The sequence below is a fragment of the Aquarana catesbeiana genome, linkage group LG08 (assembly GCF_042186555.1).
Source record: "Aquarana catesbeiana isolate 2022-GZ linkage group LG08, ASM4218655v1, whole genome shotgun sequence".
NCBI classification, from domain to species: Eukaryota; Metazoa; Chordata; class Amphibia; order Anura; family Ranidae; genus Aquarana; species Aquarana catesbeiana.
In genome coordinates, this window is record NC_133331.1 from 299,443,007 (window position 1) to 299,570,533 (window position 127,527).

At 45.1% G+C, this 127,527-nt stretch overlaps 2 protein-coding genes and 1 long non-coding RNA gene across 5 annotated transcripts; 2 read left to right on the forward strand and 1 right to left on the reverse strand.

Annotated features, from left to right (window-relative positions):
- Positions 1 to 7,557: 7,557 nt before the first annotated feature.
- LOC141104816 (uncharacterized) lies at positions 7,558 to 24,142 on the forward strand. Of its 3 annotated transcripts, none has more exons than XM_073594582.1 (4): positions 7,558 to 7,731; positions 8,255 to 8,352; positions 12,838 to 12,979; positions 21,681 to 24,141. In XM_073594582.1, the coding sequence occupies exons 1-4, from the start codon at positions 7,686 to 7,688 to the stop codon at positions 23,168 to 23,170; spliced, it is 1,776 nt and encodes a 591-aa protein (XP_073450683.1). In that variant the 5' UTR covers positions 7,558 to 7,685; the 3' UTR covers positions 23,171 to 24,141. The 3 variants fall into 3 exon arrangements, with proteins under 3 accessions (XP_073450683.1, XP_073450685.1, XP_073450684.1); XM_073594583.1 differs by lacking the exon at positions 7,558 to 7,731 and adding an exon at positions 8,107 to 8,138 and having other exon boundaries at positions 21,681 to 24,142; XM_073594584.1 differs by lacking the exon at positions 8,255 to 8,352 and having other exon boundaries at positions 7,636 to 7,731; positions 21,681 to 24,142.
- A 10,013-nt stretch (positions 24,143 to 34,155) lies between these two features.
- On the forward strand, positions 34,156 to 103,115 carry LOC141104969 (uncharacterized). The gene is made up of 8 exons (XM_073594780.1): positions 34,156 to 34,523; positions 34,747 to 34,920; positions 35,037 to 35,134; positions 35,250 to 35,391; positions 51,588 to 51,685; positions 51,797 to 51,938; positions 61,036 to 62,403; positions 101,409 to 103,115. The coding sequence occupies exons 2-8, from the start codon at positions 34,887 to 34,889 to the stop codon at positions 102,974 to 102,976; spliced, it is 3,450 nt and encodes a 1,149-aa protein (XP_073450881.1). The 5' UTR covers positions 34,156 to 34,523; positions 34,747 to 34,886; the 3' UTR covers positions 102,977 to 103,115.
- On the reverse strand, positions 63,321 to 82,247 carry LOC141105024 (uncharacterized). The gene is made up of 3 exons (XR_012235527.1): positions 82,022 to 82,247; positions 81,810 to 81,868; positions 63,321 to 71,049 (listed from the first exon to the last, which is right to left on the reverse strand). It is a non-coding gene; the product is annotated as an uncharacterized lncRNA (long non-coding RNA).
- Positions 103,116 to 127,527: the final 24,412 nt, after the last annotated feature.

A 127,527-nucleotide genomic window follows, 5' to 3' on the forward strand; every position in this document is an offset into this window, starting at 1 on the left:
TTCTTATTGGTTGATATCGGTTTCTGTACATTATTGCTCTTTTTATGTATTACTGAAGAAGCCGGCTTCTCATTGGTCCAACCAATAATAAATACACTTTATGGTTTATTATCTTCAATTATAAAGGTTTTGATTTATATTCTAGCTTAGTTTTTATTGTTTGTTAACCACTTAAAGACCGCCATGTTATTCCCCCTTCCTGTATACGCCATTCTATCAATATCAGCACAGTGATAATTTGACTGACAATTACTCGGTCATACAACACTGTACCCAAAATAATTTTATATCATTCTTCTAGTTGTGATTTTTCACCGCTTTTAACATATAATGGAAAAAAAACTGAACATTATGAATAATTTTTTTTTTAATAAAAATATTGCAAGTAAATAATCGTTCTTCATAAATTTAGGGCAACATTTATTTTTCTACATTTCTTTGGTTAAAATACAAAGGAAATCTGTGTATATTATCTACTCTGTGTGAAAGTTATAAAGTCTACAATGTATAGTGTATATAATGAAAATTAATCAATCCTGATGTTCTGAATGAATATCTAAATTCTTGAGTCTCTAACATGCCAGGACAGTACAAATACCCCCAAATGACACCTTTATGGAAAGTATACAGTCCAAGGTACTTAGTAAGAGGCAGAATGAGTTTTTTTGATGTACATTTTTTCCACAAACTTTTCTGGAAAATAAAGAAATTAAATAAAATCTGATTTTATTTCACAAAGTTGTCATTTTAACAAGTTATTTCTCGCACACAACATGGGTATACTTAGAATTACACCACAAAACACATTCTTCCACACTTTTCAAGCATAGGGATACCACATGTGTGAGACTTTTTGTTCTGTCTGGATGCATGGAGGGGCCCAAAATCCCAGGAACACCTTCAGGCAAATAGCGCATCTGATTTCCTGACTATTAACGATTTACCCCCTTCCAGACCAGAGCACTTTTTACAATTTGGCACTGCGTCACTTTAACTGCTAATTGCGCGGTCATGCAATGCTGTACCCAAACAAAATTTGCATCCTTTTCTTCCCACAAATAGAGCTTTCTTTTGATGGTATTTGATCACCTCTGCGGTTTTTATTTTTTGCGCTATAAACGGAAAAAGACCGAAAATTTTGAAAAAAATGATAGTTTCTACTTTTTGTTATAAAAAAAATCCAATAAACTCAATTTTAGTCATACATTTAGGCCAAAATGTATTCAGCCACATGTCTTTGGTAAAAAAAATGTCAATAAGCGTATATTTATTGGTATAGCGTCTACAAACTAGGGTACATTTTCTGGAATTTACACAGCTTTTAGTTTATGACTGCCTATGTCATTTCTTGAGGTGCTAAAATGGCAGGGCGGTACAAAACCCCCCCAAATGACCCCATTTTGGAAAGTAGACACCCCAAGGAAATTGCTGAGAGGCATGTTGAGCCCATTGAATATTAATTTTTTTTGTCCCAAGTGATTGAATAATGACAAAAAAAGAAAAAAAAAATTACAAAAAGTTTTCACTAAATGATATATTGCTCACACAGGCCATGGGCATATGTGGAATTGCACCCCAAAATATATTCAGCTGCTTCTCCTGAGTACGGGGATACCACGTGTGTGGGACTCTTTGGGAGCCTAGCCGCGTACGGGGCTCCGAAAACCAATCACTGCCTTCAGGATTTCTAAGGGCATAAATTTTTGATTTTACTCCTCACTACCTATCACAGTTTTGAAGGCCATAAAATGCCCAGATGGCACAACCCCCCCCCCCCCCAAATGACCCCATTTTGGAAAGTAGACACCCCAAGCTATTTGCGGAGAGGCATGGTGAGTATTTTGCAGCTCTCATTTGTTTTTGAAAATGAAGAAAGACAAGAAAAAAATTTTTTTTTTCTTTTTTCAATTTTCAAAACTTTGTGACAAAAAGTGAGGTCTGCAAAATACTCACTATACCTCTCAACAAATAGCTTGGGGTGTCTACTTTCCAAAATGGGGTCATTTGGGGGGGTTTGTGCCACCTGGGCATTCCATGGCCTCCGAAACTGTGATAGGCAGTGAAGAGTGAAATAAAAAATTTACGCCCTTAGAAAGCCTGAAGGCGGTGCTTGGTTTTTGGGGTCCCGTACGCGGCTAGGCTCCCAAAAAGTCCCACACATGTGGTATTTCCGTACTCAGGAGAAGCAACAGAATGTATTTTGGGGTGTAATTTCACATATTCCCATGGCATGTTTGAGCAATATATAATTTAGTGACAACTTTGTGCAAAAAAAAAAAAAAATTGTCTTTTTCCCGCAACTTGTGTCACAATATAAAATATTCCATGGACTGGGCATGCCTCTCAGCAAATAGCTTGGGCTGTCTACTTTCCAAAATGGGGTCATTTGGGGGGGTTTGAACTGTCCTGGCATTTTATGCACAACATTTAGAAGCTTATGTCACACATCACCCACTCTTCTAACCACTTGAAGACAAAGCCCTTTCTGACACTTTTTGTTTACATGAAAAAATTATTTTTTTTTGCAAGAAAATTACTTTGAACCCCCAAACATTAGATATTTTTTTAAAGCAAATGCCCTACAGATTAAAATGGTGGGTGTTTAATTTTTTTTTCACACAGTATTTGCGCAGCGATTTTTCAAACGCATTTTTTGGGGAAAAAACACACTTTTTAAAATCTTAATGCACTAAAACACACTGTATTGCCCAAATGTTTGATGAAATAAAAAAGATGGTCTTAGGCCGAGTACATGGATACCAAACATGACATGCTTTAAAATTGCTCACAAACGTGCAGTGGCAACAAAATAAATACATTTTATAAAGCCTTTAAAAGCATTTACAGGTTACCACTTGTGAAAGTGTGCCTAGTCTGTGCAATGCTGTATGCTAATACTCAACTAGTGTATGGTAGCGTTTAAAACATTCACCAATGCAAAGACCAAGATTGTAAAGACAGGAGGGAGAATAATAGCGGGTGTCACGCCTATATCCGCACTTGCTGCAGACACGACATCTTTTTTGGGGGGGTTCATTGGGTAGGGGTACTCGGGAGGACATAAAGAAAATGCCTCTCATGCAGCCGACTGCATTTGGTCAGGGATGTGAATGGGGGAAGTACGGGTGCTGTAGAAGTGGTGGGTTCCCAATTAGGATTGGCGAATGCAGCAGGAAGGGCACTTTGGGCACGACAGGCCTGTGTTTGTCTTCTTGGTGGCAGCGGGACACTACTTGTGCTTGCCACCTCACCAGCTTGAACTGCACTTATGGGACTCGCCACGTCACCAAGTGTTACTGCAGTGCTGGTTTGACTATGACCGGGGTGTACTAGGCCACTGGTGCTTGCCAGTTCACCAAAACGCTACCAAAAAAACTGTTAGCGATCGCAGAGATCAGGCCTGACTCTGCGAACGCTGCAGTTATGAATTTAGTGTTTTGTAAGTGACAGTGATCGATCGATACTGCACTTGGGTGGGTTGGGTCGGGCGGAGGGGCAAAACGCAGGTGCTAGCAGGTATCTGGGCTGATCCCGCTAACACTGCATTTTTGGGAACCCTTAACTGCTGGGGACGCTAGTATAGATCTGATCGGATCAGATATTGATCCGTTCAGATACTATACCACTAAGGGAGGTGTACGGTGCGTGGGTGTTAGCGGTACTGGCACTAACCTGACGCTGCCTGGGGCGATGCAGACCCTATCTGACCCTAAAACCCAAGTTTTATTACCGCCAGGCGATCAAGGGGCTAAACCTTTATTCGGTAATAAACGGCGGGTGCCCTGACACTATAAAAAATAAACAAACTAACCAGCGTCACCTGTAACACTTATACGGTGATCACTGGTGAAAGGGTTAACTAGGGGGCAATCAAGGGGTTATATGGGGGTCAAGGTTGTATATGGGGGTCCCTGACGCTATAAAACGCTGACAGCGAACCTATATATTTACCTCCCTAACTAGCGTCACCAGTGACACTAATACAGTGATCAGAAAAATGATCAAGGGGTTAAAACTTTATTAGGGGGTTAGGGGGGTATCCTAGACCTAAAGGGGGCTAATACTAACTGCCCTACCACCAATGCAGTAATCAGAAAAAAAAAAACTGCTTGGTGTCAGTGTGACGAGGGGGGGGGGGTGATTGGGGGGTGATCGGGGGTGTAATGTGTGCCTGGCGTGTTGTGTTGTGCACTCACATCGATGTCTTCTCTCCTCGGCGCCGGAACGGAAAATACCGAGCCAAGGAGAGATGACATCACTTCCTCTGCCCGCGGGAGGCAGATCACGTACAGGTACGTGGTTTTGCCTGCCCGTGCCATTCTGCTGCAGTATATCGTCAGGAGGTGGTCGGCAACTGGTTAAACCCTTGGATTACAAACACTGCCGTATAGTAGCTAGCAGAAGACAGAAGACCAAAGACTACATCTTCCACTGAAAGGCCTTGTGTTCAGTTATAGTAACAAAGGACTGCATCATACCTCAGGGGGAGCTCTTGAGTAATTGTACTGTGCTGTGTTTGATAACCTTGCATTAGTGTGATTAGTGCAGCGTGCTGGAAGTGGGAAGGTGCCCAGTGTCAAGGCATTACCATTCTGAGCACTAGTCCCACTTGGAGATGCGCCTGCAAGGGTCATCCAAGAAATCTTTGCATATTAATAAGTTGTGAATATTCATCGTATTATCATATTACGTTTGTGTGGCAATACAGTTATTGTAATTACCGTTTATACCAGTCTCAGTAAAATTACATTCTGGTTAATTACAATTGGTGTGGAGTGTTGTTCATTCTCCTACAGGTGGAACAACGGATACCCAGGTAATGGTAAAGGTACATTATTGGTATACTGTACATTGTGGGATTATTCTTAGTTGTTAAACTTCACACCAACACTGTTCCACAGCTGTGTCAAGAGGTTTGAGCCAATTTTATTGGGGGTAGGAAAAGCAGAGTACAGGCCCAATCAAATATCAGCAGCTCCGTCGGGGGTAAGTGCTACATAGATTTCAGTCCCTACATTGTCTTTTTGATCAACTGGGCATCTCATAACTACCCTATCCCTATCAGAGTTTAATTCCCCCAATAAAACACAAATAAAAACAAGATGCTTGGACTGTTTTTATGTCTCATGGATGCTTGAGGACTGTGTGTCTGGCTGGGCAGGGTGACAGATGGACCACAACAACCAGCATCCCCTACTGGGTACCGCTACATATATAACAGTGGTATGACATGCCGTTAAAGTGGAACTTTACCCAAAACAACGTCATAATAAATAAATTTTCTCTAGCAAGAAACATGCAATCCACATGAATAATTATGCTACCAAATTAAATGTTTGTTGCAAATTGCCTCCAGCATTGCTCCTATTTTTTGTGGTTGGAGGCGGCCATTTTTCTGAAGCACAAAGCCCCTGAGCAGCCAATTGGCCTCTACAAATTCTGCACCATACCTAAAAATAGAGAGCAAATGAGCATGTGCAGAGAAGGGTGAGATGGTATATTACTGGATGTTAAACAGTATAGGCACCAGTGTTACCAACCCCCCGAAGTGAAATTTACTGGCAGGACGCCAAAATTTACAAACAGCACCAAACAGCCACTTTTTTTACTGCCAATGTAAAAAAGTGCCTAAAATAACCGTTTTCAGTACTAAACAGTGCAAATATTGATATTTAAACTATAAACATATAGCTAGTGCTATTAGCAATGTGTTTAAGTTAAACAAAAGTCAAAAAACATATTTCCCTATTTACATGAAGGTCAGATTACTATAACCCAGCCAGCACAGAGTTCCCCCTTACATCAGAGTGTGGAGGATTCCCCCTAACAGTGAAAGGGAACTCCTTTGTAAAGGGGAAAGCTGCAGATCATGAACTAAGGGGGCACTCTGATGTAAGGGGGGCTATGGTGACCAGAGACCACCTTATATCAGAGTTCCCAATTACATCGAGGTCTGCAGCATTGCCCTTGCACTGAAAGGGGAATCCTGCACACTCTGATGTAAAGGGGAATGTCAGGAACTCTGATGTGGGGGAACTCTGGTCACTAGAGACCATCTTCCCCATAGTGAATACACTAAGGTAAGGGGGGATTTCCTGCTATAAGGCAGAACTTTTATATCAGTGTCCCCATACATTATTGTATTCACTCCCCCTTACATCAGTGACCCCCATCTGACTGGCCTGGCGGCGCTGTCACTGAACTCCTCTCAGGTGCACCGTGCGGAGATCAGTCAGACAGCTCCAGCTTGGTGGCTCTGGTTTTGTCCTATAGTCTCCTCTCCACAGTCCACACATGTGTGACTCCTCTCATGACCTCATGCCGGCGGCGCTCCCACTCGTGACTCCTCGCCAGACCCCCTCAGAGACTGCAGACATGATAAAAGACAAGAGGCGGTCAGAGATTGCAGACATGATACAAGAGACAAGATAATTAAAGGCTGCGGACATGATACAGGAGGTGGTTAGAGCTATGGACATCATAGAGGAGGTGGTCCACACCCTGTGGACATCATACACGAGTTGGTCAGAGGCTGCAGTCATGGTACAGAAGGTTGGTAGAGGCTGTGGATATGGTACAGGAGGTGGTCAGAGGCTGTGGAGATGGTACAGGAGGTGGTCAGCGACTGTGGACATGATACAGGAGGTGGTCAGAGGCTGCAGATAACATAGAAAGAGGTGGTCAGAGGCTGCAGACATACTACAGGAGATGCTTAAAGGCTGTGGACATGATACAGGAGGTGGTCAGAGGCTGCACACATAGTACAGAAGATGGTCAGAGACTGAGGGCATGGTACAGGAGGTGGTTAGAGGTTGTGGCAACATGGTGCACCTTAATATACCCCCCCACAGCATTGTCCTTCTCTGCCCCCTTTCATATCACTCCCCACAGCAGTGTTTTCCTCTGCTTCCCTTCATTTTTCCCCTTCACATCAGTGTCCACTTCTGCCTCCCTTCAGCCCCCTTACAGTAGTGTCCTCCTCTTCCTCCTACACAGTATAGTCCTGTCCTTATCTGTCCCCCTTCATTTGCACATCAGTATCCTCTGCCTCCTTCACCCCCCACAGTAGTGTGAGTATCCCACTCTGCTCCTTTATATTACCATCCTCACGAGTGTGCTATGGTAACCGCGGTGAGGTGCCGCCACAGAGTGTCTTCTGTTAAAAAAAATGATGCTGTGTCACTGCGCATGTGCCTGCCCGGCCAAAAATGGGAGGAAATCATTCCCGAACCCGGCAGACTTCGGGTCGGTGCTTGCGCAGTTGCAAGGTTGGCCAGGATCCATCTTTTTTACAGGCACGGCTGCCCCGTAACGGCCATTTACAAAAATTACCGGACAGTTGACAACACTGATAAGCACTTATTTTTTATATTTAATATAGCTGTACGTGCAAAAGGGGCCAGCCTGAGATGATCTAGCAGAACCTCATTTTCTGACCAAATTTCCACTTTAAGCACCAAAGCTAAAGAAAATATCAAGAAGTATCTGTCAAAATTTTTAAAAGCATAGGCTGCAGTGTGTATTTTCTCCACAAGGTGGTGATCTCCCTTATGGTCTATGGAATGCAGAGACAGGAAGTGAAAGCCGATACAAACAGGAAGTGATGTCAACACAGACAGGAAATGTAATCTACAGACAGGAAGTGGTGTCATCTACAGACTGAAAGTTTCTCAAGAGTGGAAAGCATGCTGGAAGAGGAGGGAGATATTCCTGCAACCGATAGCAGAGGAGGTAATAAGATATTATTATATATTTACACCCAGTATCCCCCCGTCATGTCCGTCCTCTTCCTCCATAATCACTGAGACATCTTTTATCTCCAAAAGATGCTGATATACACTTATATAGAGTATTGTAATATTTACATAGATACATCCTACATATGGAACCATTAATCCAACTGTCCATCCAGAGCCTCTGGTTTATAGATCAGATAGATCCTAAATATAGAGCCATTTATTCAACTGTCCATCTAAAGGCCAGATACATACTAGACCATATTTATCCCAGTACAGTTCAGATAATTCTCAGTTTATCTGTCCAGAATGAAGAGTCCTGTATATATCAGGAAGAGCTGAGTAGGATTTTGGGAGGTCATATGACATCGATGTAATTTTAGCCGCCCCTCACATCACCGGGTAAAATGAGACTTTATTGTAAAGGAGAGAGCAGTACGGAGGGTCCATCTAGATCCCCCATCATCTGATAAACACATAGAAACAATGTATTCAGTCAGTGTGTGTGTTTCCTACAGATGGATCCAGTAATGGGAACCCACCAGAGAGATGTCCCCGTCCTCTGTATTCCCGGGATTCCACACAGGAAGATCACACCATCCCTCACCGTCATCAGGTAGGTGGGACTGAGCATGTACATCCAAAAATGTATTCTGTTGTGCTTTTTAAGGACAGGTTTCCTGCACAGTAATTATTATTGAGTAATTTTTAACGAGGATATTTTTAAGATACAAAATCAATCTATATGACACAGTCTATGCATATGAAACGTATTCACGGAGACATGTGATCATACAAAATACAAAAATTCTTAATAATTAACCTTTCCCAGAAATTTAGTGAGTTCAAATAATATCACCTTCAACCACCAGGTGTCTCACATGTGTTTTGAGTTTATCTTTTTAAGTTAATACGTTCTATTTTCATAATGTGTATAATGGTGAGAAGAATATATACCTTTAAATATTCTGGTAATCGGTCTAATGTAAAATACACTCAGTATAATTTTGATTAATCACTATCACATAAAATGGTTATATTTATGTATATCTATAAATGTATATCTATAAAAACTGGTCTATCTATGAAAGACACATGTTGTTATATATATTAATCAATACTACATAACATGGTTATCTATATGGATACCTGTATAATTCTGGTATATCCAATGAATATTTGTTTATCTAAACATAGGCTACAGTCTTATAAAGTTATAATCATAATTATATACACTCCAAAGACATGCTGGTAGGTTAATTGGATCCTGTCTAAATTGTCCCTAGTATGTATAAATGTGAGTTAGGGACCGTAGATTGTAAGCTCCTTGAGGGTGTAGGGACTGATGTGAATGTACAGTATATATATGTAAAGCGCTGCGTAAAGTGACAGCGCTATATAAGTACCTGAAATAATAAAAATAAATATGTTTTTCATAATACGAATCAGTTTCTTAAAACACTTCTACTTATAAAATCACACTTTCGTATATATTTTCTTTATACCAAAGTTGTTGGGTCCACAGATACTAAAATTATAATCGTCTCTGTGACCTACATTATCATACATAATTTGAATGATTTATAATAACCATGTAGGTACTTTTAAAATATTTTTGACTGGCACAAAATTCACCTCTTTCTAACGTGTTGAGATGGACTTTGAACAGTTCCATTGGATGTTTAGAGATGATTTAGTTTGTCCAAACAGTTCCTAAAATTCACACAATGAGTTGTTAGCCCAGGTGTTAGCTATTTAAACAGTTCCTCACTCGAACACAATAGGTTTTGTTGGACACCATTGTATTCTATGTGATAACAGTCTGTATCACCTTTTCCTATGGCTGTATGTGTAGCTTTTGTTTATCCACTAAAACCATGTAAATATCTCCTTGTTTTGTGACCAGAGCTACCATTGTTCCAGCGAATCTCTCTCACAATACATGCTTGTAAAAGTCTTTAATAGTTGATGTATTAGAAACTTTGAAAAACCATGAAATCATCTATTTTGTTCTAAAGGTCTCCAAAAGGGCAACAGTCCAATGATTGAAATAATCATGATTCATCTGTTTTTTTTTGTTTTTTTTTTGAGGCCTAAGCGAATCTCACATTTCTGCCAGTAAATATAAAATGTATTTCTTCATGAGTCCACAACAATTCCAATGCCGCGTACACACGACCGGACTTTCCTTCAGAATGAACTCTGACAGTTTTTCCGACGGAGTTCCGCTGAAACGGACTTGCCTACACACGATCACACCAAAGTCCGTTTGTTTCGAATGCGATGACGTACGACGGGACTAGAAAAAGGAAGTTCAATAGCCAGTAGCCAATAGCTGCCCTTGCGTCGTTCTTAGTCTGTCGGACTAGCATACAGACAAGCCGTTTTCCCAATAGGAACTGAGTCCGTCAGAAAAATTTGAAACATGTTCTATTTCTAGGTACGTCAGAATTTTCGAAAGAAAAGGTCCGATGAAGCCCACACACGATCGGAATGTCCGACGGAATGGTTTCGTCGGACCTTTTCTGCCGGAAAGTCCGGCCGTTTGTACGCGGCATAAGTTATGAGAGGCAGGGGTGTAACTAGAAATCACAGGGCCCCATAGCAAAATGTTGTTTGGGCCCCCCCCTGCAAACAGCCCCCCCCCCCAAAAAAATGAACTAATGCTATTGAACAACAGATTACTACACCCATGTAGCACAGTACCCAGGCAACAGCTTATATTAATTTTGAACAACAAAATATGCCGTATACTGTACAGACACCCCCTACCTCAGTGCAGACCCCCCAGCAATACAGACACCCCCCAGTACAGACACCCCCCAGCAGTGCAGACACCCCCCTCAGCAGTACAGACACCCCCCCAGTGCAGACCACCCCCCTCAGTACAGACACCCCCAGTGCAGACCCCCCCAGCATTACAGACCCCCCTCAGTGCAGACACCCCCCTCACTGCAAACCCCCTCAGTACAGACACCCCCTTAGTACAGACACCCCCCCTAGTGCAGACACCCCAGCATTACAGACCCCCCTCAGTGCAGGACCCCCCCCCAGGCAGTACAGACACCCCCCAGTACAGACACCCCCCAGCATTACAGACCCCCTCTCAGTGCAGACACCCCCCTCACTGCAGACCCCCCTCAGTAGTACAGACTCCACACAGTACAGACACCCCCCTAGTGCAGGCCCCCCAGCATTACAGACCACCCTCAGTGCAGACACCCCCCAGTGCAGACACCCCCCCAGTGCAGACCCCCAGCATTACAGACCCCCCTCAGTGCAGACACCCCCCTCACTGCAGACCCCCCAGCATTACAGACCCCCCTCAGTGCAGACACCTCCCGAGTACAGACACCCCCAGCATTACAGACCCCCCCTCAGTGCAGACCCCCCTCAGTAGTACAGACCCCCTCAGTACAGACACCTCCCATCAGTGCAGACACCCCCCTTGGTGCAGACCCACCTTAGTGCAGGACCCCCCAGCAGTGCAGACACCCCCCTCAGTGCTGGACCCCCCCAGCAGTACAGACACCCCCCTCAGTGCAGGACCCCCCCCAGCAGTACAGACACCCCCTTCAGTGCAGGACCCCCCCAGCAGTACAGACACCCCCAGTGCAGACCCCCCCCCCACCCAGGCAACAGCTTATATTAAGTTCGAACAACAAAATATGCAGTATACTGTACAGAAACCCCCTACCTCAGTGCAGACCCCCCAGCAGTGCAGACATCCCCCTTAGTACAGACGCCCCCCTAGTGCAGACCCCCAGCATTACAGACCCCCCCTCAGTGCAGACACCCCCTCAGCAGTACAGACACCCCCCAGTGCAGACACCCCTCAGTAGAGACACCCCCTCTTAGTACAGACACCCCCCTAGTGCAGACACCCCAGCATTACAGACCCCCTCAGTACAGACAACCGCCTTCAGTGCAGACACCCCCCTCAGTGCAGACCCCCCTCAGTACAGACACCCCCCCTAGTGCAGACCCCCCTCAGTACAGACACCCCTCAGTGCAGACACCCCCCCAGCATTACAGACCCCCCTCAGTGCAGACACCCCCCTCACTGCAGACCCCCCAGCATTACAGACCCCCCTCAGTGCAGACACCCCCCCAGTACAGACACCCCCCAGCATTACAGACCCTCCCTCACTGCAGACCACCCCCTGACTGCAGACCCACCCCCTCAGTGCAGACACCACTCAGAAGTACAGACCCCCTCAGTATAGACCCCCCCAGCAGTGCAGACACCCCCCTAGTGCAGACCTCCCTCAGTGCAGGACCCTCCCAGCAGTGCAGACACCCCCCTCAGTGCAGGACCCCCCCAGCAGTACAGACACCCCCTTCAGTGCAGGACCCCCCCAGCAGTACAGACACCCCCCCAGCAGTGCAGACACCCCCCCTTAGTACAGACACCCCCCTAGTGCAGACCCCCCAGCATTACAGACCCCCCTCAGTGCAGACATCCCCTTCAGTAGTCTGTTAGGACCTCCCCCAGCAATATAGACACCCCCAGTGCAGACCACCCCCCTCAGTACAGACCCCCCCCCAGAATTACAGACTCCCCCTCAGTGCAAACACCCCTCAGTACAGACACCCCCCTTTGTACAGGCACCCCCCTAGTGCAGACCCCCCCAGCATTGCAGACCCCCCTCAGTACAGACACCCCCCAGCATTACAGACTTCCCCTCAGTGCAGGCGCCCCCCCTTACATACCTCAACCGCGCTGACAGTCTCCACTCTCCAGATACACACAGCGGTGTGTGTCCCTCGAGCGCAGTCTCCTCCTCCTCTGTGGATGTAAACAGAGAGGAGGGGAGGTGGCTTCGGTCCGCTCCGCTGAGGGACACAGCAGCGCCAGGCACAGCTAATCAGGGCAGCGAGTGGTGCGGCTGCCGCTATCCAAGGGTGACTGTCACCCCTCTGGTGGGCCACCGGTGTGGCCCGCACCGCCTTGCAACGCCACTCACCGGGCCCCACTCAGCTGCGGGCCCCATAGCGCCCGCACGTGTCGCTATGGCGGTAGTTCCGCCACTGATGAGAGAACATTCTTCTTTGTACGTTGTTCATTTTTATACAAGTATTTTATCATCTTTGGGTTCAGGGTGAAGAACTAAAAGACATCAAAGCTGAGATTAAAGAGGAAGAAGAAGAGAGGTTGGTGAGTGGAGATCAGCAGTCTATGGAGGAGTGGAAGATGACTATGAAAAGTAAACAGGAGAAATCTTCTCTACATATGGACACAAGTGAGTAATAAACACTAAATATAGAACCAGTTCCCATTTTTATTTTAATAGGAATATAAAGTTTGTATTTACATTGTTACACCAGAGGAGAAAAGGTCTATGTCTTCTGTCACACAGGAGAAAAATAGAAATTTCAAAGCAGCAGCTGACCCACAGGACAGTAGAATGTCCATATAAAGCTCGGCCTAATCTTTAGGTTATAAAGATTCATTATTGCTCCCAAAAGGCAATTGGATAGCTCACCAGATCAACATTCTAAAATAGTTTTCCTACAATTATTGATAACCATAAGAAGAACATCCAGTCATTTTTTCAGAGTCATCTAGAACCAGACAATTCTTCATCCACAGAGCTCTAAAAACAAATCACCCCTTCCGTATACAGAGTTTTTTTTCTATTCACTTTCAAACAATGAAAGGTGATAGATCTATCAGCCTTCAGCCCGATCCTGAAAGACTGGACTGGCGGTGTACCACAATATGCGTGCGGGTATGCCTAATGATCTATTACACTTGCTGCAGCAGCATTATTACACTCTGTGTTTGCCACTGACTGCAGTGCTGCCTGTCGCTGGTGCCATGTGCGGCTACAGAGCAGGGACACCATGCATTTCATTTTGGCCCTAGGAGGGTTTGAACACCCCTGACCTCTCCCTTATCTACGCCCCTGGTCCTCTTTGATGACCTTAAAGTGAATAACTCAACATCAAGTTGACTATACGAACCACTTATGTATTTGTACATGTTGATCGTATCCCCAAAATAAATAATAAAATATATATTTATTTTATTTACATTGATTATTTATCAACCATTATCTGATTTCATTTCAACCCCATCAGTAGCATTGGGACTAGTGAGAATGGGATTAGGGTTGGGAAATTGGGACTGGGATTAGGATTAAGTGGATTGGGACTAGTGGGACTGGGTTTAGGGGACTGTGATTAGGGTTAGGGGATTGGGAATAGTGGGACAGGAATTAGGGTTAGGTGATTGGGACTGGGATTAGGGTTGGGGGAATGGGACTAGCAAGACTGAGATTAGGGTTGGGACAGTGGGACTAATGGGACTGGGAATAGGGTTGGGACAGTGGGACTGGGAATAGGGTTAGGGGTTTGGGACTAGTGGGACTGGGATTAGGGTTGGGGGATCAGGACTAGTGGGACTGGGATTAGTGTTGGGGGATTGGGACTACTGGGACTGGGATTAGGGTTGGGGGATTGAGACTAGTGGGACTGGGATTAGGGTTGGGGGATTAGGACTAGTTGTACTGGGGTTAGGGTTCAGAGATTGGAAATAGTGGGACTGGGATTAGGGTTGGGGGAGTGGGACTGGGATTAGGGTTAAGGGATTGGGACTATTGAGACTGGGATTAGGGTTGGGGGAGTGGGACGGGCATTGGGACTGGTGGGACTGGAATTGGTGTTAGGAGATTGGGAGTAGTGGGACTGGGATTAGGGTTGGGATATTGGGACTGGCATTTGGGTTAGGGGATTGGGACTAGTGGGACTGGGATTAGGGTTAAGGTTGGACGATTGGGACTAGTGGGACTGGGGTTAGGGTTGGACAATTGGGACTAGTGGGACTGGGATTAGGGTTGGGGATTGGGATTAGTGGGACTGGGATTAGGGTTAGGGGATGGGACTAGTGGGACTGAGATTAGGGTTGGGGGATTAGGGTTAGGGGATTGGGACTAGGATTAGGGTTGGAGGATTGGGAGTAGTGGAATTGGGACTAGTGGGATTAGGATTGGGACTGGGATTAGGGTTAGGGGATTGGGACTGGGATTAGGGTTGGGGGAATGGGACTAGTGAGACTGAGATTATTGTTGGGACAGTGGGACTAATGGGACTGGAAATAGGGTTGGGACAGTGGGACTAATGGGACTGGGAATACATTTAGGGGATTGGGACTAGTGGGACAGGGATTAGGGTTGGGGGATCAGGACTAGTGGGACTGGGATTAGGATTGGGGGATTGGGACTAGGGTTGGGGGATTGGGACTAGTGGGACTGGGATTAGGGTTGGGGGATTGGGACTAGTTGGACTGGGATTGGAGTTAGGTTTCAGGGATTGGAACTAGTGGGACTGGGATCAGGGTTGGGGGAGTGGAAATGGGATTAGGGTTAAGGGAATGGGACTAGTGGGACTGGGATTAGGGTTAGGGGATTGGGACTAGTGGGACTGGGATTGGGGCTGGATTTGGGGTTAGGGGATTGGGAGTAGTGGGACTGGGATTAGGGTTGGACGAGTGGGACTGGGATTAGGGTTGGGATATTGGAACTATTGGGACTGGCATAAGGGTTAGGCATTGGGACTAGTGGGATTAGGGTTAGGGTTGGATGATTGGAACTAGTGGGACAGGGGTTAGGGTTGGACGATTGGGACTAGTGGGACTGGGATTAGGGGATTGGAACTAGTTGGACTGGGAGTAGGGTCAGGGGATTGGGACTAGTGGGACTGGGATTAGGTTTAGGGGATTGGGACTGGGATTAGGGTTGGGGATTGGGACTTGGATTAGGGTTGGGGGATTGGGACTAGTGGGACTGGGAGTAGGGTTGGGATATTGGGACTAGTGGGACTGGCATTAGGGTTAGGGGTTGGGACCAGTGGCACTGGGATTAGGGTTAGGAGATTGGGACTAGTGGGACTGGGATTAGGTTGATGGATAGGGACTAGTGGGTCTGGGATTAGGGTTGGGTGATTGGGATTAGGGTTGATGGATTGGGACTGGGATTAGGGTTGACGGATTGGGACTGGGATTAAGGTTGATGGATAGGGACTAGTCAGACTGGGGTTAAGGTTGGGGGATTGGAACTAGTGGGATTAGGGTTGGGGGATTGGGACTAGTGTGACTGGGATTAGGGTTGAGGGATTGGGACTAGTGGGACTGGGATTAGGGTTGAGGGATTGGGACTGGGGTTAGAGTTGGGGGACTGGGACTAGTGGGACTGGGATTAGGGTTTGGGGATAGGGACAGTGGGGCTGGGATTAGGGTTGAGGGATTGGGACTAGTGGCCCTGGGAGTAGGATTGGGGGATTGGGACTAGTGGGACTGGGATTAGGGTTAGGGGATTGAGACTAGTGGGACTGGGATTGGGGTTAGGAGATTGGGACTAGTATCAGTGATTGGGACTAGTGAGACTTGGATTAGGGCTAGGATTGGGGGTTTGGGACAAGTTGGACTAGGAGTACGGTTAGGGTTGGGGGATTGGGACTAGTGGGACTGGGATTATGGTTAGGGAATTGGGACTAGTGATACTGGGATTAGGATTAGGGGATTGGGACTGGGATTAGGGTTGGGGGATTGGGACTAGTTGGACTAGGGTTGGGGGATTGAGACTATTGGGACTGGGATTAAGGTTGGGGAATTGGGACTTGTTGAACTGGGATTAGGGTTAGGGGGTTGGGGCTAGTGATACTGGGGTTGGGGGATTGGGACTAGTGGGACTGGGATTAGGTTTAGGGTTGGGGAATTGGGAGTGAGTGGGACCGGGATTAGGGTTGGAATTGGGACTAGTGGGATTAGGGTTGGGGGATTTGGACTGGTGGGACTGGGGTTAGGGTTGCGGGATTGGGACTAGTGGGACTGGGATTAGGGTTGGGGATTGGGACTAGTGGGACTGGGATTAGGGTTGGGGGATTGGGACTAGTTGGACTGGGATTAGGGTTGGGGATTGGGACTAGTGGGACTTTGATTAGGGTCAGGGTTGGGAGATTGGGAAAGGGATTAGGGTTGGGGGATTGGGACTAGTTGGACTCGGATTAGGGTTAGGGGATTGGGACTATTGGGACTGAGATTGGGTTTGGGGGATTGGGACTAGTGTTACTTTTTATTAGGGTTAGGGGATTGGGACTAGTGGGACTGGGATTAGGGTTTTGGGATTGGGACTAGTGGGACTGGAATTAGGGTTGAGGGCCAGCATTAGGGTTAGGGGATTGGGAATAGTGTGACTGGGATTAGGATTGGGACTAGTTGGACTCGGAGTAGGGTTAGGGGATTGGGACTAGTGAGACTGGGAATATGGTTAGGAAATTGGAACTAGTGGGACTGGCATTAGAGTTAGGGGATTGAGACTAGTGGGACTGGGATTAGGGTTAGGGTCGGACGATTGGGACTAGGGTTAGGGTTGGACAATTGGGACTAGTGGGACTGGGATTAGGGTTGGGGGATTGGGACTAGTGGGACTAGGTTTAGGGTTAGGGGATTGGCACTAGTGGGACTGGGGTTGGGGGACTGGGATTAGGGTTAGTGGATTGGGACTGGGATTAGGCTTGGGGGGTTGGGACTAGTGGGATTGGAAGTAGGGTTAGGATTGGGGGATTGGGACTAGTGGGACTGGGATTAGGGTTAGGAGAGTGGGACTGGGATTAGGGTTGGGGGATTGGGACTAGTGGGACTGGGATTAGGGTTAGGGGATTGGGACTAGTGAGACTGGGATTAGGGTTGGGGGATTGGGACTGGGATTAGGGTTAGGGGATTGGGACTGGGATTAGGTTTGGGGGATTGGGACTAGTGGGACTGGGAGTAGGGTTAGGTTTGGGGGATTGGACTAGTGGGACAGGGAGTAGGGTTAGGGCATTGGGATTAGTGGGACTGGAATTAGGTTTAGGGGATTGGGACTGGGATTAGGCTTGGGGGATTGGGACTAGTGGGACTGGGTTTATGGTTAGGGAATTGGGACTAGTGGGATTGGGGTTAGGGGATTGGTACTAGTGGGACTGGAATTGGGGTTAGGGGATTGGGAGTAGTGGGACTGGGAGTAGGGTTGGACGATTGGGACTAGTGGGAATTGTATTAGGGTTAGGGGATTGGGACTAGTGGCCATGGGATTAGGGTTAGGGGATTGGGACTAGTGAGACTCAGATTAGGGTTAGGTTTGGGGGATTGGGACTGGGATTAGGGTTGAGGGATTGGGACTAGTGGGACTGGGATTAAGGTTGATGGATAGAGACTAGTGGGTCTGGGATTAGGGTTGGGGGATTGGGACTGGAATTAGGGTTGACGGATTGGGACTGGGATTAAGATTAATGGATAGGGACTAGTGGAACTGAGGTTAAGGTTGGGGGATTGGGACTAGTAGGATTAGGGTTGGGGGATTGGGACTGGGATTAGGGTTGGTGGATTGGGACTAGTGGGACTGGGAATAGGGATTGGGACTAGAGAGACTGGGATTAGGGTTAGGATTGGGGGTTTGGGAAAAGTTGGAGTAGGGTTAGGGGATTGGGACTAGTGGGACTAGGATTATGGTTGGGGAATTGGGACTTGTTGAACTGTTATTAGCGTTGGGGGATTGGGAGTGAGTGGGACCGGGATTAGGGTTGGAATTGGGACTAGTGGGGTTAGGCTTGGGGATTGCGACTAGTGGGACTGGGATTATTGTTGAGGGATTTGGACTGGTGGGACTTGGGTTAGGGTTGGGGGATTTGGACTGGGGTTAGGGTTGGGGGATTGGGACTAGGATTATGGTTGGGGGTTTGGATCTAGTGGGACTGGGATTAGGGTTGGGGGATTGGGACTAGTGGGACTGGGATTAGGGGTGGGGGATTGGGATTGAGTGGGACTGGGATTAGGGTTGGGATTAGTAGGACTGGGATTAGGGTTGGGGGGATTGGGACTTGTGGGACTGGGATTAAGGTTCAGGGATTGGGACTAGTGGGACTGGGATTAAGGTTGATGGATAGGGACTAGTGGGACTGGGATTGAGGTTAAAATGAGGGGATTGGGACTAGTGGGACTGGGATTAGGGTTGGGGGATTGGGACTAGTGGGACTGGGATTAAGGTTGGGGGATTGGGACTAGTTGGACTGGGATTAGGGTTGGGGGATTGGGACTAGTGGGACTGGGATTAGGGTTGGGGGTTTGGAACTAGTTGGACTGGGACTAGTGGGACTGAGATTGGGTTTGGAGGATTGGGACTAGTGGGACTGGTATAAGGGTTTTGGGATTGGGACTAGTGGGACTGGGATTAGGGTTGGGGGCTTGGGACTAGTGGGACCAGCATTAGGGTTAAGGGATTGGGACTAGTGGGACTGGGATTAGGGTAGAGGTTGGATGATTGGAACTAGTGGGACCAGTGTTATTACTGGAAGATTGGGACTAGTGGGACTGGGATTAGGGTTAAGGGAATGGGACTAGTGGAACTGGGATTAGGGTTGGGGGATTGGGAGTGAGTGGGACTGGGATTAGGTTTAGGGGATCGGGAGTGAGTGGGAATGGGATTAGGGTTGGGATTGGGACTTGTGGGATTGGGACTGGTGGGATTAGGATTGGGACTAGTGGGACTGGGATTAGGGTTGGGATTGGGAGTGAGTGGGACTGGGATTAGGGTTGGGACTAGTAGGACTGGGATTAGGGTTAGTATTGGGGGATTGGGACTAGTGGGATTGGGGTTAGGGGATTGGGAGTAGTGGGACTGGGATTAGGATGGGGGATTGGGAATAGTGGGACTGGGATAAGGGTTGGGGGATTGGGACTAATGGGATTGGGATTAGGGTTAGGATTGGGACTAGTGGGACTGGGATTAGGGTTGGGGATTGGGACTAGTTGGACTGGGAATAGGATTAGGGTTTGTGGATTAGGTTTAGTGGGACTGGGATTAGGATTGGGGGATTGGGATTAGGGTTGGGGGATTGAGACTAGTGGGACTGGGATTATGGTTTTGGGATTGGGACTAGTGGGAGTGGGATTAGGGTTGGGGGCTTGGGACTAGTGGGACTGGGATTAGGGTTGGGGGATTGGGACTAGTGGGACCAGCATTAGGGTTAGGGGATTGGGACTAGTGGGACTGGGATCAGGGTAAGGGTTGGATGATTGGAACTAGTGGGACCAGTGTTATTACTGGACGATTGGGACTAGTTGGACTCAGAGTAGGGTTAGGCGATTGGGACTAGTGGGACTGGGCATATGGTTAGGGGATTGGAACTAGTGGGACCGGGGTTAGGGTTGGGGGATTGGGACTAGTTGAACTGGGATTAGGGTTAGGGGATTGGGACTAGTAGAACTGTGATTAGGGTTGGGGGATTGGCAGTGAGTGGGACTGGGATTAGCTTTAGGGGATCGGGAGTGAGTGGGAATGGGATTAGGGTTGGGATTGGGACTTGTGGGACTGCGATTAGGCTTGGGGGATTAGGACTGGTGGGACTAGGATTAGGATTGGGACAAGTGGGACTGGGATTAGGGTTGGGATTGGGAGTGAATAGGACTGGGATTAGGGTTGGGATTGGGACTATTGGGGCTGGGATTAGGGTTAGTATTGGGGGATTGGGACTAGTGGGATTGGGGTTAGGGGATTGGGAGTAGTGGGACTGGGATTAGGATGGGGGATTGGGAATAGTGGGACTGGGATTAGGGTTGGGGGATTGGGACTATTGGGACTAGGGTTAGGGTTGGGATTGGGACTAGGTGGACTGGGATTAGGATTGGTGGATTAGGTTTAGTGGGACTGGTATTAGGATCCGGGGGTTGGGATTAGGGTTGGGGGATTGGGACTAGTTGGACTGGGATTAGGATTAGGGTTGGGGGATTAGGAATAGTGGGACTGGGATTAAGGTTGGGGGATTGGGATTAGTGGAACTGGGATATTTCCACTCGCGTTGCAATGCTCATCTGAGTGTAATTTCAGAACTTTCGGGGTCACACTCAAGTCCTGAAAAAACAACACAAATGTCCCTCTTGAGGAGTGCGCTTGTAGGACAGGATGAACCCAAAAGTGACATCGCTGCCTCTGTTTAACCACTTCAGCCCCGGAAAAAAAGTAATATTTTTTACTTTTTAATAATGGCGGCGATCTGAGATTTTTATCGTGACTGCGACATTATGGCGGACACATTGGACAATGTTGACACATTTTTGCAACCATTGGCTTTAATACAGTGATCAGTGCAATTAGAAATGCATTACTGTAAAAACGTCACTGGCAGGGAAGGGGTTAACACTAGGGGGCAGTGAAGGGGTTAACTATGTTCCCTGGGAGGTGATTCTAACTGAAGGGGGAGGGGACTAACTACAGGAAGTGACAGATCGTGGTTCCTAGCTAATAGGAACACACGATCTGTCACTCCTGTCAGAACAGAACAGGGAAGTGTGTGTTTACACACACTCGTCCCTGTTCTGTGTCTCCTGGTCACGATCACTCAAGGCCGGCGGTCATCTCGACTGTTGGCCACAAGCATCGGCACCCCGCTGTGCAGCAGGTGCAGTTGCCTGCTATCCGAATCCCGCGAGCCAATGTACAGTTACGTGGTTTCGCACAGGGGAACCAACCTCCTGCAGTAAAACTGCGGCGGCTGGTCTGGAAGCGGTTAATGATATTTTCCCAATAGAGGAGCACAAACAGTGGCTTAGCAAACTCCATCTTCTCTGTGTTCCCGCTCTCCCCTCCACCAAATACAAGGGGGTGCACAGGAAGTGATGTAGGAAGTGCACAGGAAGTGATGTAGGAAGTGCACAGGAAGTGATGTAGGAAGTGCACAGGATGTGATGTAGGGTGGGTTGTTAACGCCAACGCTTCAAAAATGCCTTAAAATCCCCTGAGCGGTGCACTAATTTTATAACGCAGCAATAGCCCTGTGAGTTTTTAAGGCATTTTTCAAGCGCCTCAATATGAAAGGAGCTCTTAGTGCGAGACCAACATATATGACTCCTGAATACAAGATTCCAAAAATTCTTCTAACATTTATTGTAAAATTATTTCTCATCAGATGACCATAATGTGCGGAATACGTCTGAGGAATCTTCTGATAAATCACATTCCAGGACTCTAAGATCTCACAGTAGAAATACTTTAATAGATCCGTCTATTCCCGAGGAATCTTCTTCAGGGCAGGAAGGAGATCACACAGAAGAGAGTTCATTGTCATGTTCAGTGTGTGGGAAACTTTTCACAAAAAAGAGAGACCTTCTTAGACACAAGAAATATCACAATGCTGAGCGTCCCTATTCATGTTCAGAGTGCGGGAAATGTTTCACTAGCAAACAAAACCTTCATGTACATCAGAGGATTCACACGGGTGTACGTCCCTTTCCATGCTCAGTATGTGGGAAATGTTTCACTACCAAGCAAAATCTACTTACACACCGGTACAGTCACACGGGTGAGCGTCGCTATTCATGTTCAGAGTGCGGAAAGTGTTTCACTAGCAAACAATACCTTCTTACACACCGGTACAGTCACACGGGTGAGCGTCCCTTCTCCTGTTCAGAGTGCGGGAAATGTTACACTGATAACAAAAAACTTTGTATACATCGAAGAAGTCACACAGATGAGCGTCCTTATTCATGTTCAGAGTGCGGGAAAAGTTTCAGTCAGAAAATTTGTCTTATTACACACCAGAGAAATCACACGGGTGAGCAACCCTATTCATGTTCAGAGTGCGGGAAAGGTTTCAGTCAGAAAATTTGTCTTATTACACACCAGAGAAATCACACGGGTGAGCAACCCTATTCATGTTCAGAGTGCGGGAAAAGTTTCATTCATAAAGCCAAACTTCTTGTACACCAGAGAGATCACACGGGCGAGCGTCCTTATACATGCTCGGAGTGTGGGAAATGTTTCAAATGGAAATATTCATTCGATATACACCAGAACCTTCACGCGGATGTGCGTCCTTATTCATGTTCAGAGTGCGGGAAATCTTTCTCACAGAAAGGAGACCTTGTGTATCACCAGAGAATTCACACAGGCGAGCGTCCTTATTCATGTTCAGAGTGCGGGAAATCTTTTGTGTCACATGGAGGCCTTATGTATCACCAGAGAATTCACACAGGTGAGCGTCCTTATTCATGTACAGAGTGCGGGAAATCTTTTGCGTCAAAAGGAAGCCTTGTGGTACATCAGAGATTTCACACGGGTGAGTTTCCTTATTCATGTTCAGAGTGCGGGAAATCTTTTGCGTCGCATGGAGGCCTTATGTATCACCAGAGAATTCACACAGGTGAGTGTCCACATTCATGTTCAGAGTGCAGGAAATCCTTTGCGTCGTATGGACACCTTGTTAGACACCAGAGAATTCACACGGGTGAGCGTCCTTATTCATGTTCAGAGTGCGGGAAATCTTTCACGTGGAAAGGAAGCCTAAATGTACACCAGAAAACTCACACAGGCGAGCGTCCTTATTCATGTTCAGAGTGCGGAAAATGTTTCATGTCTAAAGGACACCTTGTTAGACATCAGAGAAGTCACACGAGATAACAATCTTTCTCATAACAGTGGTGTGTTGGGGGTGGGGCGGAATATATTGAATGTTTTTCAGGTTCGGTTTGATAGATCTGAGTCTGCAGGGATTGAATTCTAGTAATACGATCCTCTAAACATACAGAGATGACTCGGTCCCGCACTCACACAGACCGCACCATACAACTATACTGTGCTAATACATGGCCAGATATGACAATACATGAACAACACTTCTTATTGGTTGATATCGGTTTCTATACATTATTGCTCGTTATGGTTTACTGAAGAAGCCAGCTTCTCATTGGTCCAACCAATAATTCATTTTTTATTTTTGTTTATTATCTTCAATTATAAAGGTTTTGATTTAGATTCTCGCTTAGTTTTTTTTTATTGTTTATTAACCACTTGAAGACTGCCATTTAAAACCTCCTTCCTGTATATGCCATTCTTTCATTTCCAGCACAGTGATATTTAACGGACAATTACTCGGTCATGCAAGACTGTACCTAAATGAATTTTATATAACATGTAAAGCTTTCCTTTTAGTTGTGTTTCTCCACCACTTTTACTATACAGTATAATAGCAAAGAGATAAAAAAATTAGAATAAAAAGCATTTTTCTTAGCTTCTCTCATAAAAAAATGCAAATAAATAACCTTTCTTCATTAATTTAGGGCAAAATTTATTTTTCTACATTTCTTTGGTAAAATACAAAGCAAATAAGCGTATATTATTTACTCTGAGTTATAAAGTCTTCAAACTATGGTGTATATATACTGTATTTGAAAAGAATCAATCCTGATGTTCTGGCAGCCTATTTCAATTCTTGAGGCCCTAAAATGCCAGGACAGTAGGAATACCCTCAAAATGACACCTAAGTAGACAGTCCAAGGTATTTTGTAAGAGGCATGCAGAGTCTTTTGATGCTGTAAGTTTTTTGCCACAATCTTTTTTGGAAAATAAATGAATTAAAATCCGATTTTTATTTCAAAAAGTTGTACATTTAACAAGTTATTTCTCACACACAACATGGGTATACTTACAATTACACTTCAAAACACATTTTTTTACTCATTTCAAGCATGGGGATACCACATGTGTGAGACTTTTTATATGTCTAGATGCATAGAGGGGTCCAAAATCTAAGGAGCACCTTCAGGCTTTCAAAGTGCATAAATGACTTCCTATCACATTTCTTGAGGCTCTGCAGTGCCAGGATAAGAAAAACACCCACAAAATGACCACATTTCGAAGAGTAAACACCCCAAGGTATCTTTTTTAAGAGGTATGATGAGTCTTTTGAGGATTTCATTTTTCTGCCACAAGTTTTTAGAAAATACAGGAAGAAAATGAAAATTCTTTTTTTTTTTTTTTACACAAACCTGTCAATAAAATATCATAAACACAGTATGGGCGTATTTACAGTTTCCCCCAAAATCTATTCTACTACTCGGGTAAGTATATAGTACAAAACAATAGGGGTTTTTAAGGTGCTGATTAATACTCAAATATTGTTAAAATTTAACAATTTTTTAATTAATTTCAGTTAAAAATTTTTATTAAAACCATGAATCTCACTGTGTTTTGATCAACAAACATAGTTGACACATCTATTGTAACATGGAATATGTAAATCTCGACATGTTCTGCCAAAAGTTTTTGACTTCTTCAGGAGTTTATGCATTAATTTGAATTGTATGAGAGACTATCTGTTAAATCCTAAAAATGAGAGTGATGGAAGAGATATTATCAGTATTTACATCAACAACTGGAGCCCGTGTACTGATGATCAAGGCAGCTGAATAGATGGCCATAGGGAGGACAAAAAGTCCAGGAAAGGGGCCACTTATCTATTGTGTCACTCAGAAGTAAGTTCAGGTCCTGCTTATGTATATCCAAAAGGTATATCTAAAAGAGATTTTTGTGATGTGTTTGGCATTATAGCTCCCTCATGGCTCCAACAAAAAACACTACAAAAAATAGATTCTACTAAGTTTGGGAATAACACATATGTGAGACATTTTCAATGTTTGAACCGATTATATATTGACTTTTTAAGGGCTTAACCACATAGAGAAGGCCAAAATCCAAGGAGTACCTTCAGACTTTTAAGGAGTGTATCACCCTCCTAAATAGGTTGCTAGAATGATTAGGAAAATGTAGTTCTTTTTGGCTGTGGAGCAGTTTGCGATTGCTTTGGTCTGTTCTGGATTTGGCAGGCTGCAGGTTTGATTATTTCCCCTTGCCTTCTGAAGGATTCTAGAATGTGGTGGGCTGGTGAAGCAAATCAGAAGCCCAGCTGATGTTCTTCAGGTGTTCATTGTGGTCCCAGCTAGTCCAGAGCTAGGGGGGGGGCTACTTCTGAGGATCCTTTCTAATCAAGGGATTTCAATCGGCATCTGGTCTGGAGAGCTCATTGGTGAATGTTGGACTGATATTGGAAGGGGGCATACAGTTATGCAGAAACATTGTGCATGCATACCGCAGACCAGGAAACTTCTATTGAGCCAGAAGGAGTGACTGTTGCTGCATGCCTGGCTGTCTGTGCATTAAACTGGGGAATGAACTTTGGGCAAAATAACACATTTAATTTCCAGATTACCTATCACATTTTGGAGACTATGGAGCACCAGGACAGTAGAAACGCCGACAAAAGTAGACTTTCTAAGATGTATAGTAAGACACGATGTAAGCTTTTTTGAAGTTGAAAATGTTTGCCATCATCTTATTTAACAAATTTGTCATTGTAACAAGTTATTTCTAACATGCAACATGGGAATACTTCTAATCACGCCCAAAAAACACACTCCTCTACTCCTCCCCAGTATGAGGTTGCCACATATGTGAGACCTTTACAGAGCCTAACCACATAGGAAGATCCTGGCCATTCTTATACAGCCCCCAACCTTTAGAAGCCGCTGTCTTGTTGTTTTTATACTACGGCTACTGTATATGGCAAATGGTTAGGTGCCAAAACTGAAGAACAATCCAAGAAGCAGCTTTCAAAGTACTGGTATTTAAAAACACAGGCTGCAGTTGGTATTTTCTCCACAAGCTGCTGATCTCACTTATTTTTAGTGGAATGCAGAGACAGAATTCCATAGAAGACAGGAAGTGATTTCAACTACAGACGGGCGGTTTCTAGAGATAAGACAGTTTGCAGGGAGCAGAGAAGGATATCCTTACAATCGGCAGCAGAGGAGGTAATACAAATTTTATATTTACACCTAGTAACCCCCCACGTCATGTCCATCTCCTTCCTCCATAGTGAATATGATGTCTTTTATTTCCAACAGATACTACTATACAGACGAATATATAGAGTATTATAATATGTGCACATCCTAAATATAGAACCATTTATCCAACTGTCAATCCAGAGCCTCTGGTTTATACACCAGATACATCTAGGGTTGCCACATCATCCCTTTAAACCCAAACACATATGAATTATACAGGTTCTTGGGATAATTGAATGCAGATAAGGCACCAAGTGAGTTTAATTACCCCCTTAATCAGCCACAGAACCTGTGTAATTAATATGTGTTCGGTTTTAAAGGGATGAGGTGGCAACCCTAGGTCCAGCAGCATCTGTGGCAACAAGCAAACGTGGACATGGTACATCCTCAGGCAAGGCAACTTTGTCTCTAGTGATGTTGCCCGTGTTATCCAGCCACAGCATGTAGAGGAGGTGATGGACTGTTTACTAAACCATTCTTATCCTCCTAATACTCTATGAATCTTCAATCTGGCACTAGTGCACAGTCCACCGCAGCTGCCAGAGCGGCTTGTTCTGACTCCTTGTCCACAGCTACTCCTGCCATAGCCCCAGCATCATGCATGGAAGAGTCAGCTGAAATATTTGAACACAGCGACAGCCACTTGCTTCTTGAGGATGAACAGACATTACTTGATTCTGAGGTAGAGGAAGGGACTAACATGAGCCTACAGAGAGGGGAGAACAATGATAATTAACAGATTGGCAATCATGTTCCCCCAGCCACAAAGTGTTGCCAAGATGGCTCCAATTCCTGACCATGTTATAGCTGAATGACGGCTACAGCAAGGTCATCCAGTTCTGGGAGGGTGTTATATGACGTCCTCCCATGATTGCGCCCACCGCACGCCCGCTTCGGCTCGCTCTGATTCTTAGCACACAGCTGATCACAGATCGGAGTAAAGAGCCAATCACAGTGGCCCTTTACCACGTGATCAGCAGTGTCCAGTCACAGCTGATCACAATGTAAACACAAGCTGGTTATCAGCATTCTTTTCCTCATGCTGACAGCATGAGGAGAGGAGAACAGCTAACCAGCTTGTGTGAACGAGACATCTACACTGATAATTAGGGCACTGATTATCCGTGTCCCGATTATCAGTGCAGCCCCAAGAGTGGCCATCAATGCTGCCAATCTGTGCCCATCAGTGCCCATTAGTGCTGCCAATCAGTGCCCATCAGTACTGCCAATCAGTGCCTCCTTATCAGTGTCGCCTATCAGTGCCACCTACCAGTGTCTATCAGTGCCCATCACTGACGCCTATCAGTGCAGCATCATCAGTGCCCATTACCGCCACCTATCAGTGCCGCCTCATCAGCGCACATGAGAGAAGGAAATAAACTACACGTTTGCAAAATTTTATAACAAACTAATTGATCTTTTTTTTCATCTATTTAGCAAAAAATAAAAAACCCTAGTAGTGATTAAATACCGCCAAAAGAAAGCTCTATCTGTGTGAAGAAAGTTCCAAAAATGTCATATGGGTACAGTGTTGCATGACTGCACAATTGTCATTCAAAGTGTGACAGCGCTGAAAATTGGCCTGGGCAGGAAGGGGGTGAAAGTGCCCAGTAGGCAAGTGGTTAAACAACTGGTGGATAAATGGCCTAATAGGAATGACAAGGAGTTTGAGATAGATATCATGATAAAGGATGCAGCAGGTTGCTTTGATCTCCACAAATCTAGTAGTAAAGCTCACTTTCAGGGACTACAGCATGCTGAGCAGTTTTGGAGTGGGAGAAGCTCGTAGAGGAATGAGTCAGGAGAATGATGGTTATGGGCATGGGAACCGAGGAAGAGGTTATGGACATGGACGGAGTTCCCTGAGAGGTGACCAGGAAAGATTTTGCAATGACAAGTTTTCCATATGTGGTGATTCAGGAAATTGGAAGAATGACTGTCCCCAGGCATGGTCCCAGTCTGGCACACAGAATGTGCCGCAACAGTGGTTGACACCTTCCCCGTCGGTTCGGAGTGCTTTGAAATACCCTATGCCCTGACAAGGAAAAAACAATAGGGAGGTGACCTCCATGTGTGTTCTGATTTCCAGTGATTACCATGAAGCCCCTACAATCAAATTATTGGTAGATGGTAAAATTGTACAATTTCTCGTAGATACGAGAGCGCATCCTCCTCCTTAACCACTTCCTGCCCAGGCTACAACCCGGGTGGATATCAAGTGACGTTTTCCCGGATCATGCCTCGCACGTGCACTTGGGCCGCGCTGCATCGTGATCTGTCACCAGCTGTGCCCACATGACACAGCCAATGACTGATCACTGCACCGACCTGCTGCCAGTACCATGTGACCACTGTAACTAATCACAGCAGATCATATGACAATTGTAAATAATGGATGGCTTCCTTTCAAGCCTTCCACTGTGTACAATTGTGTTGCTGGCTGTGATTGGTCACAGTGATCACATGGTACAGACTCGGCCAATCACAGCCCATCTGTGCCATGTGATCAGCTGTGGCCAATCACAGCTAATCACAACAAATCAAACTGAACTGATTTCATTCAGTAAAATTATTGCTTATAGCAATGAAATTCACTGCCATGGGTAATCATGTGTAAAAAAAAAACAAAACAATCCTGATCACTTACCCAAAATAGTACAATGTTACTAAGGTAAAAAACATTTAAAATTGATGCGCTCTAATATATGATCAGTCAGCATAAATTAATGTGCATATAATGAACCTGCACCATTACTATCAAAATGTGCAAAGCATACACACCAATCCGCTATAGTGCTGAATGCTCCTGTGAAAAAACACATAAACTATGCCACTCTGAGGAATAAGGCACATATGTGAATATATAACTTAACAAGTGTGAAGTGTAACAAAAAAACCTGGCGCTAAAATCCACACAAAACGCCATAAAACTCAATTAAAATGTGAACACATTGTTTTGTGAAAACGACACTTAAACCACAATACTAAAATTTATGTGAACAAAATTATAAATTTGGTGTATATTGTCAATAAGTGCAATTATAGGGAGAGAGTTTTCAGTGAAGATATATTAATCCGGAATCATAATGAAATAGTCCCAGCAGATCATTCCTTGATAAGCTGAATTAATCAATTAGAGTGTTAGATCGTTGTTACTGACTTTTTTTAGCATCCTGCTTCAGCCATATTCATGTTGGTCATCTGGTTCTCAACACCGGCAATTATGAAAAACAAGCAGGGAAATGCATCATTGCGTGGTGAACTGAATAAGAAAGGACACAAGCAAACCACTCAGAAATACACTCACGTGCGCCCAATTGTGTAAAAGCATATAAGTATGCAGATTGCAGTCAGCCGCTGTGGACGAGGCTTTTCTCAAAAGACCGCTGCTGTTCAACTCCAAGTGTCAAACTGCAGTGAACGTCCTAGGCCTAGGAGAAGAAAGAAGAATTGTCAAAAACTGTCTCTTGTCATTTTGAACATTTTTGACAGTTTTTTAGTGAAATGGTAGGGGTACTTTTGTACCCCCTTACCATTTCACACAGGGGGGAGGGCCGGGATCTGGGGGTCCCCTTGTTAAAGGGGGCTTCCAGATTCCGATAAGCCCCCTGCCCGCAGACCCCGACAACCACCGGCCAGGGTTGTGGGGATGAGGCCCTTGTCCTCATCAACATGGGGACAAGGTGTTTTGGGGGGCTACCCCAAAGCCCCCTCCCAATGTTGAGGGCATGTGGCCTGGTACGGTTCAGGAGGGGGGGCGCTCTCTGGTCCCCCCCCTCTTTTCCTGCGGCCTGCCAGGTTGCATGCTCGGATAAGGGTCTGGTATGGATTTTTGGGGGGACCCCACGCCGTTTTTTTTTTTTAATTTTGGCGCGGGGTTCCCCTTAATATCCATACCAGACCTGAAGGGCCTGGTATGAAATTTAGGGGGATCCCCCATGTCATTTTTTTTTTTAATTTTGGTTCGGGGTTCCCCTGTGGGGAATTCCCATGCCGTTTTTATCAATGAACTTTGTGTATTGTCGGACCGGCAATGCATTAATAGCCGCGAGTAGTTTTATATGACTTTTTTTCCTTTGAAATGTCATTTTGCTGTCAGACTGTTCTAAACACAGGAAACATGCACCCCTTTACAGGCATACTATAGGCACCCCCCAGCTACGAAATTGAAAGGGATATTACACTTTTATTGTTTGACTTTAAGCATTATTAAAATCACTGCTCCCGAAAAAACATCCGTTTTTAAAACTTTTTTTTGCATTGATACATGTCCCCTGGGGCAGGACCCAGGTCCCCAAACACTTTTTATGACAATAGCATGGATATAAGCCTTTAAAATTAGCACTTTTGATTTCTCCCATAGACTTTTAAAGGGTGTTCCGCGGCATTCAAATTTGCCACGAACACCCCAAATTGTTCGCTGTTCGGCGAACTTGCGAACAGCCCATGTTCGAGTCGAACATGAGTTCGACTCGAATTCGAAGCTCATCCCTAGTCCCCGGTATTGAAGGGGTTAAAGGAGGGAGAATATACTGGAACTCTGACAGAATGTGAGCCTTCTGTGGGTACAAATGGGGTCCTGACAAAGACCCGGGAAACCCGTTGCTTACTTGTGAGCAGTTTAGATGATAGATGCACATTGTATCACCCTTGTAGAGTCATTCCCGGGTGCTCTTTGAATTTACATGGAAGAGAATTAATGGGCAAAATACAAGTAGTTGAAATTGAAGATGGGGGCAGGGTGACCTTAATTCCCCTTCCTGCATGTTTGCAGGTGTTCCGTCAGATATGGCAACCTGTCAGAATTGTTAACAGAAGTGACGTTCCCTCGCTGCCATCTTGCTACACCCCGCACTCCTCCACAGGAACGATACACCAAGAAAGGGGAAAGCGGACATCTTGTTACACACACCCAAGTTTTGCATTTCAGTTATTTTTAACAGGAAACTGAGCATATATGGTGAAATACAGTATTTGGAAATCCATCGGAGTGTTTACATGTCGAATTATAAAAGCAGAGGTGTTCTGTCACATTAGCAAACCTGCAAAAGCAAAAGCCCTAAAAACAATCCCTCCAGGAGGGTACTCACAATGCTTGGGTGCATCAGTGCACCATCCTATCCAAAACATGCAATACAGATGAATCCTGTGGGATCCCCCAGATGAAGGCACGTATACCCTGTGCCGAAGACGCGTAGGGGAGGGGCAGGACAGAGCTTTCTACACACAGACAGGCAGAGGATTGAACACCGCACCGCACGCCACAGGATTCATCTGTATTGCATGTTTTGGATAGGATGGTGCACTGACGCACCCAAGCATTGTGAGTACCCTCCTGGAGGGATTGTTTTTAGGGCTTTTCAAATAAATTCCTGGCGGTATTATGCTATGAGTCTCCTTTCTTTCATATATGTCACCATTTGAGCGAGATACAGATCATCACCAGCATACCCTGTGTGAGCCCTGGAGTGGCTCTAATGCGTGTTTTGACACTGTTTAGCTACTGTGTCAAACGCTCTAAGGTGAGCGCATTATCCATTGGGGGTCACTGGAGAGCACTGCAGCATGCCTTAATGTGCACATCTCATAAGAAGAGCATGAGGAATATTTAGCACTTTTTCAAAAAAAACAGCATGAGGTTTGCCTGCTATTTGTTTGGACACTATTGTGCACTTTGATTTATATACTCTTATGAATGGCTTGGACTGAGATCTATTCATTTGTATGAATTGGTTTCGGACACTTTATTTATCAAGTAGCACTTATATATTTTTTTTTAATCATTTAAAGGATTTTTTTTTTTTTCTCACATTTTTTTTGCATGGTGCATGTTACCATTTTTCATATATTCAATTGTGGATTATAGTCACTTTCTTCACAGGTGTGTGACACTGTTTATAATTTATAATTTTTAATATTGTATAGATTTATTATATTCTTTGTTCACGTATTTATAGCCTTTAGCGCATACACATATATTTATTTATTTTTGGCATATACACGGTATGGAACGTGGTTAGTGTGTGCAGCTGAATTAGGTTCATTTATTCACACTGAAGGCATTAACCCATTTGTGGCTCACAAGATTTTAGCACTATCATTTTTAAGGTGACCCATGCTCTGAGACTGCATATATGGCCCAAGAGACTATAAGAGACTGCAGACATGGCACAAGAGACTCTAATGGGGCATACACACGGTCGGACTATTCGTCTACAAAAGTCCGACAGACTTCCGGCGGACTTTCGGCGGACTTGCGGCGGACTTGTGGCAGACTTTCTAACGAACGGACTTGCCTACACACGACCACACAAAAGTCCGACGGATTCGTACGTGATGACGTACACCAGACTAAAATAAGGAAGATCATAGCCAGTAGCCAATAGCTGCCCTAGCGTGGGTTTTTGTCCGTCGGACTAGCACACAGACGAGCGGATTTCGGGGTCCGTCGTAGTTAAGACGTAAAGATTTGAAGCATGTTTCAAATCTAAAGTCCGTCGGATTTGAGGCTGAAAAAGTCAGCTGAAAGTCCGGGGAAGCCCACACACGATCGGATTACCAGCCAGCTTTAGTCCGTCGGCGTCCGTTGGACTTTTGTAGACCAAAAGTCTGACCGTGTGTATGCCCCATAAGAGACTGCATACATGTGGGGGGGTGACAGAGAGAAAGGGGGTGAGAGAAAGAGACAGAGGGGTGACAGAAAGAGAGAGAGGGGTGATGGGGGGTCAGAGAGAGGGACCCCCAAGGCATGTTTGCAGTCCTTCAACTGCCCCTATGTCCCAGTGGTGTGTGTAATGCTCAGTATGGTACCTTGCATGCCAGTAGGATCTCCATGATAGCCAGCAGCTGGCAAGACCCATTTTCATTCTGGGTGAGGACAGGAGGTGCTCTGTTCCTTCCATCGCATCTATGATGTGACATGGAGCAGTCCCTGGCTGCTTGCATTTCCTGCCTGTCCTTGCTCTCAGAACCCCCGGTTAGTCTGTCCTCCAGGCCTGGGAGCAGTGAGGAGGTTTAAGGAGTCCAGGGGTTCCAGGCTCTGGGAGGCGCCGGAATGTTGTGCCTGCTGTTCCTGGCGTCTTGCTGCTCTACTTTCCCATGGCTTCCATCTCCTGGGCCACTCGCTCACACTATGTAGACCGGGTGATGTCATCCTGCCCACCCCTTGAGGCCTTCTCTGTCCCGCTCCTCGCACCAGCTGTCACCGGCCCTGCTAAACTGTGTACAGGTGCGAGCAGGGCCGGCCGCCGGGGCTAGGATAAAGATCGAGTGGGGAACTCCTGATCCGATTCCTGATCCCTGATTGCCCCTTTGCCCCTACCGGCGGACGCCCATGTATTTCACCTTATAAGCTCCATTTCCTGTTAAAAATAACTGTGAAATGCAAAATTCTGGTGGGTGTAACAAGATGTTCGCTTGCCCCCTACTCTGTGTTTCGTTGTGGAGGAATGTGGGGTGCAGAAAGATAGCGGTGACGGAATGTCACTTCTGTTACCAATTCTGACAGGTCGCCATACCTGATGGAACAGCAGCTATAACGTCTTGTCTCTACTTCCTCACAACTCACCTTTCTCCTTGAACTTCCTGTTTATACCTTCACATCACTTCCTGTCTGTACCCTACATCACTTCCTGTCTGTACCCTACATCACTTCCTGTCTCTACAAGGGGGTCTGGCTGCAGAGTGGAGCGCCACTGATGACAGGAAGCATGTGTCCTCCACTCCACTCCACTTTTTTTTTTTAACTTTATTGTGAATCTCTGCAGCCAGACCCCTCTACCAGCTGCAGAGATTCACAATAAAGTTCAGTAAAAAAAAAAAAAAGAAGAAGTGGAGTGGAGGTCACGTGCTTCCTGTCATCAGTGGAGCTCCACTCTGCAGCCAAACCTCTCTCGAAGAAACACAGGAAGTATGGGCGGAGGATGGGCTAGATATAGGATACATTCACTCCAAAAGCTGAGAAGCATCACACGATGCAAATCTAACAAGACAGCAACATCACATATTGTGCGCGGATCACTCTGATGGGAACTGATAAAAGATAAGCATTAAACGTTGTATAATGTACAATATCAATAGTGAAAGGAGGAGGAAAGAGAGAGCACACATCGCTGGAACACACAAAGAGGGTAATAAGTTTCCTTTTCTATTTACACCAATTTATCCCCCCCCACCCCCACCCTGTCATGTCCGTTCTCTTCCTCCATGGTCACTGTGATGTCTTTATCTCCAACATCCACTTCTACACAAACCTAAAATACTGTTTTTAGGGGATATTTTTTGACATGGCTAGAAGTAGGGATAATTATAGAAAGTATGAAGTGATCATTATGACTTCCTGTCTTCTCACAGGATTATAGAGCAATAAACATCTGGAGATCCATTAACACCCAGCAGCCGTCTTCACAGGACATCACCCATCACAGTGCCTCCACCTCACTGCCTGACAACAGAGCTATTTAGAAGGACACAAGGATCTCTACAAGAACGTCATGATGGAGAATCAGCCGCCCCTCACTTCACCGGGTAAGAGGAGACTTTATTGTAAAGGAGAGAACAGTACGGAGGGTCCACCTAGATCCCCCATCATCTTATAAACACATAGAAACAATGTATTCAGTCAGTGTGTGTGTTTCCTACAGATGGATCCAGTAATTGGAACCCACCAGAGAGATGTCCCCGTCCTCTGTATTTCCGGGATTCCACACAGGAAGATCACACCATCCCTCACCATCATCAGGTAGGTAGGACTGAGCAACTAGAACTCAAAATGTATTCTAATCTATGAGAGGATATTCTTCTGTGTAATCTCTTGTTTCTTTTTACCAAAGTATTCTACCATCTTTGGGGTTTAGGGTGAAGAACTGAAAGACATCAAAGTTGAGGATAAAGAGGAAGAAGAAGAGAGGTTGGTGAGTGGAGATCAGCAGTCTATAGAGGAGGGGGAGATGACTATGGAAAGTAAACAGGAGGAATCTTCTCTACATATGGACACAAGTAAGTAAAAAAACACTAAATATAGAACCAGTTCCCATTATTATTTTACTTCTATGAGTATAAAGTTTGTATTTACATTGTTACATCAGAGGAGAAAAGGTCTATGTCTACTGAATTCACCCAGGAGGAAGACAGAATAACCATATAAAGCTCGGCCTCATTTTCTTCAGTTTAAAAATGTTCTTTCCTGATCCGAAAAGGCAATCATATATCTTCCCAGATCAACATTCTAAAATGTTTTTCCTACAATTATTAATAATCATAAACAGTAGTGGCGGCGGGGGCGCAAACAAACTGAAAAACTAAACTGTTAGTAATGCAGGACTGTAAATAGCCATTTATCATGTGATTATGTATCATTACTGCTAGAAACAACTGTGCCCATCATATGCAGCCTCACTGTGCCCGTCTTATGCAGCCTCACTGTGCCCAACATATACAGCCTCACTGTGCCCAACATATACAGCCTCACTGTGCCCAACATATACAGCCTCACTGTGTCCATCATATGCAGCCTCACTGTGCTCATCATATGCAGCCTCACTGTGCTCATCATATGCAGCCTCACCGTGCTCATCATATGCAGCCTCACCGTGCTCATCATATGCAGCCTCACTGTGCCCATCATATCCAGCCTCACTGTGCCCATCACAGTAGGCCAATCACATCCACAATGCAAGTAAAAGAAATTAAAACCACTAAACATAAGGAGTCCTTCTCAGAGCCCCCTTTTTACATCAGATGTCCCAGTCAGAGTCCCCCTTTACAGCAGGTGCCCCCCTTTACATCAGGGGTCCCTATCAGAGTCCCCCTATACATCAGGTGTCTTCATCAGAGTTCCCCTTTACATCAGGTGTCCCCATCAGAGCCCCCCCTTACATTAGATGTCCCCATTAGGGCCCCCTTTACATTAGATGTCACCATCAGAGCCCCCTTTACATTAGATGTCCCGATTAGGGCCCCCTTTACATTAGATGTCACCATCAGTGTCCCCCTTTGCATTAGATGTCACAATCAGAGTCCCCCCTTTACATCATGTGTCCGCATCAGAGTCCTCCTTTACATCAGATATCACCATCAGAGTCCCCCTTTACATCAGATGTCCCCATCAGAGCCCCCCTTTACATTAGATGTCACCATCAGAGTCCTCCTTTACATCAGATGTCCACATCAGAGCCCCCTTTACATTAGATATCTCCATAAGAGTCCTCCTTTACATTAGATGTCCCCATTAGAGTCCCCCTTTACATTAGATGTCCCCATCAGATCAGAGTCCTCCTTTACATTAGATATCCCTTATCAGAGTCCTCCTTTACATTAGATATCCCCATCAGAGTCCCCTTTACATTAGATGTCCCCCCTCTCCCCACTCGTACTCACAGAAAGTCACCTGTCATCCACCTTCGGACGGCCGGGATGAGTCAAAGAAACGGAAGTGAAGGCACAGGACCCGCCAATCACACATCACAGCAGGGAACAATGCTATAGAGGGAGTGTTCAGGGTGCAGAGTTCAGTGCCCCAAGTACTTTCTAAAGGAAACCAATAGAGCTTCTTGTTTGCAATCACGTGATGCTTCCCATAGCAGCTGTGTATCCGGCGCCCTGCACATACTTAAAGGACCATTATTTTTATTTTACTTTTTATTTTTTTTCGGTGATTGCAGCAAGTCATGCTTCAAATACACCTGTGTGTCCGGCATCCCACACACACTTAAAGGCCAGTATTTTTTTTTTATGATGAGTAGCTTTGGATGGGCAGCACCCCTGTGCGCCCTATGGGCGGGCCACCACTGATATACATCTGGAACCAGATTATTCCTCATCCACAGAGCTATAAAAAACAAAGCATCCCTTCCGTATACAGAGGTTCATTTTTTCTATTTAATTACACACAATCTATGATGGTCATGTACAAAATGAAGAATGTAACATCATTCTGTACAGGAAAGACTGAGAAAACTTAACTGCTGATAGCAAAAACATCAATGTACTGTGGGTATTGAAAACCATTTGAAAGCATCAACTCTAGTCCTCACCAGAAGAAGGCAATTATATTTATCATATTAACCAATGTTCCCAATTAATGAGGTGGAGATACTGTACACCATATGAAAGGTCCATCTCCATTCCTCAATATAACGTCATGTTCCCAACAAATGAGGAGGAGATACTGTACACCATATGAAAGGACCATCTCCATTCCTCAATATAACGTCATGTTCCCAACAAATGAGGAAGAGATACTGTACACCATATGAAAGGTCCATCTCCATTCCTCAATATAATGTCAGGTTCCCAACAAATGAGGTGTAGACACTGTAGACTAGGGGTCCCCAATCTGCAGACCAGTACCAGTCTGTGGCCTGTTGATGACCGGTCCACGTGGCAGGAGGTGAGTGGTGACTGCAGTCCGGACAGGACTATCACAGAGCACGGTCACCACTCACCTCATGCTGTGCGGTTATAACACTTAGCCTGTGTGCCCTCCCCCGGGCCTCTCACCTCACTGACTATATCATTTAATCAGCAGGGAAGGGGGCAGGAGATCTGGAGAGAGAGTGGGAGTCTTTTCATATTACCAAGCATTCAGATCTGCAGCTTCTCCCACCCCCTGCCCTGCTGATTGGATGACATTGTCGGTGGGGCGGAAAACCCGGCAGAGGACACAGAGGGCTGATAACTGCCTCTGCTCTACTGAAGGTAGGACTGTGCAGGGGAGGAAGAGATTTAAAGAGACAGTGATGGGGGGACCATGACTGCAAGGGGCACTGTAATGGGGGGCTGTGATTGCAGGGGAGGGGGGCACTGTGATGTAAAGGGGCACAGTGATGAGGGCTGTGATTGTGGGGGGCACTGTAATGTAAAGGGGCACTGTGATGGGGGGCTGTGATTGTGGGGGGAGGGGAGCACTGTAATGTGATGGGGGGCTGTGATTGCGGGGGGCACTGTAATGTAAAGGGGCACAGTGATGGGGGCTGTGATTGCGGGGGCACTGTAATGTAAAGGGGCATAGTGATGGGGGCTGTGATTGTGGGGGGCACTGTAATGTAAAGGGGCACAGTGATGGGGGAGGGGGCTGTGATTGTGGGGGGCACTGTAATGTAAAGGGGCACAGTGATGGGGGCTGTGAATGTGGGGGGCAATGTAATGTAAAGGGGCACAGTGATGGGGGCTGTGATTGCGGGGGGCACTGTAATGTAAAGGGGCATAGTGATGGGGGCTGTGATTGCGGGGGGCACTGTAATGTAAAGGGGCACAGTGATGGGGGCTGTGAATGCGGGGGGCACTGTAATGTAAAGGGGCATAGTGATGGGGGCTGTGATTGCGGGGGGCACTGTAATGTAAAGGGGCACAGTGATGGGGGCTGTGATTGCGGGGGGCACTGTAATGTAAAGGGGCACAGTGATGGGGGCTGTGATTGCGGGGGGCACTGTAATGTAAAGGGGCACAGTGATGGGGGCTGTGAATGCGGGGGGCACTGTAATGTAAAGGGGCATAGTGATGGGGGCTGTGATTGCGGGGGGCACTGTAATGTAAAGGGGCACAGTGATGGGGGAGGGGGCTGTGATTGCGGGGGGCACTGTAATGTAAAGGGGCACAGTGATGGGGGGCTGTGATTGCGGGGGGCACTGTAATGTAAAGGGGCACAGTGATGGGGGGCTGTGATTGTGGGCACACTGCAATGTAAAGAGGCACAGTGATATAAAGGGGACCGCACTGTAAAGGGACATTGAATACAAGATTCCAAAAATTCTTCTAACATTTATTGTAAAATAATTTCTCAGCAGATGACCATAATGTGCGGAATACGTCTGAGGAATCTTCTGATAAATCACATTCCAGGACTCTAAGATCTCACAGTAGAAATACTTTAATAGATCCGTCTATTCCCGAGGAATCTTCTTCAGGGCAGGAAGGAGATCACACAGAAGAGACTTCATTGTCATGTTCAGTGTGTGGGAAACTTTTCACAAAAAAGAGAGAACTTCTTAGACACAAGAAATGTCACACTGCTGAGCATCCCTATTCATGTTCAGAGTGCGGGAAATGTTACACTAGCAAACAAAACCTTCTTACACACCATTACAGTCACACTGGTGAACGCCCCTTTTCTTGTTCAGAGTGCGGGAAATGTTTCATTGAAAAAATAAGCCTTCTTAAACATCAGACAATTCACACAGGTGAGCGTCCCTATTCATGTTCAGAGTGCGGGAAATGTTTCACTCTGAAAAACAATCTTAATAGACACCAGAAGCTTCACACAGGGGAGCGCCCCCATTCATGTTCAGAGTGCGGGAAACGTTTCTTTCAGAAAGATCACCTACTTTAACATCTTACAATGCGCACACGGGTGAACGTCCCTTTCCATGCTCAGAGTGTGGGAAATGTTTCACTGAGAAAAAAACTCTTCTTAGACACCAAAGAAGTCACACATGCCCCTATTCATGTTCAGAGTGCGGGAAATGTTTCTCTGACAAAAGAAATCTTATTGCACACCAGATATGTCACACGGGTGAGTTTCCCTATTCATGCTCAGAGTGCGGGAAAGGTTTCCCTAATAAAAGAAATCTTATTAGACACCAGAAGCTTCACACGGGGGAGCGTCCCTATTCATGCTCAGAGTGCGGGAAAGGTTTCATTACAAAAGAAAAACTTAATATACACCAGAGAGTTCACACAGGTGAGCGTCCCTATTCATGCTCAGAGTGCGGGAAATCTTTCACTCACAAAGGCAGCCTTGTGTATCATCAGAGAAATCACACGGGTGAGCTTCCTTATTCATGTTCAGAGTGCGGGAAATCTTTCACGATGAAGGGAAACCTTGTGCAACATCAGAGAATTCACACGAGATAACAACCTTTCTCATGATAACAGTGGTGTGTTGGGGGGGGGGCGGAATATATTGAATGTTTTTCAGGTTCGGTTTGATAGATCTGAGTCTGCAGGGATTGAATTCTAGTAATACGATCCTCTAAACATATAGAGATGACTCGGTCCCGCACTCACACAGACCGCACCATACAACTAAACTGTGCTAATACATGGCCAGATATGGCAATACATGGACAACACTTCTTATTGGTTGATATCGGTTTCTGTACATTATTGCTCTTTTTATGTTTTATTGAAGAAGCCGTCTTCTCATTGGTCCAACCAATAATAAATACACTTTATGGTTTATTATCTTCAATTATAAAGGTTTTGATTTATATTCTATCTTAGTTTTTATTGTTTGTTAACCACTTAAAGATCGCCATGTTATTCCCCCTTCCTGTATACGCCATTCTTTCATTTCCAGCACAGTGATAATTTGACTGACGCGTTGCGGCTTCACTTCCCGGTTCCCTACTGCGCATCGTAAGTGGTCCCCGCTCTCTGCTGGGAGCTGTGTTTTCCCAGGAGACAGCGCAGAGGGACAGGAAGAGGCATAGACTCCCATGGGAGTCTATGCCGGAAGTGGGTGCAAATACCTGTCTTAGGTATCTGCACCCCCCTCCCCCCTGAAAGGTGCCAAATGTGACACCGGAGGGGGGGGGAGGGTTCCGAAAAGCGGAAGTTCCATTTTTGTGTGGAACCCCGCTTTAACAAAACAGACAGAAATAGCATTGTGATTTATTCCAAAACTGAATTTACGTCTATCAATAGTTCTGTAAACTGCAATACAATCAGAGAAACTTAGAATTACAATATGTATTACATGTGACACTTTGCAATAAGTACAACATTAAATATTACTATACAGAAAGCTTATATTTAAATCATATATCAAAGACATAACAGTGCAGTCAAAGTGTAAAATGAACTTTGGGAAATAATAGACTTACAGGCATTTGTGTATCTAGAGGCAAATTTGAAGATCTTCAGTTATCTGCATAACAACTAAAATGGCTTCTGTAACTGAGGTAAAAACTTTATGTTGTTCAATAAGAAACTTTATTAACAAAAGTCCAGACTTCCTGTTTCTTTCTTGTGAGAAACTGAATTGCAATTGCAACAGGCAACCACCAGGTGTCCTCAAAATGACAATCCTATAATAGACAGCACACTGCCTAAACACCAGGGTGCTACAGTTGTAGTTGTAAACCCTTTACAACCACTTTATGCTACAGGTAAGCCTATATTAACCTCCCTGGCTGTATGATTATTTCAGATTTTAGGTGCTAAAAGCGGTGCAATTATTTTACATGGAAATTTGGCATTTTATATTGTAGGCCTGTAATTCTTAGTAATAATTCACTTAAATCTGTCCAAACCACAGTCTAGTAGACATCCCGGGTATGATAAATATTTAAAAACTAAATCATAAACTATAAATAATTATACCAAATAATAATAATATTACAAATTATTCAATAATGTAATCAAATCAAAAACACTGAAATTTGCTGAGTTGCAGAATTGTAGCTGTCATTACTTTTCAGTGTTTGATGACGGATCTCCCCACAAGTCACTATCACTCAATTCTGCGAGTGATTCTGATTTATTATCGCTGTTTTCTAGCTGGTCTAAAACCACTTTTGATGTAAAGGGACGGTTGTGGTTGCTATGGACAATCTCCAGTTTCCAGGCGGAAAGAACAGTTTTTATAATATATAACTGCATGCAGGACACTGGGCAGACCACTAGGGACAAAGGGGATGTGTAATTATTTGATACAGTGCTGTAATCTGTAAGATTACAGTGTACTGCATATGTATTGTGTGTTTTACTTTTTGAATTTGGCGCCAAACTCCATCCCCGTGCATCGCAAAGCTCGCAGGGAATGGAGCTCGGCACTGTGAATCGAGCGAGACACGGCGGCTCGCAGATCACAGCGGGGAGACATCGCAGGATCCAGGGGACAAGGTAAGTAAACGCTACATTATGAATGCAACTAAACAAAATTTGTAACCTAATGAATTAAAATGAAACAAAATTTATTTTTTTTGTTCTGCACATGTCTACTGGTAACACTGGGACTGGTGTGGTGGTGATTGAGACGATTGTAGCTTTTTACACTGATTTGGTGACTCTGGTGACTGGTGAGGCAGCGATGACCAGTCCAACTGTTGCTGCCTGCACTACTCTGAATCACTGGCAGTGGTGTCGTAACAATCAGGAACAATGTTGCTGAACTGCTCTGGTCTGGCAACAATCAGGAACACTGTTGTTGTGAGTTACTCTGTTCTGGTGACACTGGGACTTGTGGTGATAAGGAACACTGTTGCTGGTTGTACTGGTCTAGTGACACTGGGATTGGTGTAAGGAACACTGTGGCTGACTCACATTGGTCTGGAGAAATTGGAACTGGTTTGACTAGTGATCAGGAACGCTGTGGCTGGCTTACACTAGACCGGCAACATTGGAACTGGTGTGTTGGTGATTAGGGATGATTAGCCGAACAGCAAATTTTATGGGGCGTTCGTGGCAAATTTGAGTGCCGCAGAACGCCCCATTATGCACTGCAATATCGCAGTGCATTGCTGTATGATGATTGGTCAAAGCATGCACCTGACCTGCATGCTTTGGCCAATCACAGCACGCTTTGCTGAAAGAGCCATAAATGGCCAATGGTAGGGTGTCTTTGGCCAATCATGGCTCAGGGGGACTAAGTCCACGCCCCACTCTCTATAAGACTGCTTACATAGCGACCGTGTATAGTGTGTGACTGTGGACAGAGATAGATAGAGCTATATTAGGCAGTGGCAGTTAGTGGCAGTGTATTTTATATATATATATATATATATATATATATATATATATATATATATATATATATAGTCAGACTAGTGTATATATAGGCAGGCAGTGTAGTATATATAACACAGTGTATTGAAGTGGTTAAGGGGAACCCTGTGCCCAAATAGAAAAAAAATGGCATGGGGTCCCCCCCAAATCCATACCAGACCTTTATCCGAGCATGCAACCTGGCACCCCTCTGACTCACATGCCATCATATGAGGCAGAGATGAGGCAGAGTTTTTCCGTTCTTTTTTTTCTCAGGACTGTCGGACAACGTGATTGACGATGGATTTCCATCGCGGGACACTTTTTTTTTTAAAATAAAGCAATTGTCAGAAACGGTATGCTGTCGTTTTTTTATTTTTATGACACTTTTTTGGTGAATGGGTACGGGTACAATTTAGCCCCATACCCATTTACATGGGGCCAAGATCTGGGCGCCCCCTTATTAAAGGGGGCTTCTGAATTCTGATAAGCCCCCCACCCGCAGACCCCCACAACCACCGGGCAAGGGTTGTGGGACCCCAATGCACCCTCCCCATGTTGCGGGCACGTGGCCTGGTACAGTTCAGGAGGGGGGGTGCTCTCTCATCCCCCCATTTTTCTGCGGTCTGCCAGGTTGCGTGTTCGGCTTATCCCTATTGGTGATGAAGAACATTTTTACTGACTGACACTAGTCTGGTGACATCGGAACTGTTGTGGCAGTGATGAGGAACACTGTTGCTGGCTGCACTCATCTGCTGACTGTGTACCGGGGTTGCGACAGTCAGGAACACTGTTGCTGGTTGTGGTGATCTGTTGACATTGTACTGGGGTGGCAGCAATCAGGAACACAGTGACTAGTTGCACTGATCTGGTGACTTTGTACTGGGGTGGCTAGCAATCAGGGACTCTGTTGCTGGTTGCACTGGTATGGTGATACTGTACTGGCGTTGGTAGTGATTAGGGACATTGGTTGGCTGCTCTGGTGACACTGTACTGTGCTGATCACTGGGATGATACTGTTTCCTCTCACAGCCAATCGGTGTAAGAGGAAACAGAGTTGTGGCTCCAACATGCAGCCTTTGTTCACATTTGTGATGGCTGTGATTGGTCACAGTGATCACATGCTTCAGGGCCAATTTCATTGGTCCTGTGGCCCGCTCTGATCTGCCGTGTCTGATGTACACAGTGATCATGGAGCACACTGTTGCATGCTCTAGAGGGGGCACATGAGCACCGCAAATGGGAGGCCATTCTAAAGCAGCCCCCTACTTTTATGAGTCAGCTGTCTTGTTCTTGCTGTTTTTATATGTAGAACACTCTAGTTACTAGGTTGCTACAGTGGTTAGGTTTTTGTAGTGTAGGTGAATTTCAGGTTTGGCTAGCCAAGCCTGTTTGCTTTGATCTGTGTTGGGAGTGACTCAGACAGAGCTGGGTGACTCACAGGCAACTTCAGACCTCCCACTCCTTTCCAGAACATGCTGCAATGTTCTGGAGAGGAAGGAGGAAAGGAGAGGAGAGAAGAGGTGGAGCTTCCTGGAGTATTCTGATGAGCTCTGACCAATCCCCAACCTGGATTGGCAGGGGGCAGACCCCCCTGCCAATCCATACTCAGGGTCAGCCCAGCTAGTGGGGAGTTGTTCGGGTGGAAGCTAGAGATGGAGTGCTAGGCTGTCGTGGCCTAGGAAGGAGCTCCCCAGTCTGCGGAGGGGGGTGACCTTGGGCCTGGGCTCAAGTGGAGGGAGAGGAGCAAGGAGACGACAGCAGGAGAGCACTGCCAGGCAAGTCTCCAGGGAGGAACAATGGGTCGAAGCCAGGAGGGCTAGTAAGTGACACACAATCAGGAGGACTGTGGAGGCACGCCTGAGAGGACTGGGAGAGTGAAGTCTGGGATGGGTGCAGAGCCAGTGGAGTGGACTGTGGTATCACGGGCAGTTGGAGACGGGAGGGCTAGCAGGGCCTGAAGAGGTGGTACTGGGATCAGTAGCCACGTGGGACAGCTAGCATTGAGACTACCTTTAATTTTGCAACACCAAAGGGGCCCGTGGTCCCTGCCTGCAAAGGGCATCTGCTTTGGGTCTGGCTGAGCCAGTGTCATGCCTGCATTCAGTGCTAGCTGGTCCCGGGAGCGATACTCTGCAAGCAAGTTTTGTGCTGGAGGAAGAGAGGAAGTTCTATATACTGGAGATGTATATAGGTTTCAGTCCCTACATTGTCGTTTTGATCAACTGGGCATCTCATAACTACCCATTCCCTATGGCAAGTTTAATTCCCCCAATAAAACACAAAAAAAAAAACACAAAGTGCTTGGACTGTTTCATGTCTCATGGATGCTTGAGGACTGTGTGTCGGTTGGGCAGTTTGACAGATGGACCACAACAACCAGCAGCCCCTACGGGGTACCGCTACATATATAACAGTGGTATGACATGCCGTTAGTGGAACTTTACCCAAAACAACATCATAATAAATTCATTTTCTCTAGCAAGAAACATACATTCCACATGAATAATTATGCTACCAAATTAAATGTGCGCTGTAAATTGCCTCCAGCACTGCTCCTATTTTTTCTGGTTGGAGGCGGCCATTTTGCTGAAGCCCAGAGCCCCTGAGCAAGCCGATTGGCCTTTACAAATTCTGCACCATGCCTAAAAATAGAGAGCAAATGAGCATGTGCAGAGAAGGGTGAGATGGTATATTACTGGATGTTAAACAGTATAGGCACCAGTGTTGCCAACCCCCCGAAGTGAAATTTACTGGCAGGACGCCAAAATTTACAAACATCACCAAACAGCCACAATTTTTACTGCCACTGCACAAAAGTACCTAAAATGACCGTTTTCAGTGCTAAACAGTGCAAATATTAATATTTAAACTATAAACATATACAGTGGGGACGGAAAGTATTCAGACCCTCTTAAATTTTTCACTCTTTGTTATATTCCAGCAATTTGCTAAAATCATTTAAGTTCATTTTTTTGACAGAAAAACACAGAATTGTTGACATTTTTGCAGATTTATTAAAAAAGAAAAACTGAAATATCACATGGTCCTAAGTCAGTGGTTCTCAACCTGGGGGTCGGGACCCCCTCTGGGGTCAAATGATGATTTGCCAGGGGTCACTGTATCCTGAGCTGTTCCTGAAACCCACACCGCTCTCCCAGCCGGGCTGTTCCTGGAGCCCGCGGCCACCCACTCAGCCTCTTCGCAACCACCCATTCAGTTCACAGCATGGCTGGGGGGGCAGAGACTAGAGGTCAGCTGACTGGTAAGGAAGGAATGTGAAGTGGGAGGGGCTGGAGGAGACCCTATTTCCTTATTTAGGCATAGGTGTCACTGCTACAAGACACCACAAAGTCGGAGACACAGTGAAGCCGGGGACACAGTGAGTAACACTACCTGTGATTATAGTTGCCATTAAAAGTCCACACAACAGTTCACAGATCAGCAGATGACCTTGATCAAGAGCACCTAAGTTGGCTGATCAGAACTCCCTCCAGCACTGCCACTCATCCCACCCCCCACCAAAGTGTAAGAGAAGGAATAAAAATAGAGAATACATGGAAGGGAGAGGAACAAAGAAAAGGGGGGAGAAAGAATAAGAGAAAGAACAAGAAAGACAGCTAGAGGGAGGGATGGGGAAAAAAACAAGAAATTAGGATAGAGAGAGCTAAAAAGAGAACAAAGAGAAAGAGTGGTATATCCTAAAATGTACTATAAGGGGTTTTAATACTTTATGAGTGGAAGGGAATCAGGGAGCGCTATATGTCTGTGGGTTAGGGGCACAAATTACTTGTCTTGCCTTGGGTGCTGACAACAAATGCTACAACATTTTTTTTACTGTTAGGGGCCCCCACAACTTGGGAAATTTTATCAAGGGGTCATGGCACTAGAAAGGTTGAGAACCACTGTCCTAAGTATTCAGACCCTTTGCTGTGACACTCATATATTTAACTAAGGTGCTGCCATTTCCTCTAATCATCCTTGAGATGGTTCTACACCTTCATTTGAGTCCAGCTGTGTTTGATTATACTGATTGGACTTGATTAGGAAAGCCACACACCTGTCTATATAAGACCTTACTGCTCACAGTGCATGTCAGAGCAATTGAGAATCATGAGGTCAAAGGAACTGCCTGAAGAGCTCAGAGATGGAATTGTGGCAAGGCGCAGATCTGGCCAAGGTTACAAAACATTTCTGCTGCACTTAAGGTTCCTAAGATAGAACTTTTTGGCCTTAATTCTAAGCGCTATGTGTGGAGAAAACCAAGCACTGCTCATCACCTGTCCAATACAGTCCCAACAGTGAAGCCTGGTGGTGGCAGCCTCATGCTGTGGGGGTGTTTTTCAGCTGCAGGGACAGGACGACTGGTTGCAATTGAGGGAAAGATGAGTGCGGCCAAGTACAGGGATATCCTAGACGAAAACCTTCTACAGAGTGCTCAGGACCTCAGACTGGGCCGAAGGTTTACCTTCCAACAAGACAATGACCATAAGCACACAGCTAAAATAACAAAGGAGTGGCTTCACAACAACTTTGTGACTGTTCTTGAATGGCCCAGCCAGAGGCCTGACTTAAACCCAATTGAGCATCTCTGGAGAGACCTAAAAATGGCTGTCCACCAACGTTTACCATCCAAACTGACAGAACTGGAGAGGATCTGCAAGGAGGAATGGTAGAGGATCCCCAAATCCAGGTGTGAAAAACTTGTTGCATCTTTTCCAAAATAACTCATGGCTGTATTAGATCAAAAGGGTGCTTCTACTAAATACTGAGCAAAGGGTCTGAATACTTAGGACCATGTGATATTTCAGTTTTTCTTTTTAAATAAATCTGCAAAAATGTCAACAATTCTGTGTTTTTCTGTCAATATGGGGTGCTGTGTGTACATTAATGAGGAAAAAAAATGAACTTAAAAGATTTTAGCAAATGGCTGTAATAAAACAAAGAGTGAAAAGTTTAAGGGGGTCTGAATACTTTCCATCCCCACTGTAGCTAGTGCTATTAGCAATGTGTTTAGGTTAAACAAAAGTCAAAAAACATATTTCCCTATTTACATGAAGGTCAGATTACTATAACCCAGCCAGCACAGAGTTCCCCCTTACATCAGAGTGTGCAGGATTCCCCCTTACAGTGAAAGGGAACTCTTATGTAAAGGGGAAAGCTGGAGATCATGAACTAAGGGGGAACTCTGATGTAAGGGGGGCTATGGTGACCAGAGACCACCTTATATCAGAATCCACTGCGTTCCCCTTTACATCAGAGTTCCCACTTACATCGAGGTCTGCAGCATTGCCCTTGCACTGAAAGGGGGAATCCTGCAGACTCTGATGTAAAGGGGAATGTCAGGAACTCTGATGTGGGGGGGACTCTGGTCACTAGAGACCATCTTCCCCATAGTGAATACACTAAAGTAAGGGGGGTTCCCTGCTATAAGGTGGAACTTTTATATCAGTGCCCCCATACAGTATTTTATTCACTCCCCCTTACATCAGTGACCCCCTCTCAGACTGGCCCGGCCGCGCTGTCACTGAACTCCTCTCAGGTGCACCATGCGGAGATCAGTCAGACAGCTCCAGCTTGGTGGCTCTGGTTTTGACCTATAGTCTCCTCTCCACAGTCAACAGACGTCTCACTCCTCCTGTGACTCCCATCCCAGCGGCGCTCCCACTCTTGACTCCTCTCCAGACCCCCTCAGAGACTGCAGACATGATAAAAGACAAGAGATGATCAGAGACTGCAGACATAATACAAGAGACAAGATAATTAGAGGCTGCGGACATGATACAGGAGGTAATAAAAGAATAGTATATATAAAACAGTACATGTAAACATACACTACAAACAGCGCTGATGTTGAGCAAAAGATATATAATCATGCGGCCAACTACACACGAAAGTATTTAAACAGAGAGGTGCAGAGTCTGTGAGGTGATTAGGAAAATGTTCATACGCCCTCTGTCGAAGTCAGGATATGATGAAACGCGTCAGGGCGTGGCTTACACGACGCCGGAAGTGACGTGTGCGCTCCACCGCAGCCTGGATCCACAACCAGGAAGTGCTTTGCTCCTTGGGTTACTGAGCCGGCTGATCTTCGGAACTGTGATGTGTAGTGCTTCCATTTGCTTGATTGACTGTTTATCTTCTACGTATATTGGTTGAGGGGGATCTTGTGAGATGTAAGGGGTTCATTTGAATAAGTAGAATTACGCTATGTGCGCTTTCTCTTTGTCATCTATTTATTTGGAGCTGTGACCCCCCTGAACCCCCTGGAGTGGTGCTGCTAATGATGTGATTGGGAGATTTCTTCTCTTGGAGGCCTATTTAATTTGCAGCTCTGGTGAGTTTGACCCCCTAGGGGGAGAGTGTCAACACAGGGTGAAATCCAACTGACCAGTGGAAGGTGCACACTGTGATCCAGCTGTATTATCACTTATGAACACTTTCCTAATCACCTCACAGACTCTGCACATCTCTGTTTAAATACTTTCGTGTGTAGTTGGCCGCATGATTATATATCTTTTGCTCAACATCAGCGCTGTTTGTAGTGTATGTTTACATGTACTGTTTTATATATACTATTCTTTTATTACTATTATCTTTTAAACGACAGCTGTTTTTTGATCATTTAGTGTAGAAACTGAGTGTCATACCTCCCTTATTCTCTAGTTGTGCTCTCATTATTTTGGACGCCAACCTATCCTTCTGGCGCTGAGTGGTGTGCTGCAGGCCCGAGCAAACCCCTTTTTTTATTAAACAGGAGGTGGTTAGAGATGGCAGACATCATACAGGAGGTGGTCCTCACCCTGTGGACATCATACAAGTAGTGGTCAGAGGCTGCAGTCATGGTACAGGAAGTTAGTAGAGGCTGTGGACATGGTACAGGAGGTGGTCAGAGTCTGTGGACATGTTACAGGAGGTGGTCAGAGGCTGCAGAAAACATAGAAAGAAGTGGTCAGAGGTTGCGGACATGGTACAGGAGTGGCCTGAGGCTGAAAACATACTACAGGAGATGCTTAAAGGCTGTGGACATGATACAGGAGGTGGTCAGAGGTTGTGGCGACATGGTGCACCTTCATATACCCCCCACAGCACTGTCCTTCTCTGCCCCCTTTCATATCACCCCCCACAGCAGTGTTCTCCTCTGCTCCCCTTCATTTTTCCCCTTCACATCAGTGTCCACTTCTGCCTTCCTTCAGCCCCCTCACAGTAGTGTCCTCCTCTTCCACCTACACAGTATAGTCCTGTCCTTATCTGTCCCCCTTCATCTGCAACATCAGTATCCTCTGCCTCCTTCACCCCCCACAGTAGTGTGAGTGTCCTCCTCTGCCCCTTTATATTACCATCCTCATGAGTGTGCTGTGGTAACCGTGGTGAGGTGCCGCCGCAGAGTATCTTCTGTTAAAAAAATAATGCTGTGTCACTGCGCATGTGCCTGCCAGGCCAAAAATGGGAGAGCATTCCCGACCCCGGCAGGCTTTGGGTCAGCGCATGCGCAGTTGCAAGGTTGGCCTGCAGCCATCTTTTTTACAGGCTCGGCTGCCCGTAATGGGCATTTATGAAAATTACCGGATGGTTGGCAACACTGATAGGCACTTATTTTTTAATATTTTATATATAGCTGTACGTGCAAAAGGGACAAGCCTGGGGTGTTCTAGCAGGACCTCATTTTCTGAGCAAATTTCCACTTTAAGCACCAAAGCTAAAGAAAATATCAAGAAGTATCTGTCAAAGTTTTTAAAAACATAGGCTGCAGTGTGTATTTTCTCCACAAGGTGGTGATCTCTCTTATAGTCCATGGAATGCAGAGACAGGAAGTGAAAGCAGATACAAACAGGAAGTGATGTCAGTACAGACAGGAAATGTAATCTACAGACAGGAAGTGATGTCATCTACAGACGGAAAGTTTCTTGAGAGTGGAAAGCATGCTGGAAGAGGAGGGAGATATTCCTGCAACCGATAGCAGAGGAGGTAATAAGATATTATTATATATTTACACCCAGTATCCCCCATCATGTCTGTCTTGTTCCTCCATAGTCCCTGAGACGTCTTTTATCTCCAAAAGATGCTGATATACACTTATATAGAATATTGTAATATTTACATAGATACATCCTACATATGGAACCATTAATCCAACTGTCTATCCAGAGCCTCTGGTTTATAGACCAGATACATCCTAAGTATAGAGCCATTTATCCAACTGTCCATCTAGAGGCCAGATACATACTAGACCATATTTATCCCAGTACAGTTCAGATAATTCTCAGTTTGTTATCTGTACAGAGAGAAGAGTCCTGTATATGTCAGGAAGAGGTGAGTAGGATTTTGGGAGGTCATATGAAATCGATATAATTTTAGCCACCCCTCACATCACCGGGTAAGAGGAGACTTTATTGTAAAGGAGAGAGCAGTACGGAGGGTCCACCTAGATCCCATCATCTGATAAACACATAGAAACAATGTATTCAGTCAGTGTGTGTTTCCTACAGATGGATCCAGTAATGGGAACTCACCAGAGAGATGTCCCCGTCCTCTGTATTCCCGGGATTCCACACAGGAAGGTCATACCATCCCTCACCATCATCAGGTAGGTGGGGCTAAGCATGTAGATCCAAAAATGTATTCTAAGCTATGAGAGGATATTCTTCTTTGTACCTTGTTCATTTTTATACAAGTATTTTATCATCTTTGGGTTCAGGGTGAAGAACTAAAAGACATCAAAGCTGAGATTAAAGAGGAAGATGAAGAGAGGTTGGTGAGTGGGGATCAGCAGTCTATGGAGGAGGGGGAGATGACTATGAAAAGTAAACAGGAGGAATCTTCACTACATATGGACACAAGTGAGTATTAAACACTAAATATAGAACTAATTCCCATTTTTATAAAGTTTGTATTTACCTTGTTACATCAGAGGAGAAAAGGTCTATGTCTACTGAATTCACCCAAGAGAAAAATAGAAATTTCAAAGCAGCAGCTGACCCACAGGACTGTAGAATGTCCATATAAAGATCAGCCTAATCTTCTTTAGGTTATAAAGATCCCTGATCCGAAAAGGAAATCAGGTAGCTCACCAGATCAACATTCTAAAGTAGTTTTCCTACAATTATTAATAACTAGGGATGAGCTTTCTGTTCGGGTCGAGCATAAGTTTGACTCGAACATTGGCTGTTTGCCAAAAAACGAACATTATGTGCCGTTCGCGCCAAATTCGAGTGGCGCGTAATGGCCCATAATGCACTGCTTGAGAGCAGTGCATTGCTGTCTGATGATTGGCCAAGCATGCACTATGACCCGTATGCTTTGGCCAATCACAGCGCCGTCAGCAAACAGAGCCATAATTGGCCAAAGGCAGGGTGCCTTTGGCCAATTATGGCTCAGGGGGTTAAGTCCACGCCCCACACTATATAAGGCCGCGTGCACACGTCGGCCCTGTGTAGTGTGTTGCTAGCATTGACCGAGAGAGTGTCATTTCATTGAGATTGAGCAGGCAGGCGATTCAGTTAGCTGCAGTGTATTTATTATATATATATATATACAGTCAGTCTTGTGTGTGTGTGTGTGTGTGTGTGTGTGTGTGTGTGTGTGTATATATATATATATATATATATATATATATATACACTGTATCCAGTTTAGCTAGATCTGACTGCAGTCCGTTCCTGGCATACTGTTACTAATATACTTTCAGGCAGGCAGGCAGGTGATTCAGTAATCTGCAGTGCATGAAATATATATACAGTCTCCTACATATATATCCACTGCATTCTAGTCTATCCAAGCCTATATCTGACTGTAGGCCATTCCTGGTGTACTTTTTCTAGTAAACTTCAGACGGTGTTTTGCTAATAAAATTTTACAGCATGTCTGGAAGGTCACCAAGGAGAGGCAGACGCTCACAGGCCACTAAAAGAGGGCAAGCAGGCTCTGTGTCTACAGCCAACAGTGCTGGTCGTGGACACGGTGCATCCTCAGCACGTGGCCGTGGGGCACGCTTTGTCCTTTTTTTCGGCAGCTGGCCGTGTTGATCCACAACATGCAGAAGAGTTGGTAGAGTGGATAACTAAGCCGTCCTCATCCTCCTCATGCTCTGTTACCCAGGCTCAGAGTAGTTTGCCAATGCAGCTGCCAAAGCGGCCTATTCCATCGGCTCAATGTCATCAGTCACTCCTTCCCTATCCCCACCATCATGCACAGAGGAGTCCCCCAAACTGTTCGACCACAGTATCGGGTACATGCTGCTTGAGGATGCGTAGCGTTTTGAAGGCTCCGATGATGGTACCCAGGTTGAGGAAGGCAGTAACGTGAGCCCAGAGAGAGGGGGTGCCCAAGAAGGACAAGAAACTGGCAGTCATGTTCCCACAGCTGCAGCATACTGCCACTGCCAGGTTTGCTCCAGTGACGAGGAGGGAGGGGATGATGAGGTCACTGACTCTACATGGGTGCCTGATAGAATAGAGGAGGAGGAGGCACATCTCCAACGAGGCAGGATGCCCTCCAGAGGTCAGCTTAAGGGCAGCCACCCGACTGCATCACACCGCAGAGCTCCGCATGTGCAGGGCGCTGCTGACTCCTTGCGTATTTTGAAAAGTTCTTTGGTGTAGGCTTTTTTTGATACCTGTGCAGCAGATCGCACCATTGCTGTTTGCAACATATGTCTGAAGCGTATCAAGCATGGCCAAAACAGCAGCCGCTTGGGCACCACATGCTTGACCAGACATATGTCGACCTCCCATGCAGTCCGTTGGCAACAGTACTTAAAAGACCCACACCAAAGAACAAGGCGGACCTCTCCTCTCTCCTCATCAGCTGGGATCTCCAACCCCACTATACCTTCAGTCCTCTCAGAAACCTGCACTGAGAGGAGTGAAGGTGTAGAATTAGGTGTGCCAACTACTTGCGGGCAATCTGCTATCGCTACACCAACATCCGATTGTAGCAGGCAAATTTCCCTACCCCAGTTGCTAAACCGTAGAAAGAAATTCGGTCCCAGCCATCCACATGCTCAGCGGCTGAATGCTAGCTTGGCTAAATTGCTAGCACTCCAACTGCTGCCTTTTCAGCTGATAGACTCTGCCCCTTTTGTGAATTTGTGGAATGTGCGGTACCTCAGTGGCAGGTTCCCAAACGCCATTTCTTTTCACAGAAGGCTATTCCGGCTCTCTACCGGCATGTGAAAGGCAATATCTTGGCCTCATTGGACAGGGCAGTCAGCGGTAAGGTGCATATTACCGCTGACTCATGGTCCCGCAGGCATGGACAGGGATGTTATCTTTCTTTCACGGCGCACTGGGTAACTCTGTTGGCAGCTGGGAAGGCTGCAGGACAGGGTGCAGTATTGTTGGAGCTTGTTCCGCCACCACGCCTCCAAAATGCTAGAAGTGGTGATTCTCTCACACCTCTCTCCTCCACCCCCTCCTCTTCTTCTTCCTCTGCAGATTTCTCCTCGGAACCAGCGGTGCTCCGTAGGCATTCAAGGGGCTATGCAAGCACTCAGGCAAAAAGATGCCATGCGGTGCTTGAGTTGGTCTGCTTAGGGGACAGGAGCCACACTGGGGCAGAGACTCTGTCAGCTCTGCAGGGGCAGACTCAGAAGTGGTTGACGCCATGCCAGCTTTAGCCAGGAATGGTGATTTGCGACAATGGCACCAACCTCCTCTTCACCCTCCGACAGGGACACTTGACCCATGTTCCCTGTTTAGCTCACGTCCTTAATTTGGTGGTGCATCGGTTCTTGTGCAGGTACCCGGGCTTACAGGATATCCTGAGGCAGGCCAGGAAAGTCTGTGGGCATTTCCGTGGTCATATAATGCCAGTGCTCGGCTGGCTGACCTTCAAAAGGAATGCAACTTGCCCAAGAATCTCCTTATTTGTGACATGCCCACCAGGTGGAACTCAACGTTGGCAATGCTGCAGTGGCTACACACGCAGCAGAGGGCCATCAATGAGTACTTGTGTGAGTATTGCACCAGGACAGGGTCAGGCGAGCTTGACTGATTAAGGATGCATGCACTGTCCTGTCACTATTTGAGGAGGCCACAAGTATGGTAGGCAGTGACAGTGCATGCATCAGTGATACTGTCCCTCTTGTCTTCCTGTTGGAGCACACGCTTCATGGAATAATGGACAGGGCACTTGAGGCAGAACAGAGGGAGGAAGAGGAGGACTTCCTTACCTCTTAAGACACCCTTTATCCAGACAGTATTCCTGTGGGCCCGCCGATCACACAGGAAGAAAGGAGGAGGAGGATTGTGTCAGCATGGAGGTGGAGCCTGGCACTCAGCATCAGCAGCAGTCTTCAAGGGATCGTTTTCAGTCCCCAGAAACCCATGGACTTGTACGTGGCTGGGAGGAGGTGGCTGTGGATCATGTCATCCTTAGCGACCCAGAGGACTCTGGATCGAATGCCTCAGCAAACCTTCGCTGCATGGCCTCCCTGATCCTGCAAAGCTTGCAAAAGGACCCTCGGATTTGCATTATCAAGGAGAGGGATCATTACTGGCTGGCAACCCTTCTTGATCCACGTTACAAGGGTAAACGTATCCAGCCTTCGCAGAGGGAGCAGAGGATAAAACATCTTCGGGAGGCCTTGCAGAAAGGTTTGTGCAATGCGTTTCCAGAGCCTGGGAGGTTACAATTTCATGGTCCTCCTGGACAACGTGTTGCTGAGGCTTCGGTCAGTCACAGAAGGAGAGGTGGAGAAGGTGGCCCTCTGACCGATGCGTTCAGACAATTCTTTAGTCCGCAGCCCCAAGGTCTGATCAGTTCCAGCAACCATCGCCAGCGTCTGATTTACATGGTGCAGGAATACCTAGGGGCAAGATCAGACATGAAGAGCTTTCCAACCAAAAATCCACTGGGTTGCTAGGTGTTGAGGTTGAATCACTTTCCAGAGATTGCACAATATGCAATTGAGCTACTGGCCTGTCCTGCATCCAGTGTTCTTTATGAATGCACATTCAGTGCTGCTGGAGGCTTTGTAACCGATCACATAGTGCGCCTGTCCACAGACTCAGTTGATCTCACCTTCATAAAAATGAATCAGTCTTGGATCACCAACTACCAAGCACCTGATGCTGATGTAACCGATTAATTCTTCTATGAATGTGAGATCCCTTGAAGACTGCCTATGCTGAGTGACTATCCTGTTATGCTGAGTGACTATCCTATTCCTCCTCAATGTTCATGTTGATAGCTTCTAAAAACATTTTTGTTTCAGGGCACAACCACCATTTAACAGGGGCATGTAATTACAATATTTGCTCTAATATTTCACAGCAGGGCTCGTTCCTGCGCTCAACAACAGAATCTGTGAGGGGTTACAGTGTTTTAGCACAACCACCACTGCCTAAGACCCAATTTTTCTACCCCTGTTAAACAGGGGCGTGTAATTACAATTTTTGATCTAATATTTCACAGCAGGGCCAGTTCCTGCGCCCACCAAGAGTAACTGGGGGCTTACAGTGTTGTGGCACCACCACCAGCAAAGGGCCAATTTTTTCTGCACCTGTTTAACAGGGGCATGTAATTACAATTCTTTATATACTATTTCACAGCAGGGCTCGTTCCTGCGCCCACCAAGAGTAACTGTGAGGGCTTACAGTATTGTAGCACCACCACCACCAAGGGCCCATTTTTTCTGCCCCTTTAACAGGGGAATGTAATTACAATTCTTGATATAATATTTCACAGCAGGGCCTGTTCCATTGCCCACCAAGAGTAACTGTGAGGGCTTACAGTGTTCTGGTACCACCAACACCTAAGGCTCAATTTTCTGCAGAGTATATAGGGCAGGCCTTATAGTATATACAGGCGGTCCCCTACTTTCAAACATCCGACTTACAAATGACTCCTACTTACAAATGGAGGGAGACAACAGGAAGTGAGAGGAAATCTACCCCTAGGAAGGGAAATTCTATCCTGTAAGATTTAATATGGGAAAAAGGTGTCTCCACTGATGCTTTATCACCAATCTTTGTTTCCCTAATAACCCCAAATTTTCAAAATGCAATTGAAATCATTTGAACAGGGGCACAGACAGCAAAACAAATGTTACAGGGGTGATAACCCTTCCCTATGTTATCCAAAAAGCTTAAAATGTATTTTTTGTCTGGAGCTACACTTACAAAATTTACCTGTTCCAAATTATAAACAGATTCAACTTAAGAACAAACATAAAGTCCCTGTCTTGTTTGGATGGCCTGTATACTGCTGTTCAGAGTATATAGGGCCTGGGGGCCCCACGCCTTTTCTTTTTTTAATTTGGGTGCGGGATTCCCCTTAATATCCATACAAGACCCAAAGGGCCTGGTAATGGACTGGAGGGTACCCATGCTGTTTTTCTCAATAATTTTCATCCATATTGCCGGGACCCGACATTACATTAAAGCCGCAAGCAGTTTTAAATGACTTTTATTCCTTTAGAAATGTCATTTTGTGCAGGGATTGTTCTAAACACGGGAACCACGCGCCACTTTACAGGCATACTATAGTCACCCTCCAGGTACGATATTTAAAGGAATTTTTCACTTTTATTTTTTCACTTTAAGCATTATTAAAATCACTGCTCCCAAAAAAACGTCTGTTTTTAGAACTTTTTTTTGCATTGATACATGTCCCCTGGGGCAGGACCCGGGTCCCCAAACCCTTTTTAGGACAATAACTTGCATGTTAGTCTTTCAAAATTCACACTTTTGATTTTTTTACGTGCGGGACCCATAGACTTTAACGGTGTTCGAATGTTCGCGCGATCTTTTGGTTCGTTCGCATGTTCTGCCGTGAACCGAATCGGGGGGGGGGGGGGGGGGGGATGGGGTGTGGGTCATCCCTATTAATAACCATAAGAAGAACATCCAGTCATTTTTTCAGAGTCATCTAGAACCAGACAATTCTTCATCCACAGAGCTCTAAAAAAATTAAAAAAATCAACCCTTCCGTATACAGAGTTTTTTTGTATTTAATTTCAAGCAATGAAAGGTGATAGATCTATCAGCCTTCAGCCCGGTCCCCAAAAACCGACCTAGTGGTGTACCACAACATGCGTGTGAGTATGCCTAATGATCTATTACACTTTCTGCAGCAGTATTATTACACTCTGTGTACCACTGACTGCAGTGCTGCCTGTCGCTGGTGCCATGTGTGGCTGCAGAGCAGGGACACCATGCATTTCATTTTGGCTAAAGGAGGGTTTGAACACCCCTGACCTCCCCCTTATCTACGCCCCTGATCCTCTGTGATGACCTTAAAGTGAATAACTCAACACCAAGTTGACTATACAAGCCACTTATGTATTTGTACATGCTGATCATATCCCCAAAATAAATTTAAAAAAATTTTTTTTTTTTTTAATTTTATTTACATCGATTATTTATCAACCGTTATCTTATTTTATCTTAATCCCATCAGTAGGACTGGGACTGGGGTTAGGTTTAAGTGGATTGAGACTAGTGGGACTGGGGTTAGGGGATTGGGACTGGGATTAGGGTTAGACGATTGGGACTAGTGGGACTGGGATTAGGGTTAGGGTTGGACGATTGGGACTAGTGGGACTGGGATTAGGGTTAGGGGAGTGGGACTGGGATTAGGGTTAGACGATTGGGACTAGTGGGACTGGGGTTGGGGGATTGGGACTAGTTGGACTGGGAGTAGGGTTAGGGTTGGGGGATTGGGATTAGTGGGACTGGGATTATGGTTAGGGGATTGGGACTAGTGGGACTGGGATTAAGGTTGATGGATAGGGACTAGTGGGACTGGAATTAGGGTTAAGGTTGGGGCGTAAGACTGGGATTGGGGTTGGGGGATTGGGATAGTTGGACTGGGATTAGGGTTGGGGGATTGGGACTAGTGGGACTTGGGTTAGGGTTGGGGGATTGGGACTAGTTGGACTGCAATTAGGGTTAGGGGATTGGGACTAGTGGGACTGAGATTAGGGTTAGGGGATTGGAACTAGTGGACTGGGATTAGGGTTGGGGGATTGGCATGAGTGGGACTGGGATTAGGGTTGGGGGATTGGGATGAGTGGGTTCAGCATTAGAGTTAGGGGATTGGGACTAGTGGGACTGCGGTTAGGGTTAGGGGATTGGGACTAGTGGGACTGGGATTAGAGTTGGGGGATTGTGACTAGTGGGACTAGGATTTGGGTCGGGGGATTGGGACTAGTGGGACTGGGATTAGGGTTAGGGGATTGGGACTAGTGGGACTGGGATTAGGGTTGGGGGATTGGGACAAGTGGGACTGGGATTATGGTTAGGGGACTGGGACTAGTGGGACTGGGGTTAGGGGATTGAGACTAGTGGGACTGGGATTAGGGTTATGGTTGGGGGATTGGGACTAGTTGGACTGGGGTTAAGGTTAAAGGATAGGGACTTTTGGGACTGACATTAGGGTTAAGGTTGGGGGATTGGGACTAGTTGGACTGGGATTAGGGTTGGGGGATTGGGACTAGTTGGACTGGGATTAGGGTTGGGGGATTGGGACTAGGATCAGGGTTGGGGGATTGGGACTAGTTGGACTGGGATTGGGGTTAGGGGATTGGGACGGAGATTAGGGTTAGGGGATTGGGACTAGTGGGACTGGGATTAGGGTTAGGGGATTGGGACTAGTGGGACTGGGATTAGGGTTGGGGGATTGGGACAAGTGGGACTGGGATTATGGTTAGGGGACTGGGACTAGTGGGACTGGGACTAGTGGGACTGGGATTAGGGTTAGGGGATTGGGACTAGTGGGACTGGGATTAGGGCTGGGGGATTGGGACAAGTAGGACTGGGATTATAGTTAGGGGATTGGGACTAGTGGGACTGGGATTAGGGCTGGGGGATTGGGACAAGTAGGACTGGGATTATAGTTAGGGGACTGGGACTAGTTGGACTGGGGTTAAGGTTAAAGGATAGGGACTAGTGGGACTGGGATTAGGGTTGGGGGATTGGGACTAGTTGGACTGGGATTAGGGTTGGGGAATTGGGACTGGGATTAGGGTTAGGGTTGGGGGATTGGGACTAGTTGGACTGGGATTATGGTTGGGGGATTGGGACTAGTGGGACTGGGATTAGGGTTGGAGGATTGGGACTAGTTGGACTGCAATTAGGGTTAGGGGATTAGGACTAGTGGGACTGGGATTAGGGTTGGGGGATTGAGACGAGTGGGACCAGCATTAGGGTTAGGGAATTGGAACTAGTGGGACTGGGGTTAGGGTTGGGGGATTGGGACTAGTGGGACTGGAATTGGGATTAGGGTTTGAGGATTGGGAGTAGTGGGACTAGGATTAGGGTTGGACGATTGGGACTAGTGGGACTGGGAGTAGGGTTAGGGGATTGGGACTACTGGGACTGGGATTAGGGTTGGGATTGGGAGTGAGTGGGACTGGGGTTAGGGTTGGGGGATTGGGATTAGTGGGACTGGGATATTTCCATTCGCGTTGCAATGCTCACCTGAGTGTAATTTCAGAACTTTCTGGGGTTACACTCAAGTCCTGATAAAACAACACAAATGTCCCTCTTGAGAAGTGCTGTTGTAGGACGGGATGTACCCAAAAGTGACATCGCTGCCTCTGTTTAAAGATATTTTGCCAATAGAGGAGCACAAACAGCAGCTTAGCAAATTCCATCTGCTCTGTGATCCCGCTCTCCCCTCCACCAAATACAAGGAAGCACAGGAAGTGATGTAGGAAGTGATGTAGGAAGTGCACAGGAAGTGATGTAGGAAGTGCACAGGAAGTGATGTAGGGGGGGTTGTTGGTTAACGCCAACGCTTTAAAAATGCCTTAAAATCGCCTGAGCGGTGCACTAATTTTAGCGATAACGCAGCAATAGCGCTAGGAGTTTTTAAGGCATTTTTCAAGCGCCTCAATATGAAAGGAGCTCTTAGTGCGAGACCAACATATATGACTCCTGAATACAAGATTCCAAAAATTCTTCTAACATTTATTGTAAAATTGTTTTTCAGCAGATGACCATAATGTGCGGAATACGTCTGAGGAATCTTCTGATAAATCACATTCCAGGACTCTAAGATCTCACAGTAGAAATACTTTAATAGATCCGTCTATTCCCGAGGAATCTTCTTCAGGGCAGGAAGGAGATCACACAGAAGAGAGTTCATTGTCATGTTCAGTGTGTGGGAAACTTTTCACAAAAAAGAGAGAACTTCTTAAACACAAGAAATGTCACACTGCTGAGCGTCCCTATTCATGTTCAGAGTGCGGGAAATGTTACACTAGCAAACAAAACCTTCGTACACACCAGTACAGTCACACAGGTGAGCATCCCTTCTCATGTTCAGAGTGTGGGAAATGTTTCACTCAGAAAAACAAACTTCATGTACATCAAAGTAGTCACACGGGGGAGCATCCTTATTCATGTTCAGAGTGCGGGAAATGTTACACTGTGAAAGGAAGCCTTCTTAGACACAAAAGAATTCACACAGGTGACTTTTCATGCTCAGAATGTGGGAAATGTTTCACTGACAACCAAAGACTTCTTACACACTGGTACAGTCACACGGGTGAGCGTCCCTTCTCATGTTCAGAGTGTGGGAAATGTTTCACTAAGAAAAACAACCTTCATTTACATAAAAAAAGTCACACAGGTGAGCATCCCTTCTCATGTTCAGAGTGTGGGAAATGTTTCACTAATAAAAACAACCTTCATTTACATCAAAGAAGTCACACAGGTGGGCATCCTTATTCATGTTCAGAGTGCGGGAAAGGTTTCAATGAGAAACAAAGTCTTATTGCACACCAGAGAAGTCACACAGGTGAGCGACCCTATTCATGTTCAGAGTGCGGGAAAGGTTTCACTGAGAAACAAAGTCTTATTGAACACCAGAGAGATCACACTGGTGAGCAACCCTATTCATGTTCAGAGTGTGGGATATGTTTCACTCGGAAAAGAAATCTTATTAGACACCAGAAGCTTCATACGGGGGAGTATCCGCATTCATGTTCTGAGTGCGGGAAAGGTTTCATTCAAAGAGCAAAACTTCTTGTACACCAGAGAGATCACACGGGCGAGCGTCCTTATACATGCTCGGAGTGTGGGAAATGTTTCAAATGGAAATATTCATTCGATCTACACCAGAAGCTTCACACGGGTGTGCGTCCCTATTCATGTTTAGAGTGCGGAAAATCTTTCTCACAAAAAGGAGACCTTGTGTATCACCGGAGAATTCACACAGGTGAGCGTCCTTATTCATGTTCAGAGTGCGGGAAATCTTTTGCGTCATATGGAGGCCTTGTGTGTCACCGGAGAGTTCACACAGGTGAGCGTCCTTATTCATGTTCAGAGTGCGGGAAATCTTTCATTCAGAAAGCAAGCCTTGTGTATCATCAGAGAAGTCACACGAGATAACAATCGTTCTCATGATAACAGTGGTGTGTTGGGGGGGGGGCGGAATATATTGAATGTTTTTCAGGTTCGGTTTGATAGATCTGAGTCTGCAGGGATTGAATTCTAGTAATACGATCCTCTAAACATATAGAGATGACTCGGTCCCGCACTCACACAGACCGCACCATACAACTAAACTGTGCTAATACATGGCCAGATATGACAATACATGAACAACACTTCTTATTGGTTGATATCGGTTTCTGTACATTATTGCTCTTGTTATGTTTTAGCCGGCTTCTCATTGGTCCAACCAATAATTCATTTTTTGTTTTTGTTTATTATCTTCAATTTAAAAGGTTTTGATTTAGATTCTAGCTTGTTTTTTCTTTTTTTTGCTTATTAACCACTTGAAGACCGCCATTTTAAACCCCCTTTCTGTATACGTCATTCTTTCATTTTTAGCACAGTGATATTTGACTGACATGCAACACTTTACCCAAATAAATGTTATATCTTTTTTTTTTTTTGAGACAGGTAAAGCTTTCCTTCTAGTTGTGTTTCTCCACCACTTTTACTATACAGTATAATAGCAAAGAAACAAAAAAATTTAGAATAAAAAGCATTTTTCTTAGCTTCTCTCATAAAAAAATGCAAATAAATAACCTTTCTTCATTAATTTAGGGCAAAATGTATTTTTCTACATTTCTTTGGTAAAATACAAAGCAAATAAACGTATATTATTTACTCTGTGTGAAAGCTATAAAGTCTTCAAACTATGGTGTATATATACTGTATTTGACACCTAAGTAGACAGTCCAAGGTGTTTAGTAAGAGGCATGCAGAGTTTTTTGTTGCTGTAAGTTTTTGTCACAATCTTTTTTGGAAAATAAACAAATGAAATAAAATCTGATTTTTATTTCACAAAGTTGTCATTTTAACAAGTTACACACAACATGGGTATACTTACAATTACACTTCAAAGCACATTCTTCTACTCCTTTCAAGCATGGGGATACCACATGTGTGAGACTTTTTATATGTCTAGATGCATAGAGGGTTCAAAATCTAAGGAGCACCTTCAGGCTTTCAAAATGCATAAATTACTTCCTATCACGTTTCTTGAGGCCATGCAGTGCCGGGATAAGAGAAACACCCACAAAATGACCACATTTTGGAGAGTAAAAACCCCAAGGTATCTTTTTAAGAGGCATGATGAGTCTTTTGAGTATTTCATTTTTTGTGCCACAAGTTTTTAGAAAATACAGAAAGAAAATGTACATTTTTTTTTTTTACACAAACCTGTCAATAAAATATAAACACAGTATGGGCATATTTACAATTTCACCCAAAATATATTCCACTACTCAGGTAAGTATATAGTACAAAACAATAGAGGTTTTTATGGTGCTGATTAATACACAAATATTGTTAAAATTTAACAATTTTTTGTTTAATTTCAGTTCAAAAATTTTCATTAAAACCATGAATCTCACTGTGTTTTGATCAACAAACATAGTTTACATATTCAACGTTCCAATAGATGTGTCACTCTCAACATGTTTTCGACTTCTTCAGGAGTTTATGCATTAATTTGAATTGTATGAGAGACTATCTATTAAATCATAAAAATGAGAGTGATGGAAGAGATATTATCAGTATTTACATCAACAACTGGAGCCCATGTACTGATGATCAAGGCAGCTAAAAAGAAGGCCATAGGGAGGACAAAAAGTCCAGGAAAGGGGCCACTAATCGATTGTGTCACTCAGAAGTAACTTCAGGTCCTGCTTATGTATATCCAAAAGGTATATCCAAAAGGTGTAGGTTTATATGCAGATAGAGTTTTGTGATGTGTTTGGCATTATAGCCCCCTCATGGCTCCAGCAAAAAACCACTACAAAAAAATACATTCTACTATTCCTCTATTCCTCCCAAATATGGGAATAACACATATGTGAGACATTTTCAATGCTTGAACCGATTATATATTGACTTTTTAAGGACTTAACCACCTAGAGAAGCCCAAAATCCAAGGAGTGCCTTCAGACTTTAAAGGAGTGTATCACCCTCCTAAATAGGTTGCTAGAAAGATTAGGAAAATTTAGTTCTTTTTGGCTGTGGAGCAGTTTGTGATTGCTTTGGGCTGTTCTGGGTTTTGCTGGCTGCAGGTTTGATTATTTCCCCTTGCCTTCTGAAGGATTCTAGAATGTAGTGGACTGGATAAAGTAAATCAGCACCCCATTCTTTTACCCCTCCAAAGTATGGGAATGCCTCATGTGTGAGACTTTTTCTAATGTCTGGATTGATTATGTGCTCACTAAACGAAGGTTGTGTAACCCTGCGCACCAAAGGCCATTGGTATTAAATAAGAACAGGAGGTTATAGGTGCAAAGGCTTGGTCATAATACCTAATGTGCAAGCAGAGTAATTATAAGGTATAAGTCCAAAAAGGTCCAAGGTGCTAGGGCAGGCTTCTTGGAGGAGTTTAGCAGACTCTGAATATATAAGGACAAAAACAAAAGTAGAAAAGCTAGAAGTGCAGTAAGACTTTTTATTTATAAGACCCCCCCAACAGGGCTACTTACAATAGATGGGTAAACAACAGGCACATCAATAAGTGTAGGTCCACGACGTGAGTTGGAGCAGGCTGCAGGAGCTGCTGGTAACGCCAGATGGAATGTGACAGAAGTCCCCGTGTGGAGGAGGAAGTTGGCCAAAGTCCTTCCAGAAGCGGGTGGGCAGCCAGGAGAAGGATGACACAGGCAGGGCTCAGGACCAGAATGCAATGCGTTTCGGGAACACGCACTATACCTCATAGGGGCATGCGCGCTCCCTTCTCAAGCAAATAACAATACCTAATGATGTGGTGTATATATACACAGACCAAAAAAAAAAAAACACTGATAAATCTTGTAACACATATAAATACATAATAATAAATGATAAAGGATATATTATATAGACATATGTGCAAATAAATCATTACTTGATAGACATTTCGTGGAGTAAAAGGTAAAAACATAAAGCTATAACTTTATAAATAAATTCCAGAGATGTTTTATATAGTTTGATTGAAAGTTATGTTCTAATACCAATGGCCTCTGGTGTGCAGGGTTACGCACCCTTCATTTAGTGATTACCAGTTCAAGTATTTTTTTTTTGTAATTCTAGTATATTCAAAGAAAGTGCATTTAACAGTCAAAAGCATACAGCAGAGATACAAGTTAATAGCACTAACATAAGGAACAGAAAGAGTCGTATAAGGTGATAGGCAGACCAGACATACAAAATCAAACATCAAGTATCAAATATATCAAACATATCCAATATATCTAAGATCCCGGCAGTACACAATGAGGAAGGCACAATAAGATAGCACCGTAGAAAGACAAACAGTGTGCGAAGTCGGGGTGGCATCCAAACAATCGCTAGTGCGACCCAGAACATAATAATAACAAATGCTAAGTTATATCTAACAGAAAACTCGCACAGCTGCTCAGGAGGCAGGGCATCCTGAAGACCAGCTGGGTCCAGACATGGGATACATGACTTGGGTGATGGACATTATGATATTCACAATATCTGATCAAAACAGCCCATGACTGGGTAGAAACTATGGGGACAGGATACAAACAGAGGGGGAGAGAGTGTGATAGGTCAGGAACTCTCAGGACGAGAGGGGGGGTAAGGTCCAGCGGGGGTGAAGTAGAGGGGCAAGATAGAGGGGAGTATAGAAAGAAAGAGGAGTAGGGAGGTGAGGCAGAGCGGAGTAGAGTAGCGCCCCCCAACCACGGAGCAAAGCAGACCCAATGGGTCAATCAGGCTGTGCAACCTCACTGAGGTAGTCATCCGTATATATAAAGTGTTGCCAAGGTCTCCAGGTCTCCCGAAAAGTCTCCTCCCTGTTGTGCAAGGTGGCCGTGAGATCTTCCATATCTCTCAAGTCATTCACTTTAGAAAACCACAGGGATTTCGACGGCGGATTCTCCGTCGGAGAATGCAAGCCTTGGCAGCATTTAACAGCTGGATGGTGAGGGTGGCTTTGTATTTCTTGATGGGTCGCTCTGTAAGGTGAAGTAAACAGGCCACGGGGTTCCCCTCCAGAGAAACGTTAGTCAGATGCTTGATCGTGTGGGTCACCTCGAGCCAAAAGGGTCTGAGTTTGGGACAGTCCCAGAAAATGTGCAGCAATGTACCCTCTGCTGTACCACAGCGCCAACATAGACTTGGGACTTGCCAAAAGAAATGGTGCAGAGTAGTGGGTACCCTATACCAACGGGTCATGATTTTGTAACAAGTCTCTTGGACTCTCGTGGCTATGGAGGACTTCTGGGCGAAGTGGAGAATCTTCTCCCTCTGAGAACAAGTAAAGTGAGTGCTGAGGTCCGTCTCCCACTTAGCGAGGAACGGGGGGATGTATCCTTCCGCGGGTCGAGTCAGGGAGGAGTAGATTAGCGAAAGACTGTGGCGTACCGGCTCCCCACGGTGACAGATGCGTTCTAGTTCAGTAAGCTGACGGGAAATGCCCGGCGACCGCAGGCATCTGTGAAGAAAGCTGGATGGTAAGGGTGGCTTTGTATTTCTTGATGGGTCGCTCTGTAAGGTGAAGTAAACAGGCCACGGGGTTCCCCTCCAGAGAAACGTTAGTCAGATGCTTGATCGTGCGGGTCACCTCGAGCCAAAAGGGTCCGAGTTTGGGACAGTCCCAGAAAATGTGCAGCATTGTACCCTCTGCTGTACCACAGCGCCAACATAGACTTGGGACTAGCCGAAAGAAATGGTGCAGAGTAATGGGTACCCTATACCAACGGGTCATGATTTTGTAACAAGTCTGTTGGACTCTCGTGGCTATGGAGGACTTCTGGGCGAAGTGGAGTATCTTCTCCCTCTGAGAACAAGTAAAGTGAGTGCTGAGGTCCGTCTCCCACTTAGCGAGGAACGGGGGGATGTATCCTTCCGCGGGTCGAGTCAGGGAGGAGTAGATTAGCGAAAGACTGTGGCGTACCGCCTCCCCACGGTGACAGATGCGTTCTAGTTCAGTAAGCTGACGGGAAATGCCCGGCGACCGCAGGCATCTGTGAAGAAAGTTTTGCAGCTGCAGGCTGCTCCAGAAGTCCAGAGGGGGGTCCGTATCAGACACCCCAGCTGCAGAGGAGAGTTTACCGTCGGGCCCCAAAAAGTCACACAGGCGAAGCCGATTGACCGTGGCCAGCCGCTTGAAATAGGCATTCTGGAGACCAGGCATGAAGCAGGGAGACCGAGGAGTGCCTGAAGGCATCTCTGACTATCGATAATGTGCTGTCTAATGTGGGGTGTTCAACAAGGTCCCTCGGCAAAGGTGCATTGATCCAGGGCCAGCTTTTGGCCGTGTCTCCGGAATCCTCAATTTTCATGGCCACCCAGTGCTTTGCCTCTGCATGGCAGTGCCAGTCCACTATCCTATTGAGGTGGGTTGCTCTATAGTAGGATTTCAGATCTGGGAGGCCAACCCCGCCCCTATGTTACGGTAAGACCAGACGAAGTCGTGGAGCATAGATTCAATCACTTTGAAAAATACCGGCGGGAGGCAAATTGGAAGTGCCTGCAACAGATATAAAACCCTCGGCAACAGGGTCATCTTGAGGGCATTGCAATGACCAAACCATGTCAACCTGAGAGAGTGCCACTGAGGGAGGTCGGCCTTAAGGTGGAGAAGTAGGGGGGCGAAGTTTGCCAAATACAAATCCGAAGGGTCAGAGGTAACTCGACTCCCAGATAAGATTGGTCGCCCATCTCAGAGGAAACTCTGATCGTAGGCGATGAACAATATCTCTACCCACTGTTATGTTGAGAATGGAAGATTTGGATAGATGCATTTGAAATAGGGAAAGGGCTCCATATTCCTAAAGGGATTGCAGCAGGTTTGGTAGGGATGTGAGCGGTTCTGTCAGGAAAAAGATTAGGTCATCTGCAAATGCAGCCACCTTGGGGGACCCTGAAGATTTTTGGTAGCCAGTAATACCCGCATCTGCCCTTATTCTGCACAGAAAGGGCTCCAAGGAAAGTATAAAGATCAGAAGAGACAGGGGGCAGCCCTGCGGTGTGCCATTACGGATGTTGAAGAAGTTGGACCTTGTCTCATTGACTTTGACCGCTGCAGTGGGTTAGGAGTACAGGTATGGTTCCAACTCCGCATAGAGGACCGTATGCCAATGTGTTCTAAAGTGGCCCGTATGAATGTCCAATCCACTTGGTCGAAGGCCTTCTCCGTGTCAGCAGATAGCAGAAGGGCCCGCTTAGATTTCCTAGTCGCGTGGATCAAGTTTGCCACCTGGATTGTTTTGTCTCGTGGTTCCCGTTGTGGCACAAAGCCCGCCTGATTTCTGTGGATGAGACTTGGTATATGGGAGAGCAGTCTGTTGGCCAATATTTTGGCAAACAATTTCAAGTCTGTGTTCAGGAGCGCTATAGGGCCATAGTTCCTGCATCACGATTGGTCTTTCCCCTCCTTTGGGATAAGGGAAATATAGGCTCTCAGAGTGTCTACCAGGAAAGATTTACCTTCTGTAATAGAGTTGAGGGCAGAGACCAGGGGTCGGGAAAGCATGTCAAAGAAGACCTTATAGTACGTCGGTGTAAGGCCATCAGGGCCAGGGGCCTTCTTCGGTTTGGAATTGGCCAGGGTCACTCCCAGCTCTGCTGCCGTGATGGGCTCTTCCAGCTCTTCCTGGACAGCAATAGGAAGTGATGGCATACCAGACACGGCTAGATACGACCGAGGGGTAAAACCACCCATAGCGGAGGGTTCATCAGTGGAGGGTCTGTCTAGGTTGTAAAGTCCTTCGTAGAAGGACCGAAACTCCATCGCCATGTCAGATAACGTGGTCAGCTTCGGACCAGAGGCGGCCAGGATATGAGAGATGTATGTCGTCATACGCGGGCCTCTCTGTGCTCTCGCCAGCAGTGCACCAGGTTTGTTCGAGAATTCGTACATGGTACTGTGTGCCCATGCCAATTTTTGTTTTGTCTTGTGAAATAACAGTGAGCGAAGTTCTTCACGTGCTTTAAGAAGGTCCTAAAGTGCAGGTATTTTGACATACTTAAAGTATTTGTTTTTGTTTATGGATTGAATATGTACTAAACATTGTATCTTGTGCATCCCAAAAATCAACCAGCATTGCACATAAAAACAGTGTACGGTAATGGTTGTCTATCTTCAAGTGGTAAGGGAATACAGCTCTGTGTTGTCACCTGTAGCAGTCCTTGTACCTGTAAGCCAAGCAAGCCTAACCTATTGATATGTGGTTGTCCTCAGGAATGCCATGCTCACTGACCAGGAAGTATAGGAGGATGAACAAAGGGTGAACAATAAAGTTCCTGTGGTTCCAGGAATGCAGTTGTCTGCATGGGATGGCTGGGACTGGTGTCTCGGGAACTTAGTCAGTGGGATGCATAGATGGGTCAGGTAAGACAACAGACAGTAATGTGGTCAGCAATCAGGTACTGGGAATGGTGTGGCGGTGATCAGGAACACTGTTTCTAACTTACACTGGTCTGGGGACAATGGGACTCAAGCAGGTGATCAGGAACGCTGTTGCTGGCTGCACTGGTCTGGTTACAGTAGGACTGGTGTAGTGGAGATTGGGAACACTCTTACTGGCTTACACTGGGACGCATGAAGCATTGATCAGAAATGATGTTGGTGGCTTACACTGGTCTGGTGACACTGGGACTGATTTGGCAAGTGATCAGAAACAGTGTTGCTGGCTATCACTGGTCAGGTGACACAGGGACTGCTGTGGGAGTGATCAGGAACACTGCTGATGGCTGCACTCACCTTGACAGTAGGACTGGTGTAGCGGTGATCGGGAACACTGTTATTGGCTTACACTAGTGTAGTGACAGTGTCATGGGGTGGCAGCAATCAGGAACACTGTTACCTGGTGATTTTGTACTGGGATGGCTAGCAATAAGGGACACTGTTGCTGGTTGCTATGGTATGGTGATACTGTACTGGAGTTGGTAGTGATCAGGGACATTGGTTGGCTGCTCTGGTGACACTGTACTGTGCTTATGGTGGCACCAACATGCATCTTTTGTTCACATTTGTGATGGCTGTGATTGGTCACAGTGATCACATGGGACAGGGCAAATTTTGCTGGTCTTGTACCCTGCAGATCTGTTATGTCTGATGAGCTCAGTGATCACGGAGCACGCTGCTGAACACTCTAGAGGGCGCACATGAGCAGTGCAAAGGGGAGGCCATTCTTATACAGCCCCCAACCGTTGTGGTTTTTATACAATGGCTACTGTATATGGCAATGGTTAGGCACCAAAACTGAAGAACAATCCAAGAAGCAGCTTTCAAAGTATTTAAAAACACAGGCTGCAGTTGGTATTTTCTCCACAAGGTGCTGATCTCACTTATTTTTAGTGGAATGCAGAGACAGAATTCCTTAGAAGACAGGAAGTGATTTCAACTAAAGATGGGCAGTTTCTAGAGATAAGACAGTTTACAGGAAGAAGAGGAGGATATCCTTGCAATCGGCAGCAGAGGAGGTAATACAAATTGTTTTATACTTACACCCAGTAACCCCGTCATGTCCTCTTCCTCCATAGTCACTGTGATGTCTTTTATCTCCAACAGATACTAGAGATACATATAGAGTATTATAATATGTACACAGACACATCTTAAATATATAGAACAGTTTTTACCAACTGTCCATCCAGAGCCTCTGGTTTATAGACTGGATACATCCTAACTATAGAACCATTTATCCAATTGTCCATCCAGAGCCTCTGGTTTATCCCCTTAGCGCCGACCATACTCACATATGCGGCCTCGGCTTTAGGGGTTATACCGGGATGATATGCAGCTGCATGCATCATCCCGCTACCCTTTTTTAGAGCGGACGGTCGGCTCTTCAGGGATAACAACTGATGCAGCTAAAAGCCGTTCGGCTGTTATCCCGGAGGAGCGAGAGGGGATGCCCCCCTCCCGCCGCCTTCAGCTGCTCTTCCCAGGCCTTCTGTCCCACCGGGAGACCCGATCCAGCTAGAGAGAGACTGGGAGAAAGACGGAAACGGCTTTGTTCCAGTCCGCTTTGTGTAAACACGGAGGTCACGTCACAACGTCACTTCCAGCTTACTCGGTCTACTCTTATTTTTCTTCAATTACGATGTAAACACAAGCTGGTTATTGGCCTTCCTTTCCTCATGCTGACAGCATGAGGGGAGGATAGCCGCTAACCAGCTTGTGTGAAAGAGACATCTTCACTGATAATTAGGGAACTGATTATCCATGTCCTGATTATCACTGCAGCCCCATCAGTGGCCACCACTGCTGCCAGTCAGTGTCCATTAGTGCTGCCAATCAGTGCCTCCTTATCAGTGTCACCTATCAGTGCTGCCTATCAGTGTCTATCAGTGCTACCTATCAGTGTCCATCAGTTCCCATCACTGCTGCCTATCAGTGCAGCTTCATCAGTGCCCACCAGTGCAGCCTATCAGTGCCCATCAGTGCCACCTCATCAGTGCACATCAGAGAAGGAAATAAACTACATGTAAGCAAAATTTTATAAGAAACAATGAAAAACTTTTTTTTCCAAAGTAATTGGTCTTTTTTCATTTATTTAGCAAAAAATAAAAAAACCCGGTGGTGATTAAATACCACCAAAAGAAAGCTCTATCTCTGTGAAGAAAATGATAAAAAATGTATTTGGGTACAGTGTTGCATGACCGCGCAATTGTCATTCAAAGTGTGACAGCGCTGAAAATTGGCCTGGGCAGGAAAGGGTTGAAAGTGCCCAGTAGGCAAGTGGTTAAACTGGTGGATAAATAGCCTAATAGGAATGACAAGGAGTTTGAGATAGATATCATGATAAAGGATGCAGCAGGTTACTTTGATCTCCACAAATATAGTAGTAAAGCTCACGTTTCGGGACTACAGCATGCTGAGCAGTTTTGGAGTGGGGGAGCTTGTAGAGGAATGAGTCAGGAGAATGATGAGAGGTGGCCAGGGTAGATTTTGCAATGACAAGTTTTCCATATGTGGTGATTCAGGACATTGGAAGAATGACTGTCCTCAAGCATGGTCCTAGTCTGGCACACAGAATGTGCCGCAACAGTTGTTGACACCTTCCCCGTCGGATGGGAGTTCTTTGAAATACCCTATGCCCTGACAAGGAAAAAACAGTAGGGAGGTGACCTCCATGTGTGCTCTGATTTCCAGTAATTGCCATGAAGCCCCTACAATCAAATTATTGGTAGATGGTAAAAATGTACAATTTCTCATAGATATGGGAGCACATCCTCCTCCTTTACCACTCCTTGCCCAGGCTACAGCCCGGGTGGACGTCAGGTGACGTCCTCCCGGATCATGCCTCGCACGTGCCCTGGGCCACGCTGCATTACATGAGCCGATGACTGATCACTGTACCAACCTGCTGCCAGTACCATGTGACCGCTGTAACTAATCACAGCAGATCACATGACAATTGTAAATAATGGATTGCTTCCTTTCAAGCCTTCCACTGTGTACAATTGTGTTGCTGGCTGTGATTGGTCACAGTGATCACATGGTACAGACTGTGCCATGTCATCAGCTGTGGCCAATCACAACAAATCAAATTGAATGAATTGATTTCATTCAGTAAAATTCTTGCTTATAGCAATGAAATTCACTGCTATAGGCAATCACAATGTGTAGAAGAAAAAAAAAATCCTGATCACTTCCCCAAAATAGTATAATGTTACTCCACCCGCCTGCCTATACATATCACCCTGCCTTCTGTCTTCTCCCTACTACTGCTCTTACCAACTCTCGCTCATTCTACATCCATACACTGATAAAACCTCCAGTACTCTGAGACATGCCCCTTCACATAAATCACAGTCCCACATTACCTCCCTCACCCTCCTGCTTCTCCTAATCTCTGGTGACATATCCCCAAACCCTGGGCCACTATCTTCTGTCTTTGCCCATTGCTCCCATCCCCCTACACCCTCTGGCAGGAGCCGCAACCCACAGAACTTGGTCTCTATTCCTCTTTCCATAACCAGCCCCCCCTTTTCCTGTGCCCTGTGGAATGCACGTTCTGTCTGCAACAAACTCACCGCCCTTCACGACCTCTTTATCACAAATTCCTTTAACCTACTTGCCATTACTGAAACCTGGCTTCATGAATCGGATACTATTTCTCCTGCTTCCCTCTCCCATGGGGGCCTTCTCTGGACTCACTCCCCCAGACCAAGTGGACGGAAGGGAGGTGGAGTGGGAATCCTTCTAGCCCCATGCAGCACCTATCAGGTTCTTCACCCACCTCCCTCTCTGACACTCTCCTCTTTTGAGGCGCACTGCATTCGTCTTTTCTCTCCCATTTCTCTAAGAATTGCTGTCATCTACCGGCCCCCTGGACCAGTATCAGCCTTTCTTGATGACTTCTCTGCCTGGCTACCCTACTTTCTCTCTTCTGAAATCCCCACAATTATTCTTGGGGACTTCAACATCCCTGTCAACACTAACACTACTATTACTTCTAAACTTCTCAGTCTAACCTCATCGCTTGACCTGAAGCAATGGATACAGGCTCCTACCCACTCCAGTGGCAACACCCTTGACCTTGCCTTCTCCTATCTGTGCACTCCGTGCAACCTTTCCAACAATCCACTCCCACTCTCTGATCACCACCTTATTAGTTTTTCTCTCTCCTTGTCTTCCACCTCTTCTCCCTCCAACCGCCTAACAGTTACACGTAGAAACCTTCGCCACCTCAACCCTTCTCTTCTCTACTCTGCTACTGATCACCTCTATGACAAAATCTCCCCCCTGTCCTGCCCCAACCTAGCTACTTTCATCTACAACAGCTCACTGTCTTCCTCCCTAGACAAGCTGGCCCCCCTCACTACACGCAGAATTAGGCCCCGACTGCTACAACCCTGGCAAACAGATGACACCGGAAGTCTCAGAAAACGTAGCCGCGCTCTTGAGCGCCTGTGGCATAAGACTAAGACCCAGGAAGACTTCACACAATATAAATCTGCCCTCCTAAAATACTACTCCTGCCTTCACACTGCCAAACAGACCTACTTTATCACACTCATTAACACCTTCTCATCCAGTCCACGTCAACTCTTCTCTACCTTCAACACTCTACTCTGTCCTCCACTGCCTCCACCCACCAACTCACTCATGCCCAGGAGATTGCCAATCACTTCAAAACTAAGATCGATACAATTCATGAGGAGATCGCCAATGCGCAAAAACCTCCCCCATGCAACACCCCATGTCCACAGACACAATCATTACTTCCCTCATAAAACCCTGCTACTATTACTGAGGTTGCTAAACTTTTATCTAGCACTCATCTAACCACTTGCCCCCTGGATCCTGTTCCCTCGCAAATGCTACGCTCACCCTCTGACTCGATTCTACGCTCTCTAACTCACATTTTCAACCTCTCCCTCTCTTGTGGCATCTTCCCAAACTCTCTAAAACATGCGCTAGTCACCCCCATACTAAAAAAGCCCTCACTGGATCCCACCAATTTCAACAACTTACGTCCCATCTCCTTACTCTCCTTCTCCTCCAAACTTCTTGAAAGACTGGTCTACAACCGACTAAGCGACCATCTGACCATGAATAAACTTCTTGATCCCCTTCAGTCCGGTTTTCGCCCTCAACACTCCACGGAAACTGCTCTCCTTAAACTCTCAAATGGCCTACTAATGGCTAAAGCCAATGGACACTATTCTGTACTACTTCTCCTGGGTCTCTCTGCTGCCTTTGACACAGTGGACCATCCCCTCCTCCTCAAAAAACTCCACTCCTTTGGTCTCCGTGACTGTACTCTTCGCTGGCTCTCATCCTACCTATCCCACCGCTCCTTCAGTGTCACTTACAACTCTACTTCCTCCTCTCCTCTTCCTTTTTCCGTTGGGGTCCCCCAAGGTTCTGTTCTTGGACCTCTCCTTTTCTCAATCTACACCACCTCCTTGGGTCAGTTGATTGCCTCCCACGGCTTTAAATATCATCTCTACGCTGATGACACCCAAATCTATCTCTCCACCCCCCATCTCTCTCCGTCTGTCTCCTCACGCATTACCAACTTACTAGCAGACATATCAGCCTGGATGTCACATCACTTTCTCAAACTCAACCTATCCAAAACCGAGCTCATGATATTTCCTCCCTCAGGTGCCACTTCCCCTGATTTCCCTGTCAAGATCAACGGCTCAACTATCAACCCATCTCCCCACGCCAAGGTCCTAGGTGTAATCCTGGACTCTGAACTAACCTTTCGACCCCACATTCTATTACTATCCAAAGCTTGCCGCCTCAGTCTTCGCAACATCTCCAAGATACGCCCCTTCCTAACCAATGTCACCACAAAGCTTCTAATCCACTCCCTGGTCATCTCCCGCCTTGACTACTGCAACTCCCTCCTCATTGGTTTACCTCTAAATAGGCTATCCCCACTTCAGTCCATCATGAACACTGCTGCCAGGCTCATCCACCACACAAACCGCTCAGCGTCTGCCACACCCCTCTGCCAATCCCTCCATTGGCTGCCACTCAGTCATCAAATTAAATTCAAGATACTAACTATAACTTACAAAGCCATCCACAACCTGGCCCCCAGCTACATCTCTAACCTAGTCACAAAATACCAACCTAATCGTTCTCTTCGCTCCTCCCAAGACCTCCTGCTCTCAAACTCCCTTGTCACCTCATCCCATGCTTGCCTTCAGGACTTCTCCAGAGCCTCCCCCATCCTCTGGAATGCTCTACCCCAATCCGTCCGATTTTCTCCTACTTTATCCACTTTCAGACGATCCCTGAAAACTCATCTCTTCAGAGAAGCCTATCTGGCCCCCACCTAACAACTGTACATTTATCTTCTCAATCAGCACATCACCCACAGTTATTACCTCTTGTATCTCTTGACCTTCCCTCTTAGATTGTAAGCTCTAAGGAGCAAGGCCCTCTGATTCCTACTGTATCAAATTGTATTGTATTTGTACTGTCTACCCTCAAGTTGTAAAGCGCTACGTAAACTGTTGGCGCTATATAAATACTGTATAATAATAATAATATTGCTCTGATCAAAAAGTGGTAAAAACAAATGTATAAATAATATATATATATATTTATTTTTTTAAATTCTTTTACCAGTGCAGTACAGCATCATCATATAACTGGTGTGGCGGTAAACAGAGACACTGACTGGTGACAGTAGGAAAAATAAATATATATATATATATATATATATATATATATACATTTGTTTTTACCACTTTTTGATCAGAGCAATATTATTATTATTATACAGTATTTATATAGCGCCAACAGTTTATGTAGCGCTTTACAACTTGAGGTTTCTCATTTTCCAAAACAATTATGACAAACAAATTACAACTTCAAAAAAACAGCCATGCCTCTGACTAAATACGTTGGACTGTCTAATTCCAAAAATGGGCCATTTGGGGGGATTATCTGTACTGTTCTGCCATTTTTGGGCCTTAAGAAATGAGATTGTCCTTCAGTATATCAGGATTGATCAATTTTCAGATTTCTCCCATAGTTTGAGGAATCTATAACATTTCTACAGACTAAATAATAAACACTGATTTGGATTATTTTCACCAAAGTAATGTCACAGAATACATTTTTGGGCTAAATTTATGAAGAAAGATTATTTATTTGCAAAATTTTATAACAGAAACGAAGAAAAACTATTTTTTGTTTCAAAATTGTTTTGCCCTTTTTTGTTTATTTAGCAAAGTATAAAAAACCCAGTGGTGAATAAATACCACCAAAGCTCTAGTTTTGTGAAGAAAATACAGTAATTAAAATGTAATTTGCATACAGCGTTGCATAACCATGCAATTGTCATTTCCAAGCTCAGAAAGCTGAAAATTGTCCTGGGCAGGAAGGGAGTGAAAGTGCCCGTATTGAAGGGGTTAAAGGAGGGAGAATATCCCCGAACTCCGACAGAATGTGAGCCTTCTGTGGGTATAAATGGGGTCCTGACAAAGACCCGGGAAACCCGTTGCTTACTTGTGAGCAGTTTAGATGATAGATGCATGGTGTATCACCCTTGTAGAGTCATTCCCAGGTGCTCTGTGAATTTACCTGGAATAGAATTAATGGCCAAAATATAAGTAGTTATAGCAATTGGAGATGGGGGAAGGGTGGACCTTACTTCCCTTTTCTGCATGTTTGCAGAAAACCGATGATGAGTTAGTAGAAGAAACCACAAGAGGGTCTGGCTGCAGAGTGGAGCTCCACCGATGACAGGAAGCAACCCAATGTCATCCTTTCTAAACTACTGCCATAGGGGTTATCTATAAGGATATACATGCCTTCTGCATGTATCTTTACCTGTCAAATGTCTCCCCTCTGTCTGTTATTAGACCCGAAAAACTGCATATTCTGTGGGTGGGTCTGTTGTCTGGAGCTCGGTGGGTGGAGTCGTGATGTCAGTAGACTCCCCACCCACCTCTACACTCCCCTGTGTATTTCTAACACTGAACTTCTGCTGAACTTCTGCTATGATCTCTAACATTCAGTGAAAAGACAGGAAAGTAACCACATGACTTCAGAATGCCAAATCATGCTGAGGTGTGGAACAGCCAATCCTTGCAGAGCTGCTGAAGAAAGGAGTGGGGGAGGGAATTAAAAAATACTGTATGTTAGGCTGAATCACGAGATATGTAAATCACCTGTCACTCACAGCAAGGGGGAGTATTTGACAAAGTTTTTCTGAGTTTGTCAAGAATTATCTCACTGAACAATAAAAGAGGATTGCTCAGAGATGGATTACCTCTGTGTGGCAAGACTGGGCTCAAATGATAGGAAATCTTATACTCTACAGTATGATAAAAAAAAAAAAATTCGGGTTTACATCCACTTTAAGTGATTAATGAGGGGGCTGCCCCCCTTATCAAGTGGTTTTAACGTTAGAGCTCACATAATTTCAGAGATATTCCACATAAAAATAGAGATATTAGGTGGTACATAAGATCGGGTTGCCCCCCCACATGCAATTTTCTGGCCAAAACTCATTTAGGCTTATAGATATTCATTAGATCCAGTAAGATCAAGTGGTTTTAATGTTAGATCTCACATAATTTCAGAGATATTCCAAATACAAATAGAGATAGTAGGTGGTACAGAAGGTACATTCATCTTCAACCGTCTCTGCATGGTTTCTGGAACCGTCTTTGGATAGTTTTTCAGCGGGTGCCTGTAGTCTCTCCTCACACCTCCGTTCGCCTCCCTGCCTCATGGTGATCTCTCCTCAGACCAACAAGCTTAAGTCTTTAGCTAGTCCTCCCTTCTTGCAAAGTAGGCTGGGCTTGGTAGTTCCACCCCCTGTAGAAATGAATGGCGCCGTTTTGTGATGAGACTTCAAGTCCCGTGGTCCACTGCTGCGGCTTGATTGGCTCCCTCTCCCTGCCAATAGGGACACAGAGAAGAGAGCAGAGTGGGCAGATGCCTGTGAGTGAGCACTGCTCGTCACTCAAGAAAGAAGAGAGGGGGGGGGAGAAATCCCTCACAGGGACTGACAGGCGTGCTCTCCCTCTGTGAGCGCCTGTGTCAGTGTCTATTCAGTCCAGCGGTCACTAGCAGGAGGTGGGGGACCACGGGTGACAGAGCAGCCCCCGCTACACACCCCCCCCACCAAAGAACCTTTGGTCCACCAAAGGAGGTAAAGAGTCTATGCCCTGTTACATGCTTTTGATATACACACGGAAAAAAAAACAGGTTAGTGTACACAGGAAACCATACAATTTACATCTGCATAAAACCCTGGCAGAGGAACATCCCAACAATTAGCATAGGAGGGGAGGTTGTCCTGCCTACAGGCCACCTTAACTGGAAGAATAAAGGAAATTTGGGACTTTGAATGAAGCAATTGAACAGTGGAGGTATTTTTAGCAATATAAAATTATTTAACATGTATGTAGAAACAATGAAAAAATTATTTCATGCATATATAAACAATCGTGCACAAGGCAAAAACAGGATGGATACATGGATGCAAATATATCAACACAAAATCATAACGAATACATGGTATTGATGTAGATGTGTAAAATGGCATAGCATGAAAATGCCAATGGCAACATGCCCGATACTGGCATCTCTGTTCACATGATATGCGTACATCTACTGAGTAACATAATGACAACATCATCAAACATGATAAGTAATGGGTAAATGTCATTCCATACATGGTGTGGCTGTGGCATCAAATAGAGCTTGATGCGTTTCGTGGGTATGCCCACTCATCAGGAGCAGATGCGACAGGAATTCCTAAAGAATATATGAATGTTTGAATGGAATGAACCACACTCAAAATAGAGAGGAAAAAATATCAGGAAGAATGGATCTTTGAACTATATGGGTGGTTGAACCAACCAAACTTACCAACCAGGACAGTGAATGTGGCATGCGGTAACTGGCAAAAGGTGAGCTGAGAGCACAACTTCGCCGCGGGAGCTGGAGTGGCAATATATCGGGATAGTGTTGGGAAGTGCAAAATGTGAGAATAATCTCCATATGGCAAATGATAATGATGTGTAGCTCATCAAACAGGGATATCTGGGAACAAAATATTGAGTATGTATATAGTTATAACAATATTAAGTTATACATAAGTAATGAATAATACTAGACCCAGTAATGCTCCGATGATAGCTGGAATGAAATTAGTACAGCTTACACCAATGCCACATCAATGCAAAACCAGCAAAGCAATATGGCTGCTGTGCAAAATCCCAGAAGGATACTAGCTGTATAGACAGCTAGCTCCAAATGGGGGATGAATATATGCCACCCATGCCACGTAAGTGAGCCAATGGAGGGAAAGGGTCCGCACCTGAACTGAGCCTTTACTCAGTAAAAGGCGCAAAAGCTCCCTCACAATGAAACACGAGGGTGTTGACGCTGAACATCGGCTTGATGACATCATAACTGTCGTCACACGCACGGCGTAGGTGATGTGGCACCGATGCGCGAAGGGGCGCCCACCCGAACCTCCCGCGCACAAGAAGTGCAAGGGGAGGAGGGGGAGGACCCACTGGACGCATCGCAGCTCCCGCACAAAGAAAAGAGCACATCGCCACCCGGGCATCCAATAAATCACAAAGACGCACAACACTGACCAGGTGGCAAGCAGGAATAGGACACCTGGACATAAACAAAAATGTGCAATCGCTAGAATGGTGCCGGGAATATTGCCTATAAATAATGCCATGAACACGACTGATAAATATAAGTAAAAAGTAACAATATGAGTAAATGTCCCTAATAAATAAACCTTTACAAAAGGAACCCTATCAGTGAGGGCAAACCTCACACAGGGACGACAGGGGGACACTGCCAAACCCAATCTTCAATTGCTTCCATGCCTATGCACAAGGAAAAAAGAGGAGGCCACCTTACTGGAATGGCCCAGCTAGATGTGCCAGGGGGTGAGTTGGGATTGTCCACCACCAAATCTGCAGTGGAAAGGGTCAGTTGCTTCAAGAGTCCTTTTTGCAATGGGAACGACCTCCTCAGAGTTTTCACCCAAAGTATCATATGTTAGTCTTTTGGGCGGGTGAATAACCCTTCGCTCTCGCTGTTCTTTAGGTTCTGGGGTTACAGGCGCACTGGTCTCTTCTTCCTGCATAACAGCTTCAGCTTCCTCCTCAATGAAGGATGAAAAGTCTTCGGGGTCTGCTGTGAGCAGGGAAGATTGAGGGTCTTCCAACTCTACAGAAGGTGGACTTTGAGGTACAAACTCAGGAGCCTCTGGCCTGAGAGTCACCTCAGTCACATTGGGAGGAGAAGAAATGGGGGGGGGGTGGCAGGCCCAGGCAATTTGAGACAGCCAGTCATTCTTTCTCTCTTCATCCTTGCTGTTTTCATCTTCAGCAAGGGGTACAGACTGAGATCTAGTCACTAGCTGGGATCTTTTATGTAGAATATCTCTGAAATTATGTGAGATCTAACATTAAAACCACTTGATCTTACCTGATCTAACGAATATCTATTAGCCTGAATGATTTTTGGACAGAAAATTTGATAAGGGGGCTCCAGCACCCCTCATTATTCACTTAATAAGGCTCCAACTATGTGAGATCTAACGTTAAAACCACTTGATCTTACCGGATCTAACAAATAGCTTCCAAAATAACTATTTGGTCAATTTTTAGATAAGGTGGGGCTGATGACGGGTTAGCCCCCCCCAGCAAATAACTGTTAATATTGATTCTTCTGTGTGAGATCTAATGCAAACAACGGTCAATCTAACAAACTGCATAAGATTTTTTCTAAAATTTTGATATGGGGGGACTAATTCGGCAGAGGTGAACATAGATGATTTTCAAGATGTGGGAGGTTTAATGCCGACATACCTTTTGAACCGTGAAACGTTTTTTTCATGTGGAGATCCATGTGTGTCTCAATCTTGGTCCTGTTAATTGGCATGAAGGGGGGGCAAAAACATGGATTGTATTCTTCTTCCAACATAAACATGAACTTCCACCATCATCAAAAATATAAATTGGTAAATAATAAACAATTGCCTTTACAAGGACAGCACTTTAACTGAAAGTTCAAAACCTACCAAAAATATCTTGTATTTCTGCAAATCCCAGGCTTAATTAATAGTAACACCAGAATGGCTCAGTATGTGCTGCAGACTGCAGTCACTGGCGGTCCACTCTACACAGAAATCATGTGACCTCCACTTCCTGTAGTGGAGCTCCACTCTACACAGAAATCATGTGACCTCCATTTCCTGTAGTGGAGCTCCAGCTGCAGAGATTCACAATAAAGTTCAGTAAAAAAAATAAAAAAAAGAAGTGGAGTGGAGGTCACGTGCTTCCTGTCATTAGTGGAGCTCCACTTTGCAGCCAAACCCTTCTCGAAGAAACACAGGAAATATGGGCGGAGGATGGGCTATAGATACATTCACTCCGTACCCTGAGAAGCATCACATGATGTAGTTCTAACAAGACAGCAACATCACATATTGTGCACAGATCACTGACGGGAACTGATGAAAGATAAGCATAGAACGTTGTATTGAAGTATGAAAGGGGGTCAGTTTATATGGCCATGGTTATGTGTGTAGTAAGGCTGATTTAGAATTTCAGCTAAGAAGCCATTCCTATATACTATGCTAAGAACATTTTGTGAGATCTGTAATATTTGTTACAGGCTGTGGTTAGGACACTGAATTCACCCTTTCACCCCCCTTAACACAGACACCTGTGTTTAGCACACTGATACACACTTTCCGATAGCTAGCAAATGTCAAGCTGATTAGTAAGAAAGATAAGGAAACCGCAAGAGAAAAAAACCTGCAAACTTTGCAAGAGTACAAAAAGAAATTTGCTTTGCTAAACTGCTTTGCACCAATAAGAGTAGGTTGACTGCTTAAAATGGTTAAAAGGTTAGAATGTCTTATAACGGAAATGTATTGTCTGTTCGCTTGTGACGTAATGTGATGGAAGATATATGAACACTGTATTCACTGTATCGGGCACTTCTTGGCGTGTAGACATTAGTCGGGCCAGGAGTGTCCATTCTTGCTGGCCAGAAGAATGGAATAAATCTTGCATACCAGAAGTTCATTGTCCAGCAGTCATTACCAATATCCTACCTAATATTCTGCTACTTCATTTGGTGCATTTGGCCGTGAGGGGGGAATATCGGTGTGACCTGTTGAGGCAGGTGGCACTGTTTTCCACCAGACCTACAAGGAGTGGTCCGAGAGGCCAGCCCTGTGGGCTATATCGTAGTCTCAAAAGGCGCCTTCCAGAACTGTTATCTAGGAGACTGCGCTGTGTCCCATTTGGTGGCCTGCTGTGGACGACCTTCGTAGCGTGGGACCTGGGAATCCGAGAAGTAGATAGCTGGAGCTCCAACGGGAACAGGTGAGAGTCTTTTACTTCTGTTTTTGGATAACAGTCAGACAGCCAGCCAGCCTCTCGACGGATCAAGAGAAGGGAAGCCTGATCACCTTCCGAGAGAGACGTCCATTCAGATGATTGTGCATCTTTCGGACGAATTCTCAGTCAGTCAGTAATTTTTGGGTGGGAGTGTCTGGTATGATTGATGTGTGTATGAGACATCACTTTGTGGTGAAGTGACCGGGTCCTCTTTTAAGTGCGTTTTTTGGCCGGGAGACCGCGCCCAGGCCACTGACCGAGGGAAGCGTTGTCTATTGTCCCTACTTGTGTCGAGGATTCAGACCCCTTACTGAATTCTCATCATCTACCCTACCCTCTGTGTCTGTCTTGGTGTCTGCTAGGTTATAAGAATGGGTGGGAAACATAGTGTTGAATCTCCCCTACAAACCATGATCTCCAACTTTGAGAAGGGATTTGCTAAGAACTGCAATTTTAAACTTAGCCCTGAGAAATTGATAACATTGTTTGAGAAAGATTGGCCCCGCTATGGAGCGCGGTGGCCCCCACAGGGAACCCTTGACTTAGAGACCATTGACTGATTATTTGAGAATATTATGTCAGACTCACAGAAACATGACCAAGACGCACCTTCCAGGAGGAATATCCGTCCAGATGATTGTGCATCTCTCGGATAAATCCTCAGCCAGTCAGAAGGAATATCCGTCCAGATGATTGTGCATCTTTCGGATAAATCCTCAGCCAGTCAGGAGGAATATCCGTCCAGATGATTGTGCATCTCTTGGATAAATCCTCAGCCAGTCAGTCAGGAGGAATGTTCGTCCAGATGATTGTGCATCTTTCGGACAAATCCTCAGCCAGTCAGTCAGGAGGAATGTTTGTCCAGATGACTGTGCATCTTTCGGACAAATCCTCAGCCAGTCAGTCAGTCAGTCAGTCAGCTAGGAGAAAACGTCCGTCTGGATGACTGTGCATCCTTTGGACAAATGGGAGATAAAGACCTGCAGTGGATAGAAGCCACAAAAAGAGGAACAGTGTAGAATTATGGTTATGACAAAGAGTAGTACCACTGACAAAACAAACAAGACACATATATTCTCAACCCGAAGAGACAGATCAGCCTCCCCCGTATGTAGATGAACAGACCTCAGATAGAGACAGGTCAGAGCCATGTTCAAATGCCCCGTCCAGTAAACAAGGGGACTCAAGTTGTTGTCCACCTACATCAGATTCAGCAAGTTTGTCAATGCCAAATCTCAGTAAATATACTCCTGACTGTAACACTTTGGGTATAGGCAGGACAGAAATAGGTAACTCAGTAGTAGTCAATGGGCTCCCCAATCAAGTTTCCACTTGCCCTTAAGAGAACAGGCGGTGGAGGAACATCGGACTCTAGTTTACACAACTTTTTAACACAACAGATTTACTGAACTGGAAGATTCATAACCCTGCCTACTCTGAGAAGCCCCAAGCCATCACAGATTTGCTCCGGTCAATAACTCAGACCCATAATCCCACTTGGTCGGACTGCCAGCAACTTTTATTGACCCTTTTTAATACTGAGGAGAGACACAGAATTAACCAAGCAGTGCAGAAGTATAAAGGCAAAAGACCCTTCCTATTAGAAAGACTTTGTAGTTTTGGGGGGGCATCAAGTCCAACATCAGTTCATGTACATGCCGGATTCCCCTATTTCCTTGCTGGGCAGAGACTTACTTGCTAAACTCAGAGCGTACATATACTTCCAATCTGACGGACAGGCTATCCTAAAATTGCCCCATCCTTTTGAAGCCCGCATACTGCAAGACATCCCGGGACTATGGGCAGAAGACAACCCACCAGGATTAGCCAGACACATTTCCCCAATCCTTATTGAATTAAAATCAGGAGCCACTCCAGTCAGCCTGAAACAGTACCCAGTCCCTCTAAAAGCCCTAGTAGGAATACAAACAAATTCCTACACTATGGAGTTCTAAAACCCTGTCAGTCTCCCTGGAATACACCTCTACTCCCAATGCAGAAACCTGAAACAGCTCACTGTCGTCCTGTTCAAGACCTCAGAGCGGTCAATCAGGCTGTAATGACCATGCACCCAGCTGTCACTAATAAACTGTTACAATTACTGTGGGAGGCAGGTTATAAGGTGTCCCAGAGAAAGGTGCAATTTTGACAAGAGACTGTAAAGTACCTGGGATTCAGAGTATCACAAGGACAGAGACAATTGGGAGAAGGCAGAAAAGAAGCTGTTTGTCAGATTCCCACCCCGACTACCAGACGGCAAGTATGTGAATTCCTGGGGATGGCAGGATTCTGCTGAATCTGGATACCGGACTTTGCCACAAAAGCCAGACCCCTCTATGAATCCACAAAGGGGGGAGAAAAGGAACCCTTTCAATGGGGAGAACAACAAAACAGAGCATTCCAAGACATTAAGGTCTCCCTAATGCAGGTTTCTGCGCTAGGCTTGCCAGACAGCCAAAAAGTCTTCTATTTGTATGTCAGTGAAAAACAAGGAATAGCAGTAGGAGTCCTGACACAATACTCTGGGTCTTGGCAGCGCCCTGTAGCATACCTTTCAAAACAACTGGACACTGTAGCTCAGGGATGGCCATCCTGCCTGCGGGCCATCGCAGCAACAGCCCTCCTTGTGGCCAAAGCTGACAAGTTGTCATTGGGTCAGGAGACTTATGTCCGAGTCCCACACCAAGTACAGGCATTAATGGATTACAAGGGAAATCACTGGTTTACTAACAGTCGAATGGTTAAATATCAAGCTATGCTGTGTGAAAATCCTCGTATCCACTTGTAAACTGAGACTGTAAACACTTTAAACCCAGCCACTCTGCTCCCCACCTCACAAGAACCCCTAACTCATGACTGTCTCCAGGTAATGGATATGCAAGCCGACCAGACTTGAAAGACAGCCCCTTGGAAAATCCAAACGTTGCGTACTTTACTGACGGAAGCAATTTTGTAAAAGATATTTATCCCCAGATATAGGCTCAGACAATGGCCCTGACTTTGTCCACAAGTGCCTCCAGGAATTAGCAACAGCACTTAAGATTACTTGGAAACTACACACTGCATATAGGCCACAAAGCTCTGGAAAAGTTGAACGAATGAACCGCACGCTCAAGTCACAACTGACCAAGCTCTGTCAGGAAACCCAAATGAAATGGACCTTGATGTTGCCCATTGCTTTACTGAGAATTCGGAGTACCCCAACAAAGAGGACAAATCTGTCCCCTTTTGAGGTACTGTATGGTAGGCCCCCACCCATCATTAGAGGGATAAGAGGAGACTTGCATCAGATAGGAGGGGTTGCTAACCGTGAACTGATACAGAAACTTGGGGAAAGTATGCAGGACATAGGGAAATGGGTTCAAGAGAGACTTCCCATAAGCTTGTCGAACCCAGTACACCCCTTTAAACCAGGAGATACAGTGTGGGTAAAGGAGTGGAACCTAACCCCACTAGGGCCAAAATGGAGAGGTCCTTACACTGTTCTGCTATCTACCCCAACAGCCATTAAGGTAGCTGAGGTGACACCCTGGATACAACACTCCAGGGTAAAGCGAGCTGCTGACCTCACAGACTCCTGGCACAGTACAGTAGACCCTCAAGATACTTTGAGACTGAGATTGACCAGAGAAATCAGAAGGAAGAACTCCAGCCCTGTGTTCAGCACACCCCTGGAAGCTGCTGAATTTACGCACGGCAGAAGATAGACAGACTCCAGCCCTGTGGCCAACACACTCCTGGAAGCTGCTGGCTCAACGCACGGCGGAAGATTAAGGATATCTACTAAGCTCTGCTCCAACCACACCCCGGACGCTGGTTGGTCTACGCACAAGCTGAAGCCTGAGGATATTCATCGGTGTAATGTTTACTAAAATCGTTATAATGAGACTGTTGATAGCCATAATAGTGATACTGACCGGGTTAAAAGAGGGGGGAGGGTAATTCATGTGACCCTTGTATAAGGACCACCAGAGTAGGATCCATAGCTACCAAGATGTTACTGTGGCACTCTCATTATCAATGCAATGGCACAGAGACTGGTACTTGCATACATAATGGGACTACCTATTCAATGTGCTCCGTTGAAAATCAGATAACCTGTTATAACCCTACTTATGCTCCCTATAAAACTTGGCTAACCGTTCGGAGCTTTAGCTCCACCGGTAAGCTGGTAAACCGTACCCTGATCACCAACTCAAGTATTGCAGAGACAAGTTTTAATTATTTTCTGATTCTCCCTATAGTGTATGGAGTGCTAATATTTTTACTCTTTTTGCATTCTTATTGTTACCATGGGCCAAGGGTCACTATCCCAGTGTTTTATAAGTTAATGAGAGACCCGGCTGGAGCTGACAATGGGGAATAATCTCGGTAGAAGAATGTTTTGTGCCTGCTAGTGAGGTCATCAGAGAAAAAAACAAACAAAAACAAAACAAAACAAATCTGTATGCTATTTAGTGATGCTTAATCTCGCTCATATTAATCGCTATGATTATGATCAAAGGGGGGAATGAAGTAGGAACGGGGGTCAGTTTATATGGCCATGGTTATGTGTGTAGTAAGGCTGATTTAGAATTTCAGCTAAGAAGCCATTCCTATATACTATGCTAAGAACATTTTGTGAGATCTGTAATATTTGTTACAGGCTGTGGTTAAAGACACTGAATTCACCCTTTCACCCCCCTTAACACAGACACCTGTGTTTAGCACACTGATACACACTTTCCGATAGCTAGCAAATGTCAAGCTGATTAGTAAGAAAAATAAGGAAACCGCAAGAGAAAAAAACCTGCAAACTGTGCAAGAGTACAAAAAGAAATTTGCTTTGCTAAACTGCTTTGCACCAATAAGAGTAGGTTGACTGCTTAAAAGGGTTAAAAGGTTAGAATGTCTTATAACGGAAATGTATTGTCTGTTCGCTTGTGACGTAATGTGATGGAAGATATATGAACACTGTATTCACTTTATCGGGCACTTCTTGGCGTGTAGACATTAGTCGGGCCAGGAGTGTCCATTCTTGCTGGCCAGAAGAATGGAATAAATCTCGCATACCAGAAGTTCATTGTCCAGCAGTCATTACCAATATCCTACCTAATATTCTGCTACTTCAGTATAACGTACAATATCCAAGGTGAAAGGAGGAGGAAAAAGAGAGCACACGTCGCTGGAACACACAAAGAGGGTAATAAGATTATTTTTCTATTTACACTAATAAATTCCCCCCACCATCATTTCTGTTCTCTTCCTCCATAGTCACTGCGATGTCTTCATCTCCAACATCCACTACTACACAAACCTAAAATACTGTTATCAGGGGTTATTTTTGACAGGGGTAGAAGTAGGGATAATTCTGGAAAGTATGAAGTGATCATTATGACTTCCTGTCTTCACACAGGATTATAGAGCAATAACTATCTGGAGATCCATTAACACCCAGCAGCCGTCTTCACAGGACATCACCCATCACAGTGCCTCCACCTCACTGCCTGACAACAGAGGTATATAGGAGGACACAAGGATCCCTACAAGGACATCATGATGGAAAATCAGCCGCCCCTCATCTCACCGGGTAAGAGGAGACTTTATTGTAAAGGAGAGTGCAGTACGGAGGGTCCACCTAGATCCCCCATCATCTGATAAACACATGGAAATAATGTATTCAGTCAGTGTGTGTGTTTCCTACAGATGGATCCAGTAATGGGAACCCACCAGAGACATGTCCCCATTCTCTGTATTCCCGGGATTCCACACAGGAACATCACATCATCCATCACCATCATCAGGTAGGTGGTACTGAGTAACTTGAGCTCAAAATGTATTCTAATTCATGAGAGGACATTCTTCTGTGTAATCTCTTGTTTCTTTTGTACCAACATATTCTACCATCTTTGGGGTTTAGGGTGAAGAACTGAAAGACATCAAAGTTGAGGATAAAGAGGAAGAAGAAGAGAGGTTGGTGAGTGGACATCAGCAGTCTATGGAGGAGGGGGAGATGATTATGGAAAGTAAACAGGAGGAATCTCCTCTACATATAGACACAGGTAAGTAAAAAAACACTAAATATAGAACCAGTTCCCATTATTTTTACTTCTATGAGTATAAAGTATGTATTTACATTGTTACATCAGAGGAGAAAAGGTCTATGTCTACTGAATTCACCCAGGATTAAGGATGGGCTATCTGTTTGAGTCGAACATGAGTTCATCTCGAACATTGGCTGTTCGCCGAACAGCAAACAGTTTGGGGTGTTCGCGGCAAATTTGAAAGGCCGCGGAACACCCTTTTCAAAGTCTAATATGCAAGTTATTGTCATAAAAAGTTTTTGAGGACCCGGGTCCTGCCCCAGGGGACATGTATCAATGCAAAAAAAAGTTTTTAAAACGGACGTTTTTTTCGGGAGCAGTGATTTTAATAATGCTTAAAGTGAAACAATAAAAGTGAAATATTCCTTTAAATTTCGTACCTGGGGGGTGTCTATAGTATGCCTGTAGCGCATTTTTCCCGTGTTTATAACAGTCTGAGAGCAAAATGACATTTCTACAGGAAAAAAAAGTAATTTAAAAGTACTAGTGCCAGCTATTAATGAATTGTCGGTCCCGACAATACACATAAAAGTCATTGAAAGTCATTGGAAAAAAAAAATGCATGGGAGTCCCCAAAATTCCATTACCAGGCCCTTCAGGTCTGCTATGGATATTAAGGAGAACTCTGCGCCAAAATTTTTTTAAAAATGGCGTGGGGTTCCCCCCAAAAATCCATACCAGACGGGTCTGGTATGGATTTTAAGTGAAACTCCGCGCCAAAATTTAAAAAAAAAATGGTGTGGGGTTCCCCCAAAAATCCACATCAGACCCTTATCCGAGCACGCAACCTGGCAGGCCGCAGGAAAAGAGGGGGGGGGCGAGAGAGCGGCACCCCCCCTCCTGAACTGTACCAGGCCACATGCCCTCAACATGGGGAGGATGACCCCATGTTGATGGGGACAAGGGCCTCCTCCCCACAAGCCTTGCCCGGTGGTTGTGGGGGGTCTGCGGGTGGGGGCTTATCGGAATCTGGAAACCCCCTTTAACAAAGGGGACACCCAGATCCCGCCCCCCGCCCCCCCTATGTGAATTGGTAAGGAATACATTGTACCCCTACCATTTCACAAAAAGAAAGTGTCAGAATGTTAAAAACCACAGGAGACGGCTTGGGACAAGTCCTTCTGGCATCTCCATTCCTCAATATAAAGTCATGTTCCCAACAAATGAGGTATAGACACTATAGACTAGGGGTCCCCAACCACCAAGCTTTAGACCAGTCCTTGGCCTGTTGATGGCTGGTCCACACAGCAGGAGGTGAGCGATGACCGTGGTCCGGCCCAGACTATCACAGACCTAGGTTGCCACTCACCTACTGTTGTGCTCCTCTATCACTTCGCCTGTGCCCTCTCCCGGGTCTCCCACACATCACAGTGCCTCCACCTCACTGCTTGACAACAGATGTATTTAGAAGGACACAAGTATCTCTACACGGACATCATGATGGAGATTCAGCCGCCCCTCACATCACCGGGTAAGAGGAGACTTTATTGTAAAGGAGAGAGCAGTACGGAGGATCCACCTAGATCCCCCATCATCTGATAAGCACATAGAAACAATGTAATCAGTCTGTGTGTGTGTTTGCTACAGATGGATCCAGTAATGGGAACCAACCAGAGAGATGTCCCCATCCTCTGTATTTCCAGGATTCCACACAGGAAGATCACACCATCCCTCACCATCATCAGGTAGGTGGGACTGATCAACTAGAACTTAAAATGTATTCTAATCTATTAGAGGACATTCTTCTCTGTAATCTCTTATTTCTTTTTACTAATGTATTCTACCATCTTTGGGGTTTAGGGTGAAAAACTGAAAGACATCAAAGTTGAGGACAAAGAGGAAGAAGAAGAGATGTTGGTGAGTGGAGATCAGCAGTCTATGGAGGAGGGGGAGATGACTATGGAAAGTAAACAGGAGGAATCTTCTCTACATATAAACACAAGTAAGTAATAAACACTATAGAACCAGTTTCCATTTATTATTTTACTTCTATGAGTATAAAGTATGTATTTACATTGTTACATCAGAGGAGAAAAGGTCTATGTCTACTGAATTCACCCAGGAGGAAGACAGAATAACCATATAAAGCTCGGCCTCATTTTCTTCAGTTTAAAAATGGTCTTTCCTGATCCGAAAAGGCAATCAGATATCTCCCCAGATTAACATTCTAAAATGTGGCGGCTGGTGCTCAACATTTTTGGGGGGCGCAAACAAACTGAAAAATTAAACTGTTAGTAATGCAGGACTGTAAATAGCCATTTATCGGGTGATTAGGTATCATTACTGCTAGAAACAACTGTGCCCATCATATGCAGCCTCAGTGTGCCTGTCATATGCAGCCTCACTGTGCCCATCATATGCAACCTCACTGTACTCATCATAAGCAGCCTCCCTGTGCCCATCACAGTAGGCCAATCACATCCACATTTTATGTAAAAGAAAATAAAACCACTTAACATAAGGAGTCTTTCTCAGAGCCCCCTTTTTACATCAGATGTCCCAGTCAGAGTCCCCCTTTACAGCAGGTGCCCCCCTTTACATCAGGGGTCCCAATCAGAGTCCCCCTATACATCAGGTTTCTTTGTCAGAGTCCCCCTTTACATCAGGTGTCCCCATCAGAGCCCCCTTTACATTAGATGTCTCCATCAGAGTCCTCCTTTACATTAGATGTCACCATCAGAGCCCCCCTTTACATCAGGTGTCCCCATCAGAGCCCCCCTTTACATTAGATGCCCCCACTCTCCCCCCTCGTACTCACAGCAAGACGCCTGTCATCCACCTTTCGGACGGCCGGGATGAGTCAGAAAAACCGAAGTGAAGGCACAGGACCCGCCAATCACACATCACAGCAGGGAACAATGCTATAGAGGGAGTGTTCAGGGCGCAGACTTCAGCTCCCTGAGGACTTTCTAAAGGAAACCAATAGAGCTTCTTGTTTGCAATCACTTGATTGCAAACACGTCATGCTTCCCATAGCAGCTGTGTGTCCGGCGCCCTGCACATACTTAAAGGGCCATTATTTTTATTTTTTTCATCATTTTTTTTTCGGTGATTGCAGCAAGTCATCTTTCAAATACACTTGTGTGTCCGGCATCCCACACACACTTCAAAGGCCGGTATTTTTTTTTTAGGATGAGTAGCTCTGAAAGTGCGGCGCCCTTGCGCCCCCTATGGGTGGGCCACCACTGATATACAGTAGGGATGAGCCGAACACCCCCGGTTCGGTTCGCACCAGAACCTGCGAACGGACCAAAAATTTGTGTGAACTTTAGAACCCCATTGAAGTCTATGGGGCTTGAACGTTCGAAATCAAAAGTGCTAATTTTAAAGGCTAATTTGCATGGTATTGTCCTAAAAAGGGTTTGGGGACCCGGGTCCTGCCCCAGGGGACATGTATCAATGCAAAAAAAAGTTTTAAAAATGTCAGTTTTTTCGGGAGCAGTGATTTTAATGATGCTTAAAATGAAAAAAAAATAAGTGAAATATTCCTTTAAATATCGTACCTGGGGGTGTCTATGGTATGCCTGTAAAGTGGCGCGTGTTTCCCTGCACAAAATGACATTTTTAAAGGAATAGAAGTCATTTAAATTTGCTTGCGGCTTTAATGTAATGTCGGGTTCCGGCAATATGGATGAAAATCAGTGAGACAAACGGCATGGGTACCCCCCCCCCCAGTCCATTACCCGGCCCTTTGGGTTTTGTATGGATATTAAGGGGAACCCCGCACCCAAATTAAAAAAAGGAAAAGCGTGGGGCCCCCAGGCCCTATATACTCTGAACAGGCAGTGCAAACAAGACAGGGACTGTAGGTTTGTTGTTAAGTAGAATCTGTTTGTAATTTTGAACTGGTGCATTTTTAAAGTGTAGCTCCAGCCATAAAATCTATTTTTAAGCTTTTTGGAAAACATAGGGAAGGGTTATCGCCCCTGTAACTTTTGATTTGCTGTCTGTGCGCCTCTTAAAAAGATTTCACCTCACTTTCTGTCCCAATGACAAATGTTTTTTGACAATTTGGGGTTTTTAGTGAAACAAGGATTGATGATAAAGCATCAGTGAAGAGGAGACACGTTTTTCCCATATTAACTCTTAAAGGACAGAATTTCCCTTCCTAGGGGTAGATTTCATCTCACTTCCTGTTGTCTTCATCCGTTTGCAAGTAGGAGTCATTTGTAAGTTGAATGTTTGAAAGTAGAGGCCTGCCCTATATACTCTGCAGAAATTGGGGCCTTAGGTGTTGATGTTGCCACAACACTGTAAGCCCTCACAAAGCCCTGATGTGAAATATTAGATCAAGAATTGTAATTACATGCACCTGTTGAACAGGGTTAGAAAAATTGGGCCTTTGGTGATGGTGGTGCTGGTGCCACAACACTGTAAGTCCTCACAGTTACTCTTGGTGGGTGCAGAAACGGGCCCTGCTGTGAAATATTAGATCAAGAATTGTAATTACATGCATCTGTTGAACAGGGGCAGAATAATTGGGCCGAAGGCACTGGTGCCACAACACTGCAACCCCTCACAGATACTCTAGTTGGAGCGCAGGAATGAGCCCTCCTGCAAAATATTGCATCAAAAATTGTAATTACACGCCCCTGTTAAACAGGAGCTGAAAAATTGGGCCTTAGGCACTGGTGCTGGTGCCACAACACTGCAACCCCTCACAGATACTCTAGTTGGAGCGCAGGAACAAGCCCTGCTGCAAAGTATTGCATCAAAAATTTTAATTACACGCCCCTGTTAAGCAGGGGCTGAAAAATTGGGCCTTAGCCACTGGTGGCGGCGCCCAGAACCAGGTGACAGGACAGTGCATGCATCCCTAATCATGGCCCACTGGCGTGGGGAAAAAAAAACAAGCTCCCCTGACCCTGTCCTGGTGCCATAGTCGCACAGGTACTCATGATGGCCCTCTGCTGTGTGTGCAGCCGCTGCAGCATGGCCAACGTTGAGTTCCACCTGGTGGGCATGTCACAGATTAGGCGGTTCTTGGGCAGGTTAAATTCCTTTTGGAGGTCAGCCAGCCGAGAACTGGCATTATATGACCTGCGGAAATGTACAGAAACTTTCCTGGCCTGCCTCAGGACATCCTGTAAGCCCGGGTACCTGCCTAAGAACTGCTGCACCACCAAGTTAAGGTCGTGAGCCAAACAGGGCACATGGGTCAGTTGTCCCTGTCGGAGAGCGGAGGAGGAGGTTGGTGCCATTGTCGCAAACCACCATACCTGCCTTAAGCTGGCGTGACGTCAACCACCTCTGAACCTGCCCCTGCACAGCTGACAGAATCTCTGCCCCGGTGTGGCTCCTGTCCCCCAAGCACACCAGCTCAAGCACCGCATGGCATCTTTTAGCCTGCGTGCTTGCGTAGCCCCTTGAACGCCTACAGAGCAACGCTGGTTCCGAGGACAAATCAGCACAGGAAGAGGCCATGGAGGAAGAAGAAGAGGAGGGGGTGGAGGAGAGAGGTTTGGTAGAATCACCACTAGTAGTATTTTGGAGGCGTGGTGGCAGAACAACCTCCAACACTACTGCACCCTGTCCTGCATCCTTCCCAGCTGCCAGAAGAGCCACCCAGTGCGCGGTGAAAGATAGGTAACGTCCCTGTCCATGCCTGCTGGACCATGAGTTCAGCGGTAATATGCACCTTACCGCCCTGTCCAGGGAGGCCAAGACATTGCCTTCCACATGCCGGTAGAGAGCCGGAATCGCCTTCCGTGAGAAAAAGTGGCGTTTGGTAACCTGCCACTGAGGAACCGCACATTACACAAACTCACGGACGGGGGCAGAGTCTACCAACTGAAAAGGCAGCAGTTGAAGTGCTAGAAATTTAGCCAAGCTAGCATTCAACCGCTGGGCATGTGGATGGCTGGGAGTGAACTTCTTTTGGCGGTGCAGCAGCTGGGGCAGGGAAATTTGCCTGGTACAATCTGACCTCGGTGGACCGATAGCAGATTGCCCCCAAGTACTTGGCTGTGACACACCTAATTCTACACCTTCATTCCTCTCAGTGCAGGTCTCAGAGAGGACTGAAGGTATAGTGGGGTTGGAGATCCCAGCTGATGAGGAGCAAGGAGAGGTCCTCTTTGTTCTTTGGTGTGGGTCTTTTAGGTACGCTTGCCAACAAACTGCATGGCAGGTTGACATATGTCTGGTCAAGCATGTGGTGCCCAAGCAGGTGATGTTTTGGCCACGCGAGATACGCCTGAGACATATGTTGCAAGTAGCAGCTGTGGGATCTGATGCACTCGTCTCAAAAAAGGCCCACACCAAAGAACTTTTGGAATAACGCGCAGAGACAGCAGCGCCCTGCACATGTGGAGCTCTGCTGTGTGATGCAGTCGGTGTGCTGCCCTTAAGCTGGCCCCTGGAGGGCATCCTGTCTCGTTGGTGATGTGCCTCCTCCTCCTCCTCCTCCTCTCTCCTATCAGGCACCCACGTGGAGTCAGTGACCTCATCATCCCCTCCCTCCTCATCACTGGAGCAAAGCTGGCAGTATGCTGCAGCTGGGGGAACACGACTGCCTGATTGCTGTCCTTTTTGGGCACCCCCTCTCTCTGGGCTCACGTTACTGCCTTCCTCTAGGTGGGTACCATCATCGGAGCCTTCAAAACGCTGGGCATCCTCCTGGAGCATGTACCCAACACTGTGGTCAAACAGTTCAGGGGACTCCTCAGGAGGACATGGTGGGGCTAGGGAAGGAATGACTGATGCCATTGAGCTGAAGGAAGAGGCCGCATCGGCAGCTGTTTTGCCAGACAAAGTACCCTGAGCCTGGGTAAGAGAGGATGAGGAGGATGAGGACGGCTTGGTCATCCACTCTACCAAGTCTTCCGCATGTTGCGGCTCAACACGGCCAGCATGTCCCATGGCCACGTGCTGATGAGGATGCACCGTCTCCATGACCAGCACTGTTGCCTCTAGACACAGAGCCTGCTTGCCCTCTTTTATTGGCTTGTGACTGTCTGCCTCTCCTTGTTGGCCTTCCAGACATACTAATGGCCTGCAGTGAGATGTAGCTGCACAAAGCTGGGATGTATATATATACTGATACTGCAGCTAACAGAATCAACTGCCTGCCTGTAGTATTATTAGTATTAGAACACCAGCAACTGTCTTCGAGTAGCTTTAGGTGCACACTGTGCAGAGGACACAGTACACTAACTGTAAATACTGTAGCTGCCTGCCTGTGGTATTAATAGGATCAGAAGAACACCACCAATTTTATTCAGGTAGCTTTAGGTGCACACTGTGCAGAGGACACAGTACACTAACTGTAAATACTGTAGCTGCCTGCCTGTGGTATTAATATAGGATTAGAAGAACACCACCAATTTTATTCAGGTAGCTTTAGGTGCACACTGTGCAGAGGACACAGTACACTAACTGTAAATACTGTAGCTGCCTGTCTGTGGTATTAATAGGAGCAGAACAACAGCAATTGTCTTCAGGTAGCTTTAGGTGCACACTGTGCAGAGGACGCAGTACACTAGCTGTAAATACTGTAGCTGCCTGCCTGTGGAAATAATATAGGATCAGAACACCACCAATTTTTTTCAAGTAGCTTTAGGTGCACACTTTGCAGAGGATGCACTACACTAACTAGTAAATACTGCAGCTGCCTGCGGTACTGTACTAAAAGGATCAGAAGAACACCCCCAATTTTCTTCAGGTAGCCTTAGGTGTACACTGTGCAGAGGATGCACTACACTAACTTGTAAATACTGCAGCTGCCTGCGGTACTGTACTAATAGGATCAGAAAAACACCACCAATTTTCTTCAGGTAGCTTTAGGTGCACACTGTGTTGAGGACGCACTACACTAACTGTAAATACTGTAGCTGCCTGCCTGTGGTATTAATAGGAGCAGAACAAAAGCAATTGTCACCAGGTAGCTTTAGGTGCACACTGTGCAGAGGATGGACTACACTAACTGTAAATACTGTAGCTGCCTGCCTGTGGTATTAATAGGAGCAGAACAAAAGCAATTGTCACCAGGTAGCTTTAGGTGCACACTGTGCAGAGGATGGACTACACTAACTGTAAATACTGTAGCTGCCTGCCTGTGGTATTAATAGGATCAGAAGAACACCACCAATTTTATTCAGGTAGCTTTAGGTGCACACTGTGCAGAGGACACAGTATACTAACTTTAAATACTGTATCTGCCTGTCTGTGGTATTAATAGGATCAGAAGAACACCACTAAGTTTTCAGGTAGCTTTAGGTGCACACTGTGCAGAGGATGCACTACACTAACTTGTAAATACTGCAGCTGCCTGCGGTACTGTACTAAAAGGATCCGAAGAACACCACCAATTTTCTTCAGGTAGCTTTAGGTGCACACTGTGCAGAGGACGCACTACACTAACTTGTAAATACTAAAGCTGCCTGTGATACTAATAGGATCAGAAGAACACCACCAATTTTCTTCAGGTAGCGTTAGGCGCACACTGTGCAGAGGACGCACTACACTAACTGTAAATACTGTAGCTAATAGGACTAATAGGATCAGAGGAACACCAGCAATTTTCTTCAGGTAGCTGTAAATACTGTAATAACACCTGCCTGCCTGTCAGTAGGAAGAGAATAACAGGAACGGATCTAGCTAAACTGAATACAGTGTGTATATATATATATATATATATACACACCTAGGATGTATATATACACAATACATTGTAAGTGCAGCTAACTGACTCGCCTGCCTACTCTATCTAACTTAAATCAAATGACACTGTCTCTCTCTTTCTCTCAACACCGAAACACACTAAACAGGGCCGACGTGCAGGTGGCCTTATATAGTGTGGGGTGTGTACTAAACCCCCTGAGCCATAATTGGCCAAAGCTACCCTGGCTTTGGCCAATTACGGCTCTCTGTACAGATGGCGCTGTGATTGGCCAAGCATGCGGGTCATAGTGCATGCTTGGCCAATCATCAGTCAGCAATGCACTGCGATGCCGCAGTGAATTATGGCCCGTGACGCGCCACTCGAATTTGGCGCGAACGGCCCATATCGTTCGTAATTCGACGGACGGTTGAACATACGATGTTCGAGACGAACATGGGTTTGACTCGAGCACGAAGCTCATCCCTAATATACAGTATTTGTAATAAGAAGAACATCCAATCATTTTTATTAGTCATCTGGAACCAGATTATTCCTCATCCACAGAGCTCTAAAAACAAAGCTCCCCTTCCGTATACAGAAGTTAGTTTTTTCTATTTAATTACACACAATCTATGATGGTCATGTACAAAATGAAGAATGTAACATCATTCTGTACAGGAAAGACTGAGAAACCTTAACTGCTGATAGCAAAAACATCAATGTGCTGTGGGAATTGAAAACCATTTGAAAGCATCAACTCTAGTCCTCACCAGAAGAAGGCAATTATATTTATCATATTAACCAATGTTCCCAAGTAGCCTCCCTGGCGGTTTTCCCGAGTGTGGCTCGGGGTTAAAATTCAGGACCATTAGCGGTAACCCCGAGCCACACTCAGGATTACATCGCAGGATCCTGGTGTGGCTTTACTTACCTTGTCCCCGGGATCCTGCGATGTTCCCCGCAGTGTCCGTGGGCTCTGTCCTCCTCCGAAGCCTCTCCGTGCCAGGCCCTGTTCCCTGCGAGCGTTGCGACGCACGGGGGCGGAGCCTGGCGTCAAATTCAAAAAATTGTAAAAATCATAACACATACAGTACTGTAATCTTACAGATTACAGTACTGTATGAAATCATTTCACATCCCTTTTGTCCCCAGTGCTTTGGCCCATGCCCTGCATGCAGTTTTATGTTATATATACTGTTCTTTCTGCCTGGAAACTGGATATTGTCCATAGCAACCAAAAAGTGTCCCTTTACGTCAAAAGTAGCTTTAGACCAGCTATAAAACAGCGATGGTAAATTAGAACACTTGCAGAATTGAGCGATAGTGAATCGTGGGGAAATTTATTTATTTATTTATATATTTTTTTAATTATTTATTTTTATTTATTATATTATAATTTATGTTTTTGTGTTTCAAACTTTATCATACCCGGGATATCTACTAGACTCTTGTTTGGACAGATTTAAGTGTGTTATTGTTAAAAATTACAGACCTACAATATAAAACGCCAAATTTCCATGCAAAATAATTGTACCGCTTTCAGCACCTAAAATCAGAAAGAATCATACCGCCAGGGAGGTTAATGAGGATGAGATACTGTACATCATATGAAAGGCCCATCTCCATTCCTCAATATAACGTCATGTTCCCAACAAATGAGGAGGAGATACTGTACACCATATGAAAGGTCCATCTCCATTCCTCAATATAACATCATGTTCCCAACAAATGAGGTGGAGATACTGTACACCATATGAGAGGTCCATCTCCATTCCTCAATATAACGTCATGTTCCCAACAAATGAGGAGGAGATACTGTACACCATATGAAAGGTCCATCTCCATTCCTCAATATAACGTCATGTTCCCAACAAATGAGGAGGAGATACTGTACACCATATGAAAGGTCCATCTCCATTCCTCAATATAACGTCATGTTCCCAACAAATGAGGAGGAGATACTGTACACCATATGAAAGGTCCATCTCCATTCCTCAATATAACGTCATGTTCCCAACAAATGAGGAGGAGATACTGTACACCATATGAAAGGTCCATCTCCATTCCTCAATATAACGTCACGTTCCCAACAAATGAGGTGTAGACACTGTAGACTAGGGGTCCCCAAGCTGCAGACCAGTACCAGTCCATGGCCTGTTGATGACCGGTCCACATAGCAGGAGGTGAGTGGTGACTGCAGTCCGGACAGGACTATCACAGAGCACGGTCACCACTCACCTCATGCTGTGCGGTTATAACACTTAGCCTGTGTGCCCTCCCCCGGGCCTCTCACCTCACTGACTATATCATTTAATCGGCAGGGAAGGGGGCATGAGATCTGGAGAGAGAGTGGGAGTCTTTTCATATTACCAAGCATTCAGATCTGCAGCTCCTCCCACCCCCTGCCCTGCTGATTGGATGACATCGTCTGTGGGGCGGGAGACCTGGCAGAGGACACAGAGGGCTGATAACTGCCTCTGCCCTGCTGAAGGTAGGACTGTTCAGGGGAGGAAGAGATTTAAAGAGGCAGTGATGGGGGGACCATGACTGCAAGGGGCACTGTAATGGGGGACTGTAATTACAGGAGGGGGGGCACTGTAATGTAAAGGGACATAGTGATGGGGGCTGTGATTGCGGGGGGCAGTTTAATGTAAAGGGGCACTGTGATGGGGGGCTGTAATTGCGGGGGCACTGTAATGTAAAGGGGCACAGTGATGGGGGGCTGTGATTGCGGGGGGCACAGTAATGTAAAGGAGCACAGTGATAGGGGGCTGTGATTGCGGGGGGCACTGCAATGTAAAGGGGCACAGTGATGGGGACTGTGATTGCGGGGGGCACTGCAATGTAAAGGGGCACTGTGATGGGGGGCTGTGATTGCGGGGGGCACAGTAATGTAAAGGAGCACAGTGATGGGGGGCTGTGATTGCGGGGGGCACTGCAATGTAAAGGGGCACTGTGATGGGGGGCTGCGATTGTAGGGGCAACTGCAATGTAAAGGGGCACTGTGATGGGGGGCAATGTAATGTAAAGGGGCACTTTGATTAGGGGCTGTGATTGTGGGGGGCACTGTAATGTAAAGGGGCACAGTGATATAAAGGGGACCGCACTGTAAAGGGACATTGAATACAAGATTCCAAAAATTCTTCTAACATTTATTGTAAAATTATTTCTCAGCAGATGACCATAATGTGCGGAATATGTCTGAGGAATCTTCTGATAAATCACATTCCAGGACTCTAAGATCTCACAGTAGAAATACTTTAATAGATCCGTCTACTCCCGAGGAATCTTCTTCAGGGCAGGAAGGAGATCACACAGAGGAGAGTTCATTGTCATGTTCAGCGTGTGGGAAACTTTTCACAAAAAAGAGAGAACTTCTTAGACACGAGAAATATCACACTGCTGAGCGTCCCTATTCATGTTCCGAGTGCGGGAAATGTTTTATTAGTAAAGGACAACTTCTTGTACATCAGAGAATTCACACTGGTGAGCGCCCCTTTTCTTGTTCAGAGTGTGGGAAATGTTTTATTAGTAAAGGACAACTTCTTGTACATCAGAGAATGCACACTGGTGAACGCCCCTTTTCTTGTTCAGAGTGCGGGAAATGTTTCACTAGAAAACAAACACTTCTTACACATCAGACAATTCACACAGGTGTAAGTCCCTTTTCTTGTTCAGAGTGCGGGAAAGGTTTCATTGAAAAAAGAAGCCTTCTTAAACATCAGAAACGTCACACAGGTGATTGGCCCTTTTCATGTTCAGAGTGCGGGAAAGGTTTCACTGAGAAAAAACGTCTTGATAAACACCAGATGATTCACACAGGTGAGTGTCCCTATTCCTGTTCAGAGTGCGGGAAAGGTTTCACTCAGAAAAACAGTCTTAATAGACACCATAAGCTTCACACAGGGGAGCGCCCCCATTCATGTTCAGAGTGCGGGAAAGGTTTCATTACAAAAGAAAAACTAATTGTACACCAGAGAGTTCACACAGGGGAGCGCCCCCATTCATGTTCAGAGTGTGAGAAATGTTTCTTTCAGAAATATTACCTTTTAAAACATCTTAGAATGCACACAGGCGAACGCCCTTTTCCATGTTCAGAGTGCAGGAAAAGTTTCACTGAGAAAAAACGTCTTGATAAACACCAGATGATTCACACGGGTGAGCGTCCCTATTCATGTTCAGAGTGCGGGAAAGGTTTCACTGAGAAAAAACGTCTTGATAAACACCAGAAGCTTCACACTGGGGAGCGTCCCTATTCATGTTCAGAGTGCGGGAAATGTTTCATTCAGAAAGTTCACCTACTTCAACATCTTCGAATGCACACGGGTGAATGTCCCTTTTCATGTTCAGAGTGCGGGAAAGGTTTCACTGAGAAAAAATATCTTGATCAACACCAGAAGATTCACACGGGTGAGCGTGCCTATTCCTGTTCAGAGTGCGGGAAATGTTTCACTCATGAAAGCAATCTTAGTAGACACCGGAAGCTTCACACAGGGGAGCGCCCCCATTCATGTTCAGAGTGTGGGAAATGTTTCTTTCAGAAAGCTAGCCTACTTCAACATCTTCGAATGCACAAGGGTGAACGTTCCTTTTCATGTTCAGAGTGCGGGAAAGGTTTCACTGAGAAAAAATATCTTGATCAACACCAGAAGATTCACACTGGTGAGCGTCCCTATTCATGTTCAGAGTGCGGGAAATGTTTCATTGGAAAAAGAGGCCTTCTTAAACATCAGACAATTCACACGGGTGTAAGGCCCTTTTCATGTTCAGAGTGCGGGAAAGGTTTCACTGAGAAAATATATCTTGATAAACACCAGATGATTCACACAGGTGAGCGTCCCTATTCATGTTCAGAGTGCGGGAAAGGTTACACTCTGAAAAGCAATCTTAGTAGACACCAGAAGCTTCATACAGGGGAGCGGGAAGTGTTTCTTTCATAAAGATTACCTACTTAAACATCTTAGAATGCACACGGGTGAACGTCCCTTTCCATGCTCAGTGTGGGAAATGTTTAGCTAAGAAACAAATTCTTCTTTTACACCAAAGAATTCATACAGGAGAGTGCCCTTATTTATGTTCAGAGTGCGGGAAACGTTTCTCCGACAAAAGAAATCTTATTTCACACCAGATATGTCACACGGTTGACCTTCCTTATTCATGCTCAGAGTGCGGGAAAGGTTTCCCTACGAAAAGAAATCTTATTAGACACCAGAAGCTTCACACAGGGGAGCGTCCCTATTCATGCTCAGAGTGCGGGAAAGGTTTCATTACAAAAGAAAGACTTAATGTACACCAGAGAGTTCACACAGGTGAGCGTCCTTATTCTTGTTCGGAGTGCGGGAAATGTTTCATTCAGAAAGGAAACCTTGTGTATCATCAGAGAATTCACACGAGATAACGATCTTTTTCATGATAACAGTGGTGTGTTGGGGGTGGGGCGGAATATATTGAATGTTTTTCAGGTTCGGTTTGATAGATCTGAGTCTGCAGGGATTGAATTCTAGTAATACGATCCTCTAAACATATAGAGATGACTCGGTCCCGCACTCACACAGACCGCACCATACAACTAAACTGTGCTAATACATGGCCAGATATGACAATACATGGACAACACTTCTTATTGGTTGATATCGGTTTCTGTACATTTTTGCTCTTTTTATGTATTACTGAAGAAGCCGGCTTCTCATTGGTCCAACCAATAATAAATACACTTTATTGTTTATTATCTTCAATTATAAAGGTTTTGATTTATATTCTAGCTTAGTTTTTATTGTTTGTTAACCACTTAAAGACCGCCATGTTATTCCCCCTTCCTGTATACGCCATTCTTTAGTTTCCAGCACAGTGATAATTTGACTGACAATTACTCGGTCATGTAACACTGTATTCAAAATAATTTTATATCTTTTTTTGAGACACGTAAAGCTTTAGTTGTGTTTTTCTCACTGCTTTTAATATATAATGAGAAAAAAACCTGAGAATTTTGAATTAAAAAAAAAAAAATTAAAAATTGCAAGTAAATAATCTTTCTTCATAAATTTAGGGCAAAATTTAATTTTCGACATTTCTTTGGTTAAAATACAAAGCAAATTAGTGTATATTATCTACTCTGTGTGAAAGTTATAAAGTCTACAATGTATAGTGTATATAATAAAAATTATTCAATACTGATGTTCCGACTGAATATCTAAATTCTTGAGTCTCTAACATGCCAGGACAGTACAAATACCCCCAAATGACGCCTTTATGGAAAGTATACAGTCCAAGGTACTTAGTAAGAGGCAGAATGAGTTTTTTTATGTACATTTTTTCCACAATCTTTTCTATAAAATAAAGAAATTAAATAAAATCTGATTTTATTTCACAAAGTTGTCATTTTAGCAAGTTGTTTCTCACACACAACATGGGTATACTTAGAATTACACCACAAAACACATTCTTCCACACTTTCCAAGGATTGGGATACCACATGTGTGAGACTTTTTGTTCTGTCTGGATGCATAGAGGGGCCCAAAATCCCAGGACCACCTTCAGGCAAATAGTGCATCTGATTTCCTGACCATCACTCACATTTCTTGATTTGCTAAAGTGCCAGGATAGGAGAAACACCCACAAAATCACCACATTTTGGAGAGTAAACACCTCAAGGTATTTTTTAATAGGCACGATGAGTCTTTTGAGGATTTAATTTTTCAGCCACAAGTTTTTAAAAAATATAAAAAGATTTTTTTTTTTTTAACACAAAGCTGTCAATTAGTAAATTATCATAACACACAGTATGGTCACACTTAGAATTACACTCCAAAATGCATTTTACTACTTTCCCCTAGTATGGTGATACAACATATGTGAGACTTTTTAAGAGTCTAATCACATAGAGAGGCCCAACATCCAAGGAGCACCTTTAGGCTTTAAAGGAGCATACTGTAAATGACACATTTAATTTCCTGACTACCTATCACATTTTGGAGGCCCTGGAGTGCCGATAACAAGTGACCCTACCTTTTTGTTTATTTACCGTTGGTGGGAACGAGAGCTGTGTCAGTTGCCAGAAGGTAAGCATTGCGTGCGCAGTGGGTGAGGAGCTGGAGAGGTGAGGGACCAACTGATGGACTCCCCCCCTTTTCCGGAAGGGGGTCAATGCCCCCCCGTTCCCACCGGGTGACACCCAACCACGCCTGACAAGGGTACTATTTTAATACACAGGCTGAGCAACTGAAGGTCTCCCCCCAGGGGAAGGAGATTGAACACCCTTAATGAAATTCTGCACCGGATCTACTAGAGAGTAACTTGGGAATTGTCACCGGTTGAGAAATGTTAGAAGTATATTGTGTATGGAGTTGTAAGATGCTGAATATAGATACCCTGAACTGATATTGTAACTAAACAAGAATTGACTGTCTGAAACTGACTGTATTGTAATACTGAATTGTTTAATAAAAACTTTTCTGTTAAAAAAAAAAGCATTGCATGCGCACCTCTTTTTTTGTTTTTTGGATCGGTGGTCGGCCTTCATATCGCTCGACACTGGATTTACTTCAGGTGGCATTTTTTTTTTTTATAAAGGATTTGTCAAAAACTGTGCTTGTGTTTTTTTTTTTTCAAATCTTTTATTTATTAAAAGGGCAAAAATACACGGAATACAACATCCTTAATTATCAAAAGAAAAAGATACAATGGTGTAGGGTGAGTTGAACTACATACATGGCATAGACAGGGTGTCCAAGTACACCTGGACCATCAATTATACCTATCTGAAGTAACTAGTGTCTCCAGGTTTGAGAAACTTAATAGTTGCAGCCAACCCCATCTCCTGCCGGGACAGAGAGCATCTTACTTCTGTAGTTCTTCTTTGGAACCCTGGACGATTCCGTGGATCCCTGTTTTCAAGTATAATAGAAGAGCAGAGTAGTGTAGGCCTACAGGGGAACCCATATATCCCCGTATACCTAGACATATAGAAACAGAGAGAAAGGACAAAGAAAGAGAAAGGCGGGGGAGAGAAAGAGATGAAAGAGGGGAGTAGGGGTGCAAAGAGAAGGGGGGAGAAGGGGGAGAATTGAGGCTCATGGAGGCAGCGCACACTCGCATCTCGGGCTATGAGCCCAAACCGATATGGTCGGTTTGCATCAGCGTGCTTCTCCAATCTACCGTTAATCTATAATGAGGCTGATCTAATTGTTGTGTCACCTTCCAAAAGGGCCCGACCCTCATCCGAGAAGATAAACATATTCCAAATGGGCCATGTTTTGGTGAACTGTTCATTTTGATGGCGGGCCGTTAGGATTAGATCCTCCATTTTTTTAATGTCTTCCACCCTCCTAAGCCACAGGCTAATGGTTGGAGATTGTGTGGATTTCCAACATAAGGGAATACATGACTTGGTGGCATCGAGTAAGTGACGGATTAATGATTTTTTGTAGGTCTTACGTTAAATGTTAGAGGCATGGAGTAGGAAGAATGCTGGATCAGCCAAGACTTGGCGCTCAGTGAACTTCTGAATTATGTGCTGTATGGTCTTCCAGAAATGCTCCAAACTGGGGCATGTCCAGAAGATGTGGAAGATCATACCCCGATCGCCCTGACATCTCCAGCAGCGATCCAAGGTAGAGGGGAAAATCTTTTGTAGTTTTGTGGGGGTATTGTACCATCTAGTGACGATTTTGTAGTCTCCTGTGTCTTCGTGCATATTGAGGATTTGTATGTGAAGTGAGGAATATTTTGTTTTTGACGCGTCGTAAAGGTACATTGCATGTCCCTTTCCCACATTTCGAGGCATTGCTGTTGGTGGCCATCTGGTGGTATAACCAGCAGTTGATAGGCAACAGATAAGGTATGTGGCATTACACCCTCCTCTGAGCAATAGGTCTCGTAAGTAGTTAAGGTTTGGTCGGGATTCCCAGGGGGAGGTATTGATTTGAGAAAATGGCTAAATTGGAGAGCCCTCCAGTAATCCAAATGGAACGGTCCGTCTGGGTTCATGAGTTCAGTCGCAGGCAGCCATTTACCGTTCACGAGGAAATGGGAAGCTTGAAAGTAACCTGAGCTTATCAGGGAACAAAAGATGGGGTCCGTGTACTCGGGGGAGAACTTCGGGGTTCCCAATATTGGGCGAAGCGGAGAGTCAGATGTAGTAAGGCGGGATAGTGTAAAAAGGGATGAGCAGGGTCGCGTGGTCGTACCTATCAGGGGGTGGTTTTTCATGTCTCTTGGCAGTAAGTTATAGCACCAGGGAGCTCTGTTCAGGGGTATGCTACACTGGGATTGTTCTAGTCGGGGCCATAATTTAGTGGACTGGAACCATCAGTCTGGCTAAATGAGTTGCTTGGTGGTATTTACGACGGTCCGGTACTGCTAGGCCTCCATACAGTTTGGGTAACATAAGTAGTCGTCTGTTGAGTCTAGTCCTTTTATGTGCCCATATAAAGTAAAAAAACAGAGCTCTGGTCCGATCAAAATAGCTAGCGGGGATGAATATTCAGGTTGAATATCTGTGACATTTTGGGGGGGATGTATGTACCCAGATACTTCAGGGCAGTGTTCGTCCACTTAAATTTAAAGCTGGTTTGGAGAGTTGTGAAAGGGCGCAAGGGTACACCTACGCCCATGGCTTCGGACTTGTTGAAATTAATCTGTGTTTGTATTTTTATTTGATTTTGTTTTGTTTTGTTTGGTGAATAAATAGGGGTACTATGTACTCCATACTCATTCACATGGGGGGGGGCTGGGATCTGGGGACCCCCTTTGTTATTATTTATTATTTCACAAAGTTGTCATTTGAACAAGTTATTTCTCACACACAACACGGGTATACTTATGCCCCGTACACACGATCGGATTTTCCGGCAACAAAACCGTGGATTTTTTTCCGAGTGATGTTGGCTCAAACTTGTCTTGCATACACACAGTCACACAAATGTTCTAAACGTCAAGAACGCGGTGACGTACAACATGTACAACAAGCCAAGAAAAAGGAAGTTCAATAGCCAGTGCGGCTCCTTCTGCTTGATTCAGTGCATGCGTGAATTTTTGTGCGATGGAGTTGTGTACACACGATCGGACTTTCCGACAACAAGTTTTGTTGTCGGAAAATTGGAGAGCCTGCTCTCAAACATTTGTGTGCGGAAATTCCGACAGCAAATGTTCGATGGAGCATACATATGGTCGGACTTTCCGACAACAAGCTCACATCGAACATTTCCTGTCGGACATTACGATCGTGTGTACGCGGCATTACAATTACACTTCAAAACACTTTCTTCTACTCCTTTCAAGCATGGGGATACCACATGTGTGAGACTTTTTATATGTCTAGATACATAAAGGGGTCCAAAATCCAAGGAGCACCTTCAGGCTTTCAAAGTGCATAAATGTTGCAGCTGACTTCCTATCACATTTCTTGAGGCCCTGCAGTGCCAGGATAAGAGAAACACCCACAAAATTACCACATTTTGGAGAGTAAACACCCCAAGGTATCTTTGTAAGAGGCATGATGAGTCTTTTGAGGATTTAATTTTTCTGACACAAGTTATTAGAAATTACAGGAAGTAAGTTTAAGTCATTTAATTTTTTTACACAAACCTGTCAATTAATAAAGTATTGTAACACACAGTATGGGCATATTTACAATTTCCCCCAAAATACATTCTACTACTCTGATCTTCATCTAAGTCACAACAATAGACAATCACAGTCTGCTTAAACTAATAACACACAAAGAATGAAATGTTACCATGTTTTTATTGAACACACCATGTAAACATTCACAGTGCAAATGGAAAAAGTATGTGAACCCCTAGACTAATGAGATCTCCAAGAGCTAATTGGAGTGAGGTGTCAGCCAACTAGAGTCCAATCAATGAGATGAGATTGGAGGTGTTGGTTACAGCTGCCTTGCCCTATAAAAAACATACACCAGTTCTGGGTTTGCTTTTCACAAAAAGCATTACCTGATGTGAATGATGCCTCGCACAAAAGAGCTCTCAGAAGACCTATGATTAAGAATTGTTGACTTGCATAAAGCTGGAAAGGATTATAAAACTATCTCCAAAAGCCTTGCTGTTCATCATTCCACAGTAAGACAAATTGTCTATAAATGGAAAAAGTTCAGCACTGCTGCTACTCTCCCTAGGAGTGGGCGTCCTGTAAAGATGACTGCAAGAGCACAGCGCAGACTGCTCAATGAGGTGTAGAAGAATCCTAGAGTGTCAGCTAAAGACTTATAAAAGTTTCTGGCATATGCTAACATCCCTGTTAGCGAATCTACGATACCTAAAACACTAAACAAGAATGGATTTCATGGGAGGATACCACAGAGGAAGCCACTGCTGTCCAAAAAAAACATTGCTGCACGTTTACAGTTTGCACAAGAGCACCTAGATGTTCCACAGCAGCACTGGCAAAATATTCTGTGGACAGATGAAACCAAAGTTGAGTTGTTTGGAAGAAACACACAACACTATGTGTGTAGAAAAAGAAGCACAGCACACCAACATCAAAACCTCACCCCAACTGTGAAGTATGGTGGTGAGGGCATCATGGTTTGGGACTGCTTTGCTGCTTCAGGGCCTGGACAGATTGCTATCATCGAAGGAAAAATTGATTCCCAAGTTTATCAAGACATCTTGCAGGAGAACTTAAGGCCATCTGTCCACCAGCTGAAGCTCAACAGAAGATGGGTGTTGCAATAGGACAATGACGCAAAGCATAGAAGTAAATCAACAACAGAATGGCTTAAACGGAAGAAAGTACGCCTTCTGGAGTGGCCCAGTCAGAGTCCTGACCTCAACCCAATTGAGATGCTGTGGCATGACCTCAAGAAAGCGATTCACACCAGACATTCCAAGAATATTGCTGAACTGAAACAGTTCTGTAAAGAGGAATGGTCAAGAATTACTCCTGACCATTGTACACGTCTGATCTGCAACTACAGGAAACGTTTGGTTGAAGTTATTGCTGCCAAAGGAGGTTTAACCAGTTATTAAATCCAAGGGTTCACATACTTTTTTTCACCTGCACTGTGAATGTTTACATTGTGTGTTCAATAAAAACATGGTAAAATGTAATTCTTTGTGTGTTATTAGTTTAAGCAGACTGTGATTGTCTATTGTTGTGACTTAGATGAAGATCAGATCACATTTTATGACCAATTTGTGCAGAAATCCATATCATTCCAAAAGGGTTCACATACTTTTTATTGCAACTGTATATAGTACAAAAAAATAGGGGTTTTTAAGGTACTGATTAATACACAAATATTGTTAAAATGTAACCATTTTTTGTTTCATTTCAGTTAAAAATATTAATTAAAACCATGAATCTCACTGTGTTTTGATCACCAAACATAGTTTACATATTCCATGTTACAAGAGATGTGTCAGTCTCAACGTTTCGCCAAAAGTTTTCGATTTCTTCAGTTCATGCATCAAATTGAATTGTATGAGAGACTGTTAATTCATAAAAATGAGAGTGATGGAAGAGATATTATCAGTATTTACATCAACAACTGGAGCCCATGTACTGATAATCAAGGCAGCTGTATAGATGGCCATAGGGAAGACAAAAAGTCCAGGAAAGGGGCCACTAATCTATTGTGTCACTCAGAAGTAACTTCAGGTCCTGCTTATGTGGCTGGTATATCCAAAAGGGAAAGAATCCAAGGGGGGTCACAGCGTCCCTCAAATAGCTGACTCACCTCAATAAGGTGTGATACTGGTAAACAACCAAGCATACAAAAGAAAAATGTGAAAAGAGAGCCTGCAGTAATTACTAGCGACCATGTAGCTTATAGATATTTTATTACACAAAAATATCAAATTGTAATAAAAAAAAATATATATAACATTGTCTGATCAAGCTGCATCTTGATCAGGCAACATTGTCTACTTTTAATTTTTTTACTGAGGTGCTGGTAATGGGTTTTTTATCCCATTTTTAACCCAAGTATAGGGATACCACATATGTGAGACATTTTTAATGTTTGAACCAATTATATATTGACTTTTTCAGAGATTAACCGCATACAGAAGTTCAAAATCCAAGGAGCACCTTCAGACTTTTAAGGAGTGTATGTACCACCCTCTTAAATAAGTTGCTAGAATGATTAGGAAAATGTAGCTCTTTTTGGCTGTGGAACAGTTTGTGATTGCTTTGGGCTGTACTGGGTTTCACCGTCTGCAGGTTTGATTATTTCCGTTGCCTTCTGAAGGTATCTAGAATGTAGTGGGCTGGATGAAGCAAATCAGCAGCCCAGCTGATGTTCTTCAGTTGTTCATCGTGGTCCCAGCTAGTCCAGAGCTAGGAGGGGCTACTTCTGAGGATCCTTTCCTTCCTGTTTTTGAAGCTAATCAAGGGATTTCACTCGGGATCTGGTCTGGAGAGCTCAGTGGTGAATGTCAGACTGATATTGGAAGGGGGCATCCAGTTATGCAGAAACATTGTTCGTGCAGACCACAGACCAGGAAACCTCTAGATTGTTTTATTGAGCAAGAAAGAGTGACTGTTGCTGCGTGCCTTGTTGTCTGTGCATTTAACTGGGGAATTAACTTTGGGCATACAGGAGTTCCTTCGGGGTTGGCACTACAGGGGCATAAATAACAAATTTAATTTCCAGATTACCTATCACATTTTGGAGACTATGGAGCACCAGGACAGTAGAAACGCCAAAAAAATTTGGAAAGTAGACTTTCTAAGATGTATAGTAAGATGCAAGGTGAGCTTTTTTGAAGTTGTACATGTTTGCCATAATCTTATTTAAGGATTTGTCATTGTAACAAGTTATTTCTAACATGCAGCATGGGAATACTTCCAATCACACCCAAAAAATACACTCCTCTACTGCTTCCCAGTATGAGGATGCCACATATGTGAGACTTTTACAGAGCCTAACCACATAGAAAGCGCCAAAATCCAAGGAGCACCCTCAGGCTTGCTAGGGGCAAAAATTACACATCTAATTTTCTGATCTACCTACCACATTTTGGAGGCCCTGAAGCACGAGGACAGTAGGAATATTCACAAAATTACCACAATTTGGAGAGGTAACACCCCAAGGTATTTCATTTTTTTGGCACACGTTTTAGTAAAATGCAGAAAGAAAATTAAATGTTACTTTTTTAAACAAAGTTGTCAATTAATAAAATATGTTAATACACAGTATGGGCATACTAACAATTACACTCCAAAACACATTCTTCTACCCCTCCCAAGTACGGGAATGCCACATGTGTGAGACTTTGTTTTTAATGTCTGGATTGATTATATGCTCACTAAACGAAGGGTGCGTAACCCTGCGCGCCAAAGGCCATTGGTATTAAATAAGAGGAAGGAGGTTATAGGCGCAGAGGCTTGGTCATAATACCTAATATGCAAGCAGCGTAATTATAAGGTATAAGTCCAAAAATGTCCAAGGCACTAGGGTAGGCTTCTTGGTGGAGTTTAACAGACTCTGAATATACACAGACAAAAACTAAAGCAGAGAAGCACCTCTAAGTGCAGCAAGACTTTGTATTTTAAAAGACCCCCCAACAGGGCTACTTACAATAGATGGGTAAACAACAGGCACATCAATAAGTGTAGGTCCAGGACGCCAGTTGGAGCAGGCTGCGGGAGCTGCTGGTACCACCAGATGGAATGTGACAGAAGTCCCCGTGTGGAGGAGGAAGTTTGCTGAAGTCCGTCCAGCAGCGGGTGGACAGCCAGGAGAAGGATGACGCAGGCAGGGCTCAGGACCAGAATGCAACGCGTTTCGGAACATGCGCTATACCACATAGAGGCATGTGTGCTCCCTTCTCAAGCAAATAACAGCACCTAATGATGTGTTGTATATACACAGACCAGCCGGCCGGAAGTTTACTGCCAACTCTTTGAGAGAACTGAGCAAGGTACAGTATGTACATAAGAATTAAAAACACTGGTAAATCATGTAACACATATCAATACATAATAATAAATGATAAAGGATATATTAGATAGACATATGTAAAAAGAAATCATTACTTGATAGACATTTTGGGGTAAAAGATCATAAAACTATACCTTTATAAATACAGTCCAGAGATGTTTTATATAATTTGATTGAAAGTTATGTCTTAATACCAATGGCCTCTGGTGTGCAGGGTTACGCACCCTTTGTTTAGTGATCATTTAGTGATTACCAGCTCAGGTATTTTGACATACTCAAAATATTCGTTTGTGTTTATGGATTGATTATGTAATAAACATTGTATCGTGTGCGTCCCAAATATCAACCAGCATTGCATATAAAAACAGTGTATGGTATAATGGTTGCCTATGTACAAGTGGTAACGGAATACAGCTCTGTGTTGTCACCTGTAGCAGTCCTTGTACCTGTAAGCCAAGCAAGCCTAACCTATTGGACGTGGTTGGCCCCTAGGAATGCCATGCTCACTGACCAGGAAGTTCTGGATGGATGAACAAAGGGTGAACAATAGAGTTCCTGTGGTTCCAGGAGTGCAGTTGTCTGTAGAGGATGGCTGGGACTGGTGTCTCAGGAATTTAGTCAGTGGGATGCACAGATGGGTCAGGTAAGATGGCAGACAGTAATGTGGTCAGCAATCAGGCAAAGGATTGGCCTAGGCAGTAGGCTGAGATGACACTGCTCTTTTGTAGCAGGCATCAGAAATACTGTTGTGGCTGCACTGGTTTTGGTGAGGCTGTACTAGTGTGGTGGCAATCAAGGAAACTGTTGCTGGCTACACTGGTTCTTATGACACTGGCACCGAGGTGGCTAGCGAACAGGGATATTATTGCTTGCTGCATTAGTCTGGTGACCTTGGCATTGATGTGGCAGCAATTAGGAACACAGTTTCTGGCTTACACTGGTCTATCGACATTCGGACCTTTGTGGCTAGTTATCAACAACACTTTTGCAGGCATACACTGGTCTAGCAACACTGGAGAACTGGTATGGCGGCAAGCAGAAACACTGTTACTGGTTTACACTGGTCTGTTGGCACTGGGACTGGTTTGGCAGTCTTCAGGAACACTGTTGTTTGCATACTCAGTTCTCAGTTCTATAGACCAGATACATCCTAAATATAGAGCCATTTATCCAACTGTCCATCCAGAGCCTCTGGTTTATAGACCGGATACATCATAAACATAGAACCATTTATCCAACTGTCCATCCAGAGCCGCTGGTCTATAGACCAGATACATCCTAAACATAGAACCATTTATCCAACTGTCCATCCAGAGCCTCTGGATTATAGACCAGATACATCCTAAATATAGAACCATTTATCCAACTGTCCATCCAGAGCCTCTGTTTTATAGACTGGATTCATGCTGGACATGAAGTGAAAGGATATCTCCCCATCCAGGACAAATGTATTAATATTATTTCTTCTTCAGTCATTCCAAGCCAAAATAAAAGATTTTAGTTAGAGATGTTCTTTAACAGCAGTCTGAGGTGTCATAACTATGGAGGAACTCTGTGATGACATTATTCATCTCAGTACAGTCTAGTTAATTCTCAGTTTATTATCTGTCTAAAGTAAGGATGAGCTCCGGCATGTTCGCACACTCCATGTGCAGAGCCCGCCAGGAAGTCTCACTGCGCTGTGCTAATCACAGGCAGTGAGACATTGTCCTGATGTGCGGCTACAGAGATCGGGAAATGTCTCACTGCCTGTGATTAGCGCAGCCCAGTGAGACTTCCTGGCGGGCTCTGCACGTGGGCTGTGCAAACATGCCGGAGCTCATCCTTAGTCTAAAGAGAGGAGAGTCCTGTATAGATCAGGAGGAGGTGAGGAGGATTCTGGGAGGTCCTATGATATTATTTTTATTGCTGTAATTAAAATAATTTTCTATCTGGGGAGGTGAGGAGGAATATAGGAGGTCGGGAGTGACCATTGTTTATTTCTCTCTCTTTTTGTTAAATTCTTTTTATTAGAAGTTTTTCACATAAAAGTTACAAACATAAAAATTGTATTAAACATTCAGCACTACCATTCAACAGCACCAGTGTACAATGTAGCTCCCAGATAAATGAAAGCAGCAATCTTCCCAGAGCAAATAATGAAGAAAGAATAATAATAATAATAATAATAATAATAAAATATATATATATATATATATATATATATATATATATATATATATATATATACAGTATATATATATATATATATATAAAGGGTACATACAACATAAGTGTAGCAGACAACACTATATCCCCCTTGTGATAACAAGAGATATCAAAGCCCCCATCAGGACCCACATAGACGCAGCATCTCGCCACAAAAAAAAGGGGGGGGGGGGGGGCAATTAATCAGAAGCTGTGGAGCTATTTTCTATCAAACCAGATTTTTAAACTTATCAGGTGCCCCTCTGTTTAGATATGTGGCTTCATACAACGGCAAAGCCTTATTTATCAATGCGTTCCAGGCCATTATGGTAGGGGTGCATAATACAGGAGCAGGGTGAGCAAAGTGTGAGTTACCTGCTTGGGTACCAACGTATCTACCAGGCCTAACAGACAGACCTCTATAGAGGGCGATCGTCATGACCGACCCAACACAGTCCATCACCTCCACCCAGAACTGCCAGATGTTCGGGCAATGCCAAAAAATTTGCAGAAAATCTGCTCCAGGGGCATCGTAGTTCGAAGGATGAGTAGAGAAAATCCTCGCTAGTTTAGCAGGAGTGTAGTTTATCATATGGAGGAACTTGAACTGTATCAAGTGATCACGTGCAGACACCAATCTAGCAAACGAGGCGCCCCAATACATCGTCCCAATCATCATTGTCAAGCTGAAGGAAATCCATGCAGCACCACAACCGTAGTAGTATCCATGAATAATTCCTTATAAATAATGGACAGGGCTTTAGATACATCTTTAGCTCTGAGCAGCGACTCCAGGTCCCCAACCCGCACCTCTAGATTGGAAGACCCAAATTGGGCAGAGAAAGCATACCTAAACTGGAGAAAGCTAAACAAGTGTGAGTTGGGGAGCCCGTATCTACGCCAGAGGGGTAGTATGTGAAGACACCACTCCGTTCTGGAGTTCAATCCCTCCAGCCAAATCACATGCTCGGATGACTGACCGCATGGACCCCGTAAGGGGATGGGGAGCCCCCCTCCCCTGGTATGGCAAAGAAGACAATGCCTCATAAGATCCTACCACTGCAGCTTCTAGAGTTACTGCAGCATCATCATCTGGTTGAGACAACCTCCTATGTGCAAATACCAACTGCCCTGCTAAGAAATACCTGACAAAACTGGGTACCGCCAACCCCCCTTTCCTCCAGGGCTGTTGCAACACTTGTAATCTAATATGCGGTGTCCAACCCACCCCAGAGGAAATCCGAAATTATTCTATCAATGGTTTAGAAAATATGCTTAAGTAGCCAAACTAGAGAATTGCTGACCATATACAGAAATAAGGGGAGAAATTTCATTTTCAGCAGATTAATTCTACCGATTAGGGATAACGGTAGGTTGCTCCAAGCTTGCATGCGATGCTTAAGAGTTTGTACAATCGGAGTAACATTAAGAGGGATAAAATCTGAAACTGACTGTGAGATAGTTAAGCCCAAATATTTTACCTTATAAACCACTGCGGTGGGTAGCCTATTGGGGCCCTCGGGGTTGGAGATGAGACCCGCAACGGTAAAATTTGTTACTTACCCCAGTATATAATAGAACAAGAAAACGTCTACCCTAAGACCCGAAAACTGAGAGAAGATATCTAAGATGGATAAAGCTGAGGCTTAACTTAAGTGGTCCTAAACTCCCAGGAATAGTACCATACCATCGGCATATTGCGCCATTTTTTCCTCCAGCACTCCCAACTGGATCCTTTTCACTCCGGAGGACACACATAAGGCTAAGTAGGGCAAATAAACCAGGGGACAGAGGACATCCCTGGTGTGTCCCCTTGTGCTACCTGGTGCTACCGGGAAGAAATCATCCCATTAAGTTTAACCGCTGCAACTGGGGGATGATAAATAAGCGCAATCCAATCACGAAATGTGGAACCAATGCCAAACTGCCATATTAATTCCTGCATGTAAATCCAGTCCACGGAATCAAAGGCTTTTTACAAATCCAAAAAGACTAAGATTCCCCCTTAGTAATCTCAGGGCTCAACTGTAGATGAGTGTAAACCCTTCTCAAATTGATATCAGTGGCCTTCCCCGGCATAAACCTCGTCTGGTCTTTGAATACTAAATGTGATATAACCGACATGAGTCTGTTGGCCAGCAATTTTGTAAGGATTTTGAAATCCATATTTATAATGAAATTGGCCAATATGAAGCACAGTGCAAGGGGTCCTTATCGGGCTTGGCAATGACAACAATATGTGCTTCGTACAGTGGGGGAGGCAGTCGACCTGTCTTCAAACACTCCCGATAAAGGGTTAACAAACGTGGTGAGAGTAAATCTAAATGTTGTTGGTGCCACCCAGCCGGCAGCCCATCTGGTCCCAGTGCCTTACGGTTTGGGAAAAGAGCCCACCACTGCAGCAAGTTCCTCCGCCTTAAAGGTGCATCCAGTAGCTCAGATACCTCCAAAGGTAAAGTGGGAAGATGGAGCGGGTCCAAGAGAGCTACTAGATCCTCCCCCAAGTAAGATGGAATATGGGAATACGGTGCTTTGTAAAAAGTGACAAAAGCATTAAGAATTTCCTCCCGAGAAGACCCCAATGATCCAGAGGGCGAATAAACACAATGGACAACAGTGGAGGCATAGCTATTAGCCACAAGCAGGCGTCCATTCTTATCCCCTTGTTCAAATACCTGTCCACAGTACGGGCCCTAGCTTTTTTGCCATGTCTTTGTGGTGTTAATAGAGATCCCTTCTAGCCTGACGTAGGTCTGCCAGTGATGTGGGGGTGAAGGAGTGTCAGCGTATATCTGAACGCATGCCTGTTGTTCTCCTGTAAAATCTCTGTGTCATGGCTATGCTGGGTTCTAGCAGCCTTAATGGCTGAAATATACTCCCCTCTAACAGTTGCCTTGAAGGCATCCCAGATCAATTGTGTAGTGGATGAACCCTCATTAATTTGCCAATAGGATTGTAGTGACGGCTGTATTACACCATCTACCAACGGATCACATACCGAGTCAGGAGATAAACGCCAAGAACCCGAGAAGCGGGAATCTGCCAAGCGCAACACAACCTGGAGTGGGGAGTAATCTGATAAGCCCCCTGGAAGACAGGAGGCCTCCATTATCAATGGCAGCAAATCCGAGGAAGAGAATGCAAGATCAATTTTGGAGGAGGAAGCATGCTCCAGAGACAAGTGAGAATACCTCTTAAATTGCGGATGCTTCCACCTCCATACTCCCGTCAGTCCCACAGAAGCAGCCCAGTCAACCAGCTCCAGATTATGTGCACACTGCAGGTTAGAAGTATCTAATGTGTAATCAAGAATATTATTGAAATCCCCAGCCATTAGAATTTTCACAGGGGCAGATGAGGCCAGTTTATCCATCAATTCATATAGAAGTCCGCTGGTGAAAGGGCGCAGGATATACACATTCACTAATTAATTTCTCTCTTTAAACAGGTTTGTAAAGTGGTGAAGAAAATATCTGGTGATCCATTAACACCCAGAAGTTGGAAGGAGTTGGGAGTATTTAGAAGGACACAAGGATCTCTACAAGGACGTCATGATGGAGAATCAGCCGCCCCTCACATCACCGGGTAAGAGGAGACTTTATTGTAAAAGAGAGAGCAGTACGGAGGGTCCACCTAGATCCCCCATCACCTGATAAACACATAGAAATAATGTATTCAGTCAGTGTGTGTGTTTCCTGCAGATGGATGCAGTAATGGGAACCCACCAGAGAGATGTCCCCGTTCTCTGTATTCCCGGGATTCCAGACAAGAAGGTCACACCATCCCTCACCATCATCAGGTAGATGGGACTGAGCATGTAGACCTCAACATGTATTCCAAGCCATGAGAGGACGTTCTTCTATGTAATCTCTTCTTTATTTTTTATAAATGTGTTCTATCATCTTTGGGTTTTAGAATGAAGAATGGAAAGACTTCAAAGCTGATATTGAAGAGGAAGAAGAGATGTTGGTGTTTGGAAATCAGCAGTCTATGGAGGGGGGGATGATTATAGAAAGTAAGCAGGAAGAATCTTCTCTACATATGGACCCCAGTAAGTTAAAAAACACCAAATGTAGAACCAGTTCCCATTATTATTTTACTTCTATGAGCATAAAGTTTGTATTTACTTTGTTACATCAGAGGAGAAAAGGTCTATGTCTACTGAATTCACCCACGAGAAAAATTAAAATTTTGAAGCAGTCGTTTTTACAGAGGAAGGCAGGATACCTATATAAAGCTCGGCCTCATTTTCTTTAGGTTAAGAAGATTCCTTCCTGATCCCAAAAGGCAATCAGTTAACTCTTCATATCAACATGCTAAACAAAATCCTACAATTATTAGTAACCATATTTAGTATTTGTAATAAGAATGAGAAACCTTAACTTCTGATAGTAAGAACATCATCAATGTACCTACCCCAGCGCCCGATGTACTGTGTATATTGTAAACCACATGAATCAACTCTAGTCCTCAGCTCAATAAGGTAATCCTATTTACTACATTGGACAATGTTTCCAATAAATGAGGAGGAGATACTGTACACCATATGAAAATTCCATCTCCGTTTCTCAAATTAACATCATGTTCCCAGCAAATGAGGAGGAGATACTGTACACCATATAAAAGGTCCATCTCCATTCCTCAATATAACGTCATGTTCCCAACAAATGAGGAGGAGATACTGTATGTCATATAAAAGGTCCATCTCCATTCCTCAATATAATGTCATGTTCCCAACAAATGAGGAGGAGATACTGTACATGTCAGAAGAAGCCCTCGTTCCGGTCCGGTCGTTTCTCACGCATTCCCTGCGGAACGACGTTCCGGCGCATGCGCGTTCGCGGCTCGGCGCTACGGCGCTCGCGCATTGGTGCACACCCAACGTGATTCCCTGGGCGGCCTATAAAAGGCGCTCAGAGAATCACACAAGTTGCTGGTTTGTCTCAGCTTCCTGTATTACCTGAACTTGTATCCTGTTTCTCTGCCTGACTACCCGTTGTGACCCGGATTTGCCCTTGGACTTCTCTTGCCTCTCTCCTGGACCTGACCTCTGCTTGTTTATCGGATTCCCACCAATCTCCTGTGTTTGACCCTCGGCCTGTTACCTGGACTGTCTCCTGTCTCCTAGCCTGATCTCCTGCTTGTACCTGGACTCTCTTTACCTTGTCACCTTACCTTGCAGATCCTGCAGTACCTTAGCACCATCCCGGTGTTTGATCCTCTGCTCAGCTCGGGGACCTTCTGCCTGTTGCCTTCAGTTATACCTGCCTACCAGTGCCTGCACAGCGGCTCTTCCCTACCAAGACCCCGCAAGCAAGTCACCCACGGTCCATTGGGGAGCCTGTGCCTCTTTGTGCCGTTCACTCCCTGTCCCAACTCCAGGGGGCGGACTGCGCTTAGTCGCAAGGCGTAACCGCTCTCGGCATCTCGGCTTCGGTGAGTACAATTGGTGACAGTACAAACCAGCCATGTCTGAGGCCGACAGAGTGCGTTCCCCATTGGAGATCCTGTGTCAGCAGGTCTCGGCCCTCACTGAGGCCGTTCAGAAATCGCAAGACGGCTATGCCCAAATTGATGGCCGCCTTCAGCAGCTTTCTGGACCATCTCCAGCTCCTGCCGCAGTTTCTGTACCTCCCAGTGGAGCTTCCTCTCCTCAGATACCAACTAATCCCACTGTGGTCATGGCCGCTCCAGAACCTAGGGTTCCCACACCAGAGCGTTTCTCCGGCAATCGCAAAAAGTTTAGGGCTTTTAAAAATGCTTGTTCTCTGTATTTGGCTCTGCAACCCAGGACCTTTTCATCGGAGGTGGTAAAAGTTGGGTTCATCATTTCCCTCTTGGCCGATGAACCACAAGCTTGGGCTCATAGCCTAATGGAACAAAGGAACCCCATACTGAATTCGGTAGATACCTTCTTCAAAGGTATGGCACAACTTTACGATGATCCCCAGCGCACGGCCACGGCCGAAGCCTTATTGTATAACCTGAGTCAAGGACGAAGACCAGTAGAGGACTATATCGTGGAGTTCCGGAGATGTTCAGCTGATACTGGCTGGAATGAACCTGCCCTTAAATACCAGTTCCGTCAAGGGCTGTCTGAAGCATTGAAGGATGAGCTGGCCAGGATAGAGACCCCCGATTCTTTGGAAGACCTCATCCAAATTACCACCAAACTGGATCGTCGCATGCGTGAGCGACGCACTGAGCATTTCCAGACTCCTCGCCCTACCTGGATGATGCCTAAACCGATTCCTATTCATCCACCTTGCACAGCTCCACCAGTTCCTACTGCTCCTGAAGCCGAACCAATGCAGCTTGGTCTAGTCTGCGCCCAACTCACTTCAGAGGAAAGACTACGTAGGCGCCAGGGCAATCTGTGCCTTTATGGTGGGGGTTCTGGACACTTCCTTCATTCTTGCCCCGTGAGACCCAGTAAGTCCTACCTATGGTCTACTATTAATCAACACATTACCGGTTCCTCTCAGCCTTATGTCACTCTTTTTGTCTCCTTACAGCTTCCGGAAAAGGAGGTTCACCTACCCGCTATAATTGACTCCGGAGCGTGTAGCTGTTTTTTGGATGCCTCATTAGCCGCAAGCTTGCATGTTCCCTTGACCACGAAGAACCAAAGTCTACGGATCCACCTAGCCGATGGGTCTCTTCCCCGCTCTGGGCCTATCACGCAGGAAACCAGACCCATCCTTACCACCACTGATACTGGCCACCACGAATACCTACGTTTTGACATCATTTCGTCTCCAATGTTCCCCATTATCTTGGGACTTCCATGGCTTCAAGCCCACAAACCACAGATCAACTGGAATAAGAAGGAAGTCTCTTTCTCATCCCAATATTGCTCCAGACATTGCCTTCCTCCGGCTCCAGCCTCTGTTTCTACCATTGCAACCATGGCCGATAGTCTGCAACATGTACCTGGAAGCTACCTAGAATTCAGAGATGTATTTGATAAACAGCAGGCAGACTGTCTACCACCTCATCGGCCTTACGACTGTCCTATAGACCTGTTGCCAGGTGCTGAAATTCCTTTTGGTCGCATTTTTCCTTTGTCCGAAACAGAATTAAAGGCTCTTAAAACCTATATTGATGAAAATCTTGAGAAAGGGTTCATTCGCTCCTCCTCATCACCGGCTGGAGCTGGTATTTTCTTTGTAGAAAAAAAGATGGATCCCTCCGACCTTGCATCGATTACAGGGAATTAAATAAAATTACCGTCAAGAATCGGTACCCGCTTCCTCTCATCCCGGAATTATTCCAACTTTTCAGATCTGCCCGCATCTTCTCCAAACTAGACTTGCGTGGCGCATACAATCTCATCTGGATCCGAGCAGGCGATGAATGGAAGACCGCCTTTAGATCCAGGTTTGGACATTATGAGTACCTGGTGATGCCGTTTGGACTCTGCAATTCCCCGGCCACATTCCAACACCTGGCGAACGATATCTTTCGTGAATATCTTGACAACTTTCTAGTAGTCTACCTTGACGACATTCTCATTTTTTCAGCTCCTTAGAACTCCATCGGGTACATGTCAAATTGGTTCTCTCGATTCTCAGAAAACACAAATTGTACCTCAAGGCGGGGAAATGTGAATTTGAGAAGACAACAGTGCAATTCTTAGGATTAATAATTTCAATTGACGGCGTTGCAATGGACCCCCAGAAGGTCAAAGCAATCCAGGAATGGCCAGCTCCTGTAGACAGAAAAGGGGTACAACGGTTCTTAGGTTTCTCTAACTTCTACCGGAGATTCATTGTAGGTTTTTCAGCTATTGTGGCTCCCATTACTCAACTGACACGCCAGCACAATCGTTTTCAATGGTCCTTGGAGGCTCAGGAAGCATTTCTAAAATTGAAAGCACTATTCTCGTCTGCACCAGTCTTGCGACACCCGGATCCAGCCCTGCCTTTTATTCTGGAAGTTGATGCCTCAGAGACCACTACTGGTGCCATCCTCTCACAAAGACAGGGGCTCAAGGCTCTATTACATCCCGTGGCTTTTGCATCCCGGAAACTAAGCATCCCCGAGAGAAACTATGATGTAGGCGATAGGGAGTTACTGGCCATCAAATTCGCTTTAGAGGAGTGGAGGTATTTGAAGGGGCGTCCAATCCTATCATGATCTTTACTGACCACAAGAACCTGGAATACCTGCGTACTGCTAAACGTCTAAGACCCAGGCAAGCCCGATGGGCTCTCTTCTTTTCCCGATTTAACTTTCATATATCTTATAGACCAGGTTCAAAGAACGGAAAAGCGGACGCACTTTCAAGAATGTTCCATGAAACTTCCCAGGTAACAGAGCCAAGTACCATCTTGTCCCCGCAAAATTTCCTTCTAGTCACTCCAGGAGACCTAATGTCCACAATCAAATCTGCATCCGCTCAATGCTCTGAACCCCACACAGCTTCTATTCTGGTCTCATGGAAAAATCTTTGTCCCGCTGGAATCTAGGCTCCTAACCCTACAGTCCTTCCATGACCACAAGCTAGCAGGCCATTTTGGGTCACAAAAGACCATGGAGTTGGTTTCACGTTCCTTTTGGTGGCCAGGCTGGAGACAAGACTGCAAGAACTATGTTTCATCCTGCATCCCGAGCCAGCGCAGTAAGGGCTCAAATACAAAGTCGTGGGGCCTACTCAAACCCTTGTCCATTCCTGAACGCCCATGGGCGGAAATCTCCATGGACTTTATTGTGGATTTGCCTCCATCAGGGGGGTTCACGACTATCTTTGTCGTAATTGATCGACTCTCAAAAATGGCACACTTTCTGCCCATGGTGGGTACTCCCTCTGCCTCCGCTACTGCTAGCACATTTTTTAAAGAAATTATCAGGCTTCATGGTACCCCGGTGAGCATCACTTCTGACAGAGGGGTTCAATTCACTTCAAAATTTTGGAAGGAATTATGCAAGACCTTGGAAATAAAAGTTTGCTTGTCTTCTGCTTATCATCCTCAAAGTAACGGCCAGACGGAGAGGACAAACCAAACCCTGGAGCAATACCTCCGATGCTTCTGTTCCGATTCCCAGGATGAATGGTCCTCTTCTCCTGCCATATGCAGAATTTGCATATAACAACTCCATCCATTCCGCTACTAACCAGACACCTTTCTGGTCCAATTTTGTGTTTCACCCTTCCTTTCTTCCAGTTTCCATTCCTGAATTATCTGTCCCTGCAGTGCAGGACCGAGTAAACTCCATTCAGTTAAATTTTCAAAGGATCAAAGCAGCGATGCAAAAATCTCAAGATGACTACCAAAAGTACTACAACAGGGGAAGGAAGGAAAACCCGGCCTTTAAAGTAGGCAAAGAAGTGTGGCTATCAACTATCCATCTCAGACTGCCAATTCCCTCCCGGAAACTAGGACCAAGGTTTATTGGTCCTTTTAAAATAAAAAGGGTAATCAACTCAGTCGCTTTTGAATTAGCTCTTCCTGATGCTTACAAGGTGCACCCAGTCTTCCATGCATCTCTCTTAAAACCTATTGCTCCCAGCCCTTTTTCTGACAGAGAAAAACCTCCACCACCACCGGTTCTAATCAACGGAGAAGACGAGTTTGAGGTAGAAAAGATTCTAAATTGCAGAAAAAATGGCAGACAGCTGCAGTATTTAATCAAATGGAAGGGGTATCCTTCTGAAGATAACTCCTGGGAACCAGCCAGGAATCTACATGCTCCACAGTTTCTCCAGGCTTTTCACCGAGAACATCCAGAATTGATGTCAACCTTGGGTGTCCAGAGGCCACCCCTCGGTGGGGGGCACTGTCAGAAGAAGCCCTCGTTCCGGTCGTTTCTCACGCATTCCCTGCGGAACGACGTTCCGGCGCATGCGCGTTCGCGGCTCGGCGCTACGGCGCTCGCGCATTGGTGCACACCCAACGTGATTCCCTGGGCGGCCTATAAAAGGCGCTCAGAGAATCACACAAGTTGCTGGTTTGTCTCAGCTTCCTGTATTACCTGAACTTGTATCCTGTTTCTCTGCCTGACTACCCGTTGTGACCCGGATTTGCCCTTGGACTTCTCTTGCCTCTCTCCTGGACCTGACCTCTGCTTGTTTATCGGATTCCCACCAATCTCCTGTGTTTGACCCTCGGCCTGTTACCTGGACTGTCTCCTGTCTCCTAGCCTGATCTCCTGCTTGTACATGGACTCTCTTTACCTTGTCACCTTACCTTGCAGATCCTGCAGTACCTTAGCACCATCCCGGTGTTTGATCCTCTGCTCAGCTCGGGGACCTTCTGCCTGTTGCCTTCAGTTATACCTGCCTACCAGTGCCTGCACAGCGGCTCTTCCCTACCAACACCCCGCAAGCAAGTCACCCACGGTCCATTGGGGAGCCTGTGCCTCTTTGTGCCGTTCACTCCCTGTCCCAACTCCAGGGGGCGGACTGCGCTTAGTCGCAAGGCGTAACCGCTCTCGGCATCTCGGCCTCGGTGAGTACAATTGGTGACAGTACACCATATGAAAAGTCCATCTCCATTCCTCAATATAATGTCATGTTCACAACAAATGAGGTGGAGATACTGTACACCATATGAAAGGTCCATCTCCATTCCTCAATATAACGTCATGTTCCCAACAAATGAGGAGGAGATACTGTACACCATATGAAAGGTCCATCTCCATTCCTCAATATAACGTCATGTTCCCAACAAATGAGGAGGAGATACTGTACACCATATGAAAGGTCCATCCCCATTCTTCAATAACAATGTCATCAATGCACAAAGTTGCACAGTGTGATTTGGGTACATTGTATTCTTTACCTACTTTGAATTTATATTTTTCTGTTCTGATTGCACCCACTTGCATTCCGGAGCTCAAAGATTTAGAACTAGACCAACATATATGATTCCTGAATACAAGATTCCAAAAATTCTAACATTTATTGTAAAATTATTTCTCAGCAGATGACCATAATGTGCGGAATACGTCTGAGGAATCTTCTGATAAATCACATTCCAGGACTCTAAGATCTCACAGTAGAAATACTTTAATAGATCCATCTATTCCCGAGGAATCTTCTTTAGGGCAGGAAGGAGATCACACAGAAGAGAGTTCATTGTCATGTTCAGTGTGCGGGAAACATTTCACAAATAAAAGAGACCTTCTTAAACACAAGAAATGTCACACTGCTAATCGTCCCTATTCATCTTCAGAGTGCGGGAAAGGTTTCATTGCAAAAGAAAAACTTCTTGTACACCAGAGAGATCACACAGGTGAGCGTCCTTATTCGTGTTCAGAGTGTGGGAAATGTTTTAATTGGAAATATTCATTCGATGAACACCAGAAGATTCACACGGGTAAGCGTCCCTATTCGTGTTCTGAGTGCGGAAAATCTTTCACTCAGGAAAACACCCTTCATGAACACCAGAGAATTCACACGGGTGAGCATCCTTATCCATGTTCAGAGTGCGGGAAATCTTTCGTGCAGAAAGGAAGGCTTCTGCAACACCAGAGAATTCACACCATCTAACAACCTTTCTCATGATAACAGTGGTGTGTTGGGGGTGGGGCAGAATGTATTGAATGTTTTTCAGGTTCTTTTTAATAAATATGAGTCTAAACATACAGTGCTGACTCGGTCCCGCACTCACACAGACCGCACCATACAACTAAACTGTGCTAATACATGGCCAGATATGACAGTATATGGACAACACTTCTTATTGGTTGATATCGGTTTCTGTACATTATGGATTTTTTTATGAGTTACCGAAAAAGTTGGCTTGTGATTGGTCCATCCAATAATTCATAGATTTTATCATTTATTATCTGTAATTATAAAGGTTTTGATTTAGATTCCTGCTTACATTTTATTATTTGTTAACCACTTGAAGACCGGCGTGTTAAACCCCCTTCCTGTCCACGCCATAGTTCCGTTTTCAGCACAGCGATACTTTGACAATTACTCGATCGCGCAACACTGTACCCAAATACATTTTATATCATCTTTTCAGACATCTAAAGTTTTCCTTTAGTTGTAATTCTCCACCACTTTTGCTATATAATGGAAAAATGACTAAAAATGCTGACATTTCTCTTATAAAAATTTGTAAATAAATAATTTTTCTTCATTAATTTTCTACATTTCTTGGTTTAAATACAAAGCAAATCAGTGTATAATATTTATTCTGTGTGAAAATTATAAAATCTATAATGTATAGTGGAAATTTTGAAAATGAATCATTCCTGATGTACTGACGGCCTGTCTCAATTCTTGAGGCCGTAAAATGCCAGGACAGTACAAATAGCCCCAAAACGACACCTTTATGGAAAGTACACAGTCCGGGGTATTTAGTAAAAAACATGGGGATTTTTTTGGTGCTTTAAATTTTCACCACAATCTTTTTTGGAAAATAAAGAAATTGAATAAAATCA

What these genes read in the sequence shown, in the direction of transcription:
- LOC141104816 (XM_073594582.1), top strand. Translation starts at nt 7,686, where the DNA reads ATGCTGGAAGAGGAGGGAGATATTCCTGCAACCGATAGCAGAGGAG. An exon ending in CCATCCCTCACCGTCATCAG is followed by an intron (nt 8,353 to 12,837) that starts GTAGGTGGGACT and finishes CTTTGGGTTCAG; the next exon opens with GGTGAAGAACTAAAAGACAT. An exon ending in TTCTCTACATATGGACACAA is followed by an intron (nt 12,980 to 21,680) that starts GTGAGTAATAAA and finishes ATTTCTCATCAG; the next exon opens with ATGACCATAATGTGCGGAAT.
- LOC141104969 (XM_073594780.1), top strand. Translation starts at nt 34,887, where the DNA reads ATGATGGAGAATCAGCCGCCCCTCACTTCACCGG. An exon ending in CCATCCCTCACCATCATCAG is followed by an intron (nt 35,135 to 35,249) that starts GTAGGTAGGACT and finishes TTTGGGGTTTAG; the next exon opens with GGTGAAGAACTGAAAGACAT. An exon ending in TTCACTACATATGGACACAA is followed by an intron (nt 51,939 to 61,035) that starts GTGAGTATTAAA and finishes ATTGTTTTTCAG; the next exon opens with CAGATGACCATAATGTGCGG.